Here is a 144,179-nt window from a genome sequence, read left to right as displayed (position 1 = left end):
TTCAATAAGGACTTTAAAAATGGTCCACATCAAAAAAAATCTTCAAAACAAACAAGCAAACAAACAAACAAAAAGGAGCACACCCATGTTTATAGCAGCGTTATTCACAGTAGGTAAAACATGGAAGCAGCCCAAGCTGATAAGCAAAATGTGGTCCATCCATACAGTGGAATATTATTCAGTCTTAAAAAGGAAGGAAATTCTGACACACGCTGCACTTTGGATGAACCTTGAGGACATGATGCTCAGTGAAATAAGCCAGTCACAAAAAGACAAATACTGTATTGTTTTAAATATTTACATGAGGTCCTTAGAGTAATCAAATTTATAGAAACAGAAGGTAGAATGGTGGTTGCCAGGGGCTGAGGGAGGGAAAAGGGGAGCTGTTGTTTAATGGGGACGGAGTTTCAGTTTTCTAAGGTGAAGAGAGTTCTGGAGATGGATGGTGGTGATGGTCGTACAGCCATAAGAGTGTACTTAATATCACTGAACTCCACACTTAAAATGATTAAGACGGTAAATGTTATGTTCTGTGTATTTTACCACAATAAAAAGATTGAAAAAAAGCAACAATAACAAAAAGGAAACCTCCCATATGTCTAGCAATAATGGAAGCGTTTGGTGACTCTGGTCGCATCTGATCCACTTCTGCTTGGCCAGGAGGGATTCCTATGCAAAGCACACCTGGAGGGGGCGGGCAGGGGGCAGGTCACCCAGCTCCTGCTCCTTTCTCCACTGCAGAATGAGCACTTCCTGAGGAATAGCTGAAAGGATGAACAGACCCAGGTTAAATGATTTTAGCTGATTCTTCAGTACATGCTATTTTAGATCCTGCTCTTTTCACCTAGCATAACTTAAGCACGTCCTCAAAATGCTATTTGGAGGATTTCATAATATCTAGGACAACCAACAACTGGCTTATGCTCAATACCTGGCCAGCACGTGGGGAGGGACCTGCCAATACCTTTGCTCCAGGTGCTCAGGCACAGACTTATCAGCCACCTGGGGAGGGGGGATGTGAGCAATCACAAAGCCACAACAGATCCTATGAGCCTCTTAGAGGTTAGGTAGCCTCTAATTCAATTGCTTTTACACAGATCATTGAACTACAGTCCCAGAGGAAAATGACTTGGTCAAATGCCATCAAGCAATTGCAAAGCAGAAAACAACAGAATCCATGTCCTCCAATCTCTAATTCAGGGCTGTCGCCCACTTTACAAGGCAGAGCAGATTCAAACCACGCTGGAGAGGATGGAATACAGCTGTGAGATGCTGCTGGCCCTAAAGATGCTGAGATGCCTGTAAGGGGATGAGGTTTGCATGTGGAGATGGCATCTCCCTCCATCTCTAATGCCACCACTTGTATTCATTCAGCCTGGGTGTGTGGCTGCCATTTTAGTTTCTATTGCTACATAGAAAATTACTGCGAATCTATCAGGTTAGAACATTCCCGTTTACTAGCTCACAGTTCTGCAGATGAGAGGTCCAGGCACAGCATGGCGGGGTTCTCTTCACAGGGTCTCAAAGGCTGGAATCCAGGCATCGGCTGGGCTGTGTTCTCATCTGGAGGCTCGACTAGGGAAGAATCCACTTCTGAGTTCGTTCAGGTTGTTGGCAGAATTCAGCTCCTCATGGCTATAGGGTCGAGGCCCCTGCTTTCTTGCTGGTGGTAGGCCAGGAGCAGCTCTCCCCTCATGGAGGCAGCCCACATCCTGTGCCACGTGGTTCCTTCCAGCACATGCGGGATCTCACTCATGCTTTGATGCTCTGACTTCCTGTCTCTGATGTCTAGAAACTTCAAGGGTCGTGTGCTTAGGTTAGGTCCACACAGTAATCTCTCCAGTGCCTTTAACAACCTGATCAGGGGAGTGAAATCCTTTATATTCACATATTACACAGGGTGTCTACATCAGGGTGGGATTGGGGGCTATCTTAGAATTCTGCCTCTGGCACCGTCCTGAAGCAGCCCCAGAGAGCCTAAACACTGGTCCACGGACTTCACACCACAGCATTAGAGCCATTGTTCATGTTGGGAAGGACCTCAGAAGACAGGAAAGCTGGCTCCTCAGATCTCCAGGTCATGGTGAGTTTGACCTTGATTCTAGCTGGGGGAAGGCAGCTCTAGTTCAGTCAAAGCATAACCAATTCCCTGCTCTGCCTTCTTGGTTGGACTTAATTTTTTAGCATTTCCAGCTTTTTCCTCCACCTGCAAGAACCCTGTGGAAATTATTCCTAATGGTCCATGAAAAGATCAAGGACCAACCAAACTCAAATGTCTTCAGTCACCATGTTCTAATTTATTGGCAATATGTTCCCTAATGCTTTCCTGATTATTTCCTAGTTAGGTTGCTTTACCAGATGAAAAATGGTCAAAGACAGTTATTAATTAAATGAAAATGCAGCAACCAAATGTGAAGATCTCAAACTCTTTTATTTTAAAGTATCTTTTTTTTTTTTTTAAAGAAACACTGGGCAGGAGGAAAAATTGTCATACCTTTTAGCTTATAAATTTATTTTCAACATCCATATGCAACTAACTTCTGGCTTCATTTCCTATCAAACGAGCCTTTGAACTTGTTTTCCTTCTAAAATCATCCCAAATAAATTTGAATTAACTCATGAGTCAGGCTGCTTTTGTTCAAGAAACACTGTGGAAAGAAAATTGAGTCCATTTCCAAAGTTGAAGAGGAAACAGTGGTGAAAGAATAATTTATAAAGTGTACTTCACTGCTAAATTTCTGACGCTTGTCTTGTCTTTTTGAGACAATGCTTTAAAATCCTAACATTTTAGAGGCATAAAGAGACAAGAGGATCCTCTGATATGACTTCTTTGTCTTACAGATAAAGAAATCGAGACAGAGAGATGCAGTGGCTTAAAGTCGCACAGCTGGTTATTGACTAGCCCCAAGAGTCCAGATTCTCAGAGGCTCTTCATGTGGCCAGGTCATCGCCCTGACCCCTGGAACAGAGCCAAGGAGCCACCCTAAGATGTCCCCAACCCACTTATGGTTTCATGCAGAGGGTGTTGCTAATGGAAATGCAAAATGACGTAAATTAGGCCGATTCTCATGTGTTACTGTTTTGAACAAAGACAGAACATCTGTCTTCACTTTGCCCCTTGCAGAAGAATCTTCTTCATGAGCTGCTTTGGATGCATCCTGGTGATCCTTTGCGGGGTAGGCCGAGCAGTGAGAGTGAGGGATGAAGCGACGGATCTCAGGGTTGGCGTTGGGCTCCTAGAGCCTTCACTACAGAGTCTGATGACCATTATTTTGGGGAAGGTCTGATGAGTATCCAAAATGACTTCCCAGGCGTGCCATTTCATTCCTTTTGTCCTTAAAACCTATAATCTTTCTTATCAAAGACTCAGTAGTAGTTTAATAAGTTATTCAATGCTATTTTTTCTTATTAATAAGGGACATTTTGGAGCTTAAGAATGATTTGCAAAAAATCAATTTAAGTGTGATGTGTTGGCATAAAGCATTGATAGTACTTTTTGTGTACAAAAAAATGAAAACAATTTAAAAAGTCTATGAGTTTTGGAATCAAGATCTTTTTTATTGAAATACAGTTAATTTACAAAGTTGTGTTAGTTTCAAGTGTACAACAAAGTGCTTCATTTATACATATATATATATATATATATATATATTCTTTTTCAGATTATTTTCCATTATAGATTATTACAAGATACTGAGTATAGTTCCCTGTGTTATACAGTAGGACCTTGTTGGAAAAAAAGAACTTTTAAATACAGGGCCTGTCAACTTCGGCACCATTAACATTTGGAGCCAGGTAGTTTTGTGTGTGTCTGTCCGTCCTACGCACTGGAAGAAGTTTGGCATCATCCCTGGCCTCCACCCACTAGAGGCCAGTAGCATACTCTCTCACCCTAGTTTTGACAAACAACGATGTTTCCAAACATTGTCAAATATCCCCTGGGAGCCAAAATGGCATTGGTCAGCATCTAACAGAATACTGGCAGTGCATTTCAGATTTGAACGAGCACAGCACCTGTTGCTATCCAGACCCAGGGAGCCCTCAAAGGCAGTTTTACAATAAAATCAATATCTAATATCACCAAATAGCTTTCTAAAGTTCAATTTAAAGAACTTCCTAACAGGCAGAGCTGCCCAAGGCAATAGAAGGTTGTTTATCAATAGATGTATCAGCAAAGGAGGAGTGTCAGGAAACTCTCTGGTCCAGACCAATGTGGAGACAGGTTCCTGACAGCAGGTAGAAGCAGGACAAGAGGGTATTTAGCCATCTCAGTTCAAGAGACTGGCATTAGCAAGTTAAAAAAGTTACTTATCTGTAAAATATTTACTACTTAAAGCCCAGCTTTCCATCTCTTAATGTTTTTAGATTGATTAAAGTAATAATATCATATTGTAGAAATTTTGGAAAGCACATAAAAAGTACAAAGAGACATAAAGCAATCACCCTCAATCTGACCAAAAGGAATTGCTCTTTGACGTACATGTATATTTCTGTTCAGATGATGTTCTATGCATATTTTCTCATTGTTGAGCTCACTTGTTTTGCTTTAAAATTCTGTATTCAGGAGTTTTCCTCCTATCAAGAAAATTCTTTGGAAGCAAAATGTATCATAATTTAATTAACTATCCTCCTATTGTTGTGTTTATAAAAGTCACCAAAATAAAGCAATTTTTGTTCTTGATAGGTGTGTCTCATGCTTGTAATATGCTTAGCTCAGTACTTAGCTCAATGCATAGCAGGTGCTCAGGGAATAAGTCCTTGTTATTGTGTTGTTAGGTTGCTTCCTTGAAAAGTAAAACTCTCACCAGCAGTGAAAGAGTTTCTGTCTCATAAAACCTTCACCAGCGTTAAATACGACCATCTCTTCATTTTTTTGTAATTTAATGGGTGAACATAAAGCTCATTGTTATCTTAATTTAATTTGTATTTCTTGACTACCGGTGAGGTTGAATATTTAAGTTGTTTATTAAACATCTTCTGTCATAGATGATCTGCTTATGACCTTGTTCTGAATTTCTTGGAGATTTAGTTCTTATTTACTTGCATGAATCCTTCTCTTAATAAGGATTTTAAACATTAACCATTGTCTTTCACTGATGTCTATTTCCTTATTCTTTAATTATACAATTACACACAAATTTGCATGAGGGAAAACTCTCAGGCAAGGTGAAGTTTCAAATAAAAAACATAAAACACATGACAAAATCTATTGCTGTAAGATGCATTAATAGAACCAAATGTTGGGAGAATTCATACCTAATGAAATAAGAAGGAAATAAAGCAATTTGAAAAGGACTTTAAAATTAAATTGTTAAAATTTTTAAATTGTTATAATTTACAGAAATAGAAGAAATAACAACTATAAGAGGGAATAGAAATTTCAGGATTAAGAAGGATTCATTTGGAAATCATGGAACTTAAAAACATTGAAATAAACAAAAAGTCAATAAATGGCTTACATTACAGTACATTAATAGATAGAACAAAAGAGAGAATCAATGAATTAGAAAACAGAACTAAGGATATCACTCAGAATGCAGCAGAGAGAGATGAAAAGTCAGCTCAGAGACATGAAGGATTGGTTGAATCCAAGCTACATCTAACAGGAGTTCCAGAAGAAGAAAATAAAGAAAATGGGTGAGTGCAAACACTTCAGCAGATAACAGCACAGAATTATCCATAATTGAAGAAATATATAGGTCCTCAAATTGAAGTTCACTGAGATATGAGAAGGATTTTTAAATTTTTAAATATTTAAAAAGGAATCCAAACATAGACATATGATGAGAAACATCAAGGGAAAACTAAAATATTTTAAATGTCAGAAAGAAATGACAGATGAGCAGCAGAGTTTTCATCAATACAAATAGATTCCAAAGACTTGAAGTAACAGTTCCAAATGCTAAGGGAAAACAACCACCAACATAGAATTCTATGATTAAGGAAACTATAGATATATTTAGACACACAATGATTAAGAGAGTTTCTATGCTTATACCAGTGGTTTCCAAATTTGTCTGCATATTGGAATCACCTTAGAAGTTCCATGATAGCTGATGTCCATGTCCCACCCCCAGAGATTATGATTTAGTTGAGCTAGAGTTTGGCCTGGGCATTGGGATTTTTATATTAAGAAGACAAGTCTGGCAATCACTGGCATAGACCCTTGAATTAACTACTGAAGAATGAAATTTAACAAAAAATGAACCCAAAAAAACAATAAAAGAGTATAATAAAATATAGTGAGCAAAGAAATCAGCAAAATGTTAGTCAATTAAACATTGAATTTTAAATAATACACTAAACAATCCAAATTGTATCTTCATTACAAAATATAATAATAATAGTGAAAAACATATTTCATTATAGTGAAAAATGCCAAGAACTAAAATTCTAAATAATAATGTGGACAATAGGAAGTAGGAAATCAGAGGGAAATTAATGTGTTCCTAGATTCTTATCTTCTTTGTGAAGAGGGTTTAGAGTTAATTATCAAATTAATTTGAAAATATAAAGTTAAATCACTTGTTTAAAAGTTATATGTGACCATTAAAAGAACAGATATGGGGCTTCTCTGGTGGCACAGTGGTTGGGAATCTGCCTGCCAATGCAAGGGACACGGGTTCGAGCCCTGGTCTGGGAAGATCCCACATGCCATGGAGCAACTAGGCCCGTGAGCCACAACTACTGAGCCTGCGCGTCTGGAGCCTGTGCTCAACAAGAGAGGGTGCGATAGTGAGTGGCTCACACACCACGATGAAGAGTGGCCCCCGCTCGCCGCAACTAGAGAAAGCCCTCGCACAGAAATGAAGACCCAACACAGCCAAAAATAAATAAATAAATAAATTTTTTAAAAAAAGAACAGATATGAAACATCTAACTTTCAAGTGGCAGAGCAGGGGACAGGGAAATAAAGAAAATGTTCTATCTAACAAAGTCATTAAAGAGAAAAAGAAACAAGGAAATTAATGTTGACTAGAAAACAGAACTACAATGCTGGCAATAATTTCAAATGAATCAGTAACCACAATAAGAGTAAATGAATTATAAATCACCTTTCTAAAGACAGATTTTTTTTTTTAACCAGACAGACCCTAAAATTGAACTTTTGATTAGACACCGAGATAAATAGATGTGAAAATCCTATCAAGTGTCAGATTCACAAAGGAAATGTTTGGGGACCAGTCCACTGCCTCTGAGCTCACACACACTCAAGAATATCATGGGAACTGGACAATGGAGGGATCATGGATTTGTGGAGTGCAGCTTTGGTGAAAGTGGTGCTTACAGCTCAAGCCTTCCTGACCCAAGAGAATGGGCTCAACTGTAGCCCTTGGAGAGCCTGATGCACGTAGTCTAGACTGCCTCTTTCCTCCTGCCTGCTGACCAGAATAGAGGTTCTGGTCAGCTGCTTTAGCAGGTGTGTGAAGAGAGGGCTGCTACATGGGGAAGACTTATACAACCAGATGTTGTTAGGACACGATGTTCTCCTGTACCAGCTGTGGGCCATGCAAAAGAGAGGGGATGGAAGAGGGGGAGACAGACTGGAAACTGAAACAAGAGACACACGTGTGTGCATGCACACACACACGCACACACACACACACACACACACACAGGTTCAGGTTCTGCCCCAGAGGACCACCTGACATGTCTGAGGACCTTGAGAAGCAGACCTCTGAGGTCCAGCACAGGAGCACCAATGATGGCACGAGCAACCCTGAAGAACCCCAAAAAGGTCCCACCAGAACCAGGGTAAAACCTCTGTTAGACCCACAGGGCAGAAACACTCCCCCACTCCTCTACTCTCTCCATATGCTCCAACTGGGCCAAGGGTAGCGCCTCCCTGAGGGCTATCAACTCACCAACCACAAGACTTCGCTGGGGTGTGTGGTGGTAAGTGAATATGAAAGTTTTGATTAACAGTTCAGCCACATTTATTGATTTTTGAATTGAGATGTGTTTGAGGACTTGGTGGCAACCTGGAAGTCAGAGGTGAGTCAGGACCTGCCCAAGACCACGACTGTGTAATGTGACAGTCAATTAACAAGCTTTAAAGAGACAGAGAACAAAAATAAAGTCCTGCTTTGATTACAGCATGAACTGTGTTTGTTCCCTATACTAGTCACACAATATTCAGCTACATACGCTCCATGAGAGAAACACACAAGCTCACAGAAACTGAGAGGTTGAAAGTGAAGAGATGGGAAATGACAAGCGATTGCTAAACAAAAGAAAGCTTGAATGGCTTTATGAATATTAGGCAAAAGAGCTTAAGAAAAAATATTATCAGGGACTAAAAGATCATTTTTAGTGATAAAAGCAATAACTCTATAAGATTGGTAATCATTGATACACACACACACACACACACACACACACACACATCGAATATGATAACCTCAACATACACAAAGCAAAAATTGACAGAAATATAAGAAGTTAACAAATCTATAACTGAAATAAAACATTTTAGCACACTTCTCTTACTAACAGATAAACCAAGCTTTCAAAATATCAGTAAGAATAGAAAAGATTGAAATACCATAATTGATCTATAGGATATAGTAGATAAGAGATGGAGATGGAGAGAGAGAGAGACAGAGAGAGAGCTCTCAGACTCCCACAAATACAGACTACACATTCTTTTCAAACACATAAAATATGTTTTTAAAATTTGAATACATACATAATGGATCACAAAGGATGTCTTGAAAAATACCAAAGATCTGAAAACATGTGGTCCACAATGAATTTAGAAATAAAATTTTAAAGTCAGTTAAAATGCACCCATACATTTGGAAATAAATAACACTTTCAAAAGACAAAAGAACTTATATGCAAAAATCTGTGGAAAGTAGATGAAAGGGGATGTTATAAAGAATTTATAATATTAAACATATATTTTAGAAAACAAGAGAGATTTTTAATTAATGAGCTAAGAATGCAATGTAAAAATTTAGATAATACAAATCAATGTAAAACCAAAAGAAAAAATAATAAAGGTCAAAATTATGGAAATAGTAAATAAAGAAGCAATAGGGAGAAACAAAAGAATCAAAACATGATTCTTTATAAAGGACTAATAAAAATCCAAATTTTTCTTGATTAATTAATCAAGAAAAAGGCATGAATAAGTATTAGAAATGAAAAATAAGAATAATTACTGATAAGTTGTGATTAAGATACAAAAATAAATGAAAATTTTCAGGCTAATATATTTGAAATGTTATATGTAGTGGACAATTTTCTTTAAAAATTAAATTACTGAGGCTTCTATTTTGACTAATAGTTAGTCTAGTCCAAAGTCTAGAAAAGGAAGAAAGACTATCTTCTTTTACAAGGCAAGCATCCCCACGGTAGCAAAACAAGATAAAGCAGGAAAAAAGAAAAATTATGAAAAATCCTCTGCACAGCAAAGAAAACAGTCAACAAAATGAAAAGGCAACCTATAGAATGAAAGGAAATATTTGCAAACCACACATCTGATAAGGGGTTAATATCCCCCCCCCAAAATGTATTAGGAACTCAAACAATTCAATAGCAAAAAATCCAACTGACAAATGGACAGAGGACCTAAATAAACATTTTTCCAAAGAAGACATACAAATGGCTAACAGGTACATGAAAAGGTGCTCAATGTCACTAACCATCAGAGAAACGTAAATCAAAACCACAATGAGATATCACCTCATACCTGTTAGGATGATTTTTATCAAAAAGAAAAGAGGGGCTTCCCTGGTGGCACAGTGGTTAAGAATCTGCCTGCCAGTGCAGGGGACACAGGTTCGAGCCTTGGTCCAGGAAGATCCCACATGCCGCGGAGCAACTTAGCCCGTGCGCCACAACTACTGAGCCTGTGCTCTAGAGCCTGTGAGCCACAACTAATGAGCTCGTGTGCTACAACTACTGAAGCCCATGTGCCTAGAGCCCGTGCTCCACAACAAGAGAAGCCACCACAATGAAAACCCGCGCACCATAACAAAGAGTAGCCTCTGCTCACCGCAACTAAAGAAAGCCTGTGAGCAGCAGCAAAGACCCAACACAGACAAAAATAAAAATAAATAAAATAAATGCTTTAAAAAAAAAAAAAAAAGAAAAGAGATAACAAGTGTTGGCAAAGATGTGGAGAAAAGGGAACACTTGTGCACTGTAGGTGCGGATGTAAATAGGTGCAGCCACTATGGAAACTATATGAAGGTTCCTCAAAAAATTAAAAATAAAACTACCGTATGATCCACGTATTTCACTCCTGGGTATATCCAAAGGAAACCAAATCAGTATCTCAAAGAGATATATGCATCCCCATGTTTACTGCAGCATTATTCACAATAGCCAAGATACAGAAACAACCTAAGTCTTACGTGTCCATCAATGGATTAATGGATAAAGAAGATGTGATAGAAGATGATAGATAGATAGATTGTTATTAATCCATGAGAAGAAAATCCTGCCATTTGTGACAACATGGATGGACTTGGAAGACACTATGCTAAGTGAAAGAAGCCAGAAAAAGACAAGCACTGTATGATCTCACTTATATGTGGAATCTAAAAACAAACAAAAAAATATAGAACTCATAGAAACAGAGAGTAGAATAGTGGTTACCAAGGGCTAGAGGTGGGGGAAATGAAGAGATGTTCATCAAAGGGTACGAGCATTGTTGAAAGATGAATAAGTTCTAGGAATCTAACATTCAGCCTAGTGACTATTGTTAATAATATCACATTTTATACTTGAATTTTCTAAGAGCGTAGATCTTAAGCATTCTCACCACAAAAAAAGTAACTGTGTGCAGTGATGGATGTGTTAATTAGCCTAATTGTGGCAATCATTTCACATTGTGTACATATTTCAAATCATCACATTGTACACTTTAAATATATACAGTTTTATTTGTCAATTATACCTCAATAAAACTGGGGAAATTAATCAATTAATTTTTAAAGGAAAATTATGAACACAGACTCACAGAATCAAAAATTCTAAACAAAATACTAGCAAATAGAATCCTAAAATGCATGAGAAACAAATATAAATCATGACCAAGTTAGTCGTATCCCAGGAATGCAAAGATGGCTTAACATTAGAAAATCTAGTAATGCAATTTGCCATAAAAACTGATCTAAGAAGAAAAAAATGATCACCTAATTAAATGCAAAAGAAGGCATTTGATAATACTAAACATCCATTCACAATTAAGGGAAAGAATCCTTGCAAAGTAGGAATAGAAGTTATCTCTTAATCTATTAATCGATATCTACCAAAAACTTTCAAGAGATATTCTAATGGGAACATATTAAAATGTTCTCTTTAAAAATCCAAATTGAGGATGCCACAAAAATAACTGGTCTGAATTCTTCAAAAAGGTCACAAAAGACTAAAAAGGGAGTGAGGGGACTGGGAACTGTTCTCAGTTGAAGATTAAAGAGTGACAACTAAATACAATGTGTGATCCTTAATCGGATCCTGGATCAAAAAAAAAAAAAACAAAACAGCTGTAGCGAACCTTATTGGGACAGTTGATGAAATTTTACATACATATAGTGTAATAGATAATAGCACTTTTAGCTATGTTAAATTTCCCAACTCTGGTTATGTAAAAGAACACTCAGTTCTTAGGCTATTTCTACTAGAACAATTTAGGGTGAAATATTATCATGTCTGATACCCAAATGGTTTAGAAAAAAATAATAGAGAAAAAAACAGACTCATGTTAATAACTAGTGGATCTAGGTGAAGGGTTTGCAGGTATTCGTTCTTTTGTCTTTTCTGAGGTTTTAAAACGGTTCAAAATGAAAAGTGGGGAGATGTTTTGTTCTCTTCAAAGGATCAAGACAAGGATATGCTTATCATGCATCTATTTAACATTGTTCTATAGGTATGGACAATGCAAGAAGACAAGAAAGATAAATGAGGATTGCAAAAGAAAAAAATAAAATGTTTTTCACATACAACACAATTTTATACATAGAAAAATCTAAAAACAGAAGACAAATACAAGTAAATAGCTTCTTATACATGCCAGCAACCAGTTAAAAATGGTAAAAATCAAAACATATCATTCAAAACAGCAATAAAACTGTAAGAAATAAATCAAGAAAATTGGAGCAAGATCTATATGAAGGAAAGTATAACATTTTATTAAAGGACACAAAAATGTTTGAAAAAAATGAGCATCATGTTCATGAATGGGAAGACAATATCATAAAGATAACAAATTAATGTATACATGAAATGCACTTCCCATCAAAATCCCAAAGAATGTTTTTCCCCTGCAAATTTTCCGGTTGTTCCTCAAATTAACAACTATGACTATTTAGAAGAATAATAGAGAAGAGATATGCCGTACCAGCCATCAAGACTTATTTTAAAGCTGAGAGAATGTCATATTGTACAGGGATAGCTGAACTGACCATAGGACAGAAAAGAGAACCAGAAACAGACTTCTCTGTATGGGGAAACGTAACATGTGACCAAGATGTCATTGACCCTTAGTGGTGCTTGGAATACTGAAGGAAAAAAGTAGAGCTGGAGCTGGGCAATGACCCGGCCTTCAGTCTGGCCTGATGGAGGGTCAGAGTCTTCCTGCCAAGGGCTACTTGAAAAGAGACCTACAACTCTGACACCTCTAAGGTGTAACAACAGAGGTGCTTTAGCAACGGTGCCACACAGAGGGGAGGTCACTGAAGTGAGGACCTTGCCTCTCGTATAGCCCACCAAGCCCCGGTGCCTGGGCCCTTTCCCAGAAGGGGATTTGTTAATGTGCTGGGGGCCTGTGCTCACAGTGGGAAGAATCCTACACGACAAGGAATTCAGAAAATGGAAATTTCAGAGGCCCAGAGAAGACGGCCAAGAGATTTGGCAAATACAAGGGAGGTTTCAGCTGAGCTGGCCGAAGGCTGGAAGATGGAAGGATACATTTGTTTATTCCAAATTATTGAGACCAAAGAGCTTTATTCTCCAGCAACAAAATCCTTCCAGGGAAAGCCCCAGATCGCCACAGCACGCACGGGATTCCTATTCGCATTCATAATCATCTTCGGCACCAGTCTGATGAGTTGGTTCCTTTTAAACTTTAATCTCCTGCATGTGGCCTCCTAGTTGGCCAACTTTTCAACTAAAAATAAAATCTGCCTATCGACAAATATTTTAATATTGACTTTGCTGCCTGAGCCCACGCTGCTTACCAGATTAGGTAACAGTGTCTAACAGAACACCATTTGTAATCAAGTATTAAATCAAATGACACTCAGTAACATTCGCATTTCCGGAGCCCTTTCCATTTTTTAATGTGTAAAACATAATGGACATTCCACTGTGAAGCATTTGCATTGTGAGCGGAGGCCAGGGCCATCCTGAGCTGGAACTGAGGGACCTCCTTGCTTCTCCACTCCCAGCTGGGACCTCACCCAGACCACACCGCTGAATGGTACCTCCCAGTACCCACCCCTCCCAGGGAACCCCAGATGCAGTAGTCACACCATGACTTGACCTACCTAGTTGCCTGCGTGACTGGCTACAGAAATGGCTCAGTGCCAGGGACGGACAGTACAGCCCACTCAGCAGGGACACAGGGGACGGTGGCCTGCCTCTCCCAATGGTGCCATCACCCCACCCTGTGTTCTTCTCTAAGCTTCTCTGCTTCTTGAGATTCTCGTTGGGGCCACATTTGGGTGCATCTGGAGCTTCCTTGGCAGCACGAGCTGTGCATCTCAGTGTATTACAGCCGAGGCTACATCAGTTTCTACCCGATTTATCTTGAGACTCAGTCGCGCTTACGCTTTTGAGTTACTCCTTAGAAAAATAACTAGGTGAGGAAACTCTTTCCAAGAAATAGTTTTCCCTCAAAAGACCTTTTGATAACCAAAAATCAAACTCAAAATCGGCATTCATTTGCTCATGTGATTTGTCACCTCCAGAGGGGAAGAGTGGAAGCATTTCCCCTCTGCTGGGGGCGGCCAAGTCCACTACAAATGAATGGGAGTTCCTCCTAAAACTGCCAGTGAACTAGCTCCCAGCATTGGATGGGGAAATAACCTGAGTGTTCGCGTCCTTTCTCATGCATTTACTTGGTTTTCTAAACGGTAGGCACTGGGTTGAGGTTGAAGAGGGTGTGGAAGGGGTTGGTCAGGATGCCAAGGCCGGGGCAGTTTTATTTGGTTGTCCGAGGTTTTAATAAAGTACCTTTTGAATACTTTAGACCAAAAGACCGAAATGAAGGGGGTAAGAGGAGAAATAAAGACGTTGAATGCAGTCGTGCAGCGACACAGACAGGGGAAGACATTCAGAATTTCCCCACCACCCTCCGTCCCTCTGCCTGAGCAGTCGCCACACCACACAGCTGTGTGTCATCCCAGCGGAAACCCATGCTGTTCTGGGCCCACCTGCCCTCACCGTCTGGCAGAGCTCGGGGCAGAGGGAGAGGCTGGAGATCCTGTCGGGACCAGGCAGCCTCCCCCGTCAGAGGACTGGCTCCTCAGCTCGGGAGGTGCCCTCTGGGCTCACGGAGGTGCAGGGGGGCTCTTGGGAAAGTCGTGCAGCGTGTCACCTGAGCAGACACAGGCTGGCTTTGGAGGTGTCTAATGCCTGTGCCCTCAGAGGCATCTGGGCAGCACAAGTGCACTGGTTCCCCACTGCCGGAGCAAATCACCATTATCTTACAAATGACCTCACACTTCTGGAGGTCAGAAGTCTGACACAGTCTCCTTGGGCTAAAGTCAAGGTGTCGGCAGGCTGCACTCCTGGAGGCTCTGGGGGCCAATCTGTTTCCTGTTGGTAGAACTCGGAGCCGATGGCTGTGGGGCTGAGGTCTCCGTCTCCCTGCTGGCTGTCAGTCCCCAGCCCCGCTGACCTCAGAAGGGGCAACACGGCACTGAATCCTTCTCAGGTCACCTCTCTCTCCACTTTTAGGGACCCTCGTGATGGCCCTGGGCCCACCTGTGCCATCCAGGACACGCTCCCCATGTCAAGATCCTTAACTCAATCACACTTGCACAGTCTCCGTGCCGTGTGAGACCAGGTATCTCAGGCCCTGGGATGAGGGCGAGGGTGCGTCATCGAGGGGAGCACAAGTGTCCAGGCCCCTCGCTCTGGCTGCCACCTCACCTGCGGCTCAGCCAGGTGCTGGGACACACCACAGTCACAGCAGCAGCCCGTGGGGGCGTGGGTAACACAACCAGACCCCCCATCCCCAGCAGGGTGCTCTTCTTTCGGGAACTGCAGGGACCTGAAATGTGTAAAAGTGCCCCAAACTGACTCAGGAGCCCTCTCCCCCAGTGACCCACCCTGCGTGCTCCCCTGCCTTCCCTCCACCCTGGCACCTGGCCTCCCTATGAAGCACTTCTCTGAGCCCACGGCTCTCCTCCACTTCCACCAGGTGAGAAGCCCCACACTGCCACTGCTGGCTCTGTGCCCTGTGAGACCATACAATTTATTGCCCAAATGGGACACTTTTGAAAACTAAAAGGGCACAATGAACAATGACACCAGTACATCCAGCAGAAGCCAGCACGGTCCTGGGCAAACCAGGATTTTGGTGACTCTACCTTGACCTTCTGAGCCTCAGCTTCCCGTCCATTAAAGGGGGCCAGGATGACGCCTTCACCAACAGAGGTGCAGACCCTGGATCATGGCCAAGGCCCAGTCACGGCGACCCTCACCGATCTGTGGATCACAGCCTCCTGACTGCCTACAGCCGTGATCCTGTCTCTCTGGCTTCAAGATCCTCAGTGCTCCCCCTGCCCACAAGAGGAAGCAGGCATTCCTCCGCATGGCGGCTGTGCTGGCTTCCCCACCCGCCTGCTTTCCCACTGCTGTCCTTCCCCGTCCAGTCTGTTCACTGGAGGGTGACTCCACAGGCCTGCAGCTCCTGCCATCAGAAAGCTTCCCCAGTCCCACCTCAGCCCTTCAACCCTGGGGTGCTGATAGCTTCTACCACTGCCGGGCTCGGGGTGCCACCCACCCCCTGTCCCTTCATCAGAGTCTCCTCATTTGAACCCTTGGCGATGACTTTTGATTTCTTCTGGGAACCTCGCTAGAGCGCCCAGGAAGAGACCCTTGGAATAGGATGTGGGACCAAGGGGCTCACATAACCGACAAGTGCATAGATGACCCTTCACCCGAAAAAAATGGGATCCAGGGAAACCACCATGGTCAACGGGGGCCACAGTTGGCCAAATTGTCATCGGAGGTGGCAGGAGATGTGTGCTGGAAGAAAGCAAGGCTGCCGGGTCACTGTGATGACAGCGGGTCCCAAACTCTGGGTTGCTTTGCTCCTGGACGTCAGGTGAGCACAGGTTGGAGGAGGCTGGGGCAGGGACCGAGGGAGTCGTCTGCTCTTGATGCAGCCAGTAGGGGGTGCTCTGTTGGTGGAGGATTTTAAGCTGGTTACTTCACCATCTAAGTCCATCAGCTTTGGTGATCGCTCTGCACCTGCCGTTCTAAATAAGTCAGGGAAGAAGCACTCTTCCCTCAGAGCCGAGCTCCCATGCCCACCTGGCCACAGCACGAATGCCAGCCGCGGGCTGCAGGGACAGAGGCAGGGCTCTGTGCTCAGAGGTCTGGGGCCCAGGCTCCAGGGATGAGTGGGGGCAGGAAGTTAGGATTATGACCAGCTGCAGAGCAGGAACTAGAGCAGCTATGCATGGCCTCTGTTATTTTTTTTTTTCTCTTTCATCCTCTGCCTCAGCTACAGCTCACATGAAGGGCACCAGTGGTGCCAGGTGTCAGGTACAGGCAGGGGGATGACCGAGTGACCTCATCCTGCAATGATACAGCAGCTGATGAGACTTGCCCCCTGGGAGGGGGTGGAGGTTTCTTCATCCTGACAAAGAGCAAGGATGGATGCTGGGTGGTAAAGGGCACACGGGACACTGGCCATTCTCCAGCTGACACCCCTGCCCCATCAGTCTCCCCAGCACCTCTGCTGACTGCACCTCCCAGATCCCTGGGGGCTACTCCCCCTCCCCAGGTTTAGCCAGTGGGACGAGGGTCAAGAGTCAGGGCGTTTGTGCCCTGCGCCCTCCCCACTTCGGTGACACATCTGCCTCCATCCACAGGCCAGTCAGCCCTGGGGGTGCTGCGTCTCCCCGCTGGGGTTCCTGGCTGCGAGTCTTCCCTGCGGGCTCCCTCACCCCACCCTTCCCACCGCGGTCCTCACTGGGTTGAGTCCCGTTTCCTGCCAGGCCCCTGACTGACACTGTACCTCCCGAAGGCCCGCCCCACGTCATCTCCTGGAGCCCCGCAGCTGAGGTGCTGCTCACAGGCACACATCTGGGCGCTGCTCCGCACCCAGGCTGCACCCGCCTCCTCTCCGAAGCCCGCGCTGCCTGCCCCTCACCACCCCCAGGCATGAGCCTGGTCTCGCCACACCTGTGCCATTCGTCCCTGTCATGTGGTCACCCTGGACACCTGTGTCTCCATGACTAGAGTGGGGTCTCTAGGTCAGGGTCAAAGTGCAGCGTAGACCACGCATCAAGCTGGATCTGCAGGCTCTGGGAAACCCTCGGTCCTTCCCCATCAGAATTTCTGCTGGAGGAGCCTGGGATCTCTTGTTGAGCAAGACGCCCTGTTACTTTCTACCTGCACCGATATCTGAGGGACACCATCCTGGGGGCCAGTTTTCAGTTATGTCTGTATTTCCGGAGCCGCATGATGCCTTGACATGCACATATTTTCAGCTAAAGTTTTGAATTAGGTGGGAGCAGAGTTCTACACACTGAATGGTAAGGCCCCCACAGTCTCCTTGGTCGTGAAGTTCCAAGGACATGGATGGGACATCAGAAGGGTCCCCTCTTCAGAAAATGGTTGGCTCAAGAGAAAAGGTGCACTTATACTGACATAGGGGAGAATCAGCTCCCTCCCCATCACCCCGCAGTGAGACCAGCTGGCCCACGCCCTCCACACGCAGCATCTGATATGAATGGACAGCCAAGGTTCACCATTCATTTGAGTGAAGCATTTAACATGAAAGGTGGAAACCAAAACCAATAAAGAGATTAAAAAAAAAAAAAGGAACTCAGAAAAAAAATACATAAAGGAAAAAGGCAGAATGAAATTTAAAGAAATATAACTAATACCCTCTGAGAGGTAAGAGAAGATTCAGCACCCATGAAACAAAAGCACAATGCTATAAAAAAGGAACTTTTCAAAGTTCCTTAGGGAATCACGATGATTGTGCTTTACTTTTTCGAGGCAAATAAAAAGTAAAGCGGGAGTCCCCATGAGGTCCCCACGAGTCACGCCTACTGATGATACAAGACAGATGAGTGGCCGGGCTAATCCTGAGCAGTTTGGCACCTTCTTTTTCTTCTCTTTTTGACACTCTTCTTATTCTCCTTTGGAAAACTGAACGAAAAATCTACCACATACACTTTGTCCTCAACAGCAACTCAGTCCTGTTGGTGGTCTTGGAGTGGCCTAAGTAGGGAGGGAAAAAATGGGGGAAAGGAGAACTTGATAGACAATGTATTCAAGTTTGGCTTCAGAAAGCATTTTGAAATTTTCAATCAAGGTATTGTCAAGGATCGATGAGCTGGAAATCTGAGCGTGGGGTGGATTCTAAACCAGGATTTACCACTTACTAAGCAGGTTACCTTGGAGCTTGGGAGAGAGCATTGTGGAACCCCTCCAAGACTTGGTGTCTAATCCCTAAAACAGAGATGTTAATGGTCCTCGCCCACCTCCTGGCGATGTTGTAAGGCAGCAACGACGTAACAGCCACGTGGGCGGAACCCTCGGCACTCCCCACGCGCCAGCCCGGGAGGCTGTCAAGCTTAATGCCTTGCACCTGGGCCTCCAGTCACCCGGCCTCCACCTGTCTCTTCCTTTCCCATCACCTTCACTCCCTGACCCCTCCTCCCCTCTGCCTCAGTTGCCAGGAAGAGGTAGTTACACTTTCTTCCTTCCAAAGGCAGTAGCAAACTTTAAAGTCCCATCATTTTAAATTATTGAAGATGCTTATGGCTGAAGTGGAAGTTTAAGCCTGTCAGGAAATTTCACCTTCAAAGTCCTTGAGCTGGTTCAAAAATCCCTCACATGCAAAGTTTCCTTGATGGGGTTTCCAAGCCCCTCTGAGCCTGTCTGAAGTGAAATGGTCCACACTGGGGCCTTTCTGGGGGGGATATGACAGAGCCCTAGAAACTGTCGGCATCCTCAGTTTGAACCAAGAAAATCACACATCCTGGTCTTAAACATACGCGCGCTTTCTGAGGAGTCATTCTTAATGCTGACCTCACCAGTTAACATTGGAAAGTCAAGAATCCAGAGGTTTTCTGCAAGAGTGAATAGCAAGTAGTATGGCCTCCTGGAGAGGCTCATGCTTACCCTAGAGTGGCTGGCGGGCACACCGTGGCCTTTCCGGGGCTCTGGGCCTCTGCCCTTCAGGCTCTGACAGCCAGAAATCCAGCCAACACCAGGGGAACTGCACCTGGAGAAGGTTACCCAGAAATCCCATGACTCTTGGACAACAGCAGACTATTTGCCTCTACAGAGGTTGAAACGGAGTCATGATTAGTTTCCAAAATTTCTTTACAAAAGGAAAGTTAAATTTTTCACGTAAAAAAAAAAAAACCATATCAACTGAATGCAGGTTGGTGGTTGCCAGGGGCTGTGGGGGGGGCGGGGAGAAACTGTTTAATAGGTAATGGGTTTTACTTTGGAAAGATGGAAATGTCTTGGAACTAGACAGAGGTGGTAGGTACACAACACTGTAAAAACACTCAATGCCTCTAAGTTGCTCACTTTAAAAATGATTAATTTTATGTTGTGCAAATTTCACCTCAGTAGACTATTTAAAAAATTATTTCAGAGTTCTCTCCCCTCTGCTTGCAAGGCTCATCAACTCTGGGTGAGGGCGGTCGGAATGTCTGGTGTGTGATCCACCAAGCAGAGCTCAAATCTGGCACCTTCCAGACTGGGGTCCCCGTCCCGGCTCTGCTCTGAGGTCGCTGGATGACCCGGGCAGGTCTACCAATGCCGCTCGGTCTGATGAGGCCAGAGAATGTTTTTTAATTACACATAAATTTTTCTGGTTAATAAAATCATATACTGTAAATACGTATTAAAGAAATACATATATTAAAGAAAATTAAAATCATCTGTAATTTCACTTCTTAGAGATGGCATTTTATATTTTGAGGTATAGCCTTCTAACCCTTTCATGTTTCCTACACTTTTTTAAGGTGCTTTTGGAACTCCATACTTTTTTCACAAATCCCTTGCTTTTGGACTCTTGTGTGCGATGTCGTGCAGAAGCTTCTGGATGCCTCTTTCCTTCGCTCTTAAGATGTGCGTCCCCAGGTGGGAGTGGGGAACTGGAAAGATCCTCGAGTTGCCTGCCATTGAGATTTGCTCTTTCAAATCTCCACTTTTTTTCTGTTCCTCCCCTTGTCTTCACAGTTTTGATTGAAACAATACCAGTGTTCCATCCCTTCTGAGACATCTGTTTATTTTCTCTCCTTTGACTTTCAGAAAAGTTAACGTATGACTCATTTGTATGTGGTGTGTGTGCGTGTGTATATGTGACTCATTTATATGTGTGTGGGGGGTGTGTGTGTGTGTGAAGCAAAGCAGAATAAAAAGGAAGTGAAGCCTGGGATAATTATTTGAACTTGATTTTCCTGCAAATATTTCAGTAAGAAATAAATCTTGTTTCCCTTGACCGGAATTTGCATGTTTTCTAAGAGCCAAGACTGTGAAATCTGGTCAGAGCAACTTCCAGAGAAATTCGCAGCTCCTGGCAGCTGTGGCGTCCACCCTGAGGGCTCCCGGGCCTTCGGGACCTGACCCGGACCCAGGCCCCCTCACACATGCGTGCAGAGTGGGTCAGCCCTGGCAGCCTGTGCAGAGGGACCCTCCCCAGGCCCATTTCTCCTGTGGGGCCTGGTTCCTCTCTTCAAGCCCCTCCCTCCATCTCACTGGTGCCTCATGGCCCACCCTGACCCGAGCGAGGCCATTCATTGTCCACTGTCACCAAGACGCAGCTGATGGGGTCAGTCCCACCCAGTGAGTGACTAAGCCCCCCTTGCAGGTCCACTTCTCTGATGCTGGACAACAGAACGACTAAAACAAATCGATCTCCAACAGCGGAGCCTAAGGGTCCAATGAGAGGTGCTGGGCTGGCCATCCTGGGGCGGGGCCAGCGTGGAAACTGCAGGATGAGGGAGGGGCTGCTAAGCAGACGCCGTAGGAAACCCTCACCACGAAGGGAGTCCTCTTCAAAGAGACCTAGAAGCTCCATTTGCTGAGCTGACGTGGACTGTCCCGTATTTGCCCCGGGTGTCTTCATCTGTGGCTCCGCATCACTTTCGAGTTTACTGAAAAGTCTCAACGAGCAAATAAGCATCTTCACTGTTTTCTGAGAGTTTCCCCCAAATCTCCGTGTTGTTCTTCCTTCTGCTTGGAATAAAACCTCTGCTCTGAAGGGCAGGGCTCATCTGACTTGCTGCACTTCCCCCGCCTCCCTCATGGTGGTGCTCCACCGGAGTGGGATCCCACCGTGCACCTGAGAGGGTTCTGCTCAGACAGACCCACAAGGAATAGGAGGAGATGGCAACGAGGTCCCGCCTGGTATCAGCATGGCTTTAGTAAAGTTCTGTTGCAGCAGGTGACTCAGATGGAGGCTTCAAAAGAGGGGCTGCCTATCCTTCTAAACCCAAGCCTAAGCCTTGGTCTTCAACCGCCCCCTGCACAGGACAAGGTCATCTGGGTGACACCTGCATGCCCATCACAGGGCAGCAACCCTCTCCGGGAGGAGAGTAATCATGTCTGGAACCCAGGATACTCTTCAGGGTGCCTCTCAGCACCTCCATGACCAACAGCAAAGGTCAGTGTAAAATTACAGCAACCAAAGAAAAGAAAACATAATCAAGGATTCAGACACTTCCTGGATGAAAGTTTGGGTCACTCCACTAGCTAAGGAATCCCCGCCAGCTGAGGTCCTAGCTACGGGTGGGGAAACTCTGAATGGGTCATTGGAGAAGGAAGCTAAAGATATCAACTCACGACCAATTACAGAAATGAGGACTCTAGTGGTCTTGCATATTTTCTGTTTGCATGTTGTGTGTGTGCCTTATTTAGAGGTGCTGACCATTTCCTTTTTCTCTCTCCTTGTTACCACTATTATTTTACAGACAAGCTGCCGCAGGTTAATTTTACAATTTGGTCTTTAGGGAACATAACATCCGTTGGGACTGTGCCACATCCTTTCTAAGAAGGTCTTAAGGGAGAGTGTACTTTCTCTCCAACTTTTTTCTTCTTCTGTTGCTCTGCCTCAGCCCAAGGTAGTGCTTGCTCCCTATACCTGCTGTATTTTTTGCAGAATTCTCTTTACCCCTTTGTAGTTAACCTCTCTTAGTAGTTAGAATTCTTTATATTAAATGTTCCCTGATCAAATTACTGGTGTGCTTCTGTCTCCTGATTGGACCCTTAATTACACAAATGGTATTACATGAATGTCTTAGCCTAAAGTGAAACTTGAAAAAAATACGAAACTCCCCAAATCCAAAAATATATACCAAAAAATAGAAAGAGGATGAATAAAATAGACTTCATGGGGAAAAACAATTTATAGAGAGAATCTGGTTTAGCATTAATAATGTTAAATGAGTATAAATTGGCTTAACTCATCCATAAAAGGGAAAGATTTTGAGCTTGAACAATAAAGCCAACTCCAACACTGTGTATACAAGAGACACATCTAAACCAAAGAAATTCAGAAAAAGTAAAAGTAAAAATGTGGACAAAGATGTACCAAAGGCAAAAAGAAAATAGGGATAGTAACCTTGGTAGCTGACAAGATAGAATTCAGACAAAACAAGATCAAAAGTGACAATGTAGCATAACTTATAAAACTAAAGTCTACAATTTGCAGTGAAGATATCCAGGCATACCTCTTTTTATTGTGCTTCATTTTTATTGCATTTCATAGACATTGGGTTTTTTACAAATTGAAGGTTTGTGGCAACCATGTGTTGAACAAGTCTATTGGTGCCATTTTTCCAACAGCATTTGCTCACTTCGTGTCTCTGTACCACATTTTGGTAATTCTTGGCAAACTTTTTCACTATTACTATATTTGTTATGATGATATGTGATCTTTGTTGCTACAATGATGTGCTGAAGGCTCAGATGATGGTTAACATTTTTAGCAATAAAATATTTTTTAATTAAGGTATGTACTTTTTTTTTAGACATAATGCTATTGTACACTTAATAGACTACAGTATCCTGTAAACATAACTTTTATAGGCACTGAGAAACCAAAAAAAATTGTGCAACTCACTTTATTGTGATATTTGCTTTATTGCAGTGGTCTGGAACCAAACCTGCAATATCTCCAAAGTATGCCTGTACACACCAACTTAAGTACAAACTTAATGAGATGTAAGAAGAGATAAACTGAAATACATTTATGGAAGAATTTAATGCACATCTCTCAACAAAAGATAGGCCAAGGAGAAAAAAAGTACAGATATAGATGACCTAAACAACATAACCAATAAACAATAAGTAGATTTTATACATATATAGAACCTTGAACTCTAATATTGCAGAATATACATTGTTTTCAAGTGTGCATAGAATGTTACAAACAAAAACCTCAATACATCCCAAAGAATAAAAGCATACAAACAGGTATTTTCTGACCGGCATCAGTAAAAGTATAAATTAATAACAAAATCAAAAAATTAAAAGGCCCCTCTATCTAGAAAAAAATTTAAATGCTATTTAAAACTCTTGGATCAAATAGAAAACACAGATCATACTGCAGGTTTTCTGGAGAATAATAATGAAAACATGACATATCTGAGTCTATGGTATATAGGTAAAACAATTATCAAAGGAAAATTTATAGTATTAAATATATATGTGTGTGTGTGTGTGTGTGTGTGTGTATATATATATCAATAGAGATAACAGTAAATGAAGTAAAGGCCCAATTCAAAAAGTTAGAAAGAGAAAAAGAAGCATAAAATAACCCCAAAAAGGCAGAAGGAAGAAATTAATGATGATGAAAGCAGAAATTAGTAAGTTGGGGGTGGGGGAAGCAGTGGGACTAATGAATAAACCTGAAAGCTAGTTCTTCTAAAAAATCAACAAAATAGACAACTCACGAGTGATTGTAAATAAGAAAAAAATGAGAGAGACAAAGCACAAATTTTCAGTTCCATGCAAATATATTTGAAAACTCAGATGAAATTTTCTGGAAAAATACAATATGCCAGAAATGACCCTGGTAGAGCCAGAAGCTTAACCAAGCCAATTCCCATAGAAAAAACAGAAGTAGAGTGTTCCCCTCAAAAAGTACTGTAAAAAGATGGTTTCACAGGGAAATTCTATCAAACCTTTAAAGACTAGATAATCCCACTGGTAAATAAATTATTCTACGTCCTCAAAAGTGAAGAAACCTCCCAAAGTCTATTTAGCAAGTATAGCATTAATTCCCAAATCTGATATAGAATACATGAAAACAAAGAGCAAACTATAGACCAAGCACATTTGTGAATATCAACGCAAGTGTCCTAAATACGTTTGCAAACAGAAACCTAAGCTCAATCTGTAAACCTAAATCTGTCTTAAATTTAAACTGGAAATAATAGAATAAACTCATGATTCATTTTATCTTTTTAAAAAAAATTTTTAATTACTAGCTCTGGGACTTCCCTGGTGGCACTGTGGCTGGGAATCCGCCTGCCAATGCAGGAGACACAGGTTCGAGCCCTGGTCTGGGAAGATCCCACATGCGACCGAGCAACTAAGTCTGTGTGCCACAACTACTGAGCCTGAGCTCTAGAGCCCTTGAGCCACAACTACTGAAGCCCATGCACCTAGACCCCATGCTCCCCAACAAGAGAAGCCACTGTGATGCGAAGCCCACGCACCACAACAAAGAGTAGCCCCCGCTCACCACAACTAGAGAAAGCCTTCGTGCAGTAATGAAGACCAAGTGCAGCCATAAATTAATTAATTAATTAATTAATTAATTAATTAATTAATTAATTAAAAAAACATTAAAAATTACTAGCTCTGTCTGCTGAAAGTCCCTAGACCCATAGACTGTCCAGGGGCCCTGAGTACTCCAAGGGTGCATTGATCTCTAAATACTATTCCCACTAAAAGAAACCAGGGTTACTCAGAAAAATGGCTGATTCCAGGTCTGGAGCCAGGAAATTTATAGGATGAGCCTAGAACATCTTCTAATAGCCAGAAGCAAGGAAGCTATCTAGACCCCTGGGGTGGGGTCCAAAGCAGTCAGGAGAGCCTCTCATCATGCAAAGATGAAACAGAGAATCAATAAAGGGAAAGCTGCAATGATCTGAATCCACCAAGAATATTTGCACTTATGAGTTTATAATGATACTTTTAAAAACAGTCATTGGGAGTTGGGGTTTTTTTGAGCACAAGCCACCTGTTCTCCTTGCTTGGACCTGTAATAAACCTTTCTCTGCTACAAAAAATTTTTAAATAAATAAATTTTAAATTTTAAAAACACTCATTGGTCAGCTTGGCAGGATGCTAGTAAATCAAGGCATTACTTTGCAAACTGAAAAAAGAGAAAGAATCAAGCGTCTATCCTGCTTTTCCTATACAAACTCTCCCTCAGAGTACCTGGAGGGAAGTTTCTCTTTCTGGAGATACTCCAACTAATTAAGTAAAGGAATGATAGAATATGATCATTTTACAATGAAATAACAGATCCAGCAGTGATCACCCACGCCTGCTACCATCATAGACAGGCAAGCAGATAGTACGGGCCTGTGATGGAAAAATACACACCCATCTACAAAGGATTCCTGTCGAAAGGTCACATTTGAAACCCAATAGCTGGTCTGTATCTTTCAGTGCTATGCATATTGGTTATTGGTCATTGACCATACTGGACACAGGGAGAAGGGCAATCTTTTATTTTCCTTCTTCTTCTTTACTTTCTGGTTCAGAGAGCGTTTAGGGTACTATAGGATGCTGGATGTGGTGTGGCCACAGTTGAAAGAAATAAGTTGCATGGTTGGATTTCAGAGTGCAGTAACCCGGGAGACAGGGATTCCTTTTAAGTCTTTTACAGATGAAGAAAATGACTTCCCTAAAGTCTATAGCTAGTTAGCTGCAGACCCAGGATTCAAAACTAAAACTTTTTTTTATTCAAATATTGGAGCTTGCCCCATACCTTAAGTTTCCTCAATAAGGAGGCTTGCTTAGGATTTCTGAGCTCACCATAAATGTCACAGTCTCATGTGTTCTTTTCATTGTAATGGGAATAATCATGAAATCAGAAAGAATGTATCTTCAAAAAATGTTTGTGAATTTGGCATTTTATTTATAGATTTCCTTAATCCCGTCTCTAACGGATAAGCCATGTTTGTCTTGCAAAGCCTGGCTTTGTAGGAAAAACAAACAAAACAAAATCTTTGAAACATGTGTGTTGTCCTTAAAAACAAACAGCAATCATTGTTGCTATAGTCATGGAAATTCTGAATGTTTTCACCAATGCATAATTCAAACGCATCTGAATACACTTTATTTCAAAGTTTCTCCCAAAGTTGTCTTCTACTGATTGATATCTTCAACATGTCCATTTGTTTGATTTCTAGCAATTGGCTCTCAGTATTATATAAAAATGGGAGGAGGAGGATTTGAGGTGAATTCATGAATTCTCTGAGCTGTTCCATGTGTCCTTGTTTTCTGATAATTTTTTTCAAGTGGTATACATGTTGGCAAACTGTTTACTTTTATTCTTGATACTTAGCATGATGTGACCTACCAGAAACAGGATGGTCATGAAAAACAAGGCATGCTTCTCGGCTCTCCAGAAATGTCCATCTTCATGGTGTTTTGTCAGAATGGCATAATCTGAAAGGCAGTTTGATGGGGTCGGTCCTAGGAGTCCACTGTGCCCTTCCTCTGCATCCCATTCCAGTAAGAGTTCTAAGGATGGACTTGACTGTCAGTCATAAGCACCAAAGTTGACCAGTTCAGTAAGAAAACCAAAAGCATTCTGTTCCTTCCTTAGACTCACGGCCATGAGCTGACCACAAAAGCGTGGAAGTCAGCCCAGACTTTACTATACCAGAAATCACAATGCACGGGGACATGTAGGTGATGGCTTGTTCTGGATTGATAGAATCTTCTGGAAAAGTGGAGCTACCCAGAAAACTCTTCTTTTCAACTTTCTCATTTAAAATATTTTAGTTCACTTCTCTGCCTTAATTTGTACAGGAAAGAAAGGCCACTGAGACTTTATGTGATAATCACATATCATGAGTGAACCCACGGGAACAGGGAAATGGACATTCCCTGGCACCAAGCAGGCAGCTGTAGAAAGAGCAGATACCGGGCTGAATGCACTGGAGTTTCTTTTAAATGAATCCTCAAGATAAGTTCTATTCCTAGTGCTTTTCCTCTTTCTCCTGAAAACTAAAATATACTAAATTTTTTTCCACCTCTTTGAAGGCTTCCAACATTGGAATTCAAATAGTTTCAAGATCTCTTGCCTATAGACTGACTTCTAAATGTTGGATAAGTTGAATCTTTCCACAAACATCAGCTTCAAGGTGGAGATGGACCAGGAAATTCTATTTCAACAAGCACTGAAACGTTGGGAAAAGTTCCTATTCAGAACCCAAGCTGTCAAGAGCTGTCTGGGGCAAATGATGAAATGATGAAAAGTCGCTTTGTTTTTCTTCTCAGTAACATCTAACAGCTGAGGGCATCTCATTCAGACTCCCCAGAAAATTGAAGGAAATTCACCTTTCAGGGAGATCAAGCAGAGAAAATTTGAATCTCAAAGGGGAGATTTGCTAAAGGTCTCCGGCAAGGACAACCAGGGAGTTCAAACGCAATTCTGAATTGTTCCGAAGTTCAGCATTTCCCTAAAAAGAGCCTGAGGAAACTGTCCTGCCTATGGGGACGGACATGTCATTCTCCCGGCTCCAGCCACCTGGCGATACAGTCTCCCCAGGCCTCTCCTCCTTGCCTGTAAAGACAGTGTTTTGGTGACGCTGTCCTCCAGTCGGAGCCCGTTGAGCTGTGTGTGACTGAGGCCCAAGGTGGTCAAATACCTTCCTCAGGTGCGTCTACACCTGGGTAGCCATGAACCTGTCGGCTGCACTACTTGGAGGCAGGTAGTGATGAACCTGCATCTCATGATGGGCGTCGTCCCCTTGGTCTCTTGACAGCAAATCCCATTTCTCAAATGCATGCATTTCAAGCCAAAGGGAAGGCAGCATGTGGAGTAGGTGTTCTGGCCCTTCCCTTGCATCTGCCAGACAGTCCTGTTCCACAGGCAAAAGTGAGTCCTATAAAGTCTCACCGGGCTGAGTTAGAAACTCCTGAGAAACTGTCCTTTGCTCAACTGAGTGATGTATCGTGTGCCTACAGTGCACGAGCTACTCCAGAAGAAGGTGCCATCATCCCCAGCTCCACTCGGAGGCTCAGCTCCCTGGGGACATGGGACATTCCATCACCTGATGTCTCACAGGGGCTCCATGTCCTTGGGAAGTCAGCCCTCTGAGGGCGGAAAACTTTCAAAGGCACCGACGCAGGGAGTACCAGCTGCAGACAATTTAACCCATCAGTCAAGCGCGGGCCTGGATCACATTCACTCACATCCAGACGCGACTGTTACATGTCCAAATTACAGCTGTCAGGACAAAAGAAAGGGCACAGGGGACAGGTTCCTGAAGCCCTTGAAAGTCAGGGTGACACCTTTGTGCCATGTGCACGGGATGCCCAGTGGATGGGTACTTTCACCCGTGCCACATGGCTCCACCAGAAAGCAGCGCGTAGGTCCATGGCACAGAGCTCCCAGCCGTGGATTCAGATCAGCCCTGGATTTGCCACGTCCCACCTCTGAGGCCCTGGGAGGGTCACTGCTCTGAGCCCCTGCTTCTTATCTCCCAGGGCTATGCCAGTTGCACCCCAAAAGATCAGTTTTGGGAATTTCCTTGGTGGCGCAGTGGTTAAGAATCTGCCTACCAATGCAGGGGACACGGGTTCAAGCCCTGGTCCAGGAAGATCCCACGTGCCACGGAGCAACTAAGCCCGCGCGCCACAACTACTGAGCCTGTGCTCTAGAGCCCACATGCCACAACTACTGAGCCCACATGCTGCAACTACTGAGCCCACATGCTGCAACTACTGAAGCCCGCCCACCTACAGCTCGTGCTCCGCAACAAGAGAAGCCACCACTATGAGAAGCCCGTGCACTGCAACGAAGAGTAGCCCCCGCTCGTCACAACTAGAGAAAGCCCACGTGCAGCAACGAAGACCCAACGCAGCCAAAAAATTGAAAAAAGAAAAAAAGAAAATTTAATTAAAAAAAAAAATCAGCTTTGGTTTCTTTTCTTTTTATTTTTCGGCCATGCCACGCAACATATGGGATCTTAGTTCCCCAACCAGGGATCGATCCCATACCCCTTGCATTGGAAGGGCAGAGTCTTAACCACTGGACCACCAGGGAAGTGTCTTCACTTCTTTTTTTTTTATTCATCAGCACCCAACATTTAGGAGCTTAATAGAAGAACAAACGCCAACCGTGAAGGCTTTGTCTTTCTTAGAATGCTGGTAAAGCAGGGCCAGGCCCACCCAAAACAACCCTCAGGCATTGCTGGGGCACCAGGTCAAAACCCCAACAGAAGATGCAATTCCATGAGTCACAACACCGACACACCCAGGACCCTCATGGCCAGAACCTTCGAGGGGAAGGTGGAATTCTGAAACCCAGACCTTCCCAAGGTAGATGTGTTCGTGCATATGAATAATTTGCATATGAAAATAAAAGCGCCCCGCTGCCCCCCACACACATACCCATCTCATAAGTAAGCATCCCCAGGAGACCACTGTGTCCTGGAAAGAGGCCCCTTAGGGAAGCTGCTCCTTACCTATGTGCTTGTACAAACAGCAGGGGCCCAGAGGCACAGCGACCCACGGCTGGGGCATATTTTTCCATTCCATCCACAACTGGACTTCAGCTTGACAAAGTGTGTGTCGGGACGTACCTTCCTCCTGCCCCAGCGGACACGACTGTGCCTGGGCTCTTACTGGCAGGACTTGGGTCACCCATCTGCGGACACCCATCCTCACCCCTGGGAGGAGATGACCCACGGCCCTGAGCCCTCCCTTGTATGAAGGCCATTGCATTGGCCAGCCTCCCTGCTCGCCCGCCAAGTGTCCACTGTGGCTCCAGGCCACTCCATCTCTTGCCTGAGACCCTCACTTTCGATGCCCCACGATGTTCCTGCTGTTCCTGCTCCCGGCCTCCAACCTGTCCGCACCCGGGCGGCTCTGACACGCAGCTGATCTGAAAGCCCATCCTGCTCCCCACTTCCAGTGGACACAATAACCAGGCCTCTGGGTAAGGGCCCTGTTAGAATTGTCAATTGTTTGCTGCAGTTTCCATCCTTTATCTACAAACTGACAGAAGCTTAGGTAACATCCTTTTATCGCTGAACAGCATGAGCCAACCTGACAGTAAACCTGGGGACAGGAGAGGGGCTCTTCTGCACAGGCACGGGCCCCCATGGTAGGGGAGACGCCACCCTGGGAGAGACCGTGGTGTCCATTTCATCAGTGTTGTTTCTCGAGTGACAAAATGCCACAACCTTAGAGGCTTTAAACGGCCCATCCTTACGATCTCACAGTTGCTTTGGGTTAGGAGTCCGGGCACAGCTTAACTGGGTTCTCTGTTTCAGGATCTGACCAAACTGCAATCCCAGACTGAGGAAAGATCCTCTTCCAGGCTCCCTACCACTGTGGGCAGGATTCCTCTCCTGGGGTGCAGGGCTGAGGTCCATTTTCTTGCTGGTCACCAGGCAGGGTCACCGCAGTGCCTGGAGGCTGACCTTCCACACGGCCGTGTCCCTGGACCGTCTCAGGGCGTGGCAACCTCCTCCTTCGAGGCTGGTCTGCTGTGACAGCTTCACACAATGTGACAGAGGGAGGTGCCATCGTCTGTGGTTTAGAGGCAAGCTGCAGGTGGTCCCCACACCCAAGGGGGGATGCCAGGAGGCAAGGGGCCACAGTCACCACCACACTGTCCTCCCTGAATCCAGTGTTCTTGGCAGCTTCACTGCTCTTGGGTCTGTTTCCCTGTTTGGGGTGTTTCGGAATGAACGCTGCCCCAGGCCACGGGATTGTCACATTAAAGCTGGAGGGACCTGGGGTTGGCAGGGTCCAGCCCCCTAGTTTAGACCCGGGCACTGAAGCTCCAGAGAGTAAAAGCGCCCACAAGACTGGTAGATCCCCCTGGAGTCTAGGCTGTGATGAAATCCAGGACACCTTTTCTACTGTGCCCACAAGGATGCCGTGCCTTTGCCATCTCTAAGTGTCATTTGCCTCTGGCCACCCGAGACAAGCTGACATTTCAAATTAGCAGCACACTTGGTCCTTCCCTTGCCACAGAAAACGGCTAGCCTTGAGATCCTGGTACTTGGCTTCCAGAAAGAGCTAAACAGTTATGGACCTTCTCAAGGACTGTATTGGTGTCACCCGTTCTCTGGTTTTGTCCACACAGGTAGTAACCAGCACGGGGTCCTCAGACGGAGCTCCCAGGGGGAGTCGATTTACAAGCGAGCAATGCAAGATGGGGAAATTTTTTAAAGGAAATAGCAATCTCCTTTGGGATCCTATAATAATTTAACCATTCTTCTGAGACATCTGAGGTTTGTATGAAGGAGGGGGAAAGTTGCTAACACATGAAGAATGTGAGCAATAAAACGGGGTCCGGAATGCCACGCTCGGCCTCCGCGGGGAGCGGACGTCTGCAGCGCGGAGGCCTCTCCGGGTGTCCCCAGCTTGGGCCCTGCTGTGTGCGCTGCTCACAGGACAGCAGCTACACCTGAGGGCCCCAAACAAAATAAGGACAAATACAAACATGCAGGAATAAGCAAGGGATGGCGGCTCAGAATGGAGATGTTATCTGTGCAAAATGGCAGCAGGGACTCCATACCCAAGGCCGGAGAGTTCTGTGAGCAGACAGCCTGGCCCCCCTATTCAAGCCAGCCAGTGTCGGACAGCGATCCCTTTCTACTTCCTTCTGGTCTTTTCAGGAAAGCAGGTTGAGGAGCCCAAGGAAGCAGATGGGAAACAGAAACTCCGCCTTTGGATGGGGATGCAAAAAAATCTTTTTAGATACCTCGCTCAAGCGCCCAAATTAGGTGCTTCTCAATTAAAGTAAACCCTGGCCATTCCACTCCCCATCACACAAAACAAGAACCTCATAAAGAACCTTCTGGCAACTTCTAACCCATGTTCAGTGCTCCCCCCCACCTCCTGGGACATCTGTTTGTGAAAGCAGATTGCATTCAGCTGATGTATTCACCAGATGAGTGGGACGTGCCCCTCGGCTTAAAATTGTTGAGTGTGTGCTTTTGGGGTCGGGGGGGAGGGTGGTGAGACACAGATGTCAAGCAAACTTTTTTAGCACACAGAACCTCTGACGCACGAGTGTCGGCTGATGTTAATTCGGGCCGGCATCTCTCCCCATGACTCACCGGTGGGTGGACGGGAGAGCCGCCTGCTGACCTCTGGAGCCGTTTGGGCCCTTCAGAGTGTGAAATTTCAATTTCTACATCAGAGTTTTGCGGGTCAGGCCCGAAAGAACGCTTCATGTGAGAGCAACATTGATGTTTGCCAGGCCGGCGTTCCGGCCGTGGAGAGCAGGAGAGAAGAAAGGGGAATAATTTCTGCCAGGCACACATCAAGTTTGCAACTGTGCTTAGTAAACACAGCAGCCTCCCAGCTCCCCACTTCAGAAAGGACCCAGCTCCCCAAACCGGTATGAGGTCGCCGGGCTGCATCCACGTGCTGGGGTTTCACCCAACTCCAGCCCATGGGCCCCCATTCTACCCTGTCTGCACCCAGACACGAGAGGGCCCCCGGCTCAAAGGCAGAGCAGAGCCCATGAAAGCTGTGTGGTCCTTCCCGGCCCGCACAGAGGCAGGGGTGTGCTGGAGGGCTCACCAGGTCCCAACCCCCCGGGCCCCCACAAGCCATATCTCCCCGCAGGTCACATCCACTAATTTCCAAGGGCCCCTTCCTGCTCGGAACTCCATGGTGCAAAATCTGATGGCCTCGGGGTCCTCTGTGTGTCCCAGAAAGTAGAGTCTGGGGGCCTCCCTGCCTCCCAAAGGCTCCCAGTCTTCTCTCTGCTGGGAGAGAGGACCCAGGCATGGTGTGTCTAATCCTGAGGGAGCACTTTGTAAACCAGCCCGTTCGGTCCTCGCTGGAGGATTGCAGGCATTGGGAGCTGCAGGTGTCTGAAACTAAGGTGTGACAGTGGCAGTGGAGCAAAGGGACTTGCCTGCAGAATACAGAGGAAGTAAATTCACCAGGACTTGGCGGCTAACTGGACAGAGAGAATGAAGAAGGAGAAAGACCCGGGGTCACTCTAGATGTGGGCCTTGGGCACCGGGGACCACGACGGCCTCGTTCATGCAGAAGAAAGCCCGGCGGGCGGGAGGAGGTGGTGACGGTAACCCTCACGGGAGCTCTAGGTGCCTCCGTGACAGCCAACTTCCTAACAGTTGGGAGACTGGGTCAGAGCGAAAGATCTCAATTCATAAGCCATCAGAGTAAAAAGGTTCTGCAGGGATTTTTACACTAAATCTTATTACATGAGGTGTCTGGACTGAGATATGTATTTGTATTTTACTCATCTGTCTTTACTAGTGCCTCAGAGGTGACAATTCAATGCACATGGAGCTAAGGGGACATGATCCAAGCAACAATATGGGACAAGCTGAGTCTCTGGGTCCACGGTCCCCAAATAAGAAGTGACAGCCTGAGGGCACAATGTGACTCTCTGTGGTTTGGGAGAAATATTGGATTTTTAAAACAAGAAATTAAGCTTTACTAATATCTAAAATACAGATCAGGTGGTATATACGTAAAATACATACCAAAAAATGACTAAAAATTGTGGTGATGAGGATCCAGTGTCATACTAGTTTAAAGGGAGAAATAGCTGGTTTGGAAAAGACAAGCCCCCAGCAGTGGCCGCAGCACAGGGGTCTCGCACCCTGAGCTTGAGGGAGTGAGAGGGGGAGGGGGAGCGAGAGGGTGGGGAGCTCAGAAGCCAGAGGGGTTTTCCTTTGTGTGAGCGCTGCAAGGCTTTTCTTTGAATAACTCTAAAAAAATTAATCTTGGATAAGAATCATTCCACAGAGTCTCAGCTCAGAAGCTTCCATGGCTCCTCAGCACATCAGACTATGGCTACTCCCTGGGGCCTAAGGGAGTCCCTACACATCACACACATCACACACACACATACACACCAAACACACACACACAGACACACACACCACACACGACTCATACATACAACACACCACACACACACACCACACACACAACGCACACATACACACACACATACACACCAAACACACACACACACACCCCACACGACTCATACATACAACACACCACACACACACACCACACACACAACACACACCTACACACACACACACACCAAACACACACACCCCACACGACTCATACATACAACACACCACACACACACACCACACACACAACACACACCTACACACACACACACACCAAACACACACACACCACACGACTCACACATACAACACACCACATACACACACTCAACATACACACACAACACATCACACACACACACCACACACACAACACACACCTACACACACACATACACACCAAACACACACACACCACACGACTCACACATTCAACACACCACATACACACCAAACACACACACTCAACATACACACACAACACACCACACACACACACCACACACACAACACACACCTACACACACACATACACACCAAACACACACACACACCACACGACTCACACATTCAACACACCACATACACACACTCAACATACACACACAACACATCACACATACACACCAAACACACACACACCACACGACTCACACATACAACACACCACATACACACACCACACACACAACGCACACATACACACACACATACACACCAAACACACATACACCACACGACCCACACATTCAACACACCACATACACACACCACACACACACACAACATACATATACAACACATACACACACACATACACACCAAACCACACACACACACACCTGGTCAGGGAGTGAAGAACTGGCCTAGGTAGATGGTGTTCCAGAGCCACTCTTCACACTTCAGGTGAGAAGAAAGGGCTTCTACATCAGATCCCACCTGAGAAGGTGGCCTTTGGCCACATAAAGTGGGGAACCTCTGGTCTGGCGATAGTGTCCCTCAGAGCTGGACCAAGATCCCCTGCCCGTCCCGCAGGCCCAGCCCCTCCCCCAGCACCCTGTGCACTGCGACCACGTGCTGGCCGGCCTGCTTCTGGAAGGGCTCGGCCCACCCCGGGGCCCCATTGAGCACCAACGCGGCCGCCTCCCTGAAAAGCCTTCGTGGGTCAGCTCGTGGCTCCTGCCTCCACACCATCGATTTCCCCAGGAGAGCACCCATGTCAGGTGTGCACGGGGTCCAGGAAGGCCCGCCCCCTCCCCGCCGCGTGTTTTAGGGCGGGGCCTGGGCTGCAGCGAAGGCCCCCCCACCCCGTCCCCGGGGACCAGGGATGGGACCCCGGCTGGCTCCATGCTCCCGGACTCCCCCCTGTAACATGGGGCCCCTGACGGGCACAAGAGCTGTGTTTACGAAGTACCTCACACCCCAGACCAAAAACAGCAGCCGTCTCAATCCTACTGATACCTGCCAATCTCGCCCAAACCCGGGCAGTTTCAAAAAATTAGAAACCGGCTAAAAATGAAATCGGGCCCTGGACCTTTCCTAAGGAGCTGGCTGACCTTGGCCTGGTCCCCAGCGCGGCAGCAGCAGACCCGCAGAGGAGGCCAGGCTCCACCCAGCTTTCCTGCCTTTTTTCAAGTCGTTGCTGTGCCCTAGGCTCTGCTGAATCTCACTCACATCTGTCTGAGTTGCGCTCCTTGCCGGCCCTAATCAGGTCCAGTAGCCCTTTCCCCAGCTGGAGGGAGAGGTACGGACCCGCAGTGAGACAGCAAGCGTCTCCTCTGGGCCCCAGGACCCATATTTGATCAATTCACTGAGGGGTGGGAGTGGGGAATGAAGGCGGGAGGGCAAGGCCAGGGGGTGCCTGGCGGGAGTGGGCGGGTGTTCGCGGGACACGCCCCCTCCCCGCAGCAGCAGCCTCAGGATGCGGTGTTGACCCCGGGCCCATCGGCTCAGGCCGGCAGTGTGCTGCCATCTCCTCCTCCCAGCAGCCCTGCCAGGCAGGAATGACTGTCACCATGTTGCATCCGCAGGAACTCACAGCCTCGCTCACGTCTCACTGTGGGAATTCCCTGTTCAAACCCAGGGCTGTCTGGCTTTAAAAGTTACATTCTGAACCACAGTGAGGTGCTGATGACTTGCACTTTAATTCAACCAGTTGCCTGGCAGGCTTGGGCAGAGATGTTGGGGGAGCAGAGAGGACAGTGGGCAGCCTGCTGAGCGCTAACCCCGAGGCCGGCCCGGGTGGGGGCAGGGGTAAGGAGCGCTGCCACCCCCTGTCCCCATCAACAGCCCCTTACCGCAGACTCCCGCTGAATGCCAGGTCCTGTCTAATCAGCCCCAGGCGGCCTGTCAGCCACTATTCCGCATTCCGGGATTCCACCGTGCAAGGGAGCCCCAGACCTCAGCTAGAAAGGACCAGACCAGAATCGGCCCCATTTTGAGTTCGTGCCATTGAGGGAGGCTCAAAGCCTCTGCCTAGAGAGGAACCAAGATGGCGGAGTAGCAGGACGTGCTCTCATTCCCTCTTGCGAGAACACCAGAATCACAACTAGCTGCTGGACAATCATCGACAGGAAGACACTGGAACTCACCAAAAAAGATACCCCACATCCGGGCTTCCCTGGTGGCGCAGTGGTTGAGAATCTGCCTGCCAATGCAGGGGACACGGGTTCAAGCCCTGGTCGGGGAAGATCCCACATGCCGCGGAGCAACTAAGCCCGTGTGCCACAACTACTGACCCTGCGTGTCTGGAGCCTGTGCTCCGAAACAAGAGAGGCCGCGATAGTGAGAGGCCCGCGCACCGCGATGAAGAGTGGCCCCCGCTTGCCGCAATTAGAGAAAGCCCTCGCACAGAAAAGAAGACCCAACACAGCCATAAATTAATTAATTAATTAATTAAAAAAAAAAAAAGATACCCCACATCAAAAGACAAAGGAGAAGCCACAATGAGACGGTAGGAGGGGCACAATCACAGTAAAATCAAATCCCATAACTGCTGGGTGGGTGACTCACAGACTGGCGAACACTTATACCACAGAAGTCCACCCACTGGAGTGAAGGTTCTAAGCCCCACGTCAGGCTTCCCAACCTGGGGGTCCGGCAACGGAAGAAAGAATTCCCAGAGAATCAGACTTTGAAGGCTAGAGGAACTTGATTGCAGGACTTTGACAGGACTGGGGGAAACAGAGACTCCACTCTTGGAGGGCACACACAAAGTAGTGTGTGCATCGGGACCCAGGGGATGGAGCAGTGACCCCAGGGGAGACTGAACCAGACCTACTTGCTAGTGTTGGAGGGACTCCTGCAGAGTGGGGGGGGGTGGTTGTGGTTCACCGTGGGGACAAGGACACTGACAGCAGAAGTTCTGGGAAGTACTCCTTGGTGTGAGCCCTCCCAGAGTCCAGCATTAGCCCCACCAAAGAGCCCTGGTAGGCTCCAGTGTTGGGTTGCCTCAGGCAAAACAACCAACAGGGAGGGAACCCAGCCCCACCCATCAACAATCAAGTGGATTAAAGTTTTACGGAGCTCTGACTGCCACAGCAACAGTCAGCTCTACCCACCACCAGTCCCTCCCATCAAGCCTCTTAGATAGCCTCATCCACCAGAGGGCAGAGAGCAGAAGCAAGAAGAACTACAATTCTGCAGCCTGTGGAAGGAAAACCACATTCACAGAAAGATAGACAAGATGAAAAGGCAGAGGGCTAGGTACCAGATGAAGAAACAAGATAAAACCCCAGAAAAACAACTAAATGAAGTGGAGATAGGCAACCTTCCAGAAAAAGAATTCAGAATAATGATAGTGAAGATGATCCAGGACCTCAGAAAAACAATGGAGGAAAAGATGTAGAAGACGTAAGAAATGTTTAACAAAGACCTAGAAGAATTAAAGAACAAACAAACAGAGATGAACAATACAATAACTGAAATGAAAACTACACTAGAAGGAATCAATAGCAGAATAACTGAAGCAGAAGAACGGATAAGTGACCTGGAAGACAGAATGGTGGAATTCACTGCTGCAGAACAGAATAAAAACAAAAGAATGAAAAGAAATGAAGACAGCCTAAGAGACCTCTGGGACAATATTAAATGCAACAACATTTGCATTATAGGGGTCCCAGAGGGAGAAGAGAGAGAGAAAGGACCAGAGAAAATATTTGAAGAGATTATCATTGAAAACTTCCCTAACATGGGAAAGGAAATAGCCACCCAAGTCCAGGAAGTGCAGTGAGTCCCATACAGGATAAACCCAAGGAGAAACACGCCAAGACACATAGTAATCAAATTGGCAAAAATTAAAGACAAAGAAAAATTATTGAAAGCAGCAAGGGAAAAACGACAAATAACATACAAGGGAACTCCCATAAGGTTAATAGCTGATTTCTCAGCAGAAACTCTACAAGCCAGAAGGGAGTGGCATGGTATACTTAAAGTGATGAAAGGGAAGAACCTACAACCAAGATTACTCTACCCTGCAAGGATCTCATTCAGATTCGATGGAGAAATCAAAAGCTTTACAGACAAGCAAAGGCTAAGAGAATTCAGCACCACCAAACCAGCTCTACAACAAATGCTAAAGGAACTTCTCTAAGTGGAAAACAAAAGAGAAGAAAAGGATCTACAAAAACAAACCCATAACAATTAAGAAAATGGTCATAGGAACATACATATCGATAATTACCTTAAACGTGAATGGATTAAATGCTCCAACGAAAAGACACAGACTTGCTGAATGGATACAAAAACAAGACCCATATATATGCTGTCTACAAGAGACCCACTTCAGACCTAGGGACACATACAGACTGAAAGTGAGGGGATGGAAAAAGATATTCCATGCAAATGGAAATCAAAAGAAAGCTGGAGTAGCTATACTCATATCAGATAAAATAGACTGTAAAATAAAGAATGTTACAAGAGACAAGGAAGGACACTACATAATGATCAAGGGATCAATCCAAGAAGAAGATATAACAATTATAAGTATATATGCACCCAACATAGGAGCACCTCAATACATAAGGCAACTGCTAACCGCTATAAAAGAGGAAATTAACAGTAACACAATAATAGTGGGGGACATTAACACCTCACTTACACCAACGGACAGATCATCCAAAATGAAAATAAATAAGGAAACAGAAGCTTTAAATGACACAATAGACCAGATAGATTTAATTGATATTTATAGGACATTCCATCCAAAAACAGCAGATTACACTTTCTTCTCAAGTGCACACGGAACATTTTCCAGGATAGATCACATCTTGGGTCACAAATCAAGTCTCAGTAAATTTAAGAAAATTGAAAGCATATCAAGCATCTTTTCTGAAAATTGAAAGCATATCAAGCATCTTTTCTGACCACAACGCTATGAGATTAGAAATCAATTACAGGGAAAAAAACGTAAAAACACAAACATATGGAGGCTAAACAATACATTACTAAATAACCAAGAGATCACTGAAGAAATCAAAGAGGAAATAAAAAAATACCTAGAGACAAATGACAATGAAAATACAATGCTCCAAAACCTATGGGATGCAGCAAAAGCAGTTCTAAGAGGGAAGTTTATAGCTATACAAGCCTACCTCAAGAAACAAGAAAAATCTCAAGTAAACAATCTAACCTTACACCTAAAGGAACTAGAGAAAGAAGAACAAACAAAACCCAAAGTTAGCAGAAGGAAAGAAATCATAAAGATCAGAGCGGAAATAAATGAAATAGAAACAAAGAAAACAATAGCAAAGATCAATAAAACTAAAAGCTGGTTCTTTGAGAAGATAAACAAAATCGATAAACCATTAGCCAGACTCATCAAGAAAAAGAGGGAGAGGACTCAAATCAATAAAATTAGAAATGAAAAAGGAGAAGTTACCACAGACACCGCAGAAATACAAAGCATCCTAAGAGACTACTACAAGCAACTCTATGCCAATAAAATGGACCACCTTGAAGAAATGGACAAATTCTTAGAAAGGTATAACCTTCCAAGACTGAACCAGGAAGAAACAGAAAATATGAACAGACCAATCACAAGTAATGAAATTGAAACTGTGATTAAAATTCTTCCAACAAACAAAAGTCCAGGACCAGATGGCTTCACAGGTGAATTCTATCAAACATTTAGAGAAGAGCTAACACCCATCCTTCTCAAACTCTTCCAAAAAATTGCAGAGGAAGGAGCACTCCCAAACTCATTCTATGAGGCCACCATCACCCTGATACCAAAACCAGACAAAGATACTACAAAAAAAGAAAATTACAGACCAATATCACTGATGAATATAGATGCAAAAATCCTCAACAAAATACTAGCAAACTGAATCCAACAACACTTTAAAAGGATCATACACCATGATCAAGTGGGATTTATCCCAGGGATGCAAGGATTCTTCAATATACGCAAATCAATCAATGTGATACACCATATTAACAAATTGAAAAATAAAAACCATATGAGCATCTCAATTGATGCAGAAAAAGCTTTTGACAAAATTCAACACCCATTTATGATAAAAACTCTCCAGAAAGTGGGCATAGAGGGAACCTACCTCAACATAATAAAGGCCATATATGACAAACCCACAGCAAGCATCATTCTCAATGGTGAAAAACTGAAAGCATTTCCTCTAAGATCAGGAACGAGACAAGGATGTCCACTCTCACCACTATTATTCAACACAGTTTTGGAAGTCCTAGCCACGGCAATCAGAGAAGAAAAAGAAATAAAAGGAATACAAATTGGAAAAGAAGAAGTAAAACTGTCACTGTTTGCAGATGACATGATACTATACATAGAGAATCCTAAAGATGCCACCAGAAAACTACTAGAGCTAATCAATGAATTTGGTAAAGTTGCAGGATACAAAATTAATGCACAGAAATCTCTTGCATTCCTATACATTAATGATGAAAAATCTGAAAGAGAAATTAGGGAAACACTCCTATTTACCATTGCAACAAAAAGGATAAAATACCTAGGAATAAACCTACCTAGGGAGAAAAAAGACCTGTATGCAGAAAACTATAAGACTGTTGAAAGAAATTAAAGCTGATACCAACAGATGGAGAGATATACCATGTTCTTGAATTGGAAGAATCAATATTGTGAAAATGACTATGCTACCCAAAGCAATCTACAGACTCAGTGCAATCCCTATCAAATTACCAATGGCATTTTTTACAGAACTAGAATAAAAACTCTTAAAATTTGTATGGAGACACAAAAGACCCCGAATAGCCAAAGCAGTCTTGAGGGAAAAAAAGCAGAGCTGGAGGAATTAGACTCCCTGACTTCAGACTATACTACAAAGCTACAGTAATCAAGACAATATGGTACTGGCACAAAAACAGAAATATAGATCAATGGAACAGGATAGAAAGCCCAGAGATAAACCCACACACCTATGGTCAACTAATCTATGACAAAGGAGGCAAGGATATACAATGGAGAAAAGACAGTCTCTTCAATAAGTGGTGCTGGGAAAACTGGACAGCTACATGTAAAAGAATGAAATTAGAACAGTCCCTAACAAACACCATACACAAAAATAAACTCAAAATGGATTCGAGACCTAAATGTAAGACCGGACACTATAAAACTCTTAGAGGAAAATGTAGGAAGAACACTCTTTGACATAAATCACAGCAAGATCTTTTTTGATCCACCTCCTAGAGTAATGGAAATAAAAACAAAAATAAACAAATGGGACCTAATGAAACTTCAAAGTTTTTGCACAGCAAAGAAAACCATAAACAAGACGAAAAGACAACCCTCAGAATGGGAGAAAATATTCACAAAAGAATCAATGGACAAAGGATTAATCTCCAAAATATACAAACAGCTCATGCAGCTCAATATTAAAGAAACAAACAACCCAATCCAAAAATGGGAAGAAGACCTAAATAGACATTTCTCCAAAGAAGATATACAGATGGCCAAGAAGCACATGAAAAGCTGCTCAACATCACTAATTATTAGAGAAATGCAAATCAAAACTACAATGAGGTATCACCTCACACCAGTTAGAATGGGCATCACCAGAAAATCTACAAACAACAAATGCTGGAGAGGGTGTGGAGAAAAGGGAACCCTCTTGCACTGTTGGTGGGAACGTAAATTGATACAGCCACTATGGAGAACAGTATGGAGGTTCCTTAAAAAACTAAAAATAGAATTACCATATGACCCAGCAATCCCACTACTGGGCATATACCCAGAGAAAACCATAATTCAAAAAGACACATGCACCACTATGTTCATTGCAGCACTATTTACAATAGCCAGGTCATGGAAGCAACCTAAATGCCCATCGACAGATGACTGGATAAAGAAGTTGTGGTACATATATACAATGGAATATTACTCAGCCATAAAAAGGAATGAAATTGAGTCATTTGTTGAGACATGGATGGATCTAGAGACTGTCATACAGAGTGAAGTAAGTCAGAAAGAGAAAAACAAATATCGCATATTAACGCATGTATGTGGAACCTAGAAAAATGGTACAGATGAACTGGTTTGCAGGGCAGAAGTTGAGACACAGATGTAGAGAACAAACGTATGGACACCAAGGGGGGAAAACTGCAGTGGGGTGGGGATGGTGGTGTGATGAATTGGGCGATTGGGACTGACATGTATACACTGATGTGTATAAAATTGATGACTAATAAGAACTTGCAGTATAAAAAAACAAACAAACAAACAAAAAACAACTAATACTAAACTTTCTTTGGGTTATTTGTATGGAAATATGTTAATATAAATGTTTCAGACATTACATGAAATTTCTAAAAATCTTATATGCTCTGGTATAATGTTATAAGTCATAATTCTAGTTATTACTTTAAAATGTATATCTCAGAAATAACTAAATTTCCTTGCCAATTGCATTATTATGAACTTTCATCAAATCTTTAACCGTGGTCATTTTTAAGTCTTTTGTCATTTACAGACCGTTCTGGGTGTACTCTGATGCTTTCGCAAAAATGTTCCTATAAAAGTGTTTCATCTTCAAGGAATTCATGGAAAAGACTCTGGTAAGTACAGGTTTCTGGTAACTGACTGTACTGCTGAACTGAATGAATAAGCATTTTCAGAACTCTAATGGAAAACTGGTGAATTCATAAAAGTGCTAACAAAAGATCAAGATGAAAAAAAATTAATTACATGGAACTGAGTGAACTGATGAGGATGATTATAATTTGTGTGACTTTCTGTTTGAATTAAAAAAAAATCCCACAAGGACTCAGAGGCAAAAAATATACAAATCTATTTTCACTGCAAAGTAAAGGAGCTGTTACAGTGGAGGATTACTGGGCTGAATGTCAATATTATGACATAGTATGAGTGTGTTTCGTGTTTGGTAATTGCAATCATTGTTGCTTTTGTTGTGGTCATCCATTCACAATGCTTGGTGTCAGTTTTTTTATCTCTTGTAAAAATAAAATACAGTGTGTGGGGGGGGGGGGAAAGCCTCTGCCTAACAAACGCCTTCCACGAGCCCTTCCTCTGGAGACCCCTCCACGAAATTTCCAAACGACAGAATTATTATGATCTGGGTGCTAGTTTTGGATAGATTAAAGGATGAGTTTATTTCATTAAGCAATAAAATCGATATTGCCTGCTTCCCTGTGAAATAGCAAGGGTATCTTTTATTTCTTCAAAAATAAATAAGGAGCATTTAAAAGTAAGGAATATGTTATTTGAAGAAAAACAGTGAACAAATTTTTAAATTGTGAAATGCCAAGTACCTTCAACCTGTCACCTGATGGGACCTAATGTCACCTAACAAAGAGAGCCTGGATTCCCTGGAAGAAACGACTATTTTTATGACACAGGAGTTGAGTATGGATTCCTTTCCAATAGTGTTTCCCAAACTGAAGTCTTCAGAAAAGCAGATGCTCATAGTGGTACTGAGGGAAAAAAAAAAAAAAAGATACTCTGGCTCTGCTAAGTTTGAGAAATCTTGTTTAACCCAAAGTTAAACACCGTTCTTTTCTCTGCAGGACTTATCAGAGCCTTTATTGTGCTAATAAGCATGGTAAAGCTCCAGGAGGGAACTGTGTTTTCAGACTTATTCGACCCCCAGGATCCTTTGGGTGTGAGTGGTGGTGGTGGATCCCAGGAGACCGTTCATTCAACAGAACAAAGTTTAGGAAATTCCACAATTCTGCATTCTGCTACTGCCAGTTCCAGAGGGTATCCAAACAAAGCTGTCTCCCAGAATCGGTGGGCATGCTCTGCCCAAGTTTGCTAGAATATTCCAACTCTGCTGCATCTCCTAGGACTCGTGGCTGCACCTGTTCAGGGGCCTCCGGGGACCATGGAATCGGGACTGTAGTTACATCACCAAATAGCTCACCTTAAGGGACATAGATTAGGATGCTTTGCTCGTTCTATGGCTCTTCAATTAAAAATAAGAAAAAAATTAAAGGCCATCCTGCCATTAGTTACTTGTGCGGCCATTCATGAGCCAACTAAATTCTCTGAGTCTCAGTACCCTACTCCCAGCAGTGATTTCTACAATCCCAATATAACATCCCACATGTTTACAACTTCTTGAGCACAAAGGATAGATCATAATCAAAATAAATATCTAGATACAATTGGATATATCTCTCTTCTTTAACAGCTTTCAGGCAGCTTTTCCACTGCCATAAGGACATCCATCATTTACTGAGCTGCTCCTAAGAGCCAGACATGGGGCTAAACACTTGAAATCCTCACTGAGTGTCCTCAACGACGCTACCACTCTGTCCACACAGCCTCAGAGTGTTTATCCCAACACAGCCGGTTACCAGCGAGGCGTTGTGTGCATTGCATTCTGCTTACTTGTAAGGAACAGAATTGCAGTGCTCTGTTGGGCGCACACTGGGCTGAGTCACCTCATCTCCACGCCCCTAGATCCCAGATGCCGGGGGTCCATAGACCCCCGCTAATTTGTGAAATTAGCAAAGGGTCACACACTTGTGAGGGGACAATAACAGACACGTCACCCAGAGCAGCACCATGCCAGAGGCCAGAAAGGTGTTAGGATTTGCAGACATTTAAAAACTACACAATTGAAATCATCTGCAATGAGTGTGTTTTAAATAAGTCATGTATTCACTGTAAATTTTTTCCTAAATACAGAACAGATTCTGGTATATTGTGTGTCACTGGTCTGAGAGCCCACGTGTAGAACCGTTGGTGAAGTCCCAGTGGGCCTTCCAGGTGGTATCCCCCATCCCCCACCATCAGAACTCCCTCTGCCTTCCTGGCCCCAGGGGATCTGTTTCCAGAAAAGCTTTAGCTGCTGAGCCCAGTGTTGGCCATGTCTGCTCACTCAGCTGGACAACTGAATGGAAACTGATTACCTACTTCTTCAGAACGTAGGCACGACATAAGTTCAGACAGAATATGCACGACGCATATTCAACAGGGGAATTTCGTTATTTAGAGCTTCCTTATGATGTTCATGTCACGCCATCACATTCTCATGAGATGGAGTCAGAGCAGAGCCAAGCTTTCCATTAGCTTGGAATCACAGCGTCCGGGCTTCAGAGCTGGAAGTGACAGCAGAGCTCCACTTCTCAGAAGGGTCATTTTACAGATGAGGAGACAGAAGCCACGTGGGAGATTCATCTTATCTACAGCTACAGGGGCTGGTTCAGTTAGCGGGTTGTGACTCCAGGCCCTCGGATTTCAAGCCCAGTTCCCATGTCCGGAGATCACATAAACATGGTCTTCAAGCCACATGGGAATCAGATCACAAAACGAGGTTTAAAAATGCTCCAATATGTCTTCTATTGCTTTACAAAGGCAGAGTGTTTATGCAAAATCACCTCCTCAAAAACTTTATTTTTTTAACCATCCTCATCTGTTTGTGGAAAAACATAGCTCGATGATAAACAATGGAATAAAAACTCTGGAGCAAACCAGAGTTCTTTAGGTTTCTTTTGCTGTATACAGAGCCTTTTCATTCTTGCCACCCTTGTTTACCGTGTAGTTTAAAACTTTATCCCAATCTGCATGGCTCTGAGCTAAAGATAACTATCTTTTCATACTGAGCATAGAGCAGACGTGAGAAATTTTCTCTGTCAAGCACCAGATAGGAAATAATTTGGGCTTGAGGGCCATCTGGTCTCTGCTGCATCTACTCAACTCTGCCCTTCTAGAATGAAAGCAGACAATGTGTGAACAAATGGGCATGGCTGTGTGCTAATAAAACTTTATTTAGAAAAGCAGGCAGAGGGCCAGATTTGGCCCACACATCCAAGTTTCCCAACCTGTTTTATATGATGCCAATGTATTTGAATGGAAAGTTCAGTGAATCTTTGTAGTATCAATGGATGTAATTTGGAATTTTACAAGCATTAATTAAGCACTTTAACAACTTACTGACCTTTTAACATCTTGCCTGAGCTTGCTGTCACTGTGTGTCATAATCAGTGTCACATCTCAGAAAGTTTTTCAAGGTACACTGTCATGAAGAGTTGTAGAGATGCCAACATTCAGGACATTCAAGGTGAAGGGTCAGGAATGAGTGAGCCATGAGTATTTTTTCTAGATGTTCTACAAAGTTAAGAAGCATGTACAAACACATCAATAACTATAAAGGTCTAGGGCCAGGAATTTCTTTCTCTCTCATGATCACTTTGTGAAATAACCCTAAGCACTCTTTTTCCACGTTAAGAATATTTCCAGTGATCTCTAGAAAGCTTTGCCCCTGGACCTCTGCAGCGTGGATTTTGAGACGTTCATGTAACAGCACAGCACAATACCAGCCATCTGATGCAGATTGCATGTTAGGGAAGATCCCGTCAAAACTTTCTTAAGAAAATTTACCTTCCTGAAACACATGCCACCCTGAACCTGGCTGTTCCTTATAGATCTGGTGGTGTCAGTGCAAGGCTTTGTTCCCCTGGGTGCCCTGGTAAGAGCACGAGGGAAAGCCCAGGGGATGAAAGAACTGCAGACCATCATGGGCATCTAGCCTCTGTCAAATCGGGTAATTCACTCACCTTTCTGCAACTCCATTCCCTCCTCTACATGCAGGGGTGACAACCTTCGCCCCACCTCATATCCCAGGGTCGTAGGACGGATGAGACGAGGGAGTCCAGTGAAGGTACATGTAAATTTCTCTCCTTCCTACAGAGAATTCTGTATCTAAATTACAGAAGATCGAGACAACAGGAAACTCTCACAATGAGCCAAATTTTACATGTCAAAAAATAAAAAGTTTATTGACAGCCTGAATACACAAATGGACCATGTCCAGATCATCTGTGACACTAGAACTCCTACCCACAAGCCCTGCAGTGACCAGCCCAGGAAGCTAGAGCAGCAGCTGGGCCAGAACGGCCAGGACTGGGCAACGATTACCCATTTTTCTGCCCTCATTTTTGCTTCCACTGCCAATTCAGGACTGGCCAGCAAAAGCCAAATCTGCTCCCCAGTCACCTGGGATGCCCCAGCCATAGTGAGCCCGCCTCCAGCCTCCCCACACCAACACCTCCCTTCGGGGCACACCTGGAGCCATCCCTTTGTCCCCACTCCCTGCCAGCCTGCGAGTCTCTGCAAGCACAGCGGGCGGGATGTGACCATCCCATCTCGCTGGGGTGGTCTCCATTGATTTCCCCATTATTAAATTCCTCTTCTCAGCTCCTCTTTGGTCACTAGCCAGCCTTTCACAGACACCAAAGGCTCGAGTCATCATGCCGTGATCACCAAGACCTGGCCCCAGGCCCCATCCGCGTCACCAGAGGATCCCTGTGCAGCTTTCCAGCAGCCTGACCTCCAAAGCCCAGACCTGATGCTCAGGGGTCCGCCTCCCGTGTCCCCACGCTCATGGCTTTCAGTGCTTCCTTGCTTGACCTTCACCTGCTCCCCAACCAGCAAGAGCCTTCCCTGCCCACCCTGAGACCCCAGAGTCATCTAGAATCAGCCCTGCCAGCCTCACCCAATCACACCTCCACGATGCCGGTATCTCAGACACGGGCTCCCCTGTGCCTGTCTCAGCAACTACGCATGCCATGGCATGGACTTAATTTACCCCAACTGAAACTAAAAGTTCTGTCCTTTCACTCTAGTATTTTTTAATCCACTTACGTGTCTCCATCCACGGCCCCTCTCCCAGCTCTGCCATCTCTAGCGCCTGACTAAAGAAGCCTTCCTAACCAGACTGATGTCCGGGGGGGAGTGGCTTGAGCTGAAGGAAGTCTGCATGGTGATTAACCAGGTGGAGAGGCAGGGGACAACGTTCTAAGCACAGAACACCAGGGCAGAGTCCCCACGCAGGCTGAGCATGGGTGCACGGGGACCAGAGGGAGCCTGGAAGGGGACACCCCAGGCAAATACAATCCCAAAGAAGCCAAGAGAGCCATGGTCACATCACACAAAGTTGACTGAGACCAAAACCATCGTCATGGACAGAGATTATCACAACAGAATGACAAAATGTCTGAGTCACCACAAAGATAAGAATTGTAAACTTGTATAGACCTGAAAAAATGACTTCAAAATCTGAAACAAATTTTGACAAATCCACAATTATTGTGGAGGTAATACCATCATCTCAATAATAGGCCAAGCACAAAAAAATGTTAATCAAAACATAGATGAGAACATAATTAACAAGCTTAATTTAATGGACTTATGTAGAAGTCAATCTACAGCAGTTAAGAGGATACACTTTTTCTAAAATAAGTGTACGGGACTTCCCTGATGGTCCAGTGGTAAAGAATCCACCTTGCAATGCAGGGGATGTGGGTTCGATCCCTGGTCAGGGAACTAAGATCCCACGTGCCACGGGGCAACTAAGCCCGTGCACCACAACTACTGAGCTCTCGCGTCTCAACTAGAGCCCATGCGCCACAAACTACAGAGCCCATGTGCTCTGGAACCCGCACACCACACCTAGAGAAGAGAAAACCCGCATGCCGCAACGAAGATCCCACGTGCCACAACTTAAGACCTGATGCAGCCAAAAATAAATAAAAATAAATTAAAAATAAATCTTTTTAAAAATTAAAATAAATAAAATAAGTGTACATTAAACTTTTACAAAAACTTTTTATGATCACATTGTAGGCCACAAGCAAGCTTCAGCAAATTTCAAGAACTATCATTATGCAGACCATATTAGTGGAATACAGTGAAACTGAGTGAGAAACAGGAATTTCTTTACAGCCCATACATTGAGAAAATTTTTTAAAAACTCATGTAAAATCACAAATCATTTTGGAAGCTTATATACTTAGAATTAAACAATAATGAAAATGCAATTAGCTGGGATGCAGCTAAAGCTGTTCTCTGTCGGAAATTTATAGAAATGACAGATTGAAAATTAATGAACTAGGTGTCCAACTGAGGTTAGATTTTTTTTAATAGAATAAATTCAGAGAAAGTAAAGAGAAGGCAATATACAAGATAAAGGTTATAAAGAAATGTAAAGAGAAGATAAATATACCATAGAAAGGATAAATAAAAGCAGAGTTATAAAATAAACAAAAATGTCCAGCTAGATGAGATAGAGAGAAAACAGAAATAAGAGGAATATATAAAGGAACATAGGGAATTCCCTGATGGTCCAGTGGTTAAGTCTCCATGCTTCCACCGCATGGGGGGCCTGGGTTCGATCCCTGGTGGGGGAACTAAGATCCCGCAAGCCATGCTGTGCAGCCAAAAAAAGAAAAGGAACATAATTAAATTATGCATACAGCATAACAACTATGAACAACTTATGTAAATAATTTTAGTTAGGAAGAGTTTCTTCTTTATTAATCTCTGAAAAATAACATTTTTCTATCAGTCAATTTCATCTATTTTTTATCTTGTAAGGCCAATATAACTTTGATATTAAAACTCAGGCAAGGACAATATGAGAAATGAATACTGGAGTTTACAGAATCTGCATTTATGAACATAATAGAAGAAACATATAAAAAATAGCAACAAGCCAAAGGCAGCAATGCTTAAAAAGGGTAAAACATCATGACTAGGTGTGCCTATTATAAGTATATACATAAATATTTGCATTTTATCATTTAACTCAACACATTTTAAAGAGAATTTTAAGTTGTTTACATTTCTTGTAATCAAGATGACTAATAATTTTCTACACTTTGTATTATGTCTCCTTTTTTGTGTTTTCTAGTTCTTCCCTTTGTTTTCTCACCGTATGGATTAGTATTGTATTATTTTTGTCACCTGTAGCTATTTTGAAGAATATGCACCCTATTTTAAAATCTGTTAAATTGAATATCTATTTATACATTTACTTTTTTAACAGCAAAAAAAGACCTTTGACTCTCTTCTGTATGCAGAATACGGAACTCGGCATATTTGTTATTCCTTCTGCCCACAGCTTTAGCTATTATTCTAGAACTATGTTTATCACACAAACCTGGAATTTTTTGTTTCCTAACTCACTTTTCTATGTGTACTACAGAAAATTTATAGAACTCCTGAAACTCAACAAAAAAACCAAAAACCTGATTTAACAATGGCAAAGGACTTGAACAGACATTTTTTTAAAGAAGATATACAAACGGCCAGTAAGCACATGAAAAGTTCAACATCAATAATCATTAGGGAAATGCAAATCAAAACTACAATGACATATCACTTCACACCCATTAGGATGGCTATTACCACAAAAAACAGAAAATAACAAGTGTTGATAAGGATGTAGAGAAATTGGAACCCTTGTGCACTATTGGTAGGCATGTAAAATGATGCAGCCACTGTAGAAAACAGTATGGTGCTTCCTCAAAAACTTAAAAATAGAATTACCTTATGATCCAGCAATTACACTTTTGAGTATATACCCAAAAGAATTGAAAGCAGGATTCTAAAGAGATATTTGTACATCCATGTTCAGAGCAGCATTATTCACAATAGCTAAAACGTGGAAGCAACTCAAGTGTCCATCAATGGAAGAATAAACCAAATGTGGTCTATACATACAATGGACTATTATTCAGCCTTAAAAAGAAAGGAAATTGACACATGTTACAGCATGAATGAACCTTGAGGACATTGTGCTAAGTGACATAAGCCAGTCACAAAAAGACAAATATTGTACGATTGCACTTACATAAGGTATTTAAAGTAGACAGAACCATAGAGACAGAAGCAGAATCATGGTTGCCAGGGGCTGGGGCGAAGGGGGGAATGGGGAGTTATTGTTTAGTGAGAATAGAGTTTCAATTTTATAAGATGAAGAGTGTTCTGGAGATGAATGGTGGCGATGGTTGCACAACATTATGAATGTATTTAATACTGCTGAACTGTACACTTAAATACAGTTAAGACAGTAAATTTTATGTTATGTGTATTTTACCACAATAAAAAAAATTGGAGGAAAAAGGAGACGACACAGGTTATATTATTAAACAGTGACTTATAGAATTACAAATAAATAAAAATTTGTAATATAGAATCACAAATAAATAGAAATTTACAAAATTAAACCACTTGAAAATAATATATACATACATACAACACATGGTTGATTAATAAATAAATTAATTAAATATTTGACTAAAGAAGAAATAGCCATCACAAATGCAGAGTATTTTTTTTTATAAATTTATTTATTTTATTTATTTATTTATTTTTGGCTGCGTTGGGTCTTTGTTGCTGTGTGAGGGCTTTTCTCTGGTTGTGGCGAGCAGGGGCTACTCTTCGTTATGGAGCACGGGCTATAGGCGCGCGGGCTTCAGTAGTTGTGGCTCGCGGGCTCTAGAGCACAGGCTCAGTAGTTGTGGCTCACGGACTCTAGAGCACAGGCTCAGTAGTTGTGGCGCACGGGCTTAGTTGCTCCACGGCATGTGGGATCTTCCCGGACCAGGGCTCGAACCTGTGTCCCCTGCATTGGCAGGCAGATTCCTAACCACTGCACCACCAGGGAAGCCCCCCAGACTATTTTTAAAAGTAATTATAATTACAATACTACATATCAGAGTGTATGGCATGTGCCCAAAACTGTACTCAGAAAACAATCCAAGTCTTAAAATATTTTGTTTGTTCTTATTTTCATTTTTATTAATGGCTACCATCTATAGAGCGTTTATATTCCAAGTACAGTGATAAGCATTGTGTATGCATTATCTGATTTAATTATTTCCCAAATCTTACCAGATGTTAAATAACTAGCATGAAGGTGAATGGGGGAAGTCTCCAAATCAAGGAGCTAGTAAAAGGGTATCAAAATATCCTTAAGGAATACATACAGAACATATGAAGGGACTTCCCAGGGGGTCCAGTGGTTAAGACTCCATGCTCCCAATGCAGGGGGCCCAGGTTGAATCCTTGATCAAGGAACTAGATCCCACATGCCGCAACTAAGAACCAGCACAGCCAAATAAATAAATAAATAAAACATATGAAAAGAAACAACTAAGATGGAAAACAGGAAATAATGAATGAGTAAAGAAAAAAACTGAACTTGATTAATAAATCCAACAGCTGGTTTTCTGAAAAGATGAAAAAATACGTAAACCAAAGAGAATCCTATTTATTGAGAAAGAATACACACCACTGGGATTTATCAAAGGGATATAAAAGATATAGTGGAAATTTTAAAATACTAACAAGTGTTATCATACCGTATTAGGAAACAAGAATCTCAAACAGAAACTTTTCTAAAGTAACAAATTGCTGACACTGGTTCTATAAAAGAGAGATAATGTGTAAGATTTAGGGGCCTAATAAATACACTGTTGTTTCCCTCTAGGGTTCAGAACCGATTAAAAGATAGAGGGGAAAGACAGGCAGATGTCGAGCACAACGTCAGTCTCAACACTGATGCACCAGCGAGGACAGTTAGCTTCGCAGCCCAAAGGACTTCCCGACAGCCTTTCACCCGCCCTCCCCCACGTCTGCCCTCAGGCAGCCCAGCTGAGGATGCTGTCACCAGGATTGTCACCCCGCCCTCATCCGGAGGAGACAGGGAATGAACGCCAGTGCTTGGAGCCCCACAGTAGATGAGAAGAGGGGTGGACTGGTAGGGGTCCACCTCCCGGCCCCAGCCTGAAAGCCCTCCTCCCCCCGGGGAATGTGAGCGAGGGAGGAATGGGAGTTGCCCGGGCTCCTCCACCTGGGCATGGAGCCCGTGAAAGGAAGGTGCCCTCTCTCCAGCAGTTTGGGCAGAACAATGAGGAAAAAAGAAACTGAGAAGAAAAAGCACGTCAAAATCCTACCTGCAAAAGTACCTCGTGAAGATGGTCTTACTGGAAAATTATTTCAAGTTTCAAATCACACATAACTCCTGGGTTAAATAGTCATTCAGAATATAGTAAAAAATAAAATAAAATTAAAATAAGTAGAAATGTTTACAATTCATTTCAGAAGCAAGTATAATTCTTTCTCCAGATTTCTCTTAGAAATATACATGCCAAATTCCTATATAAAAAACCAGGAGATGAAGGCCAGTGGTCTAGAGCAGACAAAGAATACACTATCACCAAGTAGAGATTATTCCAGGAATGCAATATAAGAAATCTATGAATATAAATCATGTCAATTGATAAAAGGATAAAAACCATATGATCATCTTAATAGATGCCAAAAAGGCTTTTGATAAAATGTAATAGGCATTCCTCATTTTATGTGTGCACATGCATACACACACACACACTCCAAGACTGGGGTTACCTGCAAGCAGGGAAGATTGCATTTTATCCCCTGGTTAGACTATTCTTAGAATATGAGGCTCTGGTCTGTTCGTATCTGTTCGTATCAGAGAGCTGGCCGTGAGAAAGAGGGGCAGAGAGGAGCTGTGCAGCAAGAACGTGAACCCCCAAGTCAAGAGCTCCCTTACCAGGACTCACCCAGAGGGAAGCCTGCTGGTAAGAGGAGGTGAAAGAGGTGGGGTTTGGCAGAGAAAATACAGGACACCCAGTTAAATTTGAATTTTAGGTAAACAACAGTAAGTGTTTACTGTAAGTATGTCCCAAACATTCCATGGGATATACTTAGAGTAAAAAAAATTTTTTTTGTCTGAAATTCAAATTTAACTGGGTGTTTTGTATTTTCATTTGCTAAATCTAGCAATCCCACTGAAAGCCAGAACTGCACTCCCATGTCAGAGAACCATGCAGCACAGCAGGCCAGAGGGCGCCCAAGAACTCAAAACTACTCAGCAAGGTGAAAAAAGCCAACATTTCTTCACCAGCCAAAAGGGATATCAATGACTAATGTAAACCAGTGATGCAGCCATAGCCTAAAGGATAGATTGCAATCAGATCTCTGTGTAGGGAAGCAACACCTGTATCTTGCCGTCCCTTCCCCCACACTCCTGAAAGCATAGAGTTCAAGCTGCTCCATGGATACTCCAAGGAGGAGGGGGGCTTGGGACACAGAGTAAAAGGTCACACCAGGTCCCCTCCTCACTTGCAGGCCTTCAGATCACAGCATGAGGGATGGGGGAGCTTTAAATAGGACTTGAGCTTGGTTGGAGTTTAATAACCAAAACTGACCAGGAAGTTGTAGAATCTGCCCAAGATGTCATTGAGATATATGCTACCATTCAACCTGAGTAGAGAAAAATAAAGTCTTTTTTAATTTAATCCAACAGCCAATGTCTTGATTAATGATGAAATACTAGAGCTATTCCCATTGTAATAAAAAAAAAGCTACATCCACTGTTGTATTAAGTAAGAATTAAATATTACTAAATATTAAATATAGAACTGCTAGCCAATGCAGTTAGAAAAGAAAAAGAAATAGGAAATTGTATATTGGAAAGGAGGCAGCAATTATTATGACTTGCAAATGATACAATTTTCTAACTGAAAAATTATAAAAATGAGAGTTCAGTAAGCTGCCAAAATAAATATGTAAAATCAACAAGTTTCTTCTCTACACTGAGGTCTGTGGACCACCAGGGGGCAATCAAATGTATTTTCAAGAGTCAAAGATTCATCTACAAGTGTCAGAGGGATGAAATATTTGGAAATGTATTTGTGTGCATTCTTCTCTTGCATGTCTAGGCATTTCATCTCTTCCTTACGCAAGAGCATTCCCTGACCTGGAAAAGAAGGGATAGAGATTAGGATTATTATAGTAGGAAGCAAATTTTTTAATAAAGATATAACATTCATCTTCTACTTGAAAAATAGGAATTTGGTATCTCAGCAGGAAAGCAAGACTTTGTTGAGACAGAAAAAGCATTTCCTGAATTGATCTCCCACTTCAGGTACTCAAGAGGCAATCTATCCAGTTTCATAATAGTTCTGTATAAATGAGACCCTACCCCACCGGGAGAAAGGAGAACTCCCCCTGCCTGACAGGAGGAGAATTGCAGGTTGGAGAATGAAGAGAAAAGGAGAGGAAATGGGTGGGCAACAGATGGAGTGGAACTCCAGCATGAAGAGGAGTGTGTCTGAAGCTGAGGGAAGTGCCAGGAGCAAGGAGCTCTGCCTGCCTCCCTGCTTGGAACCCCAGAAGAAGAAGCCCTGCACACTGGCCATCATAAGTGGCCATGTCTTTGTAAGCCAAGCATCATGACTGTGCCATCAAAGACACCCAGAACCCCTGCATGCCTTGTGGAGGCCAAAGGGAGGGTACTGCATTCAGAGCCAGTGGCTGCCACTGGGGGGTGGGCCGGGGCTGCATGACCCTGCAGCAAAGTTTACAAAGGAGTCCAGGGCAGTTGTATGAGGGGCCGATGCAGAGGGTCTCTAAGGTGCAGCAGCCAATGTGGGTCACGTAGCAAAGGGCAATGGCAGCGACCATCAGGAACACGACCTGGCACAAGAAGCAGACCAGCACTGATCCCCCCCACGGTGGTTAGAAACAGACACCAGCAATGCCTCATGGGGACCAACCCAGGAAGCAGAGGGGCCACTCTGCAGAAGAGGCCCGCAAGGCTCCGGGGATCCACGGGGACCAGCCACACACCTGCCCCCAATCCCCGATGCCAACTCAAGGCAAGCAGGGCAGGGATGAGGATGTTCTAAAGATGCAGCGTCTGCCTGAGTCATCCAAGGAGAAGGCGGGAAATTGTTGGAATTATTGCCGAATGCCGTATTGCTCTCCCCTGCAACCCAGTGTTGTAGTGCGGCAGTGGTGAAAGAAGAAATAAACGTTTTGTTTACACGTTAGTGTGTTACATGAGTGAATTCACAACTCTATTCAAAATAATGTTTTGTGTTGTTCATCTGAATTATACTCTAGGAAAATTTTAATGCAAGCATATCCAGAGTCACATGGATAGCTTCATTTGAACCAAGCAATGCCATATGATCTCAGCACCTACATTTGCTTGGGTGTTAAAACCACATTGGCACTAAGAACTTTAATTTTTTTAATTGAGGTATAGTTGACATATATTAGTATTTTAGTTTCAGGTATACTTTAATCATTTTAGATAACAGAAAATAAGAGAGGGAAATTAATATTTATACATTTATTCTCTCAACAAATATTTGCCAAACATATGCCAGGCACTGTACTAAGTGCTTGGGATCCAACAATAGTGAGGGAGATGGATGGGTAGGATAGATATATATGCACATACATACATAGCTTAGGTGGATGGGTGATAGATGTTAGATAGATGATAGATAGATGATAGATAGATAGATAGATAGATAGATAGATAGATGATAGATAGATAGATAGATAGATAGATGATAGATAGATAGACGATAGAATAAATAGGCACCAAGGAATATAAATACATAGTTAGACACATAAAATATATAGAAACTTATATACATATATTCTATGCTCAGTTTTGATAAGCGTATATAAAAATCCGAGTGGAATAACCCTAATAAGGATTTCCAGTGCAGGAATTGGAGCAAGTTGGGTTTCTTCATTTTACATCAGATATTTCACACTAGGTGGTCAGGGGGGTGCACTGTGATAAAGTGACATTTGAGCAGGGCTGGTGAGGAAAGGAGGGCATGAGCTGAGCGGATCTACCTGGTGCTGTGGACAAGCCACACACACCAGTCCTGCTGGAGCACATTTCACTGGGCAAACTCCAAACACAGGGCAAGTTGAAGGTGTGCAGGTCCCTGCACAGGAACCTGGCAACGATAGGGGTCTGGAAGTGCCAGCCATGAGAATCAGGGAGGGGAAGCCTGACAGTTGGACTACAAAACTTTGAATTTTCCTGATAACAAAGTGGCAGCCCACCTTGGTGGGGTCAAGGGCAAGGATACAACAGCAATGTGATGAAACAGAATCTTGGCCCAGCACTGAGGCCATGAGGGTGGGGGGCAGGGTTCCTTGAAGAAATGTTCATATTATCTTATTTAGGAGGAAAAGGTTGAAAAATATATGTTCATAACATTCTAATTTTAACAAATATCTCTATATATTTATAGATACGCACAAATATTTATGTATATAGAGAGAATAAACAAAATGTACAATATTATAAGTATTATAATACATAAAGAATAAACAGACTATATTTTATAATATGATGTGTGTGTGCGTGTGGAGAGGGCAGTTATAACAACCGTTACTAGTGGTTACCTCTCTGATTGGATGAAAGGGAGTTTTTATTTTCTTCCTTATTTTCCAACATTTCTGCACTGAACATAATGAACATGAATTCTGTAATAAGAAAAATGGAATAATTATTTTGCTTATTTTTTAAATGAAGATAAAAGCGGGGATGGGGACATGACCTGAAGTTTGTGTCAAGTTGGAGCTGGCGAGCTCAGGTGTGTGCAGGTAGACCCCTGGCAGGCCAGGTAAGCTGGTGGGAGCTGGATAAGGGCAGACCAGACTGGAAGCTGGGTGGGTGTGTCAGAACCCAGGGGGCTTTGGAGCTCCCACTTCCGCCTTCCTGATGCTGAGAAAACCTTGACTCCTCAACCTGGAAACGTTTATTTTGGGCAGATCGCTGGCGTTTGTCCCTGTTAGTCCTCTAGCTGTGAGGCTACCCAGTTGTTCTGGCAGTGGTTAAACATGGCTTTGTGGTGAATTATGCCACAGAAACTGGGCTCTTTTAAGAAAGGCTACAGATTCAGGTTGGTAAGTGACTAATCCAACTTTGTCTTGATCTATTTTCTCTATATTCATTGCTAGGCCCGATGTGTTGCTATTTTGTTTAAACTTTTTGCATCTACCATCATGAGTGCCTTTAGCCAATAATCTGATTTTCTCGTGTTGCCCTCAGCCTGGTTTGGGCACCAAGTTTATACACATATACAAAATGAAGCAGCAAGTGTTATACAACCCATTCTGTCGAACAGTTTGTATAGACTGAGATTATGTTTCTTGAATATTTGGTAGAGCCTATCTAAATTGTCTGGGCCTGGTAGGAATTTTGTGAATAGATTTTTAACTATCGATTCCATTTTACAATAGGTGCGTGCAGGGTTTCTACTTCTTAAGTCAGTTTTGGAAAATTTACATTTTTCTAGGGGATTGACAATTTTGTTATACATTTTCATGATTATCCACAGAATCATCTTATTCTTTTTTAAGAAGCTCAACTTTATCTGTGTGTCTGTGCCCTTTTTTATTCCTATCATTGTAGTTGTTTATTTGCTTTTCTCTCTCAATATCTCTGTGTCTCATTCTGTCTCTCATCCTCTCTCTCTCTCCCCGCCTCCCTCTCTCTCTCTTTCTCGAGAAATGTAGCCAGAAAATTTTCTAAACTACTAATCTTTTCAATTAACCATCTTTGCCTGTATGTGTCCCTTCCTGCTCCTATATGCATTATTTCCTTTCTTCTCTTCTTTTAAACTTTTCTGTGTTGTTCTTTTAATTTCTATTATATGAACAATTTCAAGTCTTTCTTTTTTCTCATAAATGTATTTATTTAGTGCTGTTAATTTTGCTTTAAATACTACCTTAACAGCATTGCAGAAGTCTGGATATATGATATTTTCTTTATCACTCAGGTCTTAATACATTCTGATTTCTATTATAATTTCTTCTTTGAATCATGACTTATTTATAAAAATGTGCTTTAAAATATCCAAATGTATCACTTTATTAAACGGATCAAATTTTAACAATTGCATTGAGCAGAGAAAACATGACCTGCATGATCCCAGTTTTTTAATATTTGTGGAATCTTATTTTATGACTTAATATGTGATCACTACAGTGGTTCCATGTGTGTCTGAAAAGAATATGCGTTCTTCATTTTTAGGTGCAACATTATATCATTAGATCAAACTTCTTAATTTGTCTTTTAAAAGTCCATACCCTTACTTTGTCATACTGCAAGGGTGAATTATAAACCTCTCCTTATAATTCTGTCAAATCTTGCTTTATACATTTTGAGGCTATGTTTTGGGGGTAATCTTCTGGTGAAATCTTCCTTTTGCCATTTTATAATGACCCCCTTTGTCATGATTAATGCTTTATTACCTTAAGGTCTATTTTGTGTGCTAATGTAGTTAATAGCTTTTCTTTTCATTTGTATTTGCCTGGGATATCCATTTCTCCACTTTTATTTTCCACCTTTCTAGTTTACTTATGGTTTAAGTATTTGTCTTACAAAAGCAAAAAGTCATATGTTTTTTAATTTATCTAATCTATCCGTCTCTGTCTTTATCCAGCAAATTTAATTAATTTACTTTTCTTGCAGTTACTAATCTATTTGAATTGTTTTGGCCACCTTTGTTTACGCTGTTTCTCTTTCTAGATTTTATTTCCTTTCCATTCTTCTAGAGCAGGGGTTGATACACTACAGCCTACAGCCCAAGTCCAGTCTGAGGCCTGTTTTGTAAATAAAGTTCTGTTGGAACACAGCCATGCCCATTTGGTTAAGTCTTCTCAGCCATCTGCTTTCACACTGTAATGTTGTTGAATAGTTGCAACAAAGACCATCTGTCCACAAAATCAAAAACATTTACTATCTGTCCCTTTACAGACAAGTTTGCTGACCCTTCTCCTGTAGGATTAGAGGATTCTTTTTTTTTTTCATTTTTTCTTTACTGTTTTGAAAGTTACAAATTCTACTTCTGCTCTCTTAATATCATGATTAAAACTGTAACTTGTGCACTTGACCTGACAGAGTCTACATTTCCTCCATTTGTTCATGGGGTCCTTCAAGGATTTTAGAATCCTTGGATTATTCTCCTCCCACTTTACAGACTGCTTAATCTAGTATTTCAGATCCTGCATATTTTTATACATTTAAAGTAAGTCATTAATATTACTACCGTTTACACTGTCAATCTTGTGTAGGGTTACCCACATGTTTCCTAAGTTATTTGCTCACCACTCTGCTATTGTTCTCTCCTTCCTTCTGGGTTCGATGATCTTCTTGCTAAAGTACATCCCTAGAAGTTCTTTTAGTGAGAATCTGTTAGTGATAACTTCTCTAAGGCTTTGTTTTTCATCATTTCTTCCTAATTCTTGTATGACAGCTTGGTTAAGTAGAGATTTCAATTTTCCTTCAACACTTTGAAGATCTAATTTCATTGTCCTCTGGTTACTGTTGAGAAGTGGCAGCCAAATTAATTGCCATTCTTTTTTAGGTAACCTTTTATTTCTGGCTATTTTTAAGGTGTTCTGTTTGTCTTCGGTGTTCTTGTATAGCTCACTGTTATATATCCAGATGTAAATTTCTTTTATTTACTCTTCTTAGAGTTATTTTTTTCCCTGAATCAGAGAGTTCAGGAATATCCCCAATTTTGGAAAAATTTCAGTCATCATCTCTTTGAACATAGACTCACTCCCCTTCTCTCTATTCGCTCCAGGTGGAATCCCTGTTGTGGTTTTCTTGGACCTTCTTAGCTGTTCTCCATGCCTGTTAACCTTGCTGCCATCTCTTTATCTCCACGTGCTCAGAGTGATCTTCCACTTTACTAATTCTCTGTTTAGTTGTGTCTAATCTGCTTTTTAACCTAACCATTCTGGATTTGTTAAATTTCATTCTCTATTTTTTTTTATTCCTAGAAGTTGTCTCTTGTCTTTTAAATCTTCCTTGTCTTTCATTTTCCTTTGTTGGTGGCTTGTTTTTTTCTCATTTTTAAAAAATTTTCACTGTGTCTTTAATCTTAACTATTTTATAATCTCTGTCTGATACTATTGTTTCCTGGAGCCCTCAGGGATTTAATCCTACTGTTTGTTACATCTATGAAACTATTCAGAGTTTATTTTTCTCCTCAGATTGGCACTCCATCTTCATTGGGGTTTATCTGTGAGAATTCTTTTTTTTTTTTGAATTTCATTTTATTTATTCTTTTATACAGCGGGTTCTTATTAGTTATCCATTTTATACATATTAGTGTATATATGTCAATCCCAATCTCCCAATTCATCACACTACCACCACCCCACCACTACTTTCCCCCCTTGGTGTCCATATGCTTGTTGTCTACATCTGTGTCTCTATTTCTGCCCTGCAAGCAAGAATTCTTTGTGTGCATCCACAGAAATTGTGTGTTTTCTCCTGCCAGGTACTCCAGAGGTACCAGCGCAGGGTTAATTTTATCCTAATCTCTCAGATTGTGGCTCCATGCCACTCAGATAGTATAAATTCAAACCCCAAATACTCTTGAGGACAGCTACTGATTACAAATCTCCAAGGCGACCATTTTCCCTCTTCAAACTCAGACCATGGTTGACAGGGTCATCTCCCTGTGCCAACAGGTGGATTTTTTTTTCTGGTCCACCTTTTCACTGAAAGTATAGCTCTTCAAGGGAGCAGGATGACTCCTGTGTAGGAATCTCAGTTCTAACCTCCAGCCTCTTATGAGCTCAAAGATTCATCTCCTGTTTCTGTACAACCATTAAAACAAACAAAAAAATCAGTAATTAAAAAGACCCACGAAGTAACCTCTATTCCCATCTTTGCCACACTCATGCCTACCCCCAGCACAGCCCAGCATCAATTCCCATATATTTCTGGTTTTCATTCCCTTTTGGATTTGGGTCCTTATAAAAGATACCTTCAGTGAGTGGTGTCTATCTGTTATACTTTAGCCAACATTCCCAGACATTTTGTATCAAGATGGTGTTCATGTTCTCTGATTCATCAGATTTCATCAGAGGTATAAAATACATATTAAAACTAAACTATTTTAAACATTATAAAGCAAACTCTAACATCCAGATTAATTTATCCCTAGTTTAATCATGAAAAAACCGACATGGATGGACCTAGAGATTATCATACTGAGTGAAGTAAGTCAGACAGAGAAAGACAAATATTATATGATATCACTTACATGTGGAATCTAAAAAAATGGTACAAATGAACCTATTTACAAAACAGAAACTGAGTCACAGATGTAGAAAACAGGCTTATGGTTACCAAAGGGGAAAGGGGGGGGAGGGGTAAATTGGGAGACTGGGATTCACATACACACACTACTATATATAAAATAGATAACCAATAACAACCTACTGTATAGCACAGGGAACTCTACTCAATACTCTGTAATGACCTATATGGGAACAAAATCTAAAAAAGAGTGAATATATGTATTTGTATAACTGACTCACTTTGCTGTACACCTGAAACTAACACAACATTATAAATCAACTGTACTCCAATTTTAAAAATTAATTAAAAAAGAAAAGAAAACTACCTCAAAACTGAAAAAATAATCATGGGAAAAAAATGTGTGACTTAGGGAAAAGGGTCTCCCACATTATGAGGAAACTTCTTCATCCGTTCCTAGGCCCCTTCCCCACAATCTTGCCAGTGAGATTTTTCTATCGTTGTCATTTCTGAAAGAGAGATGGGGGACATGGAGAAATAATCTATTATGTCAGTGAACATCTGAGGTGCCAAAAATAATACTGGGAGGAAATAGAACTGCTAATAAGGTAGCAGTCTCTCAAATCTTTCACAGTGTAGAATGCTGCTCTTTTTGGTGTTTCCAAAACACCAGAGAGTTCCTGTTGAAACCCTGCCTCCAAACAAAAGCTCTCTCCAATACCTTTGTCATAACAACAGTGTTTAATCAGCAGTATTTTTACAGCTTAAAGAGCCCTTCCACACACCTTATCCAATGGACATCTCCTCCTTAGGAATGAAGAGAATGAGACTTGGGGGTTAACCAAGTGAGTACCTTCCGGCAGCTCCAGGAGTTTACTATCCTTAGAAGAAAGAAAATTGTGTTCACACCATCACAGACACCATCTATAGGAACTCCAACAACATTGAAAGTTAAATCAAACAGCCTTTAAAATCCTGTCCTAAAATGGAAATAGTGCGATTTCTAGCCAAGTGATGCTAGGCCAAGGACAGACACGCTGGGGCTTGGGAGGTAACAAGAAGAAGGAGAGAGTTCCAGACGTTGAGACGTGGGTCCTAGAAGGTGAGGTTGGAGGAACAAGATGTTACATCATCTCAAGGGGATGTGCTGGGGTCCAGAGCTGCCTGTGGCTGGCACCTGTGTCACGGGCTGTTTGGGTGCAGGGAGAGGAGTCTCACTTTTACCAGGGATGTGGGGAGCTGGTGTGAGTCACCCCGCCTTTCATCTGCATTTTCTTCTTGGCAGAGGAATGATTTTCATTGTACCATACCTCAGCATGACCGAATCCGTTTGGGGTGATGCACTGACTGAATTGCTCCTCAAAGAGAAAGAGCTCACAGCTTCCAATCAGAGGTTTTACTGCTTGAGTTATGGCTTCCTGGCTTTGCCCCATCAGGAACTGGAAGTCTGAGTGCACAGACAGGAAGTTAGCCATAAAAGACTGACCGCCACCAGCCTCTTCGTACCAGTGGCCACGGGACAGGGGCTGACCCAAGCAGGAGACTCCCCTCCAGAGACCAGCAGTGACAGAGCAGCAGGGCAAGTACCAATGGAGGAACAGAGGCCCAGGACTGTTCAGACCAAGGGGCCGGCAGAGACGGACAAGCTGAGCACAGACCCACCAGTCGGCAGACAAGTGAGGCAGGAACTGCAGGGGGATCTAGGAGGTTCCCTAAAACTGGCACGGTGGTTGCTGACTGGTTTTCCTTGGATACTGGGACACAAAGCAGGAGTGGTGGGTCTAAGTACAACGTGTCAAGGATGGGCAGGCAGCCACTAGGTCACTGGCATGGGAGGGGCCCGAAGGAGCAAGTGGTGGTGCATGTATGTGCCTTCCTCTGGAGGAATTCTGTGTTCATCTTCCCAGCTTGATTTCATGCTCCCCTGAAGGGGGCCAGGGTGATGGCACGGAGACCCTGCAGGCTCCCATCCAGCCCAGGCTCTTTGTTGATCATGACCCCTCCATACTCATCCAAACGTTAATTCCCCCCATCCATCCACCCTTCATGCAGTAAAAGCCCAGGGTATCAAGCCAAGGACAGGGGTACATTTGTGGGCTGACCTAGGGCCTGAGCTTGGGCTAGCTGGTTGCCCCCAGCCTCCCTGCCCGGGTCATGTTCACCCAGCTCAGCCAGTTTTCACAGCCCAATCCCCTCCCACCTCTCCCCAAATCTGCAACCACCAATAAAATAAAGGGAGGCTCTGTGAAATAGACAAGGCACAGACGCCACCTCCGAGGCGCTCAAAACAGGAAAAACAAAAAATGGCAGTGGGGGTTAGAAGACCAGGTTCCCATCCCTCCATGACCATCGAGACCCCACGGACTCAGGAAAGACATTGAACCTCCACGAGCCTCTTGCACGGTGATCAAAGTCATTTTCTGGAGTTACTACGAGATCAGATGGAAGTGAATATAATGTGTTTCAAGGTTGTGCATTTCTACTGTAATTTCACAAGAAACCCAAGCAGAACAGGCAGAGGACGGACAGCCCAAGGTCGGATGTGGGCTTTCTGTGGTGTCCGAGGGAGGCGGGGGCCTCTGCCCCCCATGGGAAGAGCACCTCAGGTGTCTTGGAGCTTGGGAGATGGAGCTGGGGAGACCAAGCCTGACTTCAGTCAGGCCAAAGTAAGACCACCAGGCTGGGACCACTCCCCAACCCAGGCGGGCGCCACGCAGCGTGCGTCTTCCCCTCCCCCTCCTGTCACCTCCTGCCTGTCCCTGCGCCACTTCGCAGCATCTGGCAGCCATGGCAGACCCTCGGCTCCGAGGGGGGCCTCCCCCGGCGCTTCCAGGCGGGAGGAGATGCTGCTTTCCCCGTGGGCTCACGCAGAGCTCCCTCCAACGGCTTCCCCCGCGCCCAGGGCGGCTTCCCAGCGCATTCTTGGCAGGCTGGGCCTGTCTCATCCTCCCTGGCTGTACATGTGGGCCCCATTTGCAGGGGGCACCGCGCTGGGGTGCGGAAATCAGAGGGGTGGCTGTTGGGACTGGGTTTAAACGTTTCCACCTGAGCATGTGAGGGAGTACCCCCCAAAGTGATGAAAGCGACCAGAGACCACGGCGCGGGGCCTGCCAAGAGGAAGGGGGCGGGCACCCCCCCGATGTGGGAAGGCGGGAGGGTCCTCAGGACACAGCGCGCGGTGCTGAGCTCAGAGACCCCCCAACGAGAGGCGGGCAGCAGGGACGGCGGGTGGCAGCAGTGTCTGGGCACCAGCTTCACCCTCCGCCGCAGGCACAAGGCTGGCTGCGGGGCATTCTCGACTGCTCGGGGTTCACAGATACGAGAAGACCAGGCTGCCGGACCCTCGGACCCGCTGGGTTGCTGTCACTGCCGCCGCCACCTCCATGGCAGCACGTCAGTTGCCGGGTTCATGGGGGCAGCAGGCTCTGTGGTGGGCGTGGAGCCCTGCCCAGAATGTGCCCGGGACCAGCCCGCGCAGCCACAGCTTCCCGACAGCAAGCTGAAACGCAGGAGGGCAGGCAGATGCCTCACATCCGGGCAGTTAGGTGCCAACCAGCCTAAGTCAGTGACTGTCCCCTGCAGCTCTTCCTTCTCAAGCACGAGAGGCTCAGCAAGTGTTTGTAACAGACCAGGGCCTTCTGTCCTATTGCTAATATTTGAAAACAAAGTGAGCAAGTGGCAGGAAGGGACCAAACCCTCCCAGTTCTGGCGGAACCTGGCACCTGCGGTCAGGTCTCGCTTCACCAAGGCCACTGCCCCCAGAAGCAAAGCGTCGTCCCCCAGCAGCAGGGGGAGAACCCACGGCTTCTCTGGGTGCCAGGCAGATCCCAACCTCATGCACCGTCCCCCGCCCTTCCTGGAGGACCCTCTGAGTCTCCGCATTGCCCCAACTCTTCCAAGCAAAATGGACCCGTTAACCTTTTCCCATCAACCCCGCCCCTCTTTCCCAGTTCCATCAAAAATTCTAGCTTTCAATCCATCTGGGTTCAAAAGTTTATAGGCACACCACGACAGAAAGGCTTTGGCATACTTTGGCGTACTTTGATGCCATTGTCAAAGCTAAAACAAGCCAAAAAGAATGGACTGGCCTGTCACTAGGGGTTCACGACGTGCTGGTCACCCCCAGCAAGGTGGGAACTAGTACATCCCCAGTTTACAGTCAAGGCTCGAAGACAACCTGCAAGGCTAAAAAAGATCCAGAAGGGACGTGAGGAGGGCCTGAGACCGGCGGGGGGGAGGGGAATAAGAGGCTGGGAGGGGTCTGGGAAGACTCCCGCTTGTGGTGGGGTCAGTGGGACTTCATTTAAAGGAGAAACGAGTTCTGTTGGGGGCTTCACGACGAGGGGGCATTTGCAGGCCTCAGGGGGAGCTGTCCTGCGGAAGACACTATATGTAGGTCTGGGGCTCAAGGGACTCGGGATCACGGACACCCAGGCTGCTCCTGCAGGGCGAGTGTAGGGTGGGGAAGAGGCCATGGGAGACCCCACATGGCTGGGTCCTCCTCCAGACGGCCCCGTGAGCCTGAGGAACCTGCCCCAGAGTTCGTGTTTCGCAGCTGAGGGAAGAGAGGTCGGGGAGGGGGCACGACTCAACCTCAGCCCTCCCCCGGCCCCCCACCGGGCCTGTGCACCGGCAGGTCAAGCAGGCCCGCCCAGAGCAGGACCCACACGAGGAATACAGCCGCAGAGGCCCCCGATTCTGCTCCTGTGGGTGCACTGGGGAGAGACACTTGGCCAGAGGAAATCTGCTCTGGAAGGAGCCCCCAGAGAGCAGCCCGGGCAGGACAGGGGAGTCTGGGAGGGCCCCCGAAACCCTGAGGAACCGCAGAGAGGAAAGGACCCTCCGCACTTCCAGTACTGATTTTCCCTTTTAAAAAGAAAAGAAAAAAAGAAGTTTAAAGGGGAAGAAAGAGGAAAGCGTCCTGTTTAACCTCCAGGCACACTGTCCGGGGAGGCCAGGCTTGGGGGGGTGGGGGCGGTGTGGCGAGGGATGTGGAAAGCAAGGGGGGGCGCAGAACGCAGGGACGAGGAGGCTGGGGCGCGTGCACGGGGTGAGGGGTGCGCGGGCGCGCGGGACGCCGGGAAGGGGAGGCTGGGTGGCGGGCCGCGGGGTGCGGGGCCCTGGACCCCCAGCGCAAGAAGCTGCTTGGCGCTGGCACGGGGCCGCCTGCTGACTGGGGCTTTGAAAAACAACTTCCTTTCAATAAATGTGAACCAAAGTTTGGACCCATCTTCAAAGTGATGAGTTATGCTGAAAATATGTTCCTGCGAACCGGGGGAACGGGTCCTTCCTGGCATTTGGCATTCGGGAGAGTTTATAAATAACTGCTCAGGTCTGCTTGGGTTACGCCTGCCATGGGAATGCACACCGTGCCAGCGAGGGGGACGTGGAGCCCCGGGGCCAGATGTGGTCCATCACGAGGTAGAATTAGCCCGCCTGCCACTCCCAGCCTCCCCGGGCAGGGCCGGCGAGAGGGCATCTGGAGGAGGCCAGTCCTCATCCCGGCGAAGGAGGCCGAGGGGCTCCCCAGCCTCTGTTCAGCGCTCAGCAATGAGGAGGAGACCCAGACCAGCACCCCCTTTGCATTTTGGAGGGAAAAAAAGAAGAGATCTCTTCTACATGTGGTTTCCATTGCAGAGAAAAGTAAAAACATGTGCTGGCATTTCTAGCTGACATGGTCCTTGTTATTTTAATGAGAAAGCCCATAATTAGGGGCAAGAGTGAAAAAGAAGCAACACCAGCCTTTCCCCTGGTGCCCGGTGCCCACACCTTGCCCCCCAGGGAAACCAGCGGCCCCTGATGCCCGTGGCTCTGCATCCGTTGACCTGCCCATCAGTGCAGAAGAAGGAAGGACAGCAGAAGAAGGCAGACCTTCCAGCCCTAACAGTTCCCGCCTCGGTGTGGAAGGTGCAGCCGAAGCAGTTCATTTGTCAGCGTTTGAACATCATTACGGCATTAACAGCCTCTGTCCATGCCAAAGAGCTGGCTTTGCACGCCTATTACTTAGAGTATATCGAACCGGAGTTTATTGAGTCTCAGCCAATCAGAAGTAAAACTTCCATAACTTTTTACAATTCTCTGCATTCTTCCAATCATATTAAAATATTTATTTGTACCTTGCATGATATATATAAACGTTTTATTAAGAACATTTGAAAGCCGGTTCTTTAAACAGAAGAAGACACATACTACGTGCTGCTGGAGACGGCCAGTGCGCAGTCTGTCCAGTCGGCTTCACGTAGGGAACGGCCGGTTGGATTTGCAGGGATTCTTAGCAAGAGCACACAGCTGGTCTCTCAGCCCGCTATTTATTTATGGTTGCTCACCTTCCCTAGCAAATTCCCTCCGGAGCGGGTCCCTGTTTGTCTCCCCTGGTCTGGTTCTGGGACTTTATTCCAGGGCGGCAGGGCACCTTCTGCCCCCGGGAGCTGCCCGCATGCTGCTGGTCACCCAGAGAGCAGGACGCCGAGGGGAGTAGGAAGCTCCACCAGCCATCATCTTAGGAGAAGAACGTAGGGACGAGCCGGGTATAGAACCCCAACCCCCCACCTTCATCCTGACCTTTGCTGGCTGTGTGACGCTGGCCCCTGAACTTCCCCTCTCTGAATCTCAGCCACCATTCGTCCTCGCCCACAAGTCATAGATGGTGACTGCCTGGTGTCTCCTTCCATGTCATCTCCATCCCGTCAGCACCTCCCGCAAAGGTCCCTCTGCTGATGACATGACAGGCCAAGTTCTCAGAGATGGACTGCATCCCAGCAGAAGGATGTTGAGGCCTCCGTGAGCCTCTGTCTCTAGGTTTAATAATAACGCCGCCACCAAGAATGCCTCCCATTTATGGCACGCTTACAAGGTGCCGAGCCCTGAACAAGCGCCGTCCCTGTGGCCCCCAGCCCAGCCCCCCAGGGAGGGTCTCCAGCTGTGATGAGGTGCCAAGGTGGCTGAAGGGCTTGGCCAAGGTGGCATGTTGTGCCAGGCAGGCCAGTGCCAGGGCCTGGCAGGGGGCCACAGCTCTCTACTGCCAAGCATTGCAGCAACTACTGGGCAGCAGAGCAGACTGGACGGCCTGGGGGTGGTGAGGCCACAGGCAGGATCACCAGCCAGGCCAGGCCAGGGACAACCAAGTGGGGTTTGACAAGAGCAGCAGGGAAGGGATTCTGCCCGCCATGGAAGCCCCTGCCTGCAGAGAGTGCCCTGGCCTGGAAACACAAAGCTCATTTTTGTTAACATGTCCCCAACCACAAGAAAAAATCTCACAGGGCGTAATGGCTCCAGCACGATAGAAACTGACTTCTTGTTTTTGCAACGTCTCAGGCAGGTGTTTCTGGTCAGCAGACGTTCTGGTCCTCCAGTAATTCAGGGACCAGCTGTCCTCCTCCCCCTTGGGCCTCACCATAATATGCACCCCCAGCAGGGAAAGGAGAAAGAGGCTGGAAGGCACCTCAGGGGCGTCTGGGGGCCAGGCTTGGGAGTGGCACACGTCCCTGTGCTGGTGTTCGATTGGCTAGAACCCAGTCCCACAGCCACACCTAACTGCGGTGGCGGATGGAAATGTAGTCCAGCTGCGTGCCCAAGAAGAAGGGGGAAAGATTTTGGTGACTAAGTCACCGTCTCAGCCGCAGGGACTTTCCCACATAGGAAGAACTCAGGGGGCAGGTTTGGCTGCTCAGTGATGCCTTCACAGACCAAGGTTCTGTCTGTTATTTCCAGCCTCCATCCCACCAAATTAGCTGTTGCCCTCATGCTTGTTGCTTTGGGGTTGCAAGTGGCTGCTGAAGAACCAGACATCACATTTGCATTCCAGCCAGGAAGAAAGGCGACGGGATGGGGAATGGCACCAACCGCGTCTGTCCCCTTTTATAGGAAAGTGCACGAACTTTCCCAGAAACCCCTTCAGCACATAAAGTTTCACTGGGTCACATGGCCTCCCCTACCTGGAAGCGAAGCTGGGAAACCGAGGAGAAGGACTGGTTTCCCAGGCTGATGGTGTTCCCTGCCTGGGACTAAGGGAAATGGGTGTGAGGTAGGCAGCCAATGAGGTCTGCTACCATTGGGAAGACAGATCTCTGTAAAATGCAGCTGTGGTTGAATAGTGTTCCCCAAAATTCATGTCCACTCAGAATCTCAGAACACGACTTCCTTCAGAAATAGGGCTTTGCACGTGTAATTAGTTAAAAATCTCGAGATCTAATTAGTTAAGGGGTTGAGACCCAATGCAGGCTGAGTTGCCTTGGATAAGAGGTAGCCGTGGAGCAGAGATGGAAGCTAGTACTAGACGGGCCAGAAGTTCTGTGAGGCTGAACAACAGCCAAAACCTTGCTGTGAGTCTTCAACCAAACAAGGATAAATTTTGATAATACAGGCAAAACGCATAGAGTCCATTCTCCTCATCTGCAGGAGGTATGTCCTAGAGTCACGCCCCGGTCCCAACATTTTCATCTGCTGACCAATACATGACCTTGTTTCATGTGTGTTTCTAGTTCAAGACACCTTATTGAATATATACAGTTGGCTCATTAGTGTTGAACAATCACAGCCAACCACACTGTAACTCAGGCCTGAACAAAGCTCCTCTAACATATATTTTCCCCACGAGGCACATCGCAGCTTTGTCCTTCGGAACACAGAAAGTTCTTCAGCACTAGGTTGGGGGCGATTTTAAAGAGCAAAATCACCACCAACAAAAATAAAAGCACAAACCTGCAAAAAATGTAGCACTAAATAGGCCAAGAAAAGGACACGTAGTGACAGGGTCAGAGCCAAACCAAGGAAGCAGAGTGTCTCCTGGTTCAGCCCCACCTGAGAAGGACTTGCAAAGAGCAGCTCAAAGTTTACGCTGCTCTGCACGTGTCCACAGATGACCCGAAAGCACCACGGGCATCGGTGTGGGGGTGACAAATACATTTTAGCAAGTAGGCCGGATTGCAAATATGGCGTCCGCGGATAATGCGCAACCATGGCACTAAAAAGATTTTGAACAAGCTTCTGCTCCACACAGGGGCCTGAGAGCCCTCCCCACCGGTGGGAGGGGGGGACTCCTGGTGGGGTGGGGAATCCAGCAGGATCTGTCCAATGACCACAAGCTCAGAGTCAACCGACCCGGCTCTAATGGAAGCCAGGAGAAGCCATCAGTAAATGTCTGGTCTGCATAACCACTTGCCTATTTTTCATCTAATTAACCTCCTTTCATCTTAATTAGCCACTCACATCCACATCGCATGAAGATAGCTGCCAGTTCCCAGAGCTCAGCAATATGATCAGAACGGCAACAGGAACTCCATTTGGGGTCAAGAGCACGGACGTGATCCAGTGACAGCCAGAGAAAGTGCTGGTCTTCACTTTTTTGAGCAGAAATGGTCTTCACATTTTTGAGCAGATATTTGGGGAAGGGAGGGTTTGGGGCGCAGGAGAGGGCTCTCTATCCTGTTACACAACATTGTGTACTGCTTAGTTTTAAGTTGTGAAGGTTTTGGAGATTTGGGGAATCAGAGCCCTGCAATCACAACTCAAATTATAAAATGAAACAAAGGAAAAGCAATCAATTGATCGGTCTTGTGGCCCCCTCAAAGGCTAATTAACTAACACCAGATTTCAGGTGGGACATAGGTTTGTTTCCTGGGACCGGTCAGCTTACTTCGTGGCCCTTCGAGGAGCTTCTCTTGCCTCTTGTAAAGGTTTTGGCGTGTGCATCAGAAAGAAGACTCTGAAGACATAATTCATGGAGCTGAAACAGGATTTTTACCCTAGGGAGGGTTGACCGGCTGGGGTACGGGCTCAGCCGGGTAGGCCTATCTCTTGGGCAGGCAGGCACAGTCCTCTGGGCCCATCTTGTCATGCCCACACTTCCTTTTGCAAATGCCCATCAAAAAATTAGCAAGCGTGCTCTGCATTCATGAGGATGGTGAAAACGGTCGCTTTATCCATTGTTGGTAAGAGTGCAAAGTACTACTTTTCTGCTGAATAGCTTGGCAATTAATTTCAAAGCCTTGAAAACATGCACAGCCTCCCTCATACTCCTCAGGATGGCTATTATGAAAAAATCAGAAAAATAACAAGTGTTGACAAGGGTGTGGAGAAATTGGAACATTTGTGTGCTGTTGGTAGGAATGTAAAATGGTGTGATCACTATGGAAAATAGTATGGCAGTTTCTCAAAAGGTTAATAATAGAACTACCAGATGATCCAGCAATTCCACTTCTGAGCAGATACACCAAAGAATTAAAACCATGAATTCAAAGAGATATTTGCACACCCATGTTCAGAGCAGCATTATTCACTGTAGCCAAAAGGTGGAAGCCACCCAGGGTCCATTGACTGAGTAATGAATAAGCAAAATGTAGTCTATCCATACAGTAGAATATTATTCAGCTTTAAAAAGGAAGCAAATTCCAATACATAGTACATTATGGATGAACCTTGAGGACATTATGCTCAGTGAAATAAGCCAGTCACAAAAGGATAGATACTGTGTGATTCTGCTTCTACGAGGTCCCTGGAGTAGCCAAATTCATACAGACAGAAACGTAGATGGTGGTTGCGAGGGGGAGGGAGGAGTGGGATGGGGAGCTTGTGTTTAATGGGGGTTTCAGTTTTGCAAGGTGAAAAGAGTTCTGGAGACGGTGGTGATGGCTGTGGAACAATGTGAATGTACTTTGTTGCACCGCACTGCACATTTAAGAATGGTGAACATGGGCTTCCCTGGTAGCGCAGTAGTTAAGAATCCGCCTGCCAATGCAGGGGACATGGGTTCGAGCCCTGGTCTGGGAAGATCCCACATGCCGCGGAGCAACTAAGCCCGTGAGCCACAACTACTGAGCCTGCGCCCTAGAGCCCATGAGCCACAACTACTGAAGCCCGCATGCCTAGAGCCCGTGCTCCGCAACAAGAGAAGTCGCCTCAATGAGAAGTCCACGCACCGCAACGAAGAGTAACCCCCGCTCGCCACAACTAGAGAAAGCCTGCGTGCAGCAACGAGGACCCAACGCAGCCAAAAAAAAAAAAAAAAAAGAATTGTGAGCATGGTAAATTTTATAATATTTTACCACAACTTTAAAAATATATATGTGAGTGATAGTGATTTGACCTCATATTTCCACTTCTAGTTTGTTCTTTACCTGATTAGCCTTCAATTACAAAGATTTAGTTACAAGCATGTTCTTATCAGTATTATTATTGCAAAACAAGAAAAAATCAAACCTCAATGTTCAATAATAAAGAGTTAATTAGAATTCTGCATAAGCATTAAAAATAATGGTACGAAAATATATTTGTTGATCCAGTTTTTAGAAAATAATTATATATTCATATACAGGGAAAAATTTGAAAAGATCTATAAAAATGTTAATTAAGATTCCCCTGATTAAGGTAATTTTTTTCTTAATTTTGCTTAATCTGTATTCTCTGCTTCTATTCCTGTAACTGTGTAATAGCTAAAACTTTACAAGCCAAAACATTATCCTGGAGAGGTAACACGGTTTTTGAAGCATTATTATTATAACTGATATTGCTTGAGCACCTGTAATATGTCAACTGTTATTACACAAATTATCCTATTTAATCATCAAAGAATTAGGTAATATAAAGTCTTCCCATTGTACAGTTGAAAAGCCTAAGTTGGTCTCTAATTAGATAATGATTTGTAGCACCTTATCATTTCCAAAACACTTTAACACATGATTTTATTGCATCTCTGACCGTAGATGAAAGGCATAAGGCAGAAATTATCCCCATTTAACAGATGGGAAAAATGAGGTGCAAAGAGGTTTAGAGATGCATTTGGTCAAGTTCACAAATCTCACAAATGCTATAGCTGGGGCTTGGGATCTTGCTTCTTTACTTCACTATATTGCCTGTCCATTTGACAATTGGGAGAAAAAGAAGCAGATAAGAACTCTGGTGTCGAGTGTGGAGATGGAGGAAATGGGTCGAGATTGCCGGAGTTGCGTCAGCAGCACAGAAAGGCGGGCCCTGAGGCTGTCCTTGCCAGCTGGGTGCCCTCTCCATGCCTCTGAGTTTGCACCTGGGGCTGCCTTGAGACCACCTTCATATTAACTGGTTAAAAAGTAGAAGATTTTTTAATTTCTCAGTCCCCGAAGCAAGCTGCAGTGGATTGAATGGTGGCCTCCAAAAGATATGCCCACCCATCACCTGTAAATGTGACCTTATTTGACCAAAGGATCTTTGCAGTTGCAATTAAGTCAAGGATCTCAAGATGAGATCGCCCATGAGATCAATTAGGGTGGGCCCTAAATCCAACGACAGGTGTTTTTATAAGGGAAGAGAAGGGGAGAAGACACAAAGCAGAGAAGGTGATGTGAAGGCAGAGGCAGAGATTGGACGGGTGCATCTATGCGCCATGGAACACCAAGGATCGCCGGCAACACCCAGAAGAGGGAGAGAGGCCCGGAACGTGTTCTCCCCTGGAAGCTTCAAAGAGAGTTACACATGTGCCACATCTTCTTTTTCCATTCATCTGTCGATGGACACTTAGGTTGCTTCCATGTCTTGGCTATTGTAAATAGAGCTACAGTGAACATTGTGGTACATGACTCTTTTTGAATTTTGTTTTTCTCAGGGTATATGCCCAGTAGTGGGATTCTGGGTCATATGGTAGTTCTATTTTTAGTTTTTTAAGGAACCTCCATGGAATATTACTCATCCATAAAAAGAAACGAAACTGAGTTATTCGTAGTGAGGTGGATGGACCTAGGATCTTGTCATACAGAGTGAAGTAAGTCAGAAAGAGAAAAACAAATACCGTACGCTAACACATATATATGGAATCTAAAGGGGAAAAAAATGGTTCTGAAGAACCTAGGGGCAGGACAGGAATAAAGATGCAGACGTAGAGAATGGACTTGAGGACACAGGGAGGGGAAAGGGTAAGCTGGGACAAAGTGAGAGAGTGGCATGGACTTATATACACTACCAAATGTAAAATAGATAGCTAGTGGGAAGCAGCCGCATAGCACAGGGAGATCAGCTCGGTGCTTTGTGACCACCTAGAGGGGTGGGATAGGGAGGGTGGGAGGGAGACACAAGAGGGAGGGGATATGGGGACATATGTATATGTATATGTATATGTATAGCTGATTCACTTTGTTATATAGCAGAAACTAACACACCATTGTAAAGCAATTATACTCTAATAAAGGTGTTAAAAAAAAAAGATTTAGACAAGGAAGATGACTTGATTGCAGACTTGTGGACTCCAGACCCATGAAGGGTTCCATTTCTGTTGTTTTCAGCCACCAAATTTGTAATAATATGTTATAGAGACCCTAAAAACTGGTCCACAGGCACATTCCCACTGGCTGGGAAACTGCTCTAATTAACTTACCAGTGGTACCTGCCCACACACGCACTGTTTCCCTCCAGCTCTCGGTCGTGATGAGGCTTCCAGAAAAGGGCAAATGAGGGCTGAGTCTGCGAGGAGGGCGCATGACCCACTGAAACAGGGAAGATGTTGGCGTTTACTCCACGGGCCACGTCCAGGGTGGGCCACCTGGGCCGAGAGACCCCGGCTGCTGGCCCCGCATGAGCAGTAAGCCGCTCCTGACCGGCAGTCCTGTGATGGGGCCAGGATACGGAGCTTCCCAGGATGCACCGCTCTGAGGGTGTCCTCGTGGCCAATGGCCCCAGCCCACATGGCCCCCAGGTCTGCCTGTGATGAAAGCTTCAAGTGTCGGCTTAGAGGACCCCTTTGCAGTGCCCCTGACCCCTCACCCACCCCTAACCCTAACCTAACCCTCCCCTCACGCTGCACTCACATCTCCTCCCCACCCTAGCTTTTCTGGGGCCCTCCTCACCACCTCCCATACCACGTGGCTACGTCCACTGGAGCTCCAAGACGGTGAGGTCTCTTTTGCCCCCTGCCGTTCCCAGGCCCCAGCACACTGCCCGACACACAGCTGGTGCTCCAGTACTGAGTTGACGGACTGATTTTAAGTCAAAGTATCATCTAAAATTCAGATGCCGGCTGCGTCTCGGGGGTCTCATTGCTTCTGAGGGAAGAGGGCTGTCGGGTATGCCTCATATACACTCCACCCACCCAGCAGGGGACAGTCCCCACGCATGTCCACTTGGTGCCCTGTCTCTCTGCGTCTTTGCCTGGGGCCTTTCCGGCCATGGGCGCTTGCTTGGTCCTAGGTAGGGCAGCCCAGAAGCACCGGGGACTTACAGCCTGGGTGGTGAAAGATGGGAGTTGGTGAACGGACACCCCAGATTTCTAGTCTCTCAAGGGAACAACGAGCAACTCCTCAGAGGACCCAGGGGCTGAGTCCCCGGCACTCAAGTCCACACAGGACCCTGCTCACCAACCAGCCCTCGTCAGCTTTCCTCCCTCCCCAGCGCCTCACCTGGGATCCCTCCCAAATCAACCACGTGCTCCGTCTTCCTCATGGGGTCAGTTTTCAGGGGTGCCCACACTAACACAAGGCAAGGGCACCATGTCAGCCCACTCCCACCCGACAAGGACACGTGTTCTTTGTAGCTCGGGAAGTCATGTGGGCCTCAGTTTAGTCTGGAAAGGTTTCCTTCCCAAATCACCAGACGCTTTACACTCTCTGGCAGTAATCTAGATCCTGAATCTGCAAAGCTCTGGTCCCTGCCACGCAAAACAGCCATTCGGCACACGTTCTTGGCGGGCGAGTTGCTAATTCAAAAGTTTGAGACACAAGCCAGAGGCCAGTGTGCCTCCTTTTCATGTTTGACAGTTTTCACATGGGCAGCTCGTGGGCTCCGTGATCTGCCTGGGAACAGGCTTGTTCAGCTGCTGCTGCACGTGGGCAGAGAACAGGCAGAGGCAGAGATTTTTTAGGGATTGATTTCCTTCCAACTGGGAAACATGTCCTCAAAGCAGGAGTGCTGCCGTGGAATGCCTTGGACCCACGCGTGGGAGGGGACCATGCCTGCTGGGGGACAGAGCCTCTCCAGCCAGCTGTGCCCCCCCACCCCAAGCCCACCAACGCGACCTGCTCCCGTTCTCCGGGGACCACCACACCGCCACCTGCTGGCGCTCCACCTGGACACCCATGCCTGGCCCTGCCGCCCAAACCACCCCAAGGCTGAGATCTCCATCAGCCTGTTTGTCCTGGCCCAGAGATCCCCATGACTTTCCAGTCATTCTAAAAACCAGCTCATGGCTGTCTTCAGTTTCTTGTTGGAGGAATGTAAAAGCCACGCATCAGCTGGGCTGATAGCATGGTGACAGGAAACAAGGAAATTTACTCAACTGAACAGTGGAAACTGGCCGTTAGACTCAACAACCACAGAATCCAATTTCCTCCAAGGAGATGGACTGGACCGAAAAATCAGCTGCCAACTACACACGGCTCAGCTGGTAGTGGATGAAAGTGCACCTCCCAGGGGAGTCAGGGTAGCTGAGGCCTCCAGGCAGGGAGGCCTGGCCACAGTAAGGCAGCCCGGGGCGGGGGGCGGGGGGGAGAGAGCCTAGGAGGGCCATCCAAGGAGTGACATTTTATAACATTTTTTCTGAATATAAATTAACAAGTATTTATATTATGGAAAACTTGGAATCTGGAAAACTTGGATCTGGAAAACTTTTAAAACACTGGTTGAATTTACAAGCTCAGGTCACGCCTTTTCATGTTGCTTTAATACTCTTTTTAAACCTACTTTTCACATTTGCATGCCATCATTCCATTATAGCATAATTTATGCAAGCATTCTCCTAGTAGTAGACAATTATGCTATTTCCAGATGATTGTGGACAATTGCCATGGACATCTTTGTTTATAAATCTTGTCTCCCTTTACCCAAAAGCATAAGTACTGAGTCAAAAGTATGACCCCCCATTTTAATATTTAAAATAACAATTTTGTTGTAGAAATGACACATACCCATCAAAGAAAAAAAATGTTTAAATAAAAAAGTAGTGTTGGGAATAAAGACGCAGACGTAGAGAATGGACTTGAGGACACGGGGAGGGGGAAGGGTAAGCTGGAATGAAGTGAGAGAGTGGCATGGACATATATATACTACCAAATGTAAAATAGATAGCTAGTGGGAAGCAGCCTCATAGCACAGAGAGATCAGCTTGGTGCTTTGTGACCACCTAGAGGGGTGGGATAGGGAGGGTGGGAGGGAGACGCAAGAGGGAGGGGATATGGGGATATATATATACACGTATAGCTGATTCACTTTGTTATAAAGCAGAAACTAACACAGCATTGTAAAGCAATTATACTCCAATAAAGATGTTAAAAAAAAAAAAAAAAAGGTAGTGTTGGAGTTCCAGTTTCCACTCCAGCATGTAGGAGCTTGGAAGTCGTAACTCTGTCCTAACCAGAAGTAAAAACCTGAACAAACTGAAAAATTAACAATTCTTCTTGGATCCGTCAGAGAAGTGTGGTCACAGGGAAAACCACTGCTCCCAAAACTGGAGAGATGGCCAGGTAGACACTGAGACTCACTACTTACCAAAGCAGAAACCTACCAGGAGAAATGTCCACAGGAACCAGTGCCTGGGCAGAAAAGCCTGAACTGTAATGGGTGAATTGCTGGAGGCTCAGTGCAGATAAGGCTGAGAGGTAAAAACTCCAGGGGGATCCAGTCATCAGGGACCCCACACTTCTGTGAGCGACACCACCAGGGGCTCAACCAGGTTCTCTCAGTGAATATTGGAGAAAAATCCCCTCATGCTCCTGGCATGGGGAGGGGAAAAGAAGCATTTTGGAATAGGTGAGACACCTGCCCTGGGGAGAAACTAGTTAACCAGAGTCTAACCTTCTGGGTTTTATCAGACCCTAACTGTCCTGGAGGAAGGAAAATCCCCAACTCCCGCCCATGCTAGCCCTCCTCTCCCACCTAAGGGAGGAGAAAAAAACTGAGAAACACTCATGAAGTTCACAGACCAGAGGCACAGGCTCATAAAAAGAATGAGACCTAATCATAAGACCATAGTACCTTCCCTCCACCACAACTCACCACCACATCACTAAGGGCCTATTTACAGCAGTTCCTCTAACCCAGAACATCAGCTCTGGCTATCAGGAAAAAAATTACAAGACATACTAAAAGCCAAAAACCACAGTTTGAAGAGACAGAGCAAGCACAGAATCAGACTCAGATATGGCAGGGATGTTGGAATTATCAGATGGGGAATTTAAAATAACTATGATTAACATGCTAAGGGCTCTAGTGGATAGAGTAGATAGCACACAAGAGCAGATGAGCCATGTAAGCAGAGAGATGGAAATCCTAAGAAAGAACCAAAAAGAAATGCTGGAGATCAAAAACACCGTAACAGAAATGAAAAATGCCTTTGATGTGCTCGTTAGTAGACTAGACACAGCAGAAGAAAGAATCGCTGAGCTTGCGGATAAATCAATCGAAACTTCCAAAACAGAAAAGTAAAGAGAAAAAATAAAGACTGAAACTGAAAACAGAGAAGAATGTCCAAATCTGGGATATTCACCAATTAAAAGAGATTGTCAGAATGGATCATAAAACAAGACCCAACTATATGTTGTCTACAAGAAACCCACCTTACATATAAAGACTTATGCTTCTTCCATTCTAATTTGGAAGACTTTTACTTTTTTCTTGCCTGATTGCTCTGGCTAAGACCTCCAGTACTATGCTGAATAGGGGTGGTGAGAGTGGACATCCTTGTGTTCTTGACCTTGGAGGAAAAGGTTTCAACGTTGCAGCATTTAGTACGACGTTAGCTGTGGGCTTGTCATATATGACCTTGAATCATGTTGAGGTATGTTCCTTCTATACCCACTTTGTTGAAAGTTTTTATCATGAAAGGATGTTGAATTTTGTCTACTTTTTTCTGCAACAATTCAGATGATTATATCATTTTTATCTTTCATTCTATTAATGTGCTGTATCACATTTATTGATTTGTGTATGTTGACCCATTCTTGCATTCCAGGGATAAATCCCACTTGATTATGGTGCATGGTTGATCATTTTAATGTGCTGTGGAATTCATTTACTAGTATTTTGTTGAGAATTTTGCATCTATATTCATCAGGGGTAATGGTCTGTAGTGTTTTTTTCTTGCAGTGTGCCTGTCTGGCTTTGGTATCAGGGTAATTCTTGCCTTGTAAAATGAGTTTGGAAGTGTTCCCTCCTCTTCACTTTTGTGAAAGAGTTTGAGAAGGATTGGCATCAAGTCTACTTTAATGTTTGGTAGAATTCACCATGAACCCATCTGGTCCTGGGCTTTTATTTGTTGGCATGTTATTCATTACTGATTCAATTTCTTTGTTATTGGTCTGTTTAGGTTTTCTATTTCTTCATAATTCAGTCTTGGTAGGTTGTATGTATCTAGGATTTATCAGTTTCTTCTAGGTTGTCCAATTTGTTGGAAAAAGTAAAATGCTTCTGTTTGCAGATGACATTATCTTATACATAGAAAATCTTAATTCTCCCCAAAATCTGTTAGAACTAATAAAACTAATTCAGTAAAGTTGCAGGATACAAAGTCAGCATACAAAAATCAGTTGTGTTTCTATACACTAACAATGAACAATCTGAAAAAGAAAACAATCCCATTTACAACAGCAGCATAAGCAATAATACTTAGGAGTAAATTTCACCAAGGAGGTGAAAGATCTATACACTGACAAGTATAAGACATAGAGGAAAGAAATTGAACAAGACACAAATAAATGGAAAAATATTCCATGTTCAGAGACTGGAAGAATTAATATTGGTAAAATGTCCATACTACCCAAGGCCATTTACAGATCAACACAAATGCTATCAAAATTCCAATGGCAATTTTCACAGAAATAGAAAAAACAATTCTAAAACTCATGGAACCACAAAAGGCTCTGAATAGCCAAAGTGATCTTAGAGGCATCACACTTCCTGATTTCAAACCATATTACAAAGCTATAGTAATCAAAACAATGTAGTATTAGTATAAAAACAGACACATAAAGAGCCCAGAAATGAAACCATGGAACAAAATGGAACAGAAATAAACCCAGAAAGCCCAGAAATAAACCCATGCATATACAGTCAACTAATATTTGACAAGGGAGCCAAGAATACTCAATGAGGAAAGGATAGTCTCTTCAATAAATGGTGTTGGGAAAACTGGACAGCCACATGCAAAAGAATAATACTGAACCCTTCTGTTACTGCTTCCTTCTGGAAAAGACAAAACTATGGAGGCAGTAAATGTATCAGTGGTTTCCAGGGAGGGATGACTAGGCAGAGAACAGAGGATTTTTAAGGAAGTGAAACTATTCTGTTTATACTATAATGGTGAATATATGTCATTGTACATTTGTCAAACCCACAGAACGGACAACACCAAGAGTGAACTCTAGTGTAAACTATGTACTTTGAGTGATGATGGTGTGTCAATGCAAGTTCATCAATTGTAGCAAATGTGCCCCTCTGGTGCAGGATGTCCCTGCCCACACTTTGATTTCAGACCTCTGGCCTCCAGAACTGTTACAGTAGCCACAGGAAACCAACACACAGTGAGCGGCCAGATAGTCACCATCTGGGTTTCACCCCTCACATCTTACTGCATCCCATCACTTCTCCATTCATCTATCCACTTCTCCATCCATCCATTAATCTATATTGGTTTTTTTTTTACAGAACACAAGTTAAATTGCAAATACTAATACATTTCCCCCTAAACGCCTCAGCATGCTTATAATTAACTAGAACTCAGTAATAGTTTTTTTCTTTTGATGTAAAATTTATATACCATGCACAAATCTTAAGTGTATATTTGTCAAGTTTTAACAAATCCAACCTCCTTTCAAAATATAGAATATCACTGTCCCCCTTCCCAGCCAATCTTCTGCATTCCACAAAGGCAACCTGGTCCAATTTTTCCTTCCACAGAATAGTTTCGGCTATTCTAGGATTTTATATAAATGGAACCATAAGTATGTATTCTTATGAGTAAGGCTTCTTCCAGAAATGCAGCATAAATTTTTTATTTTCACCCACGTTGTTATATGTATCAATAGTTTCTTCCTTTTTCTGCCAAGGAGTCAACCATTGTGTGAATTAACCCAGTCTCTTATTGAGGTACACCTGGGCTGCTTCCAATTTGGGGGTATTATCTGCAAAATGACTGTGGACATGTTTGTACAAGTCTTTTTAGGAGCACACGTTGTTATTTCTCTGGGATCAACACCTAGAAGAGAATTGTTGGGTCATAGGGTAAGAAACTACCAAGGACTGGGTTTTCCAAAGTTATTATACCACGTACATTCCCACATATATTCTGGTTGCTCCCTGACCTTGACAACATTTGTGTCATCAGTCTTTTTCATTTTAGCCCTTAAGGTAAGTGTATACTGTTAAAGAAGTAGCCACACTTTTATTAACATTTTTCCACATCATCAGACTTTTCTTATTCTGCTAAATATTTTAAGGCATGATTTTAACTGGCTGCATACTATTATTGGTATAAATGGACCATAATCCAGTTAATTGCTTCCCCTTCATCCACTCACTCTTTTAAAATGTGAGTATTGCTTCCTCCTATATTGCAGCCACAGACACAGTCCCTGGCCCTGGAGGCCGTGATCTAGTGAGGGACACACATGCATCCACAGGCAATGACGGTGCATGAAATATTGGCTCAAGTACAGGGTCTTGGGGGGACTCTTAGAGGAGACACCTGACTCTTGGAGATTAGAAAAGGTTTCCAGAAGTGACAACCAAGCTAAGTCTTGGTTGTAAAGAATTGTAAAGAATGAGTACAAATTCCACAGGACAAGGTGGGTGTGTAAGGATGAGGCACACGATACAAATGGAGTAGGGCTTCCTCCTTCCAGTGGCTGCCCTGGACTCCTGCTGTGTCCAGCCAGGGAAGGGGAGGACACAGAGGGGCCTGGGAAGGTCTTCCCTGGCTGGTCCCATCCCGCTGACCTAAGCCCAGCTCAGTGCTCCTGGGGCTTAAGGCAGACTCTTCACATTGGGTGAGTTCTCTGGAGACACCCTCCAATCCCATCACTGGACTTCTCCCCTCAGTCCTCTTGGCAAAGGCAAGTGTTACTCATCCTCCCCCACCCTAAATGACGGCGCCACCTCTAGCTCCTTTCTGCCGAGGACTTGTCACCGTCCAGGTGGCCCTCATGGACAGGATCTAGGTTGACCCCGGGCCAGCTCTCCATGGTAGACCCCAGGCCAGCCCTCTATGGTTGACCCCTGTGCCAACTCTCTACTGTTGACCCAGGGCTGGCCGTTTATGGTTGACCTCCGAGTGGTCTCTCTGTGGTTAACCCCTGGCTGGCTGTCTATGGTGTGGGGCCCACACGAGGTCTCTGCGAGTTCAGACAAAAGCTCCTACTCTGCTGCTACAGCCCCGGCATACAGCCTCTCACCCCAAGGGAGTCGGGGTCTTCCAAGTGCAAAGCATCCATATCATGTCTCCCCAGAAACATCCTGGGAGCAGTTCTCACTAGGCCCAGGGTCAGAATGAGACACCCCTCGCCCCGTGCCCTTCCAGGGCAGGGCTCCCCAAACAGCTCTGTCCAAAGGAACCCCCTCTAGTTTCCAGGGATCCTCTTCTTGGCCTCTCCCCGTCTCCTGCTGGCTGGAACCGGTGGTCCACTCAGGATTTAAAGCTGGCCTCCTTCCACCACCTTTGCAAGCCCACCGCAGTGGCCTCGCAGCTCCTCTGGACAATGGCGTCTGTCTCCGCGGCCTCAGATGGGAGGGTCCCATCTTCACATCCTGGTTCACTCGCTTTTCCACGCTCTCCCCCCTCCCCCCAGCCTCTGGAGTGTTTATCAACTGAGGGTGGAAAAACTGTTTCTCATTCATTCTGCATTCTTCCCAAGTCTGCTGTTTATAACACTGGGTGCACAAAAATTTAACCTTTAAAGACTACAAAGAACTTTTCTCAATGTACAGTCTCATCTGGGAAGTTTCAAATGTTAATTTTGAAACTCAAAACCTGAAAATGGTCTCCTTTGTTCTCTCCTGTTCTGTAGGGGCCTCCCTTCTTCGAGACGTGGATCTTGCACAAGATGCTGGCGGCTGGAGGACCTTGAGGGAAGGGTCATCTGATAAACGTCACTGCCGGGAATGAAGCCTCCGCGCCACCCCCTCAGCGCTGGTCCAGCCACCTCTACCTCTCACCTCATCTCAGCTCTGCCGGGGGCTCCCACCTGCTCTCCCTCCGCCTCCCTCCCCTTCCTCTCACCTAACAGCTGGTCTCTCTCCAGCGGCAGCTACAGTTGTCTTTCTCAAGCTTCAGCTGGGCTGCACTGAGAGCTTTCCGCAGTCTCCCGTGGTACATTCAATGAAACCCAGTCATCTTACGAGGCTTGAAGCCCCCGTGATCCAAGCCAGCAGCCCCTCCCAGCCCCTCTCAGCGTCTCCAGAACACATGCCCCCAGTCTTTGCTCCCTCTGGACCTTCTCACACCCAGTGTCCCTCTGCCTGGACCGCTATCCCCGGTGTTATGTGGAGACAACACCTTAACTTCTCTGAGCTAACTTAAATGTTACTTCCTCAGGGAGACCTGACTACACAATCTAGGTAATGTCCCCATGGTTTTCTTTGGGTGCGCATAATTTCTTTCACAAATTACGATTAACTAATTGTACAAATTACAAATTATCACAAATTACAATTATGTACTTTACAATCTGTTTACCCGTTTATGAGATGTTTCCCTCACTATAAACTGTAACTCCGTGAGACTCCAGAATATGGTGCATAGTCAGTGCTCAATAAAATGCCTTCAGAGAGCCAATAAATGAATGAATGAACGAATGAATCAATCAGTCAAGGAAATCTAGCATGTTGGAAGCTTTCAGTTGGTTGTGCTTTGCAAGAAAGCCCAGGCACACGGAGGAAGAAAAAGGCCAAAGGAAGATTGCAAGGACAAAGAGGCTCCAGACTTTTCCTATTATGAACAACGCTGCCAAGAACCCACTGGCGTGGAAATGTCTGTGTGTCTCTGGTTATTTTTTAAAACTAAGTAACAGGAAATGGAATTACTGGGCCAAATGGTACAAACATTCCCAAGCCTTTACATACACATTGCCTTCCAGAAAACTGTCGGTCAACAAAAGTGTGTATCTGTCCCACTAGCCCTGTGGATACTACTGGGTGAGATTGATATTAGAGGAAGAGAAGGGGTCTAAAAAGAAGAAAATAAATGGAGAGAGAGACATGCAGACACAGCAATGTATTGTTACCCCAGCACTGACGGGCATAGTGAAAAAGTCTAAACGTGGGCCTGGGGCCGACTGCACTGTCCGTCCACGCTCTTCCCTTCCAGCCCCCCTTCCAGCCCCCCTTCCATGACCCCTCCCAGCCCTGCACACACGCCTCTTTCCCAGCCCCCCTTCCAGCCCCCCTTCCATGACCCCTCCCAGCCCTGCACACATGCCTCTTTCCCATCCCTCCGTGCTGGGCTTGGCCAATGGGATGTGAGCAGGTGTGATGAAAGCAGGGGCTTTGAACCGTTCTTGCACTTCTGCCCCCTCCGTGAGAGCCGCGTGCCGCGAGGAACCAACGGTTCCAAAACAAGGAAGTGTGTGGAGCAGTCCCCGCGATCTCAGTGGAGTCCCCGCTGTCCCCAGGTGTGTGTGCTCTGTGAGGACCAGGTCAGGGGGCCGGGAGGAGTGGGCAGGACAGTTGAGAGGACACAGCCATGTCTGAGCTAGGGTTGGCGGTGATTGGATTCGGGCAAGAGGTGTACATAGGAAAAGTAAATACATAGACTTTTTGGATATGAAACTTAGAGGACTTACTGGCAGATCAGTGTGGTGGATTTAAAGTGACCACAGATTCCTCAGTCAAGAGATGGGGTCTTTTCCCAATAACACGTGACAGAAGTGACACTGAGTAAATTCCAAGGTTGGGCCCTAAGAAATGCAGCGTTCACTTTTGCTTGAGAAGCCCGATCCATCTGGAGAAGCCCCTGCAGGGAAAACCAGGGAACTCTGCTTGGTAGCCTTGCTGAGCTCCCAGCCAGCAGCCAGCACCACTGCCGGCGAGGTGAGTGACCCACACCCAGCGCCCCAGCCCTGAGGACAAGGGCCCAGCCAAGACCAGGGAAGCAGAAGGGTCAGCCAGCTGAGCACAGTCGACCCAGCAACTCATGAAGGGAAGCAAAGGGTGTTGCTGTGGTTTCCATACACTAAGCATTATCTTTATAGTTTACCGCTTTGGAGGAGCTTCAACCAAGGAGCCCCACACATACCTGGACCTGATGTAGAGATGAAATCCTGGGCCTCAAGCCTGAGTCTGATGCCAGAATGGACCAGGGTGAAAGGATTTTGTTTATCAGACGAATGTAAATAACTTTGGCCATAGAGAAGACTACAGATTAAAGATGGCCCCATGTTCTTTACCGCTCTTCCCATGAAGAAGGCAAGTCGGGTAGAAAGATCACATGGAGGGCCACCAAGGAACTCTGATTCACAGCCCTGTCCCCTCCAGCCCCCAGCTGAAAGCCAGCACCAACCGGCAGCCGTAAGGCTGAGCTGTCTGGAGACACCACCTCACTTGATCCCCCACTTGACTGAAGCCCTACCCAGAACAAGATGGAACTAAAGAACCATCCAGCTGAGACCAGTCAACCCAAGATTTCAGGAGATAAGAAATGGCCGCTATGCTTTAAGCCACCAGGCTCTGGGTGAGTTTGTTACACAGCAATGGATTGTTGAAGCTACAGGTGTGAGAGGAAAATAGGAATCAAGAGCAGCTCCAGGATCTTTGGCCCGAGCACTAGGTGAACGGTGGTGTGGTTGAACCACAGGGAATACAACAGGACTTTATCCAGGGATGGAAATCAAGGGTTCGGGGTTGGATTTATTTATTTATTTATTTATTTATCTGGCTGCGTAGGGTCTTAGTTGTGGCACGCGGGACCTTCGTTGTGGCATTCAGGATCTCTCACTGTGGCACATGGGCTTCTTTGTTGCAGTGCACAGGCTTCTCTCTAGTTGTGGCATGTGGGCTCTAGAGCACTCGGGCTCAGTAGTTGCGGCACGTGGGCTCTCTAGTTGAGGCGCACGGGCTCTAGAGCGTGTGGGCTTAGTTGCCCTGCAGCATGTGAGATCTTAGTTCCCCGACCAGGGATCAAACCTGCGTCCCCTGCATTGGAAGGCAGATTCTTAACCACTGGACCCCTAGGGAAGTCCCGGGGTTGGATATTTTAAATTTGAGGTGCCAGCTAGACATTGAGTTGGAGGTGGTGAGTAGGCAACTTCAGGTGCAGGGGAGAAGTTCGTATAAATTCAGAGTCATTGCTGGGCCCAGGTGTACACAGCCAGTGTTGGGATGGAGTACCCTGGAGATAGGAAGCGGTGGGCTCTGATACACACCAACTCTGAGAGGCTGGGGGGGACGGGGCAGGTGCCTGCAAAGCCTGGGAGCCTGGGAGCCTAGGAAGAAGTCGGGGAGATGCCAGAAAATGAGGGCAAGTATCCTGGGAGCAAAATGAGACAATGTTTCACGGAAAGGTTGTGAGCAAAGGTGCTGAGTGGGTGGGTGAGCCGAGCACCGAGGATTCACCCTTGGAAAAGCCGGGAGATCTTCCTCGACCCTGAGAGCATTTCCATGATGTTGAAAGTCGAAGCCGGTGGGAGAAGATTGGGAAGCAAAGGGGAGGGGGAGGGGGCGGTGTGAGGAACTGGAGAGAGGAGAGAGCAGGTCGGCTACACTTTCAAGAAACTTCGTCTAAGAGCACAGAGACATGACGCAAGGGCTGGAGGGGGACGCGGGGCTGCAAAAGCGTTTGTCGGAATACAAGCCATTCAGCGTGCTTCTAAGGGCGAGATCGAGAGAGCAGAAGACTCGGTGGTGATGGTGTGAAGACCCTGAGCAGGCGAGAGGGGTCTGAGAGCAGGGCTGGTCCTGGGAGCAGAGAGACGTCACCCTCTGCCACGTGGGCAGCCAGCCAGATGGGTGTAGACGCAGGTGAATTTGTAAATTGGGTGATGAGGGCTTCTCGCTGATGATGAGGACTTTCAAATAGAGTGAGGACATCAGGTGGGATTGAAGAATGGAGAAAGGGTATTAGGAATATGAAAAGAAGGACGAAAGGGTGGTAAGGCTGTGAGGGAGCGGATTACTGAGGAAGTGAGTGGGCATGACCACAGCCTGGAGCAAGGACAGCAGAGGGTGTCCTAAGAGGGAAAGGAGAGAAGGCCTGAGAAGGAATTCCCAGGAAGGAAAATACAATGTGTCTCTGAGATGCAGAATTTGTTTGTGCGCCCTCTCCTCTCTCTGTAGCCAGCAAAGTCCTACTAGAAAGTCACCTGCATCTCAGGATGAGCAGGGGCCTGGTAATATGTCTCCCCTTGGCCAACTGGGGCTGTGACCTTGAAGACGATGGGAAGGGGGCTCCATTGCCCAGGAAAAAAGGTAGAATCAGAACTTCTGTGCTTTGAGACTGAAAAGAAAAATCTGCCCCAAATGCTAGCAACTAGTGATCTGTCTTCATTATTTCTCTCCTTTCTGACTTCCTATAGGTTTGAACTTTTTCAAAATAAAAGTTGGGGGAGGAGGAAAGGAAGTTCCGCTTGAGCTCTTAAGGTGTAAATCTTCAGGTAAGAAAACGGGACCGACTGGGGCTCTGGGTTCTGGAGCCCAGGCCACACTGCCCCGTCCTCCTGAGAGAGCCGGGCTCTGGGGAGATGATGGAATGTAGGTTTGGAACATAAGTCGGGGCACAGGAGCAGGAAGTTGTCCACCTCAGCAAGGTGGAGGCCACCTGTCCTCTGAGCCAGACCAGGGAGGCAGAGGCCTCTGGGTGACCAGCCAGCCTGTTGGACCCTGGACCGCCAGCCCTAGACAGTGATGCCACATGGCAGGAAGAGGTGCTACGGGGCTGGGGACTGACCACCCCGCACAGAAGTCAGGCACAAGGACCCCAACACCCAGACTGCACAAGACCTGGCGTCTTGGGGGGGGGACGGGGAGGGAAATATTCAAGAGAGAAAAATCTAGTACTTCCAAAAAAAAAGGTAGGGTACATATTTCAGGGAGCAGAAAGGCCTTTCTCAGGCCCCGGAGTTTGGTAGGACAAGGAAGCGTCCACTCCCTCCTTCAGTGGTCAATGCTCGACCTGCCCACGCTGTGCTAGGCCCCAGTGAGGACCAGCACACGTGTCTCTGTCCTCCTGGGATGCCCAGCACAGTGTGGAAGCTGGCGGTGGGCAGGTCTGACAGCAGAGCTGGGGGGCCAGGTAGCGGGGAAGCAGTAGGACTGAATTCAGACTTGGCCGGTCAGGAAGGCTCCCCGAGGAATGAGATCCAGTGAGACCGGGTTCTGGAGAAAGCCCTCCTCCTGGTCACGTCCTCACATGGCCTTTCCTTGATGCCCTCATGCACGGAGAGAGGGAGGGCTCTTCCTCTCTTCCTAAGGGCCTTGATCCCACCGTGGACCTGTTAGGGGAACCACTGACTGAAAACACGGCCAGGCCCTATAGTAACCGCTTGCATGAGTTCTCTTACTACAGGAGGTAAGGAACTCGGAACTCACAAACTACCACCAACTGGAAGAATTCAGGAAAGGTCAAAAAGAGAAAGTAGACACCAGTCTATGTGTCCTACCGACCTCCCAGAATCCTTCTCGCTGGAATCCACATTGTCTGAGCCATACACACACCACCAGGAAGGACCCTGAGTCAGAATGATTGGCCAGAGACAACCCGGAAACTAACCCCATCACCATAAAACCCCAGACTGCGAGCCACGTGGCTGAGCAGTCCTCCTGGGTCCCCTCACCCTCCTGCTCTCCCCCCGGGCGCCCCTTCCCAATAACGTCCCCTGCTTTGTCAGCACGTGTGTCTCCTTGGACATTTCACTTCCGAGTGTTAGACAAGAGCCCACTCTCGGGCCCTGGAAGAGGTCCCCCTTCTTGCAACAGACCCACCCTCATGACCTCATATAACCCTACTCACCTCCCAAAAGCCCCACCTCCTCATACGGGGCCCTCATAATCACGTTGGGAATTAGGGTTCCAACGTAGGAACTTCGGGGGTTGCAAACATCCAGCCCATAGCACAAGCGACAGGACCAGATGCACGTATCGGAAAGGCAATGTACACAGTGAATCAGAAGGGAGATTGGCAAGCAGGAAGACAGGGACAGGTGAGGGTACCTGCAGGGAGGAGGAGAAAGGCTGGTGGGACTGAGAGGAGGGGGCGGGTGGGACCCACAGAGCCCCCAGCACTGACTCCTGGCACAGGGGCCATCACAGTGCAAGGCCTAAGTGAGCCCCCAAGCTCAGCCCCTGGTCAGCTGAAGGGAGGGGTCTGGAGCACTAAGCCTTTGGCACTTCCCGTTCTCCTCCTGCTGGCCGGCCACATGGTAGATTTGGAAGGCAGGAGGCACGTGACTCACTCTGACCAATGAGATGTGGGCAGAAGCACCCTGAGTCACCTCCAGAGGAAGCACTGAAGAGCCAGTGACTGGGCTATGGTCGCACTTCTCCCCCTCCCGTGCCACCCTAACCCACAGGGTCCAGACAGTGAAGCCTTGAAAGCCTGAGCCCCTCACCAAGTGGCCAGCATGGTGAATGGCAAACAAGTGTCTGTTGCTTAAGCCGTGAGATCTTGCTTAAGCCGCTGAGATCTGAGGTGTGTTTGTTACCACACTTGACCTAGCCCACCCCTGACTGATACATCCCCTCTCTCACTCCATCACAGGATGGGGGCCTCGGGCTGCGGGTCACGTTTCCCTTTTCTCCAAAACAGCGCCGTTAGCAGGACTGTAGTCCTTGCTTACAACATTCTGGGCACTGTTTTAAGGGCTTTATTTATATCGACTCATTTCTCACCACAACCCCATGAAGGGGTTACTATTCTTGTCCTCATTTTAAAGATGGAGAAACTGAGGCACAGAGAGGTGAAGTAACTTGCCCAAGGTCACCCAGCTAGTAAGTGGCACGGCCAGGACTTGAACCTGTGCCCTCTGGCTCCGTGCTTTTGTTCACTGAGCTGGGCTGCCCCTCAGGAAGCAAGAAGTGGTGGTAAGAATTTATTGGGAAGGTAATTTCATCCTGGGGAAAGTTCTCCAGGAAACAGTAAAACGTGAATAAAGAGGAGAGCCTTTCGCACGCTGGGCCCAGGCCAGTCCCCAGGACCCACCGTGAAGAAAGCAGGTCTTTCCTGGCCGGTTCAGATCCCGACACCTCCTAGAACGTTGCAGCCACAGCCTGGAGACCATCTCTCCCACCCCTGGTTAAGAGAAGAGAGACGCCCAGGCCCGCCCTGTCCCAGCCCCTCGGCCAAGCATCCCAGGAGGAACAGCCGCAGGCACGTCTCACGTCACTGCACAGCCATCCGTGGGCCGGAGCTGCTGCCACCAGAGCTGCTCCATCACACCCAGGGCCACCTGGTCTCCAGCCACGACCACTCCACCATCTGCAGCTCGAGCCCACTGTCCGGACGGGCCTTCCAGGATCTGCATCCCTCGCCCTCCATCCCCCCTCCTCCAGGTCCAGGTCCGGCTTTGGCACCAGCTGGACAACGGATCGGATCCAGATCAGATCTGAGCCGCGCTGGGCGGCCCAGCAAGGTGTGTCCCTGAAGGGCGAGGAGGCGCCGTGTTCCTGAAAACACCTCTGCAGTTCAACCAAGTAGGTCCTGGCAGAGGCTGTGCCGTCTGGGGGCTTGGGGGTTAGGCCACCAAGGATTCTGGCACTTATTTTTGGCCGTGACCAGAGGTGAGTGCTGAGGCTGAGTGCATGGGAGTATTATTTCAACTGCCTTTAAGAAAATTCGCTCCCCGTCATAAAACTCTTGGCTGGCACCATGGCTCTTGAGCTTTCAGCCTTAAGTGCCATTGGTACTTTTCTCAGCAACATTAATTAAAATCCTTTTAAAGACCGGGCTGTTTTCCACACAGGAAGGCTCTCACCTGGAGAGCACTTTCACAGGTGAATTGGCTCTTTAAAAGCTTTTAAATTAATGTCATTCCCCATAGCTCTTATTTTTCCAAAAAGAAAGCCTTACAACGTCACCTCCTTCCTCCCCGGCGGGCGGGCGAGCGACGTCAAGGTCGGTGGGGAAGCGGGGGCAAGGCTGGCCCTGCAGAGGGCGCTCCATGGGAGGCCACACCGCCTGCGGGCACCTACACATGGGCAGCCCTCGCTGGGGCTTGGCTTCAACAACACGCTTCTGGAAAGGGAGGTCTCCCTCTCTTTGGCTTCACACACTGTTTCTGTTCAGAAGAAATTATCCGTAGAGGACTAAATGCCCCCCACATTGTTCTATTCCTCAAAGACCCTGAGAGCAGCTCAGTCTGTGCACTTAACCCCCTGCACCTGGCCAAGCAGGATTCCTGAGCAGATGCTGCCCCAGCGTATGGCTGGGGCCTGTGTTCAGTGCTTGGGGCGTGAGATCTAATTTCGTCCTCACAGCTATGCCCTGAGGAAGTGTTATGATCTCCTAAAAAGGCAGAGAGAGGCTCAGAGAGGCCAAGCGAATTGTACCAGGTAACACAGCAAGTAAGTGGGGAAGCAGGGGTTATATTTCAGTTCTTCTGGCTCTGAAGTCTGTTTTATTTCCACTCTGCTCTGGAGAGTGGGCTGGTTTTGTAAATATTTTAATAAAGATGAAAGGTACAGAGAAGAATCAGGATGCCCAAATGTGCAGCTTGGGCCGTGACTCTGGCACTTCCTATCTCCCCCGACCTGGTGGGCGGCGGAGGGGGGCGTTCTTCAGCCCCTCCCCACCTGTTAGAGAGATCAGGGCAGAAGGCAGGGCTGAGGAGGCCCCCAGGGGCTCCCAGTAGAGGCCTTGGAAACTGGAACAGAATGGGGTGTAGCTGCAGCCCCGGAGGCCCGGGGTGAGCAGATCAGCCACCCCAGGACCCCTGGGACCTGTGGTACCTGTGGGACAGCGGGGAGCCCAGAGCCAGGGCAGCCTCCAGGCCGTGGACCTGCTGCCCGGTGCCGGCTGATCCAGGGACAGCACAAAGCGTGACTTAATCCAGGTTAGGCAGAAAGTAGCGCTGGGGACAGAACGTTCGTCCAGCTGGCTCGTCCTGGGAAACATGATCCCCCAACAGGAGCAAGAGAGCAGAGAAGCGGAGACGGGGGCGGGAGGAGGTCCGCAGTAGGTGGCACCCAGTGCCCGGACAGACTGGGCCACGAACCACCCAGCCTGGGGGAAAGGGCGACCCCCAACTCCACCCTCACCCCTGGGCAGCGCTCGGAGTCAGAGCTTCCAGGTGCCCGGAGGGCCCACAGGACGTCAGCAGGACAGCCAGGGCCTGGGACACACAGGAGAATCGGGACGGAAACGGACGTCTAGGACAGAGCCCATCGGTGGGTTGAGCTGCTGTGAAGGCGCCCCCTCCTCTGTTCTCGGCAGGGCCTGTCCGCTCACACACGGCGCTGAGCCCGTCCGCAGGGGCCCCGGGAGGCCCCACGGGCTTCCGCGCAGACGACGGGGCTCAGGGAGCAGGTGTGCTGAGTGGAGGGCCTGCGGGGACCCCCGGAATCCTCTCTGGAGGTCACGGGCTGCGCGGTCAGCTGGGGTCTCTGATTCCAGGACCCCGTGGGCAGGGGGCACCCGGCCACATCCACGCGGAGGTGCAGGGGCCACTGGGCCCTGAATGAATGACATGGAGAGGGAATCAGAGCTGCTGCACTGTCCTCGCACCCGTGCCGGCGGTTCTCCCTCCCCACCCGACCAGGCCACTCCGGTCTAAATGAAAACCCGAACTTCTCACCCCATTTAAAGCTTCCCGCCACCCCCAGCTCAGGCCCGACCCTCAGCCGGGCAGAGCAAAGGGGCTGGTCTGCTTCCCCACCCGCCCCTCCACTGCCCACCCACCCCGACGGTCCTCCAGGCCGGGGAGTACCGGGGAGGAGAGGGTGGTGAGGGGCTGAGGAAACCCGCACCGGTGCCTCCCTCTGGCGGTTGTCCACACGCTGTCCGTGGGGACCCCTGCTGTCCCTGTGCCGTGCTGGCGTCACCGTGACCCTCAGCTGCACGTGGTCCACCCCCCGCGTCTTCCCCGCCTTCCCCTCAGCAGGAGCTTCCCGGGCAGCTGGCACTCAGCCGCGTCCCGAGGCTCTCACACCGCACCTTGCCCCATCCCAGCCGGGGATGCAGAGACCTGCCGCCCCTGCCCCCAGGCTGGGACTTATTCACAGGTAGTGCCAGGACCCGGGCGACCGGCAGGATGACACCCCAGCTGGGATCCATGGCCAATGGCCGCCCGTAGAGGGAGGCTAGCAGAGACACGGAGAGTCCGAGGGACCCCTCCGCACCCCTGCCCCTGCCAAGCCTAGACCCGGCCTGGGGAGACTCGGGGGGACCCCTGAACTGAAGGTTTAAACACCGGGGGCAATCTGGAAGACAGTAGGTTACATTTCAGTTATCAGGTTCCGTGGAGCCTTGATTCCAAAAATACGCTTGGTTACAGAGAAATAATAATCACCTTTGGAAACCTTTTATTAAAGTGCGCTCCGCAGACAGAGAAGGGCGCCGGCTCTAAGTGTGGAGCTCAATGAATTTTTCACAAACTGGAGACACCCGATAAAGTGGTTACTTTTTAAACTTTGCGTGTGTGGCCTGTGAGAACGCTTTTCCTGCTGCGGGGGAAATGAGTCTTCCAGCCAACGAGGGTTTGCAGTCCCCTTGCAGAGCCCCTCGCAGACACAGGCCGCCGGGGACGTCTGGCCGCACGGAGGACAGTATCCAGCCGGCAGACAGGTCCCGGTCGCCCCCGTGGGGACAGCGGGCTCTGGGGAGACCTGGGAACTGGCGCAGAGCACAGGCAACGTTCTCCGGGGCACCTGCCCTCCAGCCGGCCCCGGATGTTCATCAGTCACCCGGGAGCTGGTGGAAGCCCGAAGCCCAGGCCGCCCCCCAGGCCAGCTAATCAAACCTCCGAGGTTCACCCCTCAGAGCCTGTTAGAGGCGCCCACACAGCTCCACGGGCTGGAGCTCGTGCCATAACCCTTGTAAACTGCCGTACACACGGTCCCCAGGAAGGGGCGGCTTCAGGGAACCTCAGCGAATCCTTTTTACACGTTCAGAGAGTTACAGGACTTCTCGAGGGCTAGGCGAGCAGGGCGTTAGTCAGTGCAGGCCGTCATGACAAAGAACCCCAGAGCAGGCAGCTTAAACAACAGAAGTTTGTCTCCTCACACTTCTGGGGCCTGGAGGCGGAGATCAAGACTTGGTTCCTTCCGAGGCCTCCCTCCTTGCGGGGTAGATGGCTGGCCTCCCTCTGCGTGTGTCTGTCCTCATCTCCTCTTCTCATAAGGACGCCCACCCTGATGACCTCATTCTGACTTAACCTATGTAAGGAGCCTCAGAACGCAGCACCTTCTGAGGTACTGGGGGTTAGGACTTCTACGTGTGACCTCGGTGGGGTGGGGAGACACAGGTCAGCCCATGCCGGCCAGGTACCCCCTACCTGACCAGTAGAGATGCCCGGGGCTGGGGCTGGGGGGCACCTTGTACAGAATTCCGTTTTCACGTGGACAGAACATGATGCTGGATGAGCCCTAATCGGAATCAGCCCGGCTTCCGGTACCCAGAGGGCCAGCCCCCGGCAAGCAGCCCCTGCTCCGGCTGTCTTTCCGCAGCTGATTCTGGTAGTGTCTACACTTCACACGGATTTCAGACAGCGTGTCTGTTGCGTGGGGGAGGACGGACTTGAGCGGGAGGAGGCCGGGGTAGGGGACGCATCAGAGGCTGCAGCAGTCATCCTGGCGACGAGTGACAGGATACAAAAGGGGCGTGGGCCGCGGGGGTGCACAGCGCCCGTGGAATCACTCACAGATGTCCGTGCACGGGGAGGAGAGCCAGCCTGCACGAGAAGACTGGCCGTGCCAGTCAGGGTGGGGCATGCCGCCCTGACGAGTGAGGGCAGGAGCACCGCTCCGGGACCCCCTGAAAATGCATCCCTGTCTGGACTCCATAACTGTAAAGGTGTTTTATTTCCTGCAACATTTAGATCAAAGGACTTTGCTTTAAGACTTGGGGCTGCTATTTCCATTTCTCTGGAGAATTCATAAGAGGGAACAGCCAGCTCCTATCAGGGCAGGCTGAAGGCAAGAGAGGGAAAAGGGCTGCTTTCCTTTCAAAAGCAAGACCCATCAAAGACCCCTGGGCTTGCCGATCTCGTGTTGCCGGAAATGAACTCGGCCCCGATAGCGGATAAAGAATGAAAATTCCTTTGGTGGAAGGAAAAAGGATCGGGTACTTGTTGTGAACTTGCCCCTCTCTCCAGGAAACACACACATGCTCTCTGAAGCCATCAAAAAAGGACGATCTGGGCTTCCCTGGTGGCACAGTGGTTAAGAATCCGCCTGCCAATGCAGGGGACACGGGTTTGAGCCCTGGTCCGGGAAGACACCACATGCCACAGAGCAACCAAGCCCATGCACCACAACTACTGAGCCTGCGCTCTAGAGCCCGCGAGCCACAACTGCTGAAGCCTGCTTGCCTAGAGCCCGTGCTCTGCAACAAGAGAAGCCACTGCAGTGAGAAGCCCGCGCACAGCAACGAAGACCCAACTCAGCCAAAAATAAATAAATAAAATAAATAAACTCTTTAAAAAAGAGGATCTTCTCATTTGCTGCTTCTGCAGAGGTGAAGACACTTCTTCCACCTCCATCGCTGGCGGGGGAGACTCTGGGTGACCTCATGTTGTCCAGACCACCCGTCCACCAGAGCTATTCTCACCCTCTTCCTTACCAACGGGAGATTGCTCCACTGGAATGTTCCGGGGGAACAAGAGACATCTCACGATCACTTCCACTTACATCACTCCCACTTCCCTTTCAAAGAGCTCAACGGCGCTGAGGTTTTATGTGTAAGGGGATCCTAGGGCCACCCACGTGGTAGAAGCCGGGGTTGCCAGAAGAATTTCCAGATTGCACATATCTCCCTTCCTGGATCTGGGGTCTTAATCTCATTACTAAACGTTGAGTCTTTTGCACTAAGGTATGAGTTTTCAAATATTTATAAGCAGAAGCATCATTTGTAAAATGAAATCTTACGCAGCAACCTAATTTATAGAATAAATTACTGTGGAGCTCTTCTGGCTGCGGTGGGCCCAGAGCTTCCTCTCACCCCTGGGTGGGCTCCAGGCAGCCCACAGAGCTCAGGTGGGTGCCTCCTGAAAGCCAGGGAAGCAAAGGACTCCCTCACCAGGTGGAAACGCCCAGCCTCCCCAGAGGGACAGAGGGACAGAGGGACAGAGGGACAGCTCAGGACACCAGTTTCTAGTATGTGCCTACGTGTGTCCTCAGGGGAGGTTTGTGTGAGCCCAGCAACGCACCCAGTGTTGTGTTCATTCCTGAGGATAAAAACATCTCGGACGATCTTGCCTTTGCCTCCAGAGTACTGACAGGTCTCCAGTGGGAGAAATGTAGCAGTAAACAACAGTCGTGATTCACTTAAGGAAGATGTGAGGGAGGAGGAAAAAATATGGGAAGACACACTGTGCTTCTAAGTGTAAATTAGATTTTTAAATAAGTTAGATTTTCCCAAATTTTCATGAGTTTAATGCCACCCCCAAAATTCAACTGAATGATGCCAAAGATTATCTGAAAGAATAAACTGATAAGAATAACTAAGACTTCTGGAAAAAAGGAGCAGTGAGGGTTACTTGCCATTTGGGATATTAAAACACATGAGAAACAACAATAAAAACAGTAACTTAAGGGTGCAGAGATCAATAGACCGATGGTGGGTATAAGATACACCTGAAAAAGACCCTACTAGTAAAACTTAATATACGATCAAAGAAGCATTACAGATGGCTAGAGAGGGGATGGAGCATTCAACTAATGGTGTTTGAAAAACAGGCTCAATGGGAAAAACTTTAAGTTAGAGCCTCACTCCAAGCCATATCCCAAAATAAATTCCAAATAGATGGAAAAGCTAAACATAAAAAGAAACCATGACAATTTTTTAGAAAATATAGTTGAATATTTAACTGACTTCATTGGTAAGTAAGATCTTATCAAGTATGAAAACAAATAGCAGAGGAAAAAATTACCTAAAATGTAAGAGGATCTGTACCTCAAGTGATAAAATTAAGCAAATGACAAATCAAGAAAAAATATGGGTAACAAAGATGACAAAGAGTTAATATCTTACTCTAGAAAGGGTGTTTTAACACAACTGTTTTTTAAAAGGCAAGCTTCCAATAGAAAAAAAACAGGCAAAGACCTCACAGGAAATTCACAGAAGAAAAACATAGAAATGGCCAAAATATTATATTAAAAATATATTAAACCACATTAACCCATGTTTTCTTCTTTATAGTTTACTACATTTTCTAAATTTCATAATCAGAAGAGAGTACAGGCAGTATGGACCCGTCTATAGAAAGCTCCAAAGCAGGCAGAAACTAATCTGTGAGGCTAGGCATGAGGGCAGAGTTTCCTTCTGGGGGTTAATCTCTGGATGCGGTGAAGCAGGGTGTGGTCTCTGTACCATTCTAATCCTGATTTGGTGGTGATCACACAGGCCTGTTCACTTTGTCAAAATTCACCAAGCTGAACACTTATAGTGTGTATACTTTCCTGTATTTATGTGTACTTTGTTTACTTTAAAAAAATTTATATGGCAAAAGATCCCACAAAAAATAGAAAAGAAGAAATGTACAAAATATATTTTTAACAGAGATGACCTGTAAAGTGTAAATGCCCAAAATATACAGTGAGGGTGAACTCACAAGAAAGACCCAAATACCCAATAGAAAAATGGACAAGAGATAGAAACAGGTAAAAGAAAGGAATCGGAACAAATAAATGTCCATCACACATCTGAGAAGGTGCTCACAATCACTAGAAGTCAGGGAAAGGCAAATTAGAGCAACAAAGAGACATCATTACACCCATCAGACCACCAAAAAACTTAAAAATAAAAAAATCTGTAATATATATTGCTGGTAGCGATATGGAGAAAGGGGTCTCCATACACTGCTGGTGGCAATGTGAAGAGTCCTGGCACTTTTAGGAAGCAAAGTGGCAACTGATATTAAAATTAAAATGGAATACGTGCCCTCCAGGTAGAATCCAAGGTAACAGCAACTAAAGGAGACACGGTGCTTTCAGGGAAGCTTGCCTTCTCCTCGTCTTCAAGGTCATAGGAGTTGCCGGTTCATATCATAGGTCCCCTGCTGGATTTTCCCCCCGTTTATTCATCCCGGAAGCAGGGATTGACCTGGACTGGTGTTTGCTCCCCTGCGCTGTCTGAGGGCTCTGTGTGCCCCTCTTGGTGTCCACCAAGCTTTACGCTGGTGCAGTAGCCTCTCCTGGGTCTCCTGGCGTCGCACTTAGCCCACTCCATCCCGCCTGCACACTGCGGCCAGCAGGAGCCTCAGAAAACACGGATGTGATCAGGGCATCTTCTGTCCGTTGTTCTTCATTTTTCATTTCCAAAAAAAAAATGAAACACTCTCACCAGGGCCTTCACACTCTAGCCCCTGCCAGCCACGTCTGTTTCATGTCACCACCCTGAGCCCCTCCCTCGCCCACGCCCCGCCCCTCTGGCCTTCCGTCACCTCCTGGACCGCACCAGGCGCCTTGTCCCTCGACAGCCTTCCCTCAAGCCCCCAGTGCTCGTCCGTCCTCTCCTTCCCTGGGATGCCCTGTCTCCCTGCGGCCAGGCTCCGGAGAGCGTCACCACTCGCCCGCTGTCCCTTGGACCCTTCCCAGCTCTTTCACAACCATGAGTAAATAACTCTGTAAGCCCTTGAGTGATGTCTGTCTCCCTCTGAGGCCGGAGCTCCTTGGCGCAGAGAGCACGTCCACCCTCCTCACCGCCGCGTCCCCAGCTCCCCGCAGGGTCTGGCACCGGGAAGGCACCTGGTCAGTAACTGCCGAACGCTGCATTAGTGCATTGTCCTCTGAGCCCGGCAGGTGACATCTCCCAGCGCGGCTGTGCGATGGAAGGAGAAGGGACAGTGGGGGAAGCATGCTGGTGTCTCCTGGGGGTGACAGATGCTCAGGCCCCCCATGTTTCCCGAGAATACCCCAACTACCTCATGGCTGGCGGTGTGGGGAGACGCCGGGGTCTACTCCGCAGTCAGATGCCTGGGTTCCCTGCCCAGCTCTGATACCAACAGCGGTGGGACCAGGACCTCTCCACGCCTGTTTCTTAACCTAAAAAATGGGCAAGTGGGAGGAGGAGGAGGAGGACAGCCACCCAGGGCCCCTTGCTCAGAAGGCCTGCGCTTGGTGTAATGCCCTGTCGTCCCTGTCATGAGAGCCTGAAGGCATTTTGAACAAAGGGCCCACACTTTGATTTTGCCCCGGGTCCCACAAATTGTGTACCCAGGCCCGATAACACTTATCCCACTGTGGTAATGCCAGGGGCGCGCCTTCAGCCTCCAGGAGCGTGAAGGGCTCAGTAGGTGGCATCTGCTGCCTGGGGGGCCCACTGGCTCATGGGGGATGGCTGGCCTGACACCTCGTAGCCTGAGGGCGCCACCTCTCCAGCCCCAGGAGGACTCCAGGGACCACTGCGCTGCTACAGGCCGAAGTGGCAAAGGTGCAGCCCACCCCCTCCTGTTCCCCCTTTCCCCTCTTCCATGGGGCCCCTCCACTGCCAGGAGAAATGCTCGCACATTCTGGGACCCCTCTCTACGACTTCCTGTGGATACTCTGAGGCTTCTGACCCTCCAGGCTCGCAGGGGGGCTGGACTCGCCTCGCCCCCTCGCAGGTGGGCCCCGAGCAGCGGAGGTGGGTGAGCCCTCCGCCCTCCGCCCTCATGAGCCCCCGCAAAGCCACCGTGGCAGCTTTATGACGGGGCAAGCGGCCTGGAGGGGAGAGAGCTCTGCTGACTTCACTATCCTGCACAATTAGCAAAGAGATATTTCAGGAATCATATATGCAAGCAGTCGAACGGCAAATGGTTTTAATAATGGATTATTAAAAGGGTTTTTTGCCGGACTGAGAGTCCCACAGCATATAAAGCCCGAAGCACTTAGCGTAATGGATTTAAGCGCCAGCAGGCGTGTGCTCTCCGCGCAGCCCCCCTGCCGGCGGTGCTGACCCAGGGATGCTCTCGTTCCCACCCTGGTTTGTTTCCCAGCAGCCAGGGCGCCCAGGGGTGAGGCTGGATGCTGAGTCCCCCTCACCGCCTCCCAATGCAGCTGGAACCAAACCTCAAAGCCCCTTCTTGCAGGGTGCTGTGGTATCTCTGCAAAGCCGCCACGCAGAGCGGCTTATAAAGCAGGCCTGGTCCTCACCCCCCTCCCCCCGGATAACACTGGAGATTATTTTAATGTCTCCAGTCCTTAATTTGAAAAACAGATGAGAAAAACACTTGAGATCATCTCTAAAAGTACAGCTAAACCCTAAATTAACTTCACCTTATTTCTGCCATCCTCAACACTTTTTTTCTCTGTAGGTTAATAGTTCTTGAGAAAAACGTGCTTGCCTCACTTGGAGATGGAACAGTCTCCCCCGAGACGACAGGTCACGGGAGGGGAGAGGAAGGGCCCCGGGAAGGATCTCACTCCGTGAGGGGACAAACAGGGAACCGAGGCCAGCCAGGACAAGAGGCAAGAAGGCGGTCAGTTCCGCCGGTTCTTGGACGAGGTGTTGCGGAAGCAGCTTGGACAAAGGGAGGGAGGCAGGTGGGACGGAGGCCAGACAGGCCACCAAGCTGCCCTGTGCCGGGCCCGGCCACAGACCGGATCCCGGCATATGTGGGCCCAATGACCCCAGCCGGGGCCAGAGAGGGGACCCAGGCGACAGTCAGAAAGGGTTGGTCTGGACGGCGCCTTCGAGTGCAGAATCCAGCCCCACCTTACACAGCGGAAACTGAGGTCCAGAGAGGTGAACCTGCCCTCTCTTCTCACAGAGGAGGCGGGCAGAGCCGCGCATGTGCCAGGCCCCTGCCCCCAACACAGAGCCCACCCCCCTGGCAAGCTGCACAAAGCTGGACAAGCTAAGAAATACCAGAAACAGGCACCTTAAAATGTAACTTTAAATGCACATCCTTTGCGTTTAAAGTGCTAACTCCGCACCAAGCTGAACAGGGCAGCTCTGAACCTTACTCACTTGGAGTCTAATGAGTCAAGTTCGAGCAGGAGCCCTCAGTGACCCACCCTGACCTGTCCTTCCCCTTCTAGAAGCCCAGCCCAGACCGCACCCCACACACACCTGGGGCAGCCACTCCTCTGTCACCACCCCGCCAGCTCCAGGGTGACCAACTCGTCCCCATGACCTGGGACTGGGGGTCCCCCAAAGGCAAGACTTTCAGTTTTAAAAACAATAAAATTCCGGACACACCAGGACAAGCTGGTGACCCAGCTCCCCTCCCTGGCGTCCCTGTGCCTGAGGGCCACCCCTGCCCCCTCAGGAAGCCGCCTCCCTTCCCCCAGACAGAACGCCCTCCCCGGGGTCTCCCTGCTGCTGACCGCCTTCTTCCTGACCCAGAGACACTGGTGCACATGTGGCAGCTCTGTGGTCAGGGGGGTGCAGATTAAGGATCCTGTCTCCGCATGGTGGGGTCTCTTGCTTTGCAGCTGCTCACAAAGCAGCAGTTAACCAGAGCATCACAGAGACACTGTTTGTGAAGCACACATTCATTTGGGCTCTCCTCCCACCCACCATTCTGCTGCCGGCCTCCAGCTCCCCCACCCACAAAGACCAGCTTTAGGAAGTCAGTGTATGATTCAGGGGCGGCTGATGTTCCAAGAGTCCTTCCTGCTCTGTGAGCACCTGGAGCTGAGTTAGCCGTTCAGGACTATAGTACGTGAAGAAACTATCTAAGGACATAAACTGCAGCCCCGTCAGAGCTGCTAGACTGTGCTGGGAACAGTTTAAACGGCCTCCCTTTCCCCAAATGAACCAGGAGGGGTCCTTGTCCAGAGGCCCTTTCTCTCTCCTGTTGCCGCTGCGCGCGGCAGCAGAGGGGTGTGGGTGCGCTGGGCACGGAAGTCCACACCACGTCTTTTCTACCAAGGCACTTGGAGTGACCATCTCCCTTTCTCCCCTGGGGCCCCTCCCCACCTGCTTCTTTTTAAAAAGGGAGAAGGAAGGACGGGTGGTGGGGAATAAAAAAAGAGACAAGAGGAAAGCCTGAGGGAGATTACAGGAGGCTAAAGCACCCACACTCATACCCACCCCACACACACACTCACACACACACATACACACACCACACACATACACCTGCACTCACACACACATATATATATACCACACACACACACATATACACTCACACACACACTCCACACACAATCACACACATGTACACCACACACACACAAAGCCACACTAAGTTTCTGCAACTCTTCCAACTTTCTCAAATATTTTGTATAGATGTTGGCACATTTAAATATTGTAGCACTTCTTCAATTAATTTTAATGATATATACTTTTCTAGAAAATTAATCTCTTTGGCCACATTTTCAAACTCTTTCAGCATAGACTTGTAAGAATTATTCTCTTCAAATGCTGGTTTCTCTGAGGCTATTTTCATGTAATATATTCATGTTTTCTTACATTTTTCTTGATTAACTAGCTAGCAGTTTATTCTATTTTCTTTTTCTACAGAGTGAGCTCTCGACCTTCGTTGATCAATTCTATTGTTTCTGTTTTCTAATGAGTTACTTCTGCTGTTATCTGTCCTTTCTTCTGCTTTCCTTGGGTTTGTCTTTTTCTTTTGAAATTTCTTAATTTCCTCTGACAATTTTTAAATTATAAACTTATTTTCTCAGTATAGTTCCAGCTACAGCCAATAAGCTCTAACATCACTTCTTCTCTTCCATTCTTTTCTAAATATTTTGTTATTGCTGATTTGATTTCTCTCTTTTATCCATCAGATGATTGTTTTAAATTTTGCAAGAAGTTGGTCTTCTGTTTCTAATTTGTCCTTTAATTTGTATTTTCATTCTCTGCAGTTGGAGAGCACCGTCTGTGCTATTTCTGTCATTTAGGATTTATCGCTGATCCAAGGACACATAGAATAACGGTCATTCTACATCTTCAGGGTACAGTTACAATGTAGACTTTTAGATCCATCTTACATTATTCACTTAAATCAATGCAGGGTAGGAGGTGGCAGCAAGGAGGGACTTCTCTCAAGTTCGTAGGGGCACTGCCCATTGTGGGGAAGGGAAACCCAGATATTGCCTTTGTAAACATCAAGCTCCTTAAACAGGATATTTGGTGAGTCTGGGTTCTGAGCCTGCCTACCTACACCACAAAATTCCCACTGGGCTATCAGCCCCCCTGAGAACGGAAGGGAGAGGAAAGAAAGCTTTGCTTTAGAGGGAGAAGAAGGGGCACTGCCACTGCCCAGACCCCAAGTTAACACACAGGTCCTTACCGGCACCCAGAAGCAGGGCTTCTGGGCACCCTGTGGCACAGTGTACGCAAGGCCTCAGACCCATGGCTGGAGCTGTCAGACTTCAGGTAGACGGACGTGGCCTGGGCAGGGCACAGCTGCAGAAGCCAATGGACAGAGGACCAGGGCCCTCTCCCCTGTGACCCAGAGGGCTTCCCATGTAAGATTCAAGGGGGTGAGGCTTCAGTTTTTAAAAAATCTCATGTCAGACTTGCCACCCATCTTGGCTGGTGGATGTTTCAGTTGAATTTAACTTGATTTGGGGGAAGGAATTTCACGTGTCATCACCTGCTCTCTGAATGGTGTGGTGCAATGAACACCCTTAAGCCCACTTTCCTTTTTTCCACATAATCTATCAAGACCTGAGAGGCAACTGGCAGAGTTTCTCCCACAACTGCATGTGTGAAAAGTTCTCCTTGTATTTCTGATCCTTTTTCAAATAAATATTGATATTGCATTATATATTATATACAATTTTGTGAAAATGTATAACTTGATTGTGGACTGATCATTTCATCAGTGAAAAGAAACCCTCTTCATGCAGTTTAATATTCCTGCTTTGACTCAATTTTTCTGGAGTACAGTGTGAGATCCCTACTTTATTTTTGTTTTTATTTTCTTTTTCATTTACTTACAAACATTCTTATTAATCTGTGTCCAGCTTTCTGAGAGTTAATATACAACTGGTTTGTTCTATGTGCCACCTTGAGACTCTTCTTCTTAAAGGGGGAGAATTTACTCCATTTACATTTATAATATAATGGATACATTTGGTCTTACTTTAGGAGATGGGATGTATCTAGATCTCCAGTTTTACATGCTTCCTAGCAGTCTCCTTGCATTGGTTTATTTATTGCTACATTGTTTACTTTTTCCTATCTTCTGTCTTCTCTTACAGTTTGCAAGAATATAATCTAGTGTGGTTGTTTTAGCTGTCATTGTTTTTACACCTTTAAATAGACAACCTCAACCTGTATTTCTGAGTGTATGATCTTCTGAAACAAAATAATATGAAGAAATTAGTATAAGTACACTTTCCCCACTTCCCCCATTCACCTATTTTTGGGCGGTGTGCTCTGAGAATTTTATCTAACCATTTGAGTTAAGATGCTATTTTTATCTTCTAATGATTATTCATATTTTTCAGCAAACACTTATTGATCACCTACTAAGTGCCAGGCTCTGCTATTGCTGGTGGCACAGCAATAAACAAAGCTAAATCAGCCCCATACCCAAGCTCAGAAAGATTGCAGTCTGGAAGAGAAGCGAACTGTTTCGTGACGAATCCTACAAAGAGACGCGTAGTCCATTTCAATTCTGAAATGCTTTTTCTTCCTCAGCCTCTCTGAGATCAAGATGTATCTTACACTTGGTGGCCTCTGACAATCTCCATCAGCCATGTGGAGACCTGATTAGATTAGGAGTCCGGACAACGTTTATGCTCTGATGGGAAGCACACTACCGTCATTCAGACCCAATGTGATGTTTAAATGGAGGCTCTGCTCACCACCTGCCTGCGCCCTCCTTCCCCGACCCACATTTTCAGTGGATGCCTTGAGTCTCTTTTGGTTGGTTAGAACAGACCTTCAAGTCCTGGCAATAGCAGTAGAATTGTTTCTTTGAGAGAGCAGGCACGCGGGACATGAGTCCTCCCGTGGGGGGGTGGTAATGCCTTCCGGTGCCGTCACACAAGCTGGGGATGGGCAGGGGAAATATCTTGGTTTCACAGATGCTTACCCTCAAAACCTGTGGATATTGACCTACTATCTTTTGTCATCCGGCCTCGAGAGAACTCTGATGCCAGACTCCCGGGTTCCCTTTCTAAGTGACTCGTGTTATTCCTGGATCCCTGAGACTCTACTCCTCATCCGGGACAGGCAGGGGCTTCACCTGGCACCAGATGGAATTAATAATGTTCCCTCGGACACCCTAAGATTTGTTAAAATGTAGATTTGTGTCTTCTTCAGTCACAGAAAATGTTCTCCTATTACAGCTTCAAAATATTATTCCCGCTCCTTTAGGTCTGGCCTCCTTTTCACACAACGAGTTCTCCTCACGTTGCATCCCATTGCTGGCTGTTCATACCGACCAGCAGTTCTTGATTCCTTAATTTCAGAGCTTTTTGTTTCTGTTTGGGTTTTGTATTCCCACTGGTTATTTTGTCTAGAGTAGTAATTCCAGTCCTTGCTGCTCTAATAATAACTTAAATTCTGCAACTGCCTATTGGTTTCTTTATCATCTTTCCTTTATCAGCTCTCAAGCAACTTTTCATCTTATATTTCATCTCTTTCTTAAAAGTCCATATTTTCTTTATTTGTCCTGTGTGTGCAAGGGATTGAATATCTCTCTAAATTTTTTTTCTGGATAAACTTTAAAACCATGTTCTTTATTTGTTGTATGACTTGTTTTATCTTTCTTATCGTTCTGGAATCTTTTTGCACAGGTCCCATGTCAAATACTTTGTTTTGCCAAAACTACAAGGATTTCAGGAAATTTTCAGATCCCATACGAGACAGGGTAAGACCAACATCTGATCTCACCAAATTGTGGATAATTCTTTCCGCTGCAACCACAGAATCTGAGATTGGGGGTGTTAGAAGAAACGAGGTGATGGAGGATGCAGGGGGTGCTCTGGTGCGCAGGGGTGATGGAGGATGCAGGGATCTCCCTGGTGCACGAGGTGTACCTCCCCAGTGTATTGTGAGCAGCTAGGGAAGGTCACCCCAGTTTCAAAGGCCAGGGCTGCCCAGAAGAATAGTCAGTGAGGTTGGGGAGATGGGCACTCCAGACAGAGGGGACAGCACAAAGTCACAGTGGTGGAGAGTTCACACTCAGGGTCAGGTGCTGGTGGCTTGGTCGAAAATGACTGGCCAGGACGTGTGCTGGGGAGGGAATCTGCCTCAAAATGCCCGAGCAGATTGCTGATTTGGATCTGGAAGATGACAGGGCTTCCGGAATTCCAGTTTAAGTTATCCTAAAGCTTCATTTTCCTTTCTACTGCTCGAGAGGAAAGAGAGGTCTTCTTGGACCAACACGTGCAGGAAACACTGATAAACCTCTCTGCCTCGGGGATTCAAAAATGCACACGAGCGTGACAAGATGGGCTGCTTCCCCAGCACGCCGGCTCCGCCCCTTCATCAGACGCCGCCCGTGAGCTCTCCTTAGCCCGGGCTCCACGCCCCACACTGGACGGCGCTGCAGGAAAGAACCCTCCGGACCCCCGGCCAGTGCTGTGCTCCACCCAGAGCCCCTCGCTAAATGAGAGAGACACACACACCACACACCATCGACCACACACACATACACCATGTGCACGCTCACACACCACACCACACACACATACCAAACACACACACACACCATACACACCACACACATCACGCCACACACCACACACACAGCACAGACATACACCACACACGCTCACACACCACACCACACACATACATACACATACCCCACACACACTCACACACCATACACACACACACCATACACACCACACGCCTCACACCACACATCACACACACAGCACATACACCACACGCACGCTCACACACACCACACACACATACACCACACACGCTCACACACCACACCATACACACGCACACTCACAGTTTTGCTGGCACTGTCAATCACAGGCCCCCTCGTCTCATCAGCATAAGCATGTGATCTCCCTGGGCCAGTCACAGAGCTCCATCTTCCCATGTGCAGTGATTGGGGCAGGGCTGGGCATGTGACCAGGCAGGGCCAGTCAGGTCCTGCCCTGAGATTAGCTCCGTGCGACCTGGAGAGAGTGTCTTTCAGATTGTGAGCGATGGCGTGGCTGGGGCTGCCGGGGCTGCTCTTGACCACAGGCGGTGCCAGGAGAGCCGCCCACAGGCAGGCCGAGGGAAAGGGGTGTGTGGTGTGTGTGCATGTGGTGTGTGTGTGTGGTGTGGGGCGTATGTGTGGTGTGTATGTAGGATGTGTGTGTAGTGTGTGTGGGTGGTGTGTATGTGTGGTATGTGTGTGTGTGTGGTATGTGTGCATGTGTGTGGGGCATATGTATGGGTGTGTATGTAGTATGTGTGTGTAGTGTGGGGGGGTGTATGTGTGGTTCGTGTGTGTGTGTGGTATGTGTGTGTGTGTGGTATGTGTGGGGTGTGTGTAGTATGTGTGTGTAGTGTGTGTGGTGTGTGTGGTGTGTGTGCATGTGAGGTGTGTGTGTGGTGTGGGGCGTATGTGTGGTGCGTATGTAGTATGTGTGTGTAGTGTGTGTGTGTGGTGTGTATGTGTGGTATATGTGTGTGTGTGGTATGTGTGCATGTGGTGTGTGGGGCGTATGTATGGGTGTGTATGTAGTATGTGTGTGTAGTGTGTGTGTGGGGTGTATGTGTGGTTCGCGTGTGTGTGTGGTGTGTGTGTAGTATGTGTGGTTCGTGTGTGTGTGTGGTGTGTGTGTAGTATGTGTGGTTCATGTGTGTGTGGTGTGCATGCATGTTGTGTGTGTGTGTGGGGTGTGGGGTGTGTGTATGTGTGGGGTGTGTGTAGTATGTGTGGGGTGTGTGTAGTATGTGTGTGGGGTGTGTGTAGTATGTGTGGTTCGTGTGTGTGTGGTATGTGTGGTGTGGTGTGTGTGTGTATGTGTGGGGTGTGTGTGTATGTGTGGGGTGTGTGTAGTATGTGTGGTTCATGTGTGTGTGTGTGATGTGTGGTTTGTGGGGGTGGGGCTAAGGCTCCCCTCGTGTGCTGCGCCCCTTTGAGTTGTCACCGGAACCAGGAAGTCTGAGCAACCCCCTGCCTCCAGGCCGGACGTGCTTCCCGTGTGACCTTGAGTGGAAGTGTCCTCTGAGCCTCTGTCGTCAGCGTGTGAAGTGTGGCAGGACTGGGCCATACTGGGCTCCCGTCGCTCCCCACGATTCCCACATGAAATCCTGCACAGCAGCGGCGCAGGTGCACTGGACAGGGGGGTGGAGGCCGCGGGTTGCGGATCACATCGTGGCCTCCTGCAGCTGTGCTTCAGACAAGTGCCTCCCAACGTCTCTGACTGTCTCTGAACTGCTCAGAGGAAGCGCTGATTAATGTCACACTTCACGTGTCCACCATGAGACCAGGAAGGCCCTCGGAGCTCCTTCAAGCCCGCGGTGTCTGTACCTTCGCCCCATCGGTCACAGATGAAACCGCGGTCGCACTCGGAGGAGACGAGGACGTCCTGCAGCTTTGCCGCAGACGAATCACTGGGACTCGAATAAGGAAAAAGGCAAGGGCCGGGGAGCGAGTGGAAGGGAAGGAGGAGCTGCCTGCAGAAGGAATGGATTTGTGCGTGCACTTTGATCCTGCTGTGATTTTCATTTGTTTTAGCCACATCCTCCTCACTGCACCACTCAGCCAAAGGTGCTTTAAATTAGATGGAGCTAGGAAGCCCTTCCCCTCCTCCTGCCCTGCCCACAGGCCATGGTCTTCAATCAGTGTGAGATGTATAATCACGCCATGCTCAAATGTAACTGGAATAAATTGAGACAAATAAATAAACTCAAAGGCACCACATGCATCTGGAATGCTCTTTGCCATGGTTTCCTAACATGCCTGCAGACAGCTAGCTCTCAAGGCAAACAAAAAGTGGCAGTATTTACCCAGTTTCAATTTGGAGCATGTTAAGAGCCCCTGACTCACAGATCGCTGCTGGTGGAAAGTGCACACAAACCAGTGTTCATCACCACCGTGTTCATCACTCCCTTCCCTTTCCTGCATTCCTCTCCTTCCCAGTGATCCAGGCTGAACAGGGACTTATATTGGATTCACCGGCCTTCCCTTCTACCTGTCTTCAGTGGCACAGTACAGAGGTCGTGGTGTCCTGAGAGCAGGAAGATGGGAAATGAAAAGTGAGCCCAGGACCTTTGATCAAAGAGCAAACCGGCGCCCAGCCTGGCAGCCTCATTTTGCTCAGCTGTCAGGGGAGAGCCGTCCATTGACAATTTCCTCTCCTCTGTTCTGGTGAAAGAGGCAGATGCCTCCGGGCTGTAAGGGAGGCCCTGAAATGAACCTCTTACCTTTCAAAACCTTCTTCTGCAGACCTTGCTCCCATGAACAGCCACATGGCTCTGGATTCACCAGCACCTCCCCTCCCCTCTAAGGGAACATCAAGTCCATTTCTACCTTCGGGAGACACACGTGTGGGCTCTGCTCCTGTCCCGTTGGGCACAGCTGTGACAGCCTCAGGGCCATCGCCCCCAGCGTGGAGATAAAGCTTCAACGGTGCCGAGATGAGCGTGATAGCTAAAGACTGAATCATGTCCCTGTCCAAGGATTGACAAAAAAGACTCGTAACTTTAAATATATCCATTTATAAATAACATCCCTTATTTCCTGTGATTCCAATAACTTCATACAATGAACCGCAAGCTGGCCACGCCTCTGAGGGGGTCCCTACGTCTGACGCTCCACAACTGTCTGTCTCTCTTTGCTCTCTTTAGATCTTCTTCGGCTGCAGAACGCCCACTCTCCCTGCCTGTAAAAGCATTCCAGTTTGCTAATGGGGAATCACCTCTCCCCTGTTGCCCATGGTCTGTGGGAAGGTGTTCTCCAAGTAGACCATGGTTCTATTGGTCAAGGTTCTCCAGAGGAGCAGAACCAACAGGATATACATGAGAGAGATTTATTTAAAGGAATTGGCTCAAGCAGTTGTGAAGGTGCAAGTCCAAACTCTGCAGGGTGGGCCAGCAGGCTGGAGACCCAGGGCAAATCTACAGTCTAGGTCCCAAAGGCCAGCTGCTGGCGAAATTCCTTCTTGCTCAGGGGAGGTCAGTCTTTGGTCTTTCCAGGCCTTCAACTGATTGGGTGAGGCCCACCCACATTAAGTCCACAGATTTTTTTTTTTTTTTTGGCTGTGTTGGGTCTTCGTTTCTGTGCGAGGGCTTTCTCCAGTTGCGGCAAGCGGGGGGCCACTCTTCATCGCGGTGCGCGGGCCTCTCACTGTCACGGCCTCTCCCGTTGCAGAGCACAGGCTCCAGACGTGCAGGCTCAGTAGTTGTGGCTCACGGGCTTAGTTGCTCCGCGGCATGTGGGATCTTCCCAGACCAGGGCTCGAACCCGTGTCCCCTGCATTGGCAGGCGGATTCTCAACCACTGTGCCACCAGGGAAGCCCAAGTCCACAGATTTAAATGTTAATCTCATCCTAAAACACCTTCATGGAAACATCTAGAATAATATCTGACCAAATATCTGGACACTGTGGCCCAGACAAGTTAACACATAAAATTAACCACAACAGGATAATTCCAGGTAATCAGCTTCCGTTTACAGAAGGGGCAGGGCCCGGAGCACACCCTCACTGGAGAGGCAATAACCGGAGGGCAGGGCCGGGGATCCACGCCTTCCCCTAAAGCCACGCTGTGGCACTTCCTGCCTCCTGCTTCCTGGCGTCCAGAGCCACCTTCACTTCTGTTCACTCCACACATGGCGTGCAGCCCCTGGTGGATTCTGGGGGCATCTCTCCTCACCCCCCCACCTCCGAGAAATACATTCAATATCCTCCCAATAAAACCACCTGGGATGGGGTGCAGTTCTTGAAGGTAATTCTTAGAATCTTTTTTCCATTTCTTCCTATGCATCTCTTTCAACTTCTTACTTCTTGGATCAACTCTGCTGATTTACACATCCCCCAAAATCATCCATTTCATCTGATGTTTTAATGTATTAGGATAGAGTTTGTGGCAAAACTCTTCAAAAATGTTCAAGCTGCTCCCCACACTACCCCAGGCCCTTGCAGGGTCACATGACTGGTTCTGACCAATAGGCTTTGAGCAGGTGTGACGTGTGTCACTTCTGGGCCAAAATATAGAACAGCCAGTGTGTGACTCTCCAGTATTTCTCCCTTGCTATACTATCCCAGACAGTAGCGTCTCAGCAGCCTGGGTCCCTGAGTGTCTGGGCGGGGCAGAAACCCTGCTGACCTATGTTGGACGTGGAGCCCGAGGAGGAAATAAATCTCTGTGGCTTTAAACCTCCGAGACACCACTGTTGGTTCTATCTCATTCCTAATATCCTCTCCTCCCCAAGAATACAAAAACATTCTCCTATATCTCCTTCTGCAATTTTGCAGTCTTCTTTTCTTACATCTAATCTTCAATCCAGCTGGAATCCATTCGAGGTATGACATGGAAAGAGATGTTAGTCTTCAGGTAACTTTTTTCCCCTATAGCTAGCCAATTGTCCAAAATCTTGTATTCAATGTTCCCTACTTATTTGAAATGCCACCCTTATTAAATGATAAATTCCTCCACGTCATGGAATCCATATCTGGAATCGCTGCATTGGTGACTCTGTACTGATGGAAATTGCAGATTGTTGTAAATGTCAGTATGTTTGGGCAAGTTATTTGGCGTGTCACCCATCACCCTGGAGTCGGTACCTCCCCCGGACGCACACACCTAATACCAACGGGCCAGGAGCCTCACGCCAGGGCCACGTGTGCAGGTGTCAGAAACGGATCAGAAGGTATCAGAAACCTTGCAAGGAGCAAACACTGGGGGTTAAGACTCACACGGACCGCCAGTTTTCCTGAGGAAGGTCAAGGGGATTTGCCAAACCCACTTGAAGAACAAAAAGTGAGAGCTTCCTGACGGTGGACGCAGAGGGTGGTGACGGGACCTCCCGGGAGCCATCAGCCCCGGAAGGCCTCCAGCTCCAGGATGGAGAAGCAGAGGCTTGGAAGCAACATTCCTGATGCCAGGACAGCCTTGAGATTGTTGACGTAGAAACGCCAGATCAGAGCCCTCTGCTCCTGGGCACCTTCCCAGCGCCGGCTGAGGCCTTGACCCCGTCCAGCACTCGGAGCAGGACAGCCACGGCAGCCAGGCCTGTGCTGTACCCCGGGAACACCCCATCTGGCAGCTCAAAACATCGAGGACCAAATACCTGGCTCTTTGCTGCGTCTCCTCTTTCTCAGGCCACAACTGCTTCTGACAAAAGGGGAAGGAGGCACAGGGAATCAGACAAATACAGTCGGTTCCTGTTTCAAAATGTCATTCTGCCCCCAGTAAGCTGAATGGTCTATGAGGATCTGTGTTTGTGAGGTTCCTTGGATTTTATTCATTTTTCCTGATTTCAAAATCCACTTGAATTTTACTCTGTTCTTCCAGTTCAAAATGGCAGGCTACAGTATTTACATCTTCTACCACAAATCCCATTGAAATGACAAAATAAATGTGGAAATAAAAATATACTTCCTGCAGCACTGAAAATGGGGAGCGGTGCCATAATTCTGGAAGACATAAAGTAGAGAGCATTACTTTGATGCAAACTCCACGCAGAGCTGAGAAGCCCAAAACACAGCTCAGGCTTGGGATTGGGCCCTTGGAGAGGAAGGGCGCTTGGTTTTCCCTGAGGAGCCTCAGGAAAAATTCGTGTTTGGGGACATTTGTGGCTTTGAGCAGCAGAGGGGCATGGGACAGCTATGGGGGTCACAGAAGACCTCATAGGTGTAGAATATACACAGAGAGCTCAGCCAAGACACTCCCTCTTCCCTGACCAGGCTACGGCCGGTGAGAACAGTTCCCTAAGTGAGGGGGTGACCTGCCTGGGGGCCATAACAAGAGCTTATGGCCGCAGAGAGGCGTGAAGCAGTCCCCTCCCAGTCCCCAACACGAACAGAGGAAGACAAAGGAACAGAGGCTTGGGAGGGTGGCAAAGTCACCCCGGGATAACGCCTCCCTGGGACCTGCTAGCATCGGGACGTTCCAATAACTTCGATTAGTAAAAACCAACCCAAGAACTGCAGTCCGAGAACCAGAAGATCCCATGAGCCAATCTCTGCTGCTTGGCACGGCTGAGCTGTCGGCTTGGCCATCTCACTAAACCAGCACCATCCCAGCCCCCGTACTAGGCAAAGGGAACCACCTCCCAGCCCTTGGAGTGGCCTGAATATGTACTAAATTGGATACTCAGTTGCAGATCTAAAAGCTACTTATGGTTGCCAGGGCTCGGAACACAGTCTGCCAATTAACATTATACTTCCACGCTCTATAGCACTAGCACGCCACCTCCTCCCTCCTGATGCCCACCACCCACCCCCCGCCTTTTCTGCACATGCCATGTCCTGGGGGGCGCTATGCTCGTTCCTACCACGTGACTGACTCGGGAATCCCACCATGCACTGGGGTTTCCACTTCTCTCCCAGTTCCTGGGGAGGATCCTGCTGGGAGGACTGGTCTCCCCCATCTCAACTCTGGCCCTCCCAGAGGGCACTTGGCTCTGCTGAAGCCACGGCCGACCCAGCCCACACAGCCTCGGGTGGTGTTGATGGGATCTGGTTTGGGGCCTCACCCCCTCCCGCTCCCCCTGGCTGCAGCACATTCTGCTGGCTGGGTTGTCCCGGACAGGACGCCTTGATCATTTGCACCCAACCAATCAAAGTCTGTCCAGTGGCCTGAGCCCCCAGGAACCTGGACAGCCGGGTGACTGGCCTCGCCTACCCACTCAGAGCCAGAGGACACGCGCGTCCCACCCATCTGCCTCTCACTGCCACGTAGCCTTCCCGCCAAGGGCTGGACCCCTGAGCAGCCTCAGCCTCCCGGGTCATCTGTCACTGCAGCCATCCAAAAGGACTGCCAAGAAAGGGAGCCCCTGCCAGCATTCGAGGTGGGAAGTGATGAGATCCAAACTGTATTTCAGGGAAATCTGCTCTCCGAGACAGAACTTGGACCAGGTCGGGTAATTCATTTGCTTGAGATCCCGGGAGACAAAGGATTCTGGAAAGTCCAAGCGTTGGTTGTCAGGAAGGTTTGCATTCGAAATTCAGCTCTGACTCTGACAAGCTACGGGCCTGCGAACAACTCGCCAACCTTCTCCCGACACCAGCTTCTCCTGGACAATGGCGTGAAACCCCACCTGGCTGGGTCCGCCAGGGATGTCATCTCGAACCGGCCATGCCTGACACGTGGCGGATGCTCATTAGTGGCACCGCACGTGTGGGTGCCAGCTGTGGCTGGCGTGGACGTTTCCCGTGACTCCGTGTTAGCAGGTGCTGTTTTGGTGGCCGTTGGTACAGAGTGTAGGACCCAGGAGGCCCCCTCCACCTCCCAGCTTCCCAAGAACCGTCGGGTCCCTTCTCACTGCGTTTAAGGAGAAGACTTCAGACCAGAGAATCACGTGCTGTGCGAATTCATCGCGGCCGAGCCCTCCAGAATTGTCCATCTGGGTCAATCGAGAGAGAGAGAGGCCTCCCTTCTCAGAAGTAAGACACCACTGTGCCCCCTTCCCGCTGCCTCAGGCCGTGGGGTGACGTCCCCCAGAAGAAGGCCCATCTCGTCCGCCTGCAAGGAATGTCTGCAGTGCTCTGGAGCTGGCTTTCCTCAGCCTGAAGTAATTACAGACCTGTGACAGCACCCGACCCCGGCCAGACCGCCACGACCCTGCTGCAGACCCTCATTATCCCCAGGCCTGTGGGACTTGGCCAGCCCAGAGCTGGACCTGGGGAGGTTTGACCTGATGGCATCAGAGACAGAAATGCAAGAGCTATGAGGCCAAGAACCTGCAGTGAGGACCAGAGGGCAGAGGAAGTGAAAGGCGCCACCCTCCCAGGTGACAGAGGAGGGGCTGCCGCCAGGTGCGTGCTGCCTAAGGGGTCGGACATAGCATCTCATCTTGGCTGTGGGAAGCCAGAGAGAAGAGTTTGGGAATCGGCGCCCAGGCCCGTTCCCCACCACCACCTCCCTCCCAAGCGGGGCTGTTAAAACCCCTTCTGGCCTCCAGATGCGGGCCTGCAAGCTATTTCCCTTTTGTTATTTCAAGCTCGGGGCCTTGATCTTTTGCCACTTTGGAAGAAGCAGAGAAACAAAGAGGTCTGGGGCTGTTGCTTAAGAGCGAGGCTGGCTTCCCCGCTCTGGGCCAGCATCTCTCCGCTCCTCCGAGCCGAGCATCGAACCATCCCTTTGATGGCGTCAGGCAGGGCATCTGCAGGGAAGTGGGGCATGAGCGCCCCTGTCCTCCCAGAGTAGCGCTCAGCAGCGCCCTCTCCTGACGCCTGGCGCCTGCGGCTCACTGGAGGGACCTGGCCAGCCCCTGATGTCTTCCTTCTTGCCGCGGCCGCCAGAGAGCAAGAGGTAAATAAGGCTGCGGCTCCTGCTGCCAGCGACAGGTGGTTGCAGGGTGTGTGCCCTGGGCACCTGGGGCCGCCAGGCCCTGGACCCCACTTCACTCAGTCGAACCAAAGGTGCAAAATGCCCGGCAGGGCCGTGCTAGCCCCCGACGCTGCTGCAGCCTGCTGGGAAGAGCGCTGAACGGGGCGCCACGGGCTGCGTCCCGCCTCCACGTGGGCAGGGCTCGCGCGCCTTGTTGGCCCCTGCCGCCGTGGCTCTGAACACAGGACTGGGCTCAGGGGGGGGATACGGCAGACACTTGCTGAACAGTGGAAGTTCCAGTTCTGTCACTGGGAGCCGGCAGGACCCTGGACGTCCCATCCATTCCTTCACTCACTTCCTCATTTATTCACGCACCCAGCAAGCACACTCCGAGCCTCGTAATCAGGTACCAAGGGCTGCGACGCTCTGATGGCAGGACGCGGAGAGCGTCTCACTCTCACCCCGACGGCGGAGAAGCAGGGCACGCTTCTTTCAGGCTGACGCCCAAACCCAACTGAGCCTGAAGGGTGGAGGGAAGGAGGAAGGAAGACCATTCCAGGTGGAGGGTGGAGCCTGTGGTTACCTGGAGACGCGAGAGTGGGACCCCCTGGGGGCCTCTAGGGACTTAGTCCTGTGCCGTTAAAGCAAAAACTGCCAGTGGGCAGAAATGAAGATGCGATGAAGGGCAGGGGAGGCCCAGGCCCCGAGAGGGGGGATGTGCTTTATCCTGTGAGTCCTGGGAGTAACACAGGGCTCAGAGCGGGGTGTGCGGCCCAGCTGGGAAGTGTGAGGTGCAGACTAGACTGGGGGCTGCAGGCGAGCAGCCTAATACAGCGGCCGCCACACCCGGGAACAGCAGCGAGGGGCCCCCAGGAGGTGGCAGGAGGAGGCAACGCTGAGAACTATTGGGATTAGACAGGGACAGGTGACAACCACGCCACGAGCTTCCTCCAGAGCAAGTTGTGGAGTGGGGGTGGGAGAGGGACTCAGCTTGGCCGTGTGCCAGGTGAAGTGACTGAAACAGGTGGCAGGATGCCAGGCCAAGGGCGAGCTGCGCTGGGAGATCAGGAGGGCAGTGTGGGCTAGAGCCTGGGAGGGACCTGAAGCCACGCGAACACGGGAAAGCAGAGGCTGAGGACGGAGAGAATCCGGGGAAGCGTCCCTATCCAAGGGCCAAGGGCCGGGCTAAGAAATGGAAAGGGGGCGGAATGCCAGGAGGGGTCCTGGGGTGGCTCGGCCCGCCCTAAGGAAACACAGTCACGTGCCCAGGCCCCCTGCTGCTGGAGGAGGGGCAGGTCCTAAGACCTGCGGGCACAGGCTCCAGCCCTCGGAGCAGACGGGTTCCCCCACAGAGACATTCTTTTCCACTCAGTCCCTGCAGACCTGCTCCTCATCTACGTTGTCCTGGTCCTGGGGGGCCGGGCTGTGGCCACATTTCTCCGAGCCTACGCATCCACAGAAGATACCTTTCTTTCCAGAAGTCTTTGGTCTGAACAAGGTGCCACGACTTTCAGACCAAAGAGGGGCAGAGCACTGGGCGGGGGAGTGAAAGGTCTGAGTCAAGTTCAGCTCTACCTCTGGGTCAGTAGTAACATCTTCTCCTGGCTTCATTCACTCCACTAGGTGATTGATATAATAATGCCTGAGTGTCTCCCCAGAGGGTCAGGCAAGTATCAGCTGGGTATGAACAGGAATGTTGTATGCCTCGTCAGCATAACATGCACATAGAAGATTATATCATTGTCACCCTCATAATCACCACCACTATCATCATCACCACCACGATCATCATCATCACCACCATCATCATCATCGCTATCACCACCATCGTATCACCATCGTCATTGTCACCATCACCACATTATCGTAAACATCACCATCGTCATCATCACCATCATCACTATCACCACCATCATATCACCATCGTCATTGTCACCATCACCACATTATCGTAAACATCACCATTGTCACCATCACCACCATTATCACCATCATCATCACTATCATCACTATCACCACCATATCACCGTCATCATTGTCACCATCACCACCACCACATTATCGTAAACATCACCATCGTCATCATCACCATCATCAGTCCTGCTCTTGAAGTCCTGCCACCACCCTATCTCACCAAGTGGCCTTCCTGTGGCAGAGAACACACCACCACCTGAGTCAGCTCAACCTATTTACAGGCAGTTTTGCTAACAGAAAGTTCTTTGCCTTTTTGTTTGTTTGTTTCAGTTGTAAATCAGCTCCCCCATCCTCTTCAGCAAAAAAAAAAAGTCAACATCCCTCTTTCGTGCAACATTTCTTCAAATATTTTAAGACAATCATTGTGTATCCCCAAGTCCTTTTTATTTCAGACCAAACAGTTTCTTCCACCATTCCATTTTATTTTTAACTAACGTTTTAATTATGAAGTTAATACATGCTCATAGTCAAAAGTTTAGAAAAGAGATAAGTTCCCAAAATAAAAACAATTATCAATACTTGTAAATCCCATCACTTAGAGATAATTACTTAGTGTTTTCATTCTTGTATTTTTTCTATATTATATATAATAAATATGTACATATTTACCAGCCAAAGTGTAAGACTTATCTTGTGACCTGCCTTTTTCATGCAATACACCAGTAACATGCTCACTAAAAACCTTTCTAGAAAAACATCCTTCTCCTAGGACATGGGAAGAGCAGGGATTGTGGGGAAAGCAGTACCTGGTGCCTGGGTCACCTCCAGGGACCATGGTTGCCCGTGGCTGGGCCCCCAGAGGACAGGGCTGCAGGTGAGTGGGAGCTCTGTGAGGGCCCAGGGAGAAGCCGAACTTGACCTGGGCAGAGCCCACCCCTGACCCTTCTCCAGGGGCCCAACCAGCTTCACTATGTGTCAAGCCAGGCCTCTTGAAATGGGAGAAGTAAAGACGCATTCAGGATACAAAGGAAAACCTGGGCAAAGATTGGGGAGGGCAGGCTCTGGCGTGGAAATGGGAGCGGGGACAGGGGTTGGGGAGCCAGCCTCTGGTCCAGCCGTGTCACTACTCACCAGGGACTTGTTTATTCACCTGGGCCTTGCTTTCTGGTCTTTAATATCAGGCTGGACCAGACACTGCCCCAAAGACCAGAAGATGTGTGTGTGTGTGTGTGTGTGCACGCAAGTACATGTGTGTGGGTATGTGCACACACCTGGGAAGAGGTCCGGTTATCTTCAACAGATACCCCCCGGGGCCCAGCACTGAAAATTGAATAAGAACCTCTGGATTCAACACCCAACCACCGTGGCTGATGAAGCCTCCCTGGGTGTGGAGGGGGTCCTCAGAGAGCAGATGCAACCCCAGAGGCAGTGGGGACCCCTGAAGGGTGGTGAGAACGCCCCGACTTTTCCTTTGCTCCCTCTAGGTAAGGAAGGCTGCAGGATCCTTGTCCAAATACTGCTGGTTGAAGAATAGCTAACAGGGGCCTAGGGTGCAGATTAAAGCAATGAGTTCACATTGCAGGAACAGTTCCTGATAGGCCAGATCCCAAAGTTGGACATTTAATTGATGAACCCCTCCATGTAAAAATAAACAGAGAGATGACCCAGCTCTGTTTCGACCCACAGAGAGGGTGGGGAAGGAGGCGAAATCTGCCCTACACATGGCGAGGCCAGGAACGTGTGGGTCTGAGTGTGTGCAAGTGCGTGTCTGTGTAAGTAAATACATGGACGTGTGTGTGAAATGTGTTTAAACATCAAGCGCTCGGACTCTCCGTTTGCCTTGGGAGGCGGAAGCCCTCAGAGTGAAAATCAGATGCAGCTCTGTGTCAGATGGAAAGTCCAAGTCTAATTAAAGCAAGGTTCCTGCCACCCGCACCCCGCTGGGGACTGAGGTGACCCCTGCAGATTCACAGCAGCTTCTGCAGGTTTGGTGCTTTTTTAGAAGAAGCTAACCATCAAGTATGAACCATGAACACTATATCTTTCCATTTAAGCCTCCTGAATCTAAAAGGGTATTCAATTCCATGAAAACCACTGAAACCCTACAGGATTCTGAGGAAACAGTCTATTGATTCATGTCAGTCCTTCCTGAACCTCTGACAAGACGGAATTCTTTCCCGATGAGTCTCCTGCTCCAAAGCTGGATGGACATTTCAATGAAGCAAGAGCCTTGATGTGAGAGAATTGCAGTTATTTGGGCTAACAGATGTGGCTGCCCCGTGAATGGACCAAGATTTTCTGTTCATGAGCTTTGACAAATTCCAGGGCTCAGGCAGGGTTTTGCTCCCTCCGAAATGACAAAAGAAAGAAAATGGCATAATAATGCCATTTATCATAATACCATACATTCTTACATAAATCACACCTCAAAACACCCTCTCTTTTAACCAGTGCCACAAAAAATAAAGAAAATGATCAAGGATTCTGAAATCAGGAAAAGCCACAACCTTGAGATGGTTGACCTGGAGGAAACCAGCTGGTTATGTGTAGAGAGGACTCCAGGCAAAACCCCAGGGCTGGGGGCCAGGGAGGGGGGTGGGGGCAAGGCACAGGCACAAGGCATACAGGACAAGGACTTTGCTCTTAGGTCCTGTATTGACTTGGGTCTAAGGGAAAACCCCTATGAAACTCCCCTCCAAGATGAGTAAACAAAAGAAATCAACATCTTCACTAATGAAAGAATTCACAAGCAAAACATCAAAATAGGGCTTCCCTGGTGGCGCAGTGGTTGAGAGTCTGCCTGCCAATGCAGGGGACACGGGTTCGAGCCCTGGTCTGGGAAGGTCCCACATGCCGCGGAGCAACTAGGCCAGCGAGCCATAATTACTGAGCCTGCGCGTCTGGAGCCTGTGGTCCGCAACAAGAGAGGCCGCGATAGTGAGAGGCCCGCACACTGCGATGAAGAGTGGCCCCCGCTTGCCGCAACTAGAGAAAGCCCTTGCACAGAAACGAAGACCCAATGCAGCCATAAAATTAAATAAATAAATAAATAAATAAACAAATATGGTTAAGAAAAATATATTTTTTAAAAAAACATCAAAATATAACAAGTAAGAAAGCAGATGAAGAGAGCATTTCATAACACTTGCTGCAAGAAATTAAAGTTTACAAAAAACTGCCCATCTTCTCAAGCAAATAAAAGAATATATACAAATATATATACATCTAGCTATCTTTTTGTCAAACTACCATTTTAAGTGCTCTCTCTCTCACTGTGCTAAGTACGCACAGTACATATATCATCTTACTTAATCCTTAAGTATTATTTTCATTTTACAGATAAGGAAACTGAAGCCCAAAGTTAATTGATAATTATAATAACAATAAATATAAATGGGACAAATTCCTGTTCCCATTTCTATTTGCTATGCAGTGAATCACCCCAAAACTTGGTAGTGTAAAGTCATTTTGTTTTGCTCACAATTCTACAGGTCAGGAATCAGGGCAGGCACAATGAGGAAAGCACATCCATGCTGTACAATGTCTACAGCCTCAGCTATTATGTCTCAAATAGCAGGAGATGGCAGGGATGACTCAACTAGAGCCATGTGTCTGGGCCTCAATTCTTCATAATGTGGCATATTCTGGGGCTAGAACTACCAAGATGACTTCTTTTGTCACCTACCTGGAGCATGGGATGGGATGGCTGGATCAACCGGGGACTTGTTATGGACTGAATGTCTGTGTCCCCCCAAAACTCATATATTGGAGCCCTATCCCTCTGTGTGGCTGTATTTGGAGATGGGGCCTCTAAGGAAGTAGTTAGAGTTAACTGAGGTGATAAGGGTGGGGCCCTGATCTGATAGAATTAGTTCCTTCCAAGAATAGACAGTAGAGAGCTTGCTCTCTCTCTGCCATGTGAGGACACAGTGAGAAGGGGGCATCTGCAAGCCAGGAAGAGAGCTTGCACCAGAAACTGACCATGCTGCATCCTGATCACAGAATTCCAGTCTCTAGAACTAGTTTCTCTAGTAAGAAAATAAATTTCTGTTGTTCGAGCTCTCCAGTCTGTGGTATTCTGTAATGGCAGCCTGAGCAGACTAGTACAGGGATGGTCAGCACTTCCCACTCCTCAGGTAGCTTCTCCACATGGCTAGCTTGAGCTTCTTATAGTATGGTGGTCTCAGAGTAGTTGGACTTCTTACATGGTGGCTATCTACGCTGACACCCTCCCAAGCAAGTATTCCAAGATACCAAAGCAAAAGCTGCAAAGTTGCTTCCAACCTTGCCCTAGAAGTCATGTAGCCTCAATTCTCCTGCATTCTGTTGGCCAAAACAGTCATAGAGCCTGTCCAGATGTAGGGGAAGGGGAGCTATAGACCCCACCTCTTAATAGGAGAAATATCAAAGAATTTATGGCCATCTTTAACCCACCATACTAACTTTTTAAAGGAAAAAAGTCAAGAATCAGGAAAAAAACTCAAGAATCAGGAAAAGCTGCAACCTCATACTGCATACACTGGAAGAAACCATTGAAGAAAATAAACAACACATTCCTAAATAACCAATTGGTCAAAGAAGAAATCACAAGGGAAATTATAAAATACTTTGATATGAATGAAAACAAAAACACAACCTATGAAAATTTATAGGTTGCAGCAAAAGCAGTGCCCAGAGGGAAATTTATAGCTGTAAATGCCTATAGTAAGAAGAAAGATCTCTGATGGTGGCCAGAGGCAGGGGGTAGGGAATAGGAAAATGGGTGAAGATGGTTAAAAAGTACAAACTCCCAGTTATAAGAAAAATACGTCCTAGGGAAGTAATGTACAACAGGGTAACAATAGTTAACAGTACTGTAGTGTGTATTTGAAAGTTGCTAAGAGAACAACTCTTAAAAGTTCTCATCACAAGGGGAAAAATATAACTGTGTGGTGATGGATGCTAACTAGACTTATTGCTGTAATCATTTTGCAATATATACATCTATCGACTCGTATTGTTGTACACCCAAAACTAATACAGTGTTACATGTCAATTATACCTCAATTTTAAAAAAAGAAGAAAAATCTCAAATCAATAACCTAACCTTCCACATTAAGACACTGGAAAAAGAAGAGCAAACCTAAAACAAGCAAAAGGGAGGAAATAATGAGATTAGGGCAGAAATTAATGAAATAGAGAATAGAAAAACAACAGAGAAAAATCAGTGAAACTAAAACTCGTTCTTTGAGAAGATTAACAAAATTGACAAACTTTTAGCTAGATTAACTTTTTAAAAATGAGAGAGAGGGAGAAAGAAGCCTCAGATTGCTAGAATCAGAAATGAAAAAGGAAGGCACTACTATGTATAAAATAGATAACTAATGAGAACCTACTGTATAGCACAGGGAAATCTACTCAATGCTCTGGGGTGACCTAAATGGGAAGGGAATCTAAAAAAGAGTGGATATATGTATATGTATGACTGATTCACTTTGCTGTACAGCAAGAAACTAACACAACATGTAAAGCAACTATACTCCAATAAAATTTAATTTTAAAAAAAATAAAAGAGGAGACATTACTACTGACCCTGCAGAAATAAAAAGTATAAAGGAACTATTGTATGCCATGAACTATGGTATATATATATATATATAAATTATGTGCCAATAAGTTATATAACTTAGATGAAATAGACAAGTTCCTAGAAAGACACAAACTACCAAAACTACTCAAAAATAAAGACAATCTGAATAGACCTATAGCAAGTGAAGAGGTCAAAGTAGTAATCAAAGAACACCCACAAAGAAAAGCCCAGGCTCAGATAGCTTCACTGGTGAATTCTACCAAACATTAAAAGAAGAATGAATACCAATTCTTCAGAAGCTATTCCAAAAAATAGAAGAGGAGAAAATAGAGAATACCTCCTAACTCATCCTACAAGGCCATTGTTTTCCTGATACCAAGGCTGGAAGCTATCACAAGAAAAGAAAACCACAGACCAATATCTCATATGAATATGTATACAAAAATCATCAACAAAATACTAGCAAACCAAATCTAGAAACATATAAAAGATATATATACCATGACCAAATGGGATTTGTCCCAGGAATTCAAGGTTGGTTCAACATCTGAAAATCAATTACTATAATACATCATATCAATAGAATAAAAAGCAAGAATCACATGATCATCTCCATAGATGCAGAAAAAGCATTTGACAAAATCCAATACCCTTTTGTGATAAGAACACTCAACAAATGAGGATCAAAAGGGAACTTCTTCAACCTGATAAAATGCATCTACAAAAAGCCCACAGCTGAATTTATACATGATGGTGAAAGACTGAATGCTTTCTCCCTAAGGTCAGGAACAAGACGAGGATGTCTGCTCTTACTTCTTTTCAATACTTTATAGTAGAGGTTCTAGCCAGGGCCAACAGGGTGGATTAAAGATGGCCATAAACTCTTTGACATGCATTGTACCATGCCATCTGTATATAGAGATAGTTTTACTTCTTCCTCTCCAATCTGGATGCCTCCTATTTATTTATGTCCTGGCTGGCTGTCAACCAGGGACTGGTTTTTGCTCCTGGAGGTTGCCCACATTCCTCATCATGCTTTCCATGTGGCCCCTTCCACTCCTTACATTTAAAGTTTTCTGACTTCTCCTTGGAAAAGTGCAAGACCTGCCAGGAAACAGGGACTTAAGCCTGACATCCTCAAGAACTATATTAGGACACCGATATGAATGAGCTTGGAAGTGGATTTTTCCCAGAAGAGCCCACATTACTTTGTAGCACCTTAAGGTCCTACACCTTAATTTTGGACCCTGAGCATAGAACCCAATTGAGTGAAGTCAGACTTCTGAACTACAGAACTATGAGCTAGTACCTTGTGCTGTTTAAGCCACTGAGGTTGTGATGGTTTGTTATGGCAGCAACACAAAACTAATACCCACTCTGCCCTTGTGACTGTCCTACAGGATCCTGCCTGTACATCAACGTAGGGGAGAAGAAAAGGTTATTCAGGTCTCAGATGGGGCATTCCTGCTCCTTTAGGAAAACACCTTTCATGGTCTTGTTTGGCCCCAGAACAGCATGGAACAAAAGGTTGAAGACAAAGCAAGAAGTTAATCTGATAACAAATTTATGGAACCAGGATCCTAGGATGGGAGCTGGACCCCAGATCATTCGCTTTGAGGGTATTTCTTCCCTGTGGTTCAGTTGTTCTGTGATGCCAAAACCTTCTGTTACTTTTGGGACACACAACAGCCCTGTGTTAGATGTGTTTTGAGGAGAGAAAGTAGAGGAATGGCATCCATTTCAACCTCTGCTTTAAAAGCAGAGCAGTGCAGGAAATGAACCAGTGAGCAAGTCAATCCAAAGGCAAGACTTGCACAGCACAGGGGTCAGAAACTCAGGCCACTTTACTGGGTATCAAAGGAAGGAGTGACCCCAGACACCAGAGGACACTGGGACATGAAGGAGGAAGATATTTGCATTTTTTTTTCAGCTCGTTCTTGCTTTAAAATTGTTCTTTTTTAAATAACATTGTAGTCTATGGATGTAATATATTTTTAATTCTCTCTGAGGATACTAATATAATTCTTTTATTCTAATTTTAATTTTTAAATTTAATTTAATTTAGATTTAATTTAAATTCTAATTTTTTAACATCTTTATTGGAGTATAATTGCTTTACATTGTTGTGTTAGTTTCTGCTGTATAACAAAGTGAATCAGCTATACGTATACTTATATCCCCATATAAGTAACCCCTCCCTCTTGCGTCTCTCTCCCACCCTCCCTATCCCACCCCTCTATGTGGTTGCAAAGCACCAAGCTGATCTCCCTGTGCTATGCAACTGCTTCCCAATAGCTATCTATTTTATATTTGGTAGTGTATATATGTCAATGCCACTCTCTCACTTCATCCCAGCTTACCCTTCTCCCTCCCTGTGTCTTCAAGCCCATTCTCTACATCTGCATCTTTATTCCTGTCCTGCCCCTAGGTTCTTCAGAACCTTTCTTTTTTTTTTAGATTCCATATATATGTGTTAGCATATGGTATTTGTTTTTCTCTTTCTGACTTACTTCACTCTGTATGACAGAGTCTAGGCCCATCCACCTCACTACAAAAAACTCAATTTTGTTTCTTTTTATGGCTGCGTAATATTCCATTGTATATATGTGCCACATCTTCTTTATCCATTCATCTGTCGATGGACTCTTAGGTTGCTTCCGTGTCCTGGCTATTGTAAATAGTGCTGCAATGAACATTGTGGTACATGACTCTTTTTGAATTATGGTTTTCTCATGGTATATGCCCAGTAGTGGGATTGCTGGGTCATATGGTAGTTCTATTTTTAGTTTTCTAAGGAACCTCCATACTGTTCTCCATAGGGGCTGTATCAATTTACATTCCCACCAATAGTGCAAGAGGGTTCCCTTTTCTCCACACCCTCTCCAGCAGTTACTGTTTGTAGATTTTTTGATGATGGCCATTCTGACCGGTGTGAGGTGACACCTCATTGTAGTTTTGATTTGCATTTCTCTAATGATTAGTGATGTTGAGCATCCTTTCATGTGTTCATTGGCAATCTGTATATCTTCTTTGGAGAAATGTCTGTTTAGGTCTTCTGCCCACTTTTGGATTGGGTTTTTTTGTTTTTTGATATTGATATTTTTTGATATTGGCTTTTTTGTTTTTTTGATATTGAATCTGTAGATTGCTTTGGGTAGTATAATCATTTTCACAATGTTGATTCTTCCAATCCAAGAACATGGTATATCTCTCCATCTGTTTGTGTCATCTTTAATTTCTCTCATCAGTGTCTTATAGTTTTCTGCATACAGGTCTTTTGTCTCCTTAGGTAGGTTAATTCCTAGGTATTTTATTCTTTATGTTGCAATGGTAAATGGGAGTGTTTCCTTAATTTCTCTTTCAGATTTTTCATCATTAGTGTATAGGAATGCAAGAGATTTCTGTGCATTCGTTTTGTACCCTGCTACTTTACCAAATTCATTGATTAGCTCTAGTAGTTTTCTGGTAGAGTCTTTAGGATTCTCTATGTATAGTATCATGTCATCTGAAAACAGTGACAGTTTTACTTCTTCTTTTCTGATTTGGATTCCTTTTATTTCTTTTTTGTCTCTGATTGCTATGGCTAAAACTTCCAAAACTATGTTGGACAACAGTGGTGAGACTGGGCAACCTTAGCTTGTTCCTGATCTTCGTGGAAATGGTTTCAGTTTTTCACCATTGAGAATGATATTGGTTGTGGGTTTGTCATATATGGCCTTTATTATGTTGAGGTAAGTTCCCTCTATGCCTACTTTCTGGAGAGTTTTTATCATAAATGGGTGTTGAATTTTGTCAAAAGCTTTTTCTGCATCTATTGAGATGATCATATGGTTTTTCTCCTTCAATTTGTTAATATGGTGTATCACATTGATTGATTTGCATATATTGAAAAATCCTTGCATTCCTGGGATAAACCCCACTTGATCATGGTGTATGATCCTTTCAATATGCTGCTGGATTCTGTTTGCTAGTATTTTGTTGAGGATTTTTGCATCTATGTTCATCAGTGGTACTGGCCTGTAGTTTTCTTTTTTTGTGACATCTTTGTCTGGTTTTGGTATCAGGGTGATTGTGGCCTCGTAGAATGAGTTCGGGAGTGTTCCTCCCTATGCTATATTTTGGAAAAGTTTGAAAAGGATAGGTATTAGCTCTTCTCTAAATGTTTGATAGAATTCACCTGTGAATCCATCTGGTCCTGGGCTTTTGTTCGTTGGAAGATTTTTAATCACAGTTTCAATTTCAGTGCTTGTGATTGGTCTGTTTATATTTTCTATTTCTTCCTGGTTCAGTCTCAGAAGGTTGTACTTTTCTAAGAATTTGTCCATTTCTTCCCGGTTGTCCATTTTATTGGCATATAGCTGCTTGTAGTAATCTCTCATGATCCTTTGTATTTCTGCAATGTTAGCTGTTACTTCTTTTTCATTTCTAATTCTGTCAGTTTGAGTCTTCTCCCTTTTTTTCTTGATGAGTCTGGCTAATGGTTTATCAATTTTGTTTGTCTTCTCAAAGAACCAGCTTTTACTTTTATTGATCTTTGCTGTTGTTTCCTTCATTTCTTTTTCATTTATTTCTGATCTGATCTTTATGATTTCTTTCCTTCTGCTAACTTTGCGTTTTCTGTTGTTCTTCTTCTTCTTTCTCTAATTGCTTTAGATGTAAGGTTAGGTTCTTTATTTGAGATTTTTCTTGTTTCTTGAGGTAGGATTGTATTGCTATAAACTTCCCTCTTAGCACTGCTTTTGCTGCATCCCATAGGTTTTGGGCCATGGTGTTTTCACTGTCATTTTTTTCTAGGTATTTTTTGATTTCCACTTTGATTTCTTCAGTGTTCTCTTGGTTATTTAGTAGTGTATTGTTTAGCCTCCATGTGTTTGTATTTTTTACAGTTTTTCCTGTAATTGATATCTAGTCTCATAGTGCTGTGGTCGGAAAAGATACTTGATACGATTTCAATTTTCTTAAATTTACCAAGGCTTGATTTGTGACCCAAGATATGATCTATCCTGGAGAATGTTCCATGAGCACTTGAGAAGAAAGTGTATTCTGTTGTTTTTGGATGGAATGTCCTATAAATATCAATTAAGTCTATCTTGTTTAATGTGTCATTTAATGCTTATGCTTTCTTATTTATTTTCATTTTAGTTGATCTGTCCATTGGTGAAAGTGGGGTGTTAAAGTCCCCTACTATTATTGTGTTACTGTTGATTTCCCCTTTTATGGCTGTTAGTATTTGCCTTATGTATTGAGGTGATCCTGTGTTGGGTGCATAAATATTTACAATTGTTATTTCTTCTTCTTGGATTGATACCTTGATCATTATGTAATGTCCTTCTTGGTCTCTTGTAACAGTCTTTATTTTAAAGTCTATTTTGTCTGACATGAGAATTGCTACTCCAGCTTTCTTTTGATTTCCATTTGCATGGAATATATTTTCCCAACCCCTCACTTTCAGTCTGTATGTGTCCCTAAGTCTGAAGTGGGTCTCTTGTAGACAGCATATATATGGGTCTTGTTTTTGTATCCATTCAGCCAGTCTGTGTCTTTTGATTGGAGCATTGAATCCAGTTACATGTAAGGTAATTATCAATATGTATGTTCCTATTACCATTTTCTTAATTGGTTTGGGTTTGTTTTTGTAGGTCTTTTCCTTCTCTTGTGTTTCCTGCCTAGAGAAGTTCCTTTAGCATTTGTTGTAAAGCTGGTTTGGTGGTGCTGAATTCTCTTAGCTTTTGCTTATCTGTAAAGGTTTCAATTTCTCCGTCTAATCTGAAGGAGATCCTTGCTTGGTAGAGTAATCTTGGTTGTAGGTTTTTCCCTTTCATCACTTTAAATATGTCCTGCCACTCCCTTCTGGCTTGCAGAGTTTCGCTGAAAGATCAGCTGTTAATCTTATGGGGATTCCCGTGTATGTTATTTGTTGCTTTTCCCTTGTTGCTTTTAACATTTTTTTCTTTGAATTTAATTTTTGATAGTTTGATTAATATGTGTCTTGGCATGTTTCTCCTTGGATTAATCCTGTATGGGACTCTCTGCACTTCCTGGACTTGATTGACTATTTCCTTTCCCATATTAGGGAAGTCTTCAACTATAATCTCTTCAAATATTTTCTCAGTCCCTTTCTTTTTCTCTTCTTATTCTGGAACCCCTATAATTCGAATGTTGGTGCGTTTAATGTTGTCCCAGAGGTTCTGAGACTGTCCTCAATTCTCTTCATTCTTTTTTCCTTATTCTGCTCTGCAGTAGTTATTTCCACTATTTTATCTTCCAGGTGACTTATCCGTTGTTCTGCTTCAGTTATTCTGCTATTGATTCCTTCTAGAGAATTTTTAATTTCATTTATTGTGTTGTTCATCATTGTTTGTTTGCTCTTTATTTCCTCTAGGTCCTTGTTAAAACGTTTCTTCTGTTTTCTCCATTCTATTTCCAAGATTTTGGATCATCTTTACTATCATTACTCTGAATTCTTTTCCAGGTAGACTGCCTATTTCCTCTTCATTTGTTTGGTTTGGTGGGTTTTTACCTTGCTCCTTTTCTGCTGCATATTTCTCCGTCTTCTCATTTTGCTTAACTTTCTGTGTTTGGGGTCTCCTTTTCACAGGCTGCAGGTTCATAGTTCCCATTGTTTTTGGTGTCTGCCCCCAGTGGGTAAGGTTTGTTCAGCAGGTTGTGTAGGCTTCCTGGTGGAGGGGACTGGTGCCTGTGTTCTGGTGGATGAGGCTGGATCTTGTCTTTCTGGTGGGCAGGACCATGTCCAGTGGTGTGTTTTGGGGTGTCTGTGAACTTATTATGATTTTAGGCAGCCTCTCTGCTAATGGGTGGGGTTGTGTTCCTGTTTTGCTAGTTGTTTGGCGTAGGGTGTCCAGCACTGGAGCTTGCTGCTCATTGAATGGAGCTGGGTCTTAGTGTTGAGATGACAATCTCTGGGAGAGTTCTTGTCTATTGATATTACGTGGGGCCAGGAGGTCTCTGGTGGTCCAGTGTCCTGAACTCAGCTCTCTCACCTCAGAGGCTCAGGCCTGACACCTGGCTGGAGCACCAAGACCCTGTCAGCCACATGGCCCAGAAGAAAAGGGAGACAAAAAAGAAATAAAAATAAAATAAAGTTATTTAAAATTTTTTAAATATATTATTAAAATTTAAAAAAATTTTAAATTAAGAAAAAAAGTAGAGAGCAACCAAACCAATAAACAAATCCACCAATGATAGCAAGCACTAAAAACTATACTAACATAAACATAAAACTCAGAAACTAGTCAGTCTCATACAGCAAACCCCAAGTCTACAGTTGCTCCCAAATTCCACTGCCTCAATTTTGGGATGATTCATTGTCTATTCAGGTATTCCACAGATGAAGGGTACCTCAAGTTGATTGTGGGGATTTAATCTGCTGCTCCTGTGGCTGCACAGAGAAATTTCCCTTTCTCTTCTTTGTTCACACAGCTCCTGGGGTTCAGCTGTGGATTTGGCCCTGCCTCTGCACGTAGGTCGCCCTCTGGCATCCGTTCCCCGCCCAGACAGGACGGGGTTAAAGGAGAAGCTGATTAGGGGGCTCTGGCTCATTCAGGTCGGGGAGAAAGAGGGCAAGCCTGCAGTGGCAGAGGCCAGTGTGACATGGCACCAGCCTGAGGTGCACCATGTGTTCTCCCAGGGAAGTTGTCCCTGGATCACGGGACCCTGGCAGTGGCAGGCTGCACAGGCTCCTGAGAGGGGAGGTGTGGAGAGTGACCTGTGGTTGCACACAGGCTTCTTGGTGGCTGCAGCAGCAGCCTTAGCGTTTCATGCCCACCTCTCGTGTCCGTGCTGATAGCCGCGGCTCACACCCATCTCTGCAGCTTGTTTAGGTGGTGCTCTGAATCCCCTCTCCTCATGCACCCCAAAACAGTGGTCTCTCGCCTCTTAGGCAGGTCCAGAGTTTTCCCCAGACTCCCTCCTGTCTATCTGTGGTGCACTAGCCCCCTTCAGGCTGTGTTCATGCAGCCAGCCCCAGTCCTCTCCCTGGGATCTGACCTCCGAAGCCCGAGCCTCAGCTCCCAGGCCCCGCCCGCCCCGGCGGGTGAGCAGACAAGCCTCTCGGGCTGGTGAGTGCTGGTCGGCACCGATCCTCTGTGCGGGAATCTCTCCACTTTGCCGTCTACACCCCCGCTGCTGCGCTCTCCTCCGTGTCTCCGAAGCTTCCCCCCTCCACCACCCCCCGTCTCTGACAGTGAAGGGGCTTCCTAGTGTGCGGAAACTTTTCCTCCTTCACAGCTCCCTCCCAGAGGTGCAGGTCCCGTCCCTATTCTTTTGTCTCTGTTTTTTCTTTTTTCTTTTGCCCTACCCAGGTACGTGGGGAGTTTCTTGCCTTTTGGGAAGTCTGATGTCTTCTGCCAGCGTTCAGTGGGTGTTCTGTAGGAGTTGTTCCACGTGTAGATGTATTTCTGATGTATTTGTGGGGAGGAAGGTGATCGTCACGTCTTACTCCTCCACCACCTTGAAGGTCCTTCTAAACTCTAATTTTTAATTAAAATTTTTTTTGTTCTTTCACGTTTGTTTTTCATTGAGGTGAAATTGACATATAACACTATATTAGTTTCAGGTGTACAGTATAATGATTCCATATTTGTATATATTGTGAAATGATCACAAGTCTAGTTAACATCTGTCCCCATAAGTAGCTATAAAATTTTTTTTTCCAATTGTAATTTAATTTAAACATTGTTTAATGTTCCCTGAGCTGTGTCTACTTTCTGCAGAGCCAATAGTTCTGTTTGTCATCTTCGTACCATCTTCCATGCTAGCAGTCTCCCTCAATGTCAGGCCATCCTTGGTTTTAGCCAAGATGAATGGACAGAGGACCAGATGGAGAAAGACCATGGCCCAGCTGTCACCGGCAGCTGAGTGTTCGGGGAAGTGACTGTGGGCTTCATGGCCACAGAGGGCGCCCACTGCCCTTGCTCAGACTCCCGGGTATGGGTCAGGCCCCAGATGGGCAGAACTGCCTTCCCTTTGTTCCTTTAGTGTCCGATTGGTGACCTGAGCCACCTCAAGCTTAGCTGTCTCTCCACTGGTCCCAACTCCCACTTAAGGGGTCCCTCATCGAAGACTGACTATGGGATGATGAAAGGGACCATCTTGTCTCCAGATTCACCCATGATTGAGATCCCTGCATCCCTAACCCTAACGTAACCTCAACCCCAACCTGCACAGGAATCACACGGGCTGTGAGAATCCTGAGCTGCTCTGCCAGCCTCAGATGGAATGAGGCTGAACGGGATTCTACATGACCTTTTCTGGGATCCCAAGTTGTGGCTGAGGATCCCAGAGGTTCAAAGAATGGGGCAGGAGGAAGTCTCCTGGACTGGAGCACCATAGCTGTAGGAAGCTCCAGTGGGTCGTGGTGCTGTGGTCCATCTCCTGCCCCTGAACATCCCAGCTGCAGCCACAGCCAAGGCTTCTGAAACCAAGACCACCGCAGAGGTACCACCCTTCCTGCAAACCTCCCAGACACCCAGGAACCTGAATCCCCACTCCCTGCACAGGCATGCATGAGCACAGACACACAAACACGGGCATGTACACACTCACATGCACACACATGCTCACTCATACGTATACACACTCACATGTGCACACATATGCATACACACAGACTCACACACACACAAATCTCTACCACCACAGCTGCCATGTGGCCTCAATATGGCATCTCCCTGAATTCGTCTCTTGCCTGTTGTATTAATGTCCCAGGGCTATCATAACAAAGTACCACAACAGGGCAGCTTAAAACAACAGAAATTCATTCTCTCACGTTCTGGAGGCCGGGACATGCTGCCTCCAGAGGCTCGAGGGGAGGGTCCTTCCTTGTCTTCTGGTGATTATTGGTGTTCCTGGGTTGTGGCTACATGTCACCAGTCTCATGTCACCTTCTCCTCTATGTGTCTATGTCCCTCCTCTCTGTCTCTTTTAAGAACACTTGTCGTTGGATTAAGGCCACCCAGAAAATCCAGGATGATCTCATCTGAAGATCCTCAACTGAATTACACTCGGAAGAGACCCTTTTCCAGAGTTATGCTCTCCTGTTCCGGGCATTAGTGTGGCACTTGCTGGGGCCACCTGCACAGAGCACAGCAGCGACTGCACAGCGGTGGGGCCAGAGCGAGGGACAGGGCGCAGTCCCACAGCCCACCGCTAACTCACAGCTGCCCAAGGCAGCTGTCCTGACACCGGATAGAAGGTGGCCACCCACCTGGATAAGGAGACCTTCTCCAAGATGGTCACGGGGACATCCCTGCTGAGCTCTGGAGTCAGGCTGCCCCTTCCTCGCTTCCCTGTGCCGGCATTGCCAGAAGAGCACAGAGGCCAACCCCAGAGCCAGTCAAGGTGTCCTCCAAGCCCAGAAGCACCCAAGGACCAGGGCCCACCCTGCTCCAGCGGGGTCATCAGTGCTGCCCCCATGGGGGCCCAGAGGAGGGTGCCCTCTGTGCGCCCCAGCCTTCCCAGCTCCGGATGGAGAGTACCTGCCCTGTCCCCCAGGGGTCTCTCTTCAGGTGAAGAGAACCTGGAACCTGCCCGATGGCGTCCCCCCTGCCCGGGGTCTCCTGCTCCTGAAACAATAGCCACACTGGGCCCACCCTCACACCTGTCCCTGGATTGGGGGTCCTGCTCACTTTCCAAGGGGGCCGGCTGACGTAGTCAGGGTGCTTCAGGGCATTCGGGTGAGGGTGGAGCTTAGAAAGATGGACGGAGGTGTGCACACATGCGTGTGTGTGTCTGTGTGTGTGTAAGTGTGTGTGTCTGTGAGGTGGGGGCAGGATGTAAGTGAGGGGCTCAAAGACAGCTGGACCCCTACGTGGTAGAAAGTCAACAGATTTGAAAAATCGAGAAGTAGCCATGTAAACATGTTATTCAGTGATATGGGGTCAATACCAGCAGAACTGGCTGCAAGAGTGAAAGTGAGGAATTGTAGGAGGGGACCTGTGAAAGGGCTGCACTGACTCTTAAAATCCTCTGCATGTGTAACTGATAGAAAGAACAATTAATTGTTTAAAGAAATAAGGTTTTTTTTAACCTAGGAAAATATCAAGCTAACACCAGAGTAGAGACTGAGAAATTTCAGCAGAAGTCCAGGAAGCGGGGTGAATTGTGCGGGGACAGCATCAGCCTGAATCTTCATCTCACACGCACACGCCGGGACCATGTGAATCCTGAATTAACATCAATTCTAGGTAAAAACAATTCATGCCCTCAGTATGGGCAGCTTCAAGCCAAGTCCCCTCCTCCCTCACCCCTTTTAACTAACCCGCCTCCCCTAAATTCTGGGACCACCTGTATTAGTTCCCTACTGCTGCTGTAACAAACTACCACAAATTTAGTGTCTTAAAATAACACAAATTGATTATTTTACAGTCTGGAGCTCAGAAATGCAAAATCAGACTCAGGGGGCTAAAATCAAGGTGTGAGCAGGGCTGCAGTCCTCCAGGGAGAGTCCGTCTCCTTGCCTTTCCCACTTCCAGAGGCCACCTGCATCCAGGATAATGCAGGACACCCCCCACCCCGTCCCAAGATCCGTAACTTAATCACACATGCAAAGACCCTTTTGCCGCGTAAGGTCACATTCACGGGCTCCAGGAATTAGGCCATGGACATCTTTTGGGGGCCATTATTCAGCGCACCACAGTCTGGTGGTTGCAGATTTGACACCCTAAGAGGCGCAGGAGGAGGGAGCCGTGAGCGGAGGAATGCAGGCGGCCTCCAGAAGCTGGAAAAGGCAAGAAAAGGTGTCTTCTCCTCAGAGCCCCAAGAAGGATTCACTTTGGACTTCTGACCTCCAGAACTGTTAAGGAGAATAAATTTGTGTTATTTTAAGCCGCTACATTTGTGGTCATTAGTGTATTGTGTCCAGGTCTTAAATTTATCACAGAGACCAAGTGATGACCCGGAGAGGCTTATGCCATTGAAAGAAGGGTTTTAATTGTCCCAGTTCCCCCGGAGAAGGAGGCACAGCACCTGCCACACGAGGGGGTGGGGAAGCGGACCAACAGAGCAGCTGGAATGTGCCGTTATGACCGTGGTGGCGGGAGGAGCCTAGGGGAAACGTCCCCTCTGGGTCAGTGGTCGGGGGCCCAAGAAAGCTAGTCTGCAGTGAAGACATGAACCACGTGGGTCGTTAGTCTCGGCCTGTGATTCAGCAGACGAATGGAGGAGGTGAGAGTAATAGACGTTCGAGAGCCAATACAGAATTGGCCATGATTAATACATAATTAATACAATCTGCCCAGGGGCCCAGGACACAAATGCACCCTCCTGGAAACATCCTTCCTGCAGTTGACATGGACACTGAGGAGAGACTGAGAACAGAGAAGAAACAGGAGAGAGGCAGGATGGGACCAATGCCCGTGGGGTCCCTGAGTCCTGAGTCCCCCGAGACCAGAAGCCACTCAGCCTGTGGGCACTGCGAGCAGGGTCACGTGTCCAGTCCTGAGCCCAGCGGGGTGTCCAGGTATCTTGGACGTCTGACAACATGCTTGAGACTGGCTCCTGGGAGCCACGGTCCCCCCAGCTTGGACAGGGTGTCACTGCACAGGAGGGCAGAGGTGACAGGCCAACCTGCTGGGTTGAAAGTGGTCAACGGATCACACCTTAGTGACAGGAGCCAGGCTCTCGCAGCCAGAAGTGACCCTGGAAAAGCAAACCCCAAACAGAACTGCTCTGGTTGGTCCCTCCCTGCAGAGAGCGGGGGAGGTGGAGGGTCCCAGGATATTCCCAGGATTCTCACACAGTCTCAGCGGCGCGTCCGGAATTCAGCCCGTGACCAGCCACCCGGGCAGAAAGAATTACGACTTGCGAGTCTGGAAAGCGAGAAGCAGCCCGGGCTCCCCGCTCTGCACCCCCGCCACCGGCCCAAGACGTTTGGGGTGGGAAGTTCAGGACACATTTCAACTGTGAAGCCCAAGGTGATTTAGAAGGCAAAACACTGACAACTGTGTCAGATTTCCACACCTTCCCCCAGCAGGTCTGGCATCCTAACTCCCCACACCGCAGGGCTGGCCTGGGGTGGGGGGCTCCCGTCTGCAGGCTAGAGCCCCCCGCAGCCCCCAGCTCCCTCGGCCCTACCGGAGCCATCCTCGGACTCAATCCCGGCTGGGCCACCCGGGGTGCCTGCGGTCTCAAAGCTCTGGCAGGGCCCGGAGCACACACTGCCCCATTGTACACGAGCCTGGGCTGGCCAGAGGCCAGACTCGGCCCCACTGCAGCACATGTTTTAAATCCCACCATTTATGTATTTGGTTTGGTAGCTTTAGGTTGATGATGTACTGAATTTCACTTCGATATTGAGTTTGAATGAACTGAAAGGAAAACACAGATATGAAAACAGCGCCTGGCCGGGCTCAAGGTGGGGAACAGGTGTTTCCTATCTGGATATCCCTCTGCATCTGATCCATCGGCAGCCTTCCCGCCTCGCGAGCTGGGTGTGCCCCGAGGCAGTTTCTTTTAAACAGCTTTGTGATGGACGTGCAGTCAGGGCCCAGCTGGGCACCCCTGGGGGCAGCCCTCTCTTGGGTCTTTTAAATACAGCAGAGTTAGCCGGAGGGTTCACTTGTCACATAAATTGTCTGAACCCAGGGTGAACGATTTGCGACCATCAAATGCTCCAGCTCCCACTGCAGGGACGAGCAAGGGAACGATCGTCTGCAAGATGAGAGATTCCCACCAAAATTCACCCTGCCTTCCTTCCAAATCCCACTCTACACTTGTGCAAAAGTGGGTTTTTAAAAAGAGGTAATAAAAGGACAGAAGAGCAGAATAACATGATTAGCAGGTAAACCCACATGTTTTAGAGAAATTGCTTTTGCTCTGGTGGCAGGTGAGAGCAAGGCCTGGCCTCAGGACCGTGACGGCCGTTTGCCTTGGAGGGGCCTGGGCAGTCCTCCCCCTGGGTCCAGGCCTGAGCCCAGGCCAACGTTCCGGTGCAACACGGTGTCACTCCTATGGCCTCAGCCTTTCTGAATTTTGTCCCTCCTCAGCCACTGGGCTGGCTCCCTGGGCATGTGACCATGAAGTCACACAGCACACAGCACCCCACACTCAGAAGGGGGCCCTGCACATGGTGGTCAGTGCTCTGCCATCACTATCCTGAGATTCTTCACAATTTCCTTTGAACCTGTGTTTGGTGAACAAAGTCCAGTGGGACAAAGGAGTTCACTGCTCCCCAGCCCAACGACCTGCCCAGGAGGGCTGTGGGCAGGTAAGTCACAGGGTGGGCCCAGGCTCCTGTGAGGGTCTGCACGTGCAATAAAAAAAACACTGTGACAGGTCAAGAGAGAAACCACAGGAAAAGGTTTGTTTTCCTGCTTTTTGAACAAGGGGCCCTGTGTTTTCATTTGGTACTGAGGCCTGCCAGTTACATAGCTGGCCAAGCTCAGTGACCTGGGGTCCACCCTGGATGCAAAGGAAATGCACCTCTGTTGGGGGTGGAGGCATCAGGTCCAGAAAAGGCATTGCTGTCAACCAGCACATTGAAAAAAGAGGCCACAGAGTGGGGAGGGGGCAGGGAGCCAGCCAAGGACACCAAGGCAAAGGTGAAGCCAAGTCCCCCTTAAAACCAAGTTCCCCTGCCAAGTTTATGATAAACCTCTCTATCCAAAATTTTATTCCCCTCCTTATCCCACCCCCATTCCCCTCAGGATTGAGGAGAGTCAAAGAAAAGGGGGGATTGAAACCGAGCAGGACACGGTGGGTCCTTCCCACGTACAAAAGCCCCTCCATGTCCTGTTTCTTGTTTGTAGAATAAGGCTGTAATCCCCTAGGCCTTCCCTGAGTTCCAAAGAGCAGACTCAAGCAGTTACTAACTAGGGAAGTGAAGGAATGCAGAAACAAAGGAAAAGCAGTTAAGCAAGAAAAGTAATGATAGCTTAAACAATAAACAGAATCCTAGTTCCTCCTCAAGGAATGTATATAACAATCTGATGTGTATCTTTGAGTTATTCTGCAGAAACTAAGACCCCATCCTGGTGGAGGATGGTGACTACATGCTGACCACAAGCACGTAGACCCCAGACTAGCTGAAAGCAGAAGGTTGATAGTTAAGATTGCCAAAACAACACCCTGTTACCTCACCACCAACCAATCAGAAGAAAGTCCATGAGCTGCAACCCTCACCCCAAATGTTGCCTTTAAAAACCATTCCCTGAAAACCATCAGGGAGTTTGGGTCTTTTGAGCATTAGCTGCCCATTCTCCTTTCTTGGCGCCCTGCAAATAAATGCTGTACTTTCCTTCACCACAACCCAGTGTCAGTAGATTAGCTTTGCTGCGTGGCAGGCAAGTTTGGTTCAGTAACAAAGGGTGCCAGGCCCAGGGACAAAGGTCTGAAGTGGCCTCGACAGCCCATGGGCTGTGTGAGAACCACCAATGTGCTCCCACACAACCGGCAGTTTGCGGATCTCCCTGGAAGAGCGCCCTGGGACCCCTGGGTCTCCCAGGGACCCCTGGGCCCTCAGAGCTTGGGGGCAAGCGCCAGCCAGCACCTGGACTGCAGGGCCCCTGCAGGACACAATTACATGAGTGTGCATGCCACAAAAGGCTGGAAGAAAACCTGTAAAATATTCACAGTGTTTCTCAGAATGGTGGGTAACCGGGTTTACGCTTTCTTCTTTACATTTTCTCTGTTTACCAAATTTTCTACAATGAACAGTCACTGCAATTACTGTCAGAAAAATTAAATCATGGGTGTATGTATGTATATGTAGGTAGATTGTTAACACTATATAGACATACACACACACATATATACACACACACATATTTTTAAGGCTAATGTCATGCTATCCTATCAGTCTACACGGACACTTGAGTGTGTACTCAGATACGTGCGTGTATTTTATGTCATAGTTGAGGAGTTTGGCCACCTGTTCTTTTTAAGTGGCAATTGATAAATACCACTCAGCGCAAGAAGTGGTGAAAAATTTAGTAAGAATCCACGTGTATTTCTGGGAAGGCGTCCAGTGTCCTAATGGGGCTCCAAACATGACCTGCTCCTCTGTCTGCAGCCCCAGCCAGGGGCATGGGAGTGCAAGCACACACACACAGAGGCACACATGCACCCTCATGGTAAGCACACCTAATCCACACTCCTGTTTCTTACAAAGCCCAGACTGGGGTCTTGCCTGTCATAGGCCAGCAATAGATATTTGTTAAGTAAAGGAACATCATTATTTTATTCTTTCTGATAAATCTGCAGGAGATTCCTGCCCTGCCCTATAATCACATGCTGTACTAACCTGAATCCTCATCATGTATCTTTGTCTGACTCCCAGTGCACTCTGGCCTAATAGACAACCTGGGGCTGGAAGCCCTGTGTGACCTTTACCGCCCACAGCACTGAGCAGACAGTAAAGGGACCACGGGAGTGACCGTGTGAGGGAACCAACGGATGACCTGGTGTCCTGAGGGCAAACAGCGTGGCCCACAGGATCGGTCTCCTGACCAGCAGAGTGTCAGCCTGTGGGCCGTCTTCAGAGGGCGACCCTGAGACCGCGTCTGTCCTCAGTGAAGGTGGTGTCACCCATGGACAGTTGTTGTCTGTCCCGGGCGGGCATGGGAGGTGCTGGTGGCAGTCGGGGGCTTCAGGCTTGCTGGCTGAAATAGCCCTTTCCCCTAATTTTAAGATAAGGAAACTGAAGCCTGAGAGAGAGTGAAGTCTTCAGGGTGACCCCAGGTCGATTTGAGTCAGGAGAGAGGCAAAAGCATGTCGCACCCAGCAGGGTCACCAGAACCGCCTCCAGGGAGGTCCCCCTGCAGCAGAGGGAGTGAAGATCAGTCGCTTGGCCGGAGTTGGCACCTGTCGGGGGAGCGCCCGCATCCCACCCCCGGCTGCTACAGGCACCTCCAATCTGAGATCACCACGTGCAGAAGAGGTGAATTGATTTCGTTTGCCCTTGGCCTTTCCACTGGCCACTTGTCACCATGTTGCATGGGGTTGAGTTTAACAGGGAGAAAATGATCAATAGCTCTTTCAGTATCCTCAGGCTGCCAACATAGCATTCTTCAGGGTATTTTCAATTCTCTTGGCCCCAAAAATTGCTTAATATGAAAAAAGCTATAAATGAGATCGATATAAAGATATTTTTAAAAGCTTATTTTGCTCTGTCTAGGACCCCAATAAATGCATGTATCTGTTAAATAAATACAGCCCCGGAATGTTTCATTAAGCATCAGAGTCCTCTAAATTCCTCATCAGGCCCAGCCCTGTGAAAAGAACCGAATTTAAGGGCCGCAAGAACGTCCGCTTGGCGGGGGCTGCCCACCACCTCCTGTCACAGGGCCCTTGTGGGACTGAATATGTGTTGGCTTGGGGCAGAGAAAATGCATTTGCCAAAAGGGTTATTATTACCTTAGCAGTGATTCATTTAAGTGGTTTCCCGGGAGTGGTGTTTTATTATGATTTCTCGGCTCTCAGCTTGGCTCTTTCCCAGCTCTGGGCCAGGTCCGCATTCCTGGGATACTGGGCTGTTCCTAGTGCACAAACGGCCCATTCACCGCGCCCAGGGGACCTCTGCAGGCCGCCTCCCACCTCCCAGCACTGGGCCCTCCAGCCACAGCCCCTGCCCTGCCGCCCCAGGTGCGCTAACCCCAGGGCCCCTGAGGTGGGCCTGGGCTTGGAATCGGTTCACATCCCGGGAAGGACAGCAAGGCCACCCCCTTCCTGGTTCCCAGAACTCGCCGAGGCCCGAGGGGGCGCGGGCGTACTCTGGTGGTCAGGTGCCCTCCCGGGGTCCTGGCCGTGCTGGCCGCCCCGTCAGGCTATGACATCTCGCTTGGACCCTGACTGTGCCACAGGAAGACGAAGCACTGAGAAAAGAAACTACTTGTAAGAAAGGTTTGCAGGAGAACCAGGCTTTCGAGATGTGGCTCCTCAGTAAAGACACAACTGATATTTAAAGACAAAACATGAGATTACCAAGGCTGCCATGTTTATCACGGGTCTGTTCTTGGGTTTTGGTAGAAAAGACCAATTTCTGACCTCACTATCGTATCTGGACGGTCAAAACGGATATCCCAGCATTCGCGGCCTTGCAGGGGCTGGTGGTGTGGGAGTCACACAGCGAGGGGAGCTTCTGTCCCTGACACCAGGCCCCCAGCCTGACTCTACCGTCACAACCAACCCCTAACCAGCCCCTTCTCAGCTCCCTGTAGGCGAAGGGAGATCCATGCTCCTCCAGGACGTGCTGGCCGGCGCCCAGGAGAAGGCACCAGAACCCCATCCAAGATTCCAGGCCTGAGGGGGAGGGCCTCCCCGTGTAGCCCTGGGCTCTGGGGTCACTGTGGCGGCTCCTCATCTTCTGCCGACCGCCTCAGAGAATAAGGGCATGTTTTAGGAAATGTGTCCCTGTAGCGTCCTCCCAGATGTGGCAGGTGCCCCTCCTACGCACCTCCACTCACCTCCACCCACTCCTCCCAGAGGGCGGGGTTCACCTGCCCGAGAAGACACCCCCTCCCTTCACGGGGCCCTGAGCCTCGCACAAGCCAGCCACGCAGCACGCTCCCTGCCTCAGCTCCTCTTGGAGCTGCAGCGTCCAGTACAGCAGCCACCAGCCACAAGAGGCCACTGGAGCATGCAGGAAGGGCCTCACACACACACACCGGCTGTCGAAGACTCAGCGTGAAAAAGGATGTGCCATGTCTCATTGATAATTTGTGTATGGATTACAGATTGAAATAATATTTTAGAAGATAGTGACTTAAATAAACTGTATTATCAAAATGAATGCCACCTCTTTTAACAGTGGCATAGATGTAATGCTAAATTTTCTCATAGCCACTTTTTAAAAAAGCAAAAAGCAGCAGGTGGAATCAGCTAACAGCCATGGGGCCTGCGTCACAGGTGTGTGTCCATCATGCCTTAGCCCGTCCCGCAAGGCGAGGCCCCATCCTCCCCAGCAGCTCAAGGCAAAATACCCGCCTCAGCCAGTGACTTGGTCCAGAAAGCCAGGACCCCCCTCTTTAACTGAACCTTGTCCTGGGTGGGCCTGGCGCCCAAGACCCTGGTCCAGCAAGGTGACAGCTGGCACCCTCGTCGGGACAGTGCTGGCCCCCACTTTGGCTCAGCCCCCTCCCACTGCTCCTCGGGCCCCCTGCCCCAGCTCCACCTCCCTCATCTCTTGTCTCCCACTTTACCAGGAACACATGAGCTGCCAGCAGACCCGCCCCTGAGATGCCCCTGGAGCATCCCCGCCCTTGCCCGGACCGTGCCCAGGCCTTGTAGGGCCATCCTGCCCGTGCAGGGCTCGGGGGTCTTCTCTGAGCACGCCTGCTAACAGCGTCCAGTCTCTCCCTGCGTCCCCCTCCCGCTACCGCCTTACCATCATCTCATGTGCTCTGCACAGGTGAACTCATTCACATCACGGTTTAGATCACTGGTATACTGCAGAGTGTTTCCAAAAGGGAAGAGCACCCTGGAATTAGGGTGAGCACAGCAGAGTGAGCTTAAAGGAGAGGTCTGAGGTCAGCAGATATTTCAAACCCTGCCCTGTACTCCCTGCCCTGCAGCTCCTCCCGACGGACAGTCCTCATTGATGGGCGGGTCCAGCCACTCTGCGGGGTCCCTGGACCAGTACCACCCCCGCAAGATGTCAGGAGCTCACCCAGGAAGACACGATGACCACATGAGAGCCCAGGACAACAGCGTGTGGGGCAGAGGAAGGGCGCGGGGACAGTCCCTTCTCTCCACATATGCCCCTTCCTTCCCATGGGATATGGGTTATTAGGGCGGGTTATGACCTCCTGGAGGCCGTCCTCCTTCTGTCCAGGATTGAGAAGCCAAATCCCCTGGTCCCAAGACGCCAGTGGGTACTCACAGGTCGATAACCGCTCCCCGTTCCTGTGCTGAAGCCCCCAGGTCTACCCGCCGGCCCAGC

Source organism: Balaenoptera musculus, chromosome 7, assembly GCF_009873245.2.
Source record: "Balaenoptera musculus isolate JJ_BM4_2016_0621 chromosome 7, mBalMus1.pri.v3, whole genome shotgun sequence".
NCBI lineage: Eukaryota > Metazoa > Chordata > Mammalia > Artiodactyla > Balaenopteridae > Balaenoptera > Balaenoptera musculus.
The sequence above is the reverse complement of the archived record's forward strand: the minus strand, read 5'-3'. Positions refer to the sequence as shown.